Source organism: Erpetoichthys calabaricus, chromosome 11 (assembly GCF_900747795.2).
Source record: "Erpetoichthys calabaricus chromosome 11, fErpCal1.3, whole genome shotgun sequence".
NCBI classification, from domain to species: domain Eukaryota; kingdom Metazoa; phylum Chordata; class Cladistia; order Polypteriformes; family Polypteridae; genus Erpetoichthys; species Erpetoichthys calabaricus.
The window spans coordinates 126,921,016-127,065,194 of NC_041404.2; positions in this window are offsets into that span (position 1 = coordinate 126,921,016).

A 144,179-nucleotide genomic window follows, 5' to 3' on the forward strand; every position below is an offset into this window, starting at 1 on the left:
CGTGTGGAAAGAAAACTGGAATACCCAATGAGGAACCATCAGAGAAGAGGAGAACATGCAAACTCCACACTGACAGTGACTGGAGGCTGGAACTGTGAGACAGCAATGCTAAACATTAAGCCCCCATACTGCTCTGAACTAATATTATCCTATGCTCTACCTCATCTTCCTTAAAAACAATTAATTCCTTGCTAATGTTTTTATTTTTAAACAGTTCCAAAAGGTGAGCACTTCAGTAGGAGCACAAAGTTTGCATCTTTTTGATAAAGAGGAGAGCAGGGGAAAAAGACTCAAAAGGAATTTTACTGAATTAACGAAAGATGCTCAAGCTCACTTAATCCAACTCAGGGTTCTGTAGCCTATCTGGGCCAGCACTGGGTTCAAAGCAGGAAACAGACCCAAAGAGAACACCAGGAGCCACTCCTAGCCATACCAATCACCACAACCAGCACTTTTTTGGGTATGTAAGAGAAAAAAGCTGCACATTGGGAGGAAAACCCAGGCAGGCACGGGGAGAACATGCAAACTCAGAAAGAAAATCTGGGTGCAGAGTTAGAACCCTGGAGGCTGGAACTGAGAGTGCTACTCCCTGTGCTCCGAAGTCACCTGTTTTATTACAAAGCTCTATTTATTTTATATAGTGTCTTCTACAGTACCTGAGACTTAAAAAAAATTATCCGAGCATTCTGGAGCAACAAAATATTACTCTGAGTAATGCTAAGGCCAGAGGTTTAGAAAACTGAGCAGGTTTGAACAATTAGGTCAGACCCTCTAAATAACACTGCAGCTGCATCTAAATTAGAAAGAACGTAACTTTAATTAAGGAACTAATTAGGCCGCTTAACTGGCAATTATGTTTATGGGGGACAACAATTAGAAACCTGAGTTAACAAAGAAAACACTGAAAGAACCTAAAGGAACGCATTTTAATAACTGAAAGCCACACTAAAATTACAAACAGCAACAACATTAAGACGTGGAAAATACTGGGAAGAGAAACACAACGTTGTTATTATGAGATGTTCACCTTGAGAATTTATTTCTTTTAGAAACAATTCTTCTAAGCAAATGTATATGTAATGTATAGCTGTGTAATGTTCCTGATCATAGTGATTATTAATTTCACAGTGGCACTATGTTATTTTTTGCATATTGGTGCCACCATGTTATCATTCCCATTACTGGTACACTACTCCCAGTTGACAAGGAATGTGGTTTTGGATGGAGCCATGTCCGACATTGTCGGTGTGACCCCTTAAATGCTGCTGCAACGATTCATTCATATCCATGAGATGAATAAAAAAAAGTGCATAGAGACATACTGCAAATTTATCAAATTGCTGGTTTCTGAACTTTCGGCTTTCCATCCGATTTTGAGTTCTGATTAGTGATTAGGCTTTGGTGAAATTGGTTTTTATCTTCTCAGTTTTGGCTTGTTTCTGGTTTTGACTATATTTCATACTCCTAGTCTTCTTCCAGCCTTTGGGCAGAATAAGTGTAATTACTTGAGAAAGGGAACAACACCAGAAAAGCAGATGAAGGAGCAGAAACTTAAAATCAGAATCCATACTCAAAACCAAAGAAAAAAACAAGAATAAAAAACAAAAACAAGGACAAGGAGCAACAACAAAATCTGGAGCCGCAAGTTAACAAATGCTTGAGCGATGCCTGTGGCCTTTATAGTAAAAGCTGCTGGACATTAGTAAATGATTAACAGTTGCTGGCATTATGTCTACCTGGGAGGGACACAGGGCAGAAGGTGCAAGAACATTAATAGGCTGAACTTAATTGGCAGGAAAGAAAATTGGTTAATTCAGCTCTTAAACCCAATATATCTTAGCTTACCCAAGAACCCTATAGTGTGTCCACCATTATATTCATATTTTTCCATGGCCATGGTATGGCCTAGCATTGCTACTACTTGACCAATTATCATGATAAGTGTGATGTCACTGCCTCACTATTATGAAACATTTCTGAGTAATGCATCCAGCATGTTGTACGGTCCATGTCCAGACACAGTCATGCTGGTCTAAAGGCCAAAGAAGGCACAACATGCTACTGGAAAGGTGTGCCTACTAAACTGGCGACTCAATGTATTTCTCTCCATTGCTCCTGTTGCCAGCCTCAAGCCTAGGGGAATCTGGGCCAGGTAAAAGTCAATGTAGCTACAGGGTGTAGCCACAGCAGTAAGGTGCCAAAAGCATGAAAGAAGCAGGCAGCAGATGGAAGTCTCTGACCATACTTTCTTTCTTTTTTTTATTCTACTTTACCCAGAGGTATATAAATACTTCCATCTCTGCCTAGATAAACATGACAATCAGTTAATCAATGGCACATACCGATTTCCTTTGTGGAACAATAGTGTAAACACATTTTCTTTGGTTAAACGATAGCGTTGTTGTGAACTGTCAAGAAGTACATATACAAGTTTCCGCTGATTAGAAACCAGTGTCCCCAAAACTCATTGATTTCCGAAGGAAGCAGGCAGTTCTGTATCACAATATTGTATGTTGATGAGATACCAATCAAAGCAGTCTGATCTTCAAAGCAGGTGACTCTTTCGCAGGATAGGTATCACAATAACATGTAACAGAATTATTCAGGAAATTTGCCTTTTCACTTATCATCCTACTCTTAAATAAAGGGTGCCTATTGCCTCTTTATCTATTGTTTTTTACATATTTTATTTATACTGTGTTTTTTCACAAAAGCAACACACAGAAATGTCCTTTCCTTTGAAATGTTGATTTCTAGCCCATTACACTCCATTACTATGTGTTTACTTTCTTGTGTCCACGTTTCTGCAATGTTTAGTTCAACATACCTGACTTCTGTGTTAAAGGACAAGTTTGGCATTTTTAAAGTCAAGTTCTTCACAAATATAGCATATATGCATTTGACATTGAAATTGTGTTCTAAAGTTAAGTGATCTTTTTAAATATTAAAAAAATCATTGCCTGTACTGGCATCTTATAATGGAGGCTATGGGGCATGGAACACAAGCAGAAAATAAAAGCCGAAACAATGCATCCATTGTGTAGTGGCAAACGTTTTGATATAAGAAAACATGCCTTCCATTTTTTAAGTGCATATTTGGGACAATAATTATTTTGTTGTATAATCTTAATACTATTTTTCTTGAGGTGTGGATGAGTTTTCTGTTTGCTTGTATGATAGCAGCAGTGTTCATGAGAAAAGTTCTCATTGTACTATTTTTGTAGCGGTCCGGTGCCGCTAAGATTCAAACCATCGAAGGGACGGTGATTTATTTATTTTTTTTAGTGGAGATTCCAGGGATGCACCCAGCCTTGGCCCGACCCTCACACACTCACAAACAGAGACAAAAAGCCACTGGAAATAAAACAGCAAATAAAGACTGTATTAACAATGATAAATGAAAACAATGATCCAACCCCAGTTCCCCTTATGGTGATTATACATTAAATATGACAAACCACAAACAAAATGCACACACAGTAAAGTCCATGATAAAACGGCAACAGATGTAATGTAAAGATGAAGGTAAATAGTCCAGAGATCCGCATGTTGAAGGGGAATGTAAAAATAGTCCTACTGGTAGTTCCTGAAATGGTGAAGATGGGTGGATGGGTTCAGAAGCGCTCCTTTCTTCATAGGAAGGCCATAAATCCGCATACAGTTCTCAAGTAACAGGCAGACAGCAGACAATCCAGACCCCGACCAAGAAATGATCCAGGACAAAAATGAGAAAGCACAGGTATCAGACAAGAACTTTAGACATGAACCACAAAATACTTGTTTTTCTCTGGTCTCACCGACCTCCTTTAAAACACCATGCTGGCCTCCTTGAACTCAACAGCCCCTGTACCCTCAGAAGAAGACCAATCAGAGCCACTGCAGGGAGTGCTGGGAGTTGAAGTTTCAAGCCCCAGTAGCACTGCTACAATTTGGTCTTTTGAGAGGAAACCACGCCCCTTGGAGTGAAAGACTGTTGCGGGTGAAGACAAGCACTGAGGGAGCACACAGAACTGGTTTTCTTTTAGTGTGGCTCTATCTCATAATATTGGTGTTTTTTTGTTCAAAAATCACATGTATAAGCTATTTAACAATGAGTATGTAAACTCAAGATGCAGCTCAATGCTCGATAACTTTTTTGGCTTAAAAAGTGGACATAATCGGTAAGTTTTTGTTGATTCTGTTCTCTGTTAGTGTTCCATGCCCCATAGCCTCTATTATAAACCATCAGGGTATGCAATTTTGTTTTACATTAACAGAAAATGCTTGACTTTAGAACACAAATTTGCATGTCAAATGCATATATTCCATGTTTGTGAAGAAATAACAACAACTTAAAACTTATTCTTTAAAGGTCTTTTTGTTGATCTCAAGTTTATACATGTCGTTAACTGCATTTTCCTTGTAGTGATTGTATATTTGTTTGTTTTATTTTAAATGATATAGCTCCTTTTTCAGTGAACTAATATAGAGCAATGTGTCAGGGTCTAATCAATTACACATATTGCTAGATGTGAAATAAATGGCTGGACACACAACGAAGGTTTGGGGCAGCCACCCGTATACTTTCCCTGGCTGCAAAAGGGCTTAAGTTTTACCACAATGTGTACAGGTTTGAGTCCAAAGTAGAACTGCCTTGGTAATGATATCATCGGGCGGAACCGGAAGTGATGTCCTCAGGGCCGGGACAGGAAGTGACGTTGTCGCACCATACTTGGATACAGGCAGAATTGCTGGTCTCTGGTCTGCCGAGAGAAAAGAGACGGACTTGAAGTGGAGAAGGACAAGCAAACGGTGATTGCACTTTTGGCACGCAGACTTATTTTGTTAAATTGGAAGAATCCTAACTCTGCTCTGATAAGTCAGTGGGAAACCAATATTTTATATTATTTAAAATTGGAAAAATCTAATTCTCAGTTAGAGGATCTGTACAGAATTTTTTCAAAACCTGGCAGGATCTAATCAATATTATTTTAGAATAAGAGAAATAACTATTACCGCATTTATTTCCCTTCTCCATTTTTTATTCACCTATATGTATATTTTTTCCTTTCTTTTCTTTATTGTTGCCTTATTAAAAAGCCCTAAGCAATTCTCCTTTGGCTAAGCTCTCCTTCTCAGGGGTGGGGTTTGATTTGTCTTCAATTTTTTTTTTTTGTTATAAATTGATCCATTTGTATGGAATGATTACAATAAAATTAATAAATAAAAATAAAAAAAAAAAAAAGAAAAGAGAGAGATTTAGTGCAACCTGCCACCCCCTGTCCTGGCGTGGACTTGGCGTTTCCTGGTCCCTTTGGTTGGCTCCCAAACGTGCATATGTGACAAAGCATAATGATGATTTAACTAATATTAAATGACAAAAGATAAAGGCAGTAAATACAACATGGTACATATTCATAATAACTCATGTAAATTCTTAAAGCTTATTAGGTAAGCCAGGAGAAAGGAGAAGTAGAAGAAAACTTATTATATTGGAAATTTTTAAACCGCTGGGTGTCCACAGTCAACAGGAAAGGCCAAAGTCAAAGTGTGCTGGGCACAGGCTAACTGTGTCCCCACCAAGACACCTCCCAGAACTGTATAGAATGTAATCTCTTTCTGGAACCTCCTGTTGTCTGACACCCTGCTCATCCCCTGCCCTCTGCCTGTTGTAATGTTTGTTTCATTTCTCATTTACCTTTCTTGTCTCTTCTGACGCTCTTTTCATCGGTAGCCTTTACTTTATTTGGTAGTCTTTGACGTCTTTTCCACAGAAATTAAGTAATTCAGTAGCCCACCTCTTCCTATCATTCATTGATTCACATATCAAGAGTAGCAATAATGAAAACAACCACCAGGGGGAGCCTGGGAAAACAAATTCACTTCTTGAAACTTTAACAGCTTCTGATAGTCTTTACTTGACAGACCTGGTAAAATATGGACTTGGTGGCAAGTTTGTGTTTTTTAACTCCCCATGGCAATACTTCCAAAGCCCTTCTCTGATTTGCATGTCTGGATTGAACAGATGGAAGATTTTTCAGAAAATAAGCCACCAGTGGTAAGACAGAAACATTAAGAGTTGGAAGTCTTTGCCTGCTGAACCCTGAGCTCAACAGCTAATGCCATTTTTATTTTGGTTTTGACATCCTTGAAGGGTTGTGCACCAGTAGAATGCTGGTTGTTTAGATTCCTGATTAACTTTTGGAATCCTAAATATGTAAGCCAAAGCTTTAAAACATCGTTGGAACATTTTTTTTTCTTATTTTTCTTTCAATCATAATCTTTCACATATTTATGAGATCAGAATCTTTAAAGGACCACAGCTCACCATTTTGTGAATATCACTTCACTTAGCACCCCCTCACACCCTCCCACCATCTCGCTATGATCAGTCCTTAATGATCTCAAGCCGGTTAGTAGCATTCATCCTCAGCACCACCAAATAAATCATTTCACTGAGGGGCTCCCCCGTCTTCTGCTAATCCCACATAAGCAAGTTTTCTCTGGGCAATCCGCTCCATGGTTACGTCTTCTTTTCCCCTTTCTCTTTGTTTGAAGGCACACTTTCTAATGAAACAGACACATTTCCTTTTATATTCTTTTTCAGGTTGAACACATTATCCCGTCATCTGTTTCCAGTGCTCTCCTAATCGCCACCACATGTGAATTGCCTTTGAATAAGCACAGAGGCTTTGGTGCAGCGCTCAGATTGCCAACAGATTGTGGAATGAATACAAAACTGAAGATATTGCCTGTGTTCCTCTTATGATTCATTTCTGTATTCAAATCGGGTAACATCAGTTTTGATCCTTGTCATTTTTATACCCTCTGAGGCAACATAGTGTATTGCCCAGGATAAGAATTTGAATGAGCATTGAAATGTGAGGGTGGCACAGCTGTTAGCACGAATGCGCCACTGGATGAGACACATATCAGACTAAAGGTTAATAATAACATTGTTAGTTCTTAAAGTAAGATTTTAAAAACAGGGATGGTGATTCATTTCAGTTTATTAAAAAGAAAGATTTCTAAGACTTACTTTTAAAAGTGTCCCATTTCATCCATTTGAAGAAAATGCCAGATACACCCTGGAGGAATCTTGTGAAGACAGATGATATGACTACTCCTGCATGGAGAGCTTTCTATAAACCCCCACGGAAGAAAGAACTGACTGGGGATTTTGCATATTGCAGTTGCCACTATTTATTTCTTAATGTTTCAGTATTGATGATGACTGTAATCAACAAAAAACAAACTGTAATCTACAAGAAACAGTTTTCATTATTTTCAACGGTACAGCAGATTGATATCACTATTCAATTCTCTTTTTGTGTTGTTCAGATTTTGAGAAATCATTTAAATTTTTGGGATAGACATCTCTAGAAAAAATACAAAGCAATGTTTTTCTGGTACGTTTTGACTGGGACGAGCTAAGCTGGTGATTTTGAAAATCACATATAATGTGATGGGGGCAAAGTAGCCACTGATGCTTTGTTAACGTGTGCAGTTCTAATTCATTGCATACTGGAAGTAGAATATACTTATTATAAAATGATGAATCAACTCCAATAATTTCAAGAAATATGGGAAATTAGCGATGTTTACGTTGTGATGAAGAGGAACATTAGTATTTCAAATAGTAAAATCTTTATGGAAAAACCTGTTATTGTTCCAATGCTTGTCTGTTAGATTATTGTAAATAAAGGTTTCTTTCAAATAAAAAAGAAAATATCTATCTATCTATCTATTGTGGTGTGTGGCCGGCTAACTATTCCAGCCCTCACTCCCAGGCCGCCAGATGGAGCTCTCCCAACAGCGTGGATGTTCCCTGAATTCCAGCAGGGCCTCATGGACTTTGTAGTTTATATGCACAGCCCTGCCGGATACCTTGGGGACCACCAGGAGACACTGTGGGGAGGCTGCCGGACTCTTACTTGCCCTATAACCCGGAGGTGCGTCATGATCACGTGACAAGAGGAAACGACGTGCTTCCGGGTTGAAGAAAGGAGCTTTTTATCCGACCTGGAAGTGTTCATGATCACATGGACAGAAAGGAGAAACACTTCCGGGTCAGGGTGTATAAAAGGACTGTGGGAAAGCCCAGACACTGAGCTGAGCTGGGAGGAAGGGTGGCGAAGTGTCTGGGAGTGTGGAGGATTGATTATTGTAGTGTTTATTTGATTTATGAATATTGTGGAGTGGATGGGGCTTTGTGCACGTTATTGTTCCAATAAAAGTAATATTTGGACTTTTACCTGGTGTCTGGAGTCGAGTCAGAGGGTTCAAGAGGACGGCAAGGGCCTTGATCTGCAACACTATCTATCTATCTATCTATCTATCTATCTATCTATCTATCTATCTATCTATCTATCTATCTATCTATCTATCTATCTATCTATCTATCTATCTATCTATCTATCTATCTATCTATCTATCTATCTATCTATACTTATTAGAGAAATTTAATTCCTTTAGTAAATCCTGAATTTGTTGGTGAATATGTCACAACAGGACTCCTAATAATCCCTCAAATTTTGACTATGGAATTTAGTGGAATTTTATTAGGACCTGTCTACCACACGCATACAAAATTATCCAAGCATATGTACTAGAAACTCTGCTTCCCAAATACAGCTTATTACAATAGAACTTATTTTTTGTATTGTGCTCTTCGCTGAGTGCAGACACAGATCACTGTGAACAATTCTTAGTTATAATGCAAGTATAAATTATACTTATTACACAATACAGAACTGGTGCACATAGAAATACAGATTTGTTAAAACATACAGAGAATAAGACAGAAACTAATTAAACATAAATGGAAACCAACGATATCTGTCCATGAATTAATTGATAAACTATAGTCAGTTGACAACTGTGAAGATTAAAACCATAAAGTCACAATCCATGGAGACCTCGGTCAACTCACCGCCTACCTTCTCCTGATTTTTCATAGTGGGGTCCGTGTTGGCCGACCAATCCGATAAGAGAATTTTTCCATCCGATGATTCCAAAGCTCCTTTGTCCAAGATGACTTTTCCCTATGTAGGAGAGCAGCCTGGCAGTTGAGCAGTAGCTCCAAGTGCCACATCCAGAAATCGAGAAGAGACACAAAATAGAGGAGGGTTAGTAACAGTTTAAACAATATTGTGATACTTATATTTGAGTACAAATGACTAACAAACAGAAAAGACGTATACACAGCTAATCTGCTGCTCTAGTCAGGGTATCATTAGATTAGATTTCTGCAGGGATTTAAAAGCTGAGACTGAAGATGCATCTTTTTATAAGCAGGCAGATGATTCCATAGTATTAGGGCCATGTAACTAAAAGCTCAACATCCCACTGCTTGTAATTTTAAGAATGTTGGCATCTTGAGATCTCAATATGTGCTCTGTTTTGTAAACAATGATAAGTTCAGATAAGTAAGAAGGGCTTGACCATTTAAGGCTTTATAAGGTAAAAGGAGGATTCAAACCCTAAGTTTACCTGGGAGTCAGTGTAAGGACTTGAGAACTGGAGTTATGTGTTCTCATTTTCTGGTTTGTGTAATAATTCTTGCAATAGCATTTTGAATTAACTGAAAGCTGCATAAAGAATGATTTGAACAGCGAGTGAATAACATATTGCAGTTGTCAGTCCTACTAGAATTAAATGCATGCATTAAATGCCAAATAACTAGTGTCACACATATGCGAGTAAGGGGTGACTAGAAGGCTTTGGTAATAAGTGCAATGTCACTCCCGACTGTGAGAGGATGCTGTCGGTAATATCTTCTTCTCTTTTGTCTTCATTACAGGCCAGCCTCCCAATTTCTGACATTGTGTCCTCTGCTATTGGACAGGAAGTGCTGCTCCTTCCTCCTGAAACAGGATATAAATTAGTTTGACCTCAGAAGTCAGCATTCATTTATGGAACCCACATCTGAGTGTGCAGCTCACCAAACCAGCTGCGTCTTTTTGTAAAAGAATTTTGATTAATATTAATCTCAATAGTCATTGTTCGTTTCCTACATTTTTGTCATCTTTGTTTTTTTCATTTTATTACATAGGATTTACCCTAGTGGTAACCCAGCCCTTCTCTTGTGTTTATTGTTTTGTTACATCAGGGACAGCACACTGATAAAAACGTGTATTAATTATTAGCCAGAATGAAATGAAATGAACCACCTCTATTTCCTTAAAATTATAAACTAACAATAAAAAATCATTAAATCCCCGACACTGCTTATCCATCCTTTATTAAGTGTTGCTTATATTCTGGTCATCCAATCTCATTCCCACTCTTGAACAATCCTCTGTCTCAATCTTGCAGTTTCTTTAGTGCTGTCTCCTCATCTCATTGCAGAAACAGCTCGCCCGAACGAGAGAACGGCAAATGACCAAATCTGTTTTTCTGCTTTCTGCCTCTCCCCACTTCATTGCAAACCTCATTGTTTTTCTTTCCTTTACTTCTCGCGACATGCCTGTGTAAGTAAGATGAAGAGGACAAAATGAGATGTTGGAGCATCATCCAGGTGAAACCCCATTTAATAACAAAATACATTAAAGTGTTGTGGTTGTCCGAGGGAATGACAGTTTCGACAAAATAAATATGTCGAATGGGAAAAGAAAAAACAAATGCTCAATGGGGTCAAAATAGAACAAAACAACAGCCTCCAGTTAACACAGGGACAAATAATTTAAAGGTTCTTCATAACTTATAGAGCAGCTGTGCGCAACCTGCGGCCGTACGGCCGCATGCGGCCGTGGGCAAGGACTTTGGCGGCCATGGACGTGTATATTAAAGTGTACGTAATGGCGGCCGTGCAGGTGTAGGGTCTCTGGACTCCAGCGAGTAAGGGGTCTCAACGCCGCGGAATCTTTGTCGGCCGGGTCGGTATGGTGACGCCGAAAGCCGATTTGCTTACTTGAATATTAAGTTCGGTTGAAATGGGCTGACACCCAGGAGTACATGTGAAGTCACGTGACTAGCGGCTAGCCAATATGGAACTGAGAAGGAAATGGGAGTGTACGCCTGTATGGCCTTGTGGCTAAGTCCATACACTGCCTATCGCCATTAGCAAATGGTCATCATATGTGCGAAGCAGCGTTTTCCAGAATGAAATATCTGAAAAACAAGTACCGAACCCGATTGGTAGACAGCAATCTAGAGTCTGGAATACGGCTAATGGTCTCCAGCGAGTCCCCTGACTTTGCAAGTCTGTCTGCAAACATGCAAGAGCAAGGAAGCCATTAATGGCGATGTTTTCCAAACTTCCTGAAACACTTGCTGTAAAGGTTTTTTGTCCTATATGACGTTTCGTAGACATTTTTTTACATATGTAGACCAGTAAATTGAATATTGTCAGATATATCATACTCTGTTTTAATGTGTAATCTGTAAATTTTTACATAAATCATAAAACATTATTAAGTTTACTTGGACTTACTGGCGGCCGTTATTAAAGTAAAAAGTCTGTAGTGCGGCCGTTATTAAAGTAAAAAGTCTGTAGTGCGGCCGTCAATAGCGGAAAGGTTGCGCATGCCTGTTATAGAGGAACTCCATCTCTCTGTTTGCTCGGTCATGAAGTGATGCCTCCTTCTGGGTGGTTGTGCTTTTATGGCTCTGGGAGTGGAAAGAGCAGAGTCAGTTACCTTCATGGGGTGGTTTCTCAGTATTGTGGAGGAAAAGGAAGACAACGCAGTTAGCAGCAGTGCCCTCTTGCGGTCCAGAGTGGAACTGCATACCTGGGAGAAACATGAAGGGTGACGCACATGCATGACAGTGTCTAAATGAAAAGAATTAAAGGCAATGTGGCCACAGTCATACTCATGCCGACACGATCACCCTAAGTTGCATTCTGATTAGGAATTATGACTCCTTTAGTCATGGATCCATTAAGTGAATGGCGGCCTGTTTACACAAGTCGGTGGCTGTAGCTACTCAAAGGTGTGGAGCTCCCCGCTTGACAGGAAACACGTGACTTACACTATCTACTGGAAGGTCTGGAACATCCACACTAGACAGGAAACACTATGCTTACACTATGGTTAGGATTAGGGTTGAGGGACGGTTATCTGACTCAAAGTGACATAAATGAGCTTGCCTGGAGGTCCACAACTTACAGTGTCTGCAGCCAGCCCCCTATTAGTTTACATGCAGAAGACAACACAATGGGCAGGATGGCCTGGACTGGGGGGTTAGTGACATCTCTTGGCTTCTTATTGTTCTTCCAGACTTCCAGAGGAAAATGAAGAAAGCATTAGCAAACTCATCCTCTCATGGTGTGGAGTGCTACTGCGTAATTTGGGCGAGCTCTGAAGGCATCCCCTAAACGCTCGTGCCTGACACCTGATACCCTAATCAAAACACATGCAAAAATAAGTAACTCAAATATATAAAATAAGTCAATTGGTGAAAAACAAACACTGCTCCAAATAAGAAAATTAACTCCAAAAACCACAAGAGTGACATCACCCAAAAAAGAAAATTGAAACAAATCAAAATGTAATGTTCCATGTGAAACATGAACTCATTAAACTGTCACAAGCTCTGTCCAGTGGTGCTGGTGTCACAGAGAGGCTACAAATAAGCTGCTGATGGAGCTCCACTGCGAACAGCTCCTTCCCTCTCTTCCCACGGTTGCTTCATTGCTTTTAGATGTGGTGACTGAGAAGGATGCTGCTTTAGCTTACAATTGTTCCCATCCATTTGGAACTGTGCTGACATACAGTAATAACTATTGGGAAATCCTGAGGCATTTCTATTTTCCAGGATAACCACTGCCAATGAGACCACCCTATCTCCCATTAACGTAATCAGACAAAGCCTGGCATCTTTAAAAATCATACTTTCGCCTAAATTCACAGGTTAAAATAATCAGATACTGTACATAAATATTACAGCTATTACACACAACAGCACATTGCACATTTCAAGACGTGTATCATTGTATTATTAAAAGTTCCAATCCACTGTAAAAGGCTATTCATAAACATCTAACCGTTACTTTACTTGCAGTGTTAGGGGCTTCACACTTTAATCCTTTTCTCAGCTCAGACCAATAGGCGCCATCCAGTCTCTGTAATAGCTTAATGCTCTCTTCCACAAATGAGCACCTATCCAGCTGACAGGGCCAAGGCACCTGACTATTTTCCAATCATTTTCTAAACATTCTCCTGTCAAATACCACCCCAACTCCATTTCTTTTCTCCCTTTTGTCCTTATGTTCAGCAAACCCTGCTGCATACTATAATTAGTGACCATTGAATTAGGTAACCGCCTTCCCTACCCTCATCCAATTACTCAATTATGTTCACATACTGGGAGACCGCCACAAGCCGAATCCTCTGTTTCTGGTTTCATTCTGAATGTTTTTCTAGATGTGTTGCACAAAGCATTGCCCTGCTGAAAAATGTCCCTTGTCAGATGGGTGCCATTAATTGCTACAATAAAAGCTATTCTCGGATATTGTATCACATTTCTGTACATGTGTAAAGAGTGTCAAACACGTGTGCATGAGAGACAATTAATTAGTAATTATACTCTGAGCCGGGGGTTAGCTTTGGCATTTAATACCTCTTCTCTTTCTTTCCCTCTGCAGATCAGATAATTGATAGACAGAGCATCAATGATTGACTTCCAGCCTCCTGAAGCTTCCATGTTACTTAAAACCGTCTTCATCGCCATCTTGGAACTAGTTACTGTTTGGTTTGTGTCCGAAAAAGATGTCTCAGTATTCTTGAGCATTTTTTGTTTTCCAAAAACTTCACTAATACAGGAATCACCTTTGGGTGCCCCAACCCTTTATAATGTCTTTTGTGTACTTATTTACAAGAGACTTAATGTGTGCTCATAACACGGCTACTACCAGCCTAAATGGATCCATAGACTGTCACTCATGAGCACTGGAAGCATCTCACAGGTGCTGATTGAGGGAAACATGGGGGAAAGACTCAAGATGTAACATATCAACTAACCACACTTCTCTTCCTCTGTTTAGAATGGAAGAGAAGACACAGGAAGTCATCAAACATCACTTCCACCCACGTTCATTAAATCCTACTCCTTCCAGTCCATAACATATTTAATCAAAGACCCCACTGGAAGTTCATTTGGAAACCAGCCTCCAGGTTGGATGGAGCACTGATACTCAGAAGCATAACCCTTAAACCACGTCTACACATATACAGGTATGTTTTTCTTTAAAAATGCAAACATTAAGTTCCATTTTTGCCTTTTGTGTAAACTAACCCACCACTTTTAAATCCAAAAACACTGAGACTTTTGAAAACACTCTCCAGAGCCAAATATTTCTGAAAATTGCAGCTTGGCGACTACAATGTGATCGGGTCAAGACATAGACTTTTAAAAAAGCGTTCTGACTTGTTTGTGCTCATTAGGTAGCCCTTACATGATTGGATCATGGCCATCACAACGTCTTATTCCCTGACTTGTCACCCTTGACGGAACAAAACCATATTTCAACATAGAGTGCACAGAAGAGTTGTTTTACATGGCACTTGTTTTGTTGCTTGCTTGTGTGCATTAAAAGTGAATTTTATTTAGTTTGAATGCTACACACATGCACAAAATGGAAAATAATGTACTGGTCACTACAGGTTTGTGATCAAGCTGACGGCTTTACCACCCCAAAAGGATTTTTTTAACTGATATGTGCATGCTCAGTGTAAATGAACTTCTATGTCATATCCGTGTTTTGGTCATTTTCATGTGAATGAAGATACTTTTGCAAATGATGTGGAAACTGTAGCATTGACAGTGATCATTTTGGTTTAAAAATTACATTTTAAAATGAAAACCTAGTAGCTTATACGTACCCTATGTCACACGTGTGCACAAAGGGGACAATTTAAGGGCTTGGATAATTATAATCTTCCTCCGGAATACCAGGGGGCACTGTCAAAGAAAGCCGTTTCTCTTCCTTTCTCTGCAGACCAGAAGATTGACATTCACGACACATCTGACGTCACTTCTGGTTTCCACCCACCGTGGCCCACCTCTTCTTCCTGAGAACCCTTTTCACCGGAAGGAACACCATCTTAGAGAGTCTTGCTGAAGACTTGAGTTATCATGACATTTCTTTTCTTTTTCAATGCGCTATACCTCGCGTTTTCTTTATACACCTTCATAGTGCCCTAAAGATTTATCATCTCCTCTTGTCTCTTTGTTATACCTAAGACTGGTGTATAGATTGCAGTCTTTTTTCTTCAGTTTTCCCCCTTATTTCAACCAGAACATTAAACGAGGATTTCCTAAGGACCCCAATTCTTTAATCCGTTTTCTTTGATTTATTTTACAAGACAGACGAGGATTTCATCATATCAGTTATTATAGTGCATCATTTCTGCAGTACTGCACGTTCCCCGCTGTAAATTAATACAACGCTCAATGGCAGGTGTTACCCAAGTGGATATGACAAAAGAAAATCCAAACAACATGATTTGTGTTCCCTAGTTTTATATTTACAAATGCCAAGATCAAAAGAGATTCACTGCATTGATGATTTTCATCCTGAAATAGCAAACACCTATAATTAACAGAACAAGATGCAGTGGACAGAAAGACATGGAAGAAGATGATCCGCTGTGGCAACCCCTAACGGGAGCAGCCGAAAGAAGAAGAAGAAGATAACAAACATCTACAGTATAGTGTATTAGGCCAAATTTCAGTTACATTCATTTATTCAACCAGATTTTTTTACAGAGTGTGAAATGTCCCAATAGTATTGGGTGTAATGCAGAAATCAACCCAGGACTGGATACCAATCCACTACACACCCACACCCTTTGACACGGCAACATTTTAATCTAACAGGCATTTCTAGAATGTGAAAAGAAAGTTGGAACCCAGAAAATCTCCTCACTCGATTGAACCCAGAGAAGTAAGGCACTGTTGTTAACTATGTGCCACCATGCAGCTCATGAAAGGCTCAAAATATTATAGATGACCCCGCCCCTCGTTGCAGCTCCCACCTCACTGGATTTTCATTTCTTTACTGTGACAAGGCATACTGTACATCTTTAAGTTATGCATTCATCAAGTGCTCTGTGCTCACCGAACATTCTATAAACTGTCCAAATCACCAACGACTTTGGGCTGGATTACTTCGACCTGTGTAAAGTTTAAAACAAACTTTTACATGATGTTTAAAAAATAACAAGGGACAATTATAAATTGAATATTATTATAATAAAAAAGAGGCACTCATCAACCTGAAAACAAAATGAAGAGAGGCCGTTGCAAGCTCTTTTTCTTGTGATCTCATATCCTGCAAATTCTAAGCTGAGCCTCCTGTACCCCGGTTGTTTTCTTTTTTTTATCACAGTCCTGTCTTCGTTATTTTAAGGCAGAACAACTGCTGTTTTATGGCTCACTATTTACTGGTTTTGCCTATAAAATATTGTTGTACAAATGACATAACAGTGCAACATGCTGCCATCTGCACTTGATTAAGATGTTCCCGCTGAGGTACAGGAGGCGAAGGTAGGTCTGTTTTTGTTTGTTTTTTTCCTTTCCTTAATATCTGGTTGAATGAAAAGAAATGATTAGGATTGGGAGAGGCAGAAGGAAATAGTTTACACTGATTTATATAAACTCTGAGTGGTCTCTTTGACCTCACCTACCAGCAATGTACACAGACTGAACAGGACTTAAAAAGCAGAATTGAGCAGCATTGTGTATTTTTCCTAGCTAGATAGCATCTGGTGTCTCTTCCTTACTCTCCATCTACCTGACCAGAAAAAAGTGGACAGGGCAGTAATATTCTGTCAGGGATGGGCTGGACCCCTACCTTTGAACCCAAGATCACTGGGAAACATTACCTACTGAGCTCGGATGTGGCTTTGCTTGAGCATCGTGTTTCTTACTTTTGGAATATGAGATCCTCTATGTTAAGCAGTTTAGCAATATTCCTCTAGAGATATTTTAACTTGCTTTGTGTATTTTGGATTCCAAGGCCACACTGTTCTGCCCTTATGGTTGCAGCGAGCTGGCGTGCACCACAGACAATATTCACAGCAGAGAGTACCAGATCTGTCACTGGAATGCAGAAGTAGAACTGGCAGTTTGTAATCCCAGTGACATGGGTTCATACCCCACCTCTGCTGATACAGGGTGCATCGCTTGTGAGGATAAAGGAGTATCAGCCCAGAGTGATTTTTTGTTTATGACAACTGGAGCCTCATCTAGGATCACTCAGATATGGGGCACATGTGTCTGGTGGTTGAAAGAGAGCAGCTGCACAGGACAAAAACAAGTGTCATAGGCTAAGCGACCATGTCTGCCTCTACCTAAGGGACATTTCCTTACATGCAGAGGTGGATTTGGCAACTTGCAATTCATGTGTCATGAGATGACATTCCACCTCTGCTGTGGAAAGATTTCTGCAAGAATGCGACCATCAACCCTAAGAGATTCCCCAAAGGTAACATCCAGCAAGAGACAAGGGGAGGAGATATACAATGGATTTAGAAGGTATTCAGAACCCTTCACTTTCTGCACACTTTATTGTGTTGTAGATTTAATTTTAAATGGATCAATTGACCATTTTTGCCCATCAATCTACACTCAATAATGCTCAATGATAAAGTGAAATTGTGTTTTCAGAAAGATTTGCAAATGTATTAATAATCAATAACTGAAACTCTCATTCATATAAGTGTTTAGACCTGTTATTCGGTGCTTAGGCAGCAATTACAGCTTTGTGTCTTCTTGGATAAGTCTCTACAGGCTCTGGGCAGTTTATTCTATTCTTCCTGGATGATGTCCTCAGGCTCCTTTAGACTGGATGGGAAGTGTCCATAAATTGCCATCTTGAGGTCTCTCCACACAAGTTCTAGTGGGCTTTGGCTGGGCCACTCAAGGACAGTCAAAAACTTGTCCTGAAACCAATCCAGCATTGTGTTTACTGTTTGCTTTGGGTCATTGTTATGCTGTAAGGTGAACCGTCTCCCCAGTCTGAGGTCTGTGTGCAGCCTGGAACAGGTTTTCTTCAAGACCCTCTCTGTATTTGCCTGATTTCACTGTTCCCTGAATTCTGATCAGTCTTCCCTTTTCTGCTGCTGAGAAACACCCCCATAGCATGATGCTACCACCACAATGCTGAGAAGCACCCTCATAGCATGATGCTACCACCACAATGCTGAGAAGCACCCTCATAGCATGATGCTACCACCACAATGCTGAGAAGCACCCTCATAGCATGATGCTACCACAACAATGCTGAGAAGCACTCCCATAGCCTGATGTTGCCACCATAATCCTTCTCCGTTCAGATGGCATTAGGCTGCTGATAAACAGAGCCTTGGTCTTTGCCTGACATAGTAATTGGAGTTGTGCCCAAAGAGTTCAATTTCTGACTCATCAGACCAGATATTTTTTCTCCTCATGCTCTAAGTGACCCTTAAACTGACATATGCATTTTACTCAACAGTGGCTTCCATCTACCACAAATGCCTGATTGATCGAGTGATGCTAAGATAGTCATCCTTCAAACAGGTGCTCCCATCTCCACGGATAATTCTGAAGCTCTGTTAAAGTGACCATTGGGTTTTTGGTAACCACCCTGACGAAGGCCCTTTTTTCGACTTATTCAGTTGGGCTGGAAGGTCAACTGTATGCAGACTCTTGATGATTCCAGACTTCTTCCATTTCACAATTATTGAGGCCATTGTGCTCCTGGGAGCGTTCATATTTTTAGAAATGGTTTTATACCCTTGCCCTGATTTATGCCTCATCACAGTTTTATTGTGGAGTTCCACCGAGAGATCTTTGGATGTCATGGCTTGGTTTTTGTCCTGACATGCAGAGTGAATTGTGGGACCTCATATACACAGGTGTGCCTTTCTAAACAATGTTCAGTCAATGTAGTGTGGCACAAGTGGACTCCAATCAAGTTTTATATTCATGTCAAACATAATTATAGCAAACAGGAAGCACCTAATCTCAATCCGGAGTGCTGCAACTAAGGGTCAGAAAATGTATATGACTAAGAGAGTTTTTTTATTTTTAATATTTTTTGCAAACCTTTCTAAAAATGCGTTTTCACTTTTTCATTATGGGTTAAGTGTAGAATGATGGGAAAAATGGCAAATGTATTGATTTAAAATTAAATCTAAAACATAATAAATTGTTTCCTTTGCTGTCAGTCCTGCTAAAGTTGAGAAGTTGCATCTTAGCATACTGGGGGTTCTCCTTAGTATGACCCCTCAAGCTGTCCCCAAGTGTTTTACTTCTAGGATATCTACTGACCCTAGTGGCTTGGTCCTCCTACACTGGCATGCTGAGTTGCTTTTTCATGTCTTATTCTCCTTATTTTTTCTCTCCCTTCTGAGGAAGTCCCAGGACTTTTCCCTGCCCTATGCCAGCCTTCAACCTTTCAGCACTCTAGGAACACTTCACAATATCTTATAACAGCTTACCTGCAAAGTGTATTTGGATCAGAATAATAAATCTGATGTACAGTAGAAGATTGAACCAGCAGCCTTGTGAGCCGCTAGGCCACCCTGCACACCGACAGTGGTGAATTTTGTGTTCTTAATGTTATATAATAATGAGCCTTGATAAAAGTTATTTTTATGTTTTGTGCAAATAGTGAAGTATTCAGGTAGAAGGCTGCTTATTTAATCTAATTGCTGCTATTTCTGTCATGCAGTACAGTTTGCTATTATTTCATTGTTGACCAACGATGCCAATTTGCACTTCCTCTGCCTTCAGTTACCTGCACTGTCAGCACTGGACCAGTTTCCTTTTAGTCAAACATACCTAAAACAGTAAATCTCAAAAGATTTTTTTCAACAATTGTGCTTTTCTAAACTTTTTTGCATTTAAATTAAAACAATGGCATAAAATCCAGTACCGATCTTAAAAATTCCATGACATAAAACTTTAATGCATTCTTTGCTGTTGAGAGACAGCCCTTCTTACCTGACCTCTGAGGCACATGCAAGGTATGCAGTAGTAGGCTGACAGCCAAAAAGAGAAATCTAAGATAGACGCATTGTAGTAATGTGTCAAAAATGATCACAAAGAAACTAGATTAACAGGAAAACTGTCAACAATGATGTGAAAAAGACCACAATGATGAACAGAAACTCTGGAAACAGTACTCTCACAATGAGGTGTTAACAACAAAATGCAAACCAACAACAAAGAACACTCGACTCCAGGCTCCTTTATCCTTCTCCTAAAAGTATCAATATAAGAAGGCATACTAAAGAGAAAAGACTATTTAGTTCAGTATGCTGCTTTCTTTTTATTTTTAATTGTGTTAACATGGCGTTCCAAATGCAATGAAGGGGTCTGCTTTAAGTAAACAGCATGGTAGGTTTTCCCATAATACCATCATCTTAATTACCACCATTGTCATACAATATCACTCATCAGCTTCTTCTATTATTTACCTTTCATGAGTTATCCTCCTCCAAGCAGCAGGTCTTGTTCTTCTCTCATTTATGGAGCAAGAACTGGAAACTTTGCCCCAGATGACTTCACAGCTAGTCTTGGTACATTCATAACAATGATGAGAATGATTTATGCATTTCACTCAGTCCTGAGCAACTATAGAAATGGAAAATGAGTCAATCAAACCTCAAAATCAGTGAGCAAAATTATTTTTTTAGAGGACAGGTAAGGGTCAAAACTACCAGAAGAGTCATTCATAAAATTATTGCCAGAAATACTAATAAACAATAATAAAAATATCCTAAGTCTAGCCGGGCGGCACAGTGGCACAGTGGGTAGCGCTGCTGCCTCGCCGTTAGGAGACCCGGGTTTTCTTCCCGGGTCCTCCCTGTGTGGGGTTTGAATGTTCTCCCCATGTCTGCGTGGGTTTCCTCCAGGCGCTCCGGTTTCCTTCCACAGTCCAAAGACATGCAGGTTAGGTGGATTGGCGATTCTAAATTGGCCCTAGTGTGTGCTTGGTGTGTTTGTGTGTGTCCTGCAGTGGGTTGGCACCCTGACCGGGATTGGTTCCTGCCTTGTGCCCTGTGTTGGCTGGGATTGGCTCCAGCAGACCCCCGTGACCCTGTGTTCGGATTCAGCGGGTTGGAAAATGGATGGATAAGTCTAGCCTAAAATCTTAAGCCAGGATTCCCCAGGTCCAGTTCTGGGGGGCCACAGTGGCTGCAGGTTTTCATTCTAACCCTTTTCTTAATTAGTGACCTGTTTTTTGCTACTAATTAACTTCTTTTTAATTAATTTTAATTGAGGTGCTCTTGAAGACTCAAACCTCTTAACTGTTTCTTTTTCCTTAATTAGCAGCCAAACAATAATGAAATACAAAGTGAACCAAAACATGACCATCAAACTGTGTATATCATGCAGCATCTGAAAATAAAGAATGTTGATTAGTTCAGGTCCCCAAAACATTTTAACAGTGGTCTTAGAAAAGAGAAAATCATCAATTTCAGAAATGTCTGCTACTGCATAATAAGAGCAGCAACAAGCCAAGTAATTAAAGAATGGGTTTAATTGAAAAACAAGAATCAGAACCTAATTAAGCAACTGGTTGGAGTTTGAGGCCCTGACTTAGTTGGTCCTCTGCTGGCTCACTCACTTCACATTTCATTTCTGTTTGGGTGGCGCTTAAGGAAAGAAATGAAACTTTTCAGAGGAATGATGAAGACATTCAAGAAATTAAGAACAAATCTTAAAAAGCAAGTCAGTTAATTAGTAGGAAAAACAAGTCACCAATTAAGAAAATGGTTAGAATGAAAACCTGCAGCCACTGTAATCCTCCAGGACCGGAGTTGGAGACCACTGTCTTAAGCTCTCACTATAACTAAAAGTGAAAACTAATTCAGTAATGAAACCAATGCTTATGTAATGATGGAATAGGGTGGCAGCAGTCTAAAGTCATATCAAATATTAATTATTTAATATTAATTACAATCCAAGATTGTAATTAGGAGGTCTGGAAACAAAACAAACAAAGGTTAAGATGGGATAAAATCATATCAAGAGACTTAGACCAAAATATTTCATACTGCCTAAGCCAAAACATAAGACATAAATCAAAGTCAAAAAATAAAAAAGATTTGTAACAAGAGAAATACTTTTCAAAAATAGCACTATATTTTTTTACTTTCATTTATCCACAAACTTGGACAGCCAGGTTACAGTAATGACGCCATACATCTCATAGCAGCCTGGCAGCTCTGCAGCACAAACAGCAAACAATGGCAATGCCCATTGTGAGAAGGCATATTTCAAAATTTTTTTTTTTGAAAAACATCCTAAATTAATAAAATACAATCTGAATTAAATTAAATTCCTTGACCTTCAAAACCCTCAAAACACTAACCCCATTGTTTATTCAGAGGACAACAAAAGAAAATTTTTACAACAAAGTCCAGGGGCCTCATGCATAACGCCGTGCGTAGAATTTGGACTATAACATGATGTAAGCACAAAAGCCGAAATGTGCTTACGCAAAGAAGAATATAGATGCAGGAATCTGTGCGTACGCCAACTTCCAAACTCTTCTGTTACATAAATCCCGATCAGCGTGAAAAGTAACGCTCATGCACGTGCCTGCTGTCCCGTTCCAACTCCTCCAAGAATTACGCCTCTTTGAATATGCAAAGCAATATAAATAGCCCTTAAGCTCAGTGTTCTGTGAAAAGACAATGGGAAAAGCAAGAGGGAAAATAGAAGAATTTCAGCGAATACCAAGTGGAGGCAAGGAAAAACTTACTATTTGTTGGTTTAAACAGTGGTATAAACAACAAAAGGAAGCTAATCGACTGACATAGCGTGTCGGAGAAACTCGAAAGCTCAAGTTCACAAAGTCACACAGTGCCTGACATAAAAAAGAAGTTGTCAGATATCAAAGTCGCCGTGAAAAGGCGAGACGTAGCCCACCATCTAAGTGTCATATGAAAGCGTATTAGGGTACAGAGAAAAATAGGCACACAGTGGGGAAAAAGCACGAAATGTCAACTTCAATCTCGAAATTTCCACTTTAATTACGTAGTTTATTTTGTCATTAAAGTAGAACATCATAAACTTCATATTAAAATCGTTTAATTAACCAGTTTCTCAAATCACATCGTAATTAAAGTAGCACGTTAAATGTTTGTTTTGTATGTGTTCTTCTATGTGCTCTATGTGTGTGAATCACTACATTCTTCTTAAACCGGCTTTCTCTTCCTCCAACAGGACACAGAATCCATTACATTCGTGATATTACAGCTCTCTGAATAACTAAATACTGAGATGTATACTGTACGTGATATCATTTTCATGATGATAGGAGTTAAAGCATGTTATTAAACATGGGAACACGGTGGCGCAGTGATTGTGCGCGACCTTCAATGAAGTAATTTATTGCAGCAGTACTCAGGGGTGGCTCTAGGTTTGTGGCGGCCCAGGGCAGAGAAAGAATCGGTAGCCCCTTCGCCCGCCAATGTCAATATGGTATCTTATGCACGGCGGATGGCCACGTCCGTTGCGGACACTGCATAGCCGTCTCGTGCTCATGACACAAGCGTTTAACTTTTGCTGAAATTTGCCGCTGCGTTTTTAGCTGTGTTGTTATTTTCTCTTTTTCTTTTTTATATTCAATATATATTGGCATGGCGGCACCTGGGATTTGGCGGCCCTGTGCAGGTGCACAGTTTGCACATGCCTAAGGCTGCCCCTGCAGTACTGCCTCTTTCAAACGTACTAACCTCAAATTCCTGTCCTTCCTTTTTTTTCTCCAAGTAACCGATCCCCACACAATCAGCTCTGTAATAGACGTTAAACCATCTGTAAGCTTATAGCACCGATTCTTCAAAACTTTTAAGAAACATTGAAATATCTTTGTAGTACATGTTTAATTATTCTATTGTTCACACCTGTCCCAGTGAAGCATACAGTGCTTTTATCTGTATAATATAATAAACATATTTTGCTGCATTTCATCTTAAAAATTATATTGTAATCATATGTAGTGGCTCAGGTTGTGCAATATTATAACTGTAGTGCAAGTTTACAGTGAGGTGATTGTACTTATAAGTCCAAACAGTTCTACAAGGAGCAGTTGATGGACTGATTGAGTGCGTTTAGAGCTCTTGGGATGAAACTCTGAACCGTGAGGTCCGTACAGGAAAGGTTTGAAGCGTTTGCCGTGTGAGAAGCAGTTCAAATAGGAAGCATGGCTGAGGCAGCGTGTGCTTGATGCTGTATACCAATAATTCTCTTTCCGATCAGCTGCTCCGACTGGTGCAGTGAGAGTAATATGGAAAAAGATGATCTGCTGCGGCAACCCCTAATGGGAGCAGCTGAAAGAACAAGAAGAAGGTGCAGTGAGAGTAACAATGTTAAAGCAGTTATGGTATATGGAATAGTTTGACCATTCCGTGGACCATTATATTGTTACTGGTTAATTACAATCAGATGCATTAAACTAATAAACAATATGCGGTTAATTTCAGTGTATTTATAAAGCCGCGTCAGGGACGTGGATCTGAAAAAGAATGATAAACCACACAGGAACAGTAGCACTGCTTTGACGCTGGGTGCCGCCAGTCTGCAAAACCGAGCGGAGAGCTTGCGTACGACAGGGTATGAGGTACCGTGGAAATGTGCGTGGCTTTACACCAAGTTTAGGTTTTATACATCTCGATTTGAACATGGAAATGTTCTTAACATTTCTGTGCGTACGCACTGTTTATACATGAGGCCCCAGGTCATTATAGCTTGGATGTCAAGTACACCATGCCACCATCTTAAATAGGGTCTGCATGAAGAAGTTACATGTCACGATGATGCTTGATCATGTGACCAGCAATTTGTGTGATGAATACAAGCAATAAGGCTGCGACCATCAGAAACCAATAAAAAATAGCCATAACCATCAAAAATGCTGCCATGGTGACACCACTATCAGAACAATAAAAGTTGTTATTAACCTGAAAGATATGCCCATAAACTTCAAAAATTAACTTAGTGTCTAAAGAGGCCATAACCTACTCTCACAGAGTCAGACATATAATATATATATTTGCAGACATTCATGAGTGGATTTTTTTAAAGTAGGTGGGATACTTAAAACAACACTCACTGTGTGTCACATTTGTAAACCAAGCCAGTACCTCATGAATGTGACACTCTGAGGAAGGGTGGTGATTTTGAACTGCAAACAGTAATGGTGCACTTGTTAACCCAATCTGTCAGAGTGAAAGCTTCTGGTTAAGATAAACGGTCTATACCTAAACGGTCTACTTCAAAAAGTTGAAAAGGACTACCATTAAGAGAGTTGATAATGAAGAGCCACAGGAGATGCAGAATTTGGTACTCAAATGTGCCTAAAGACACAGACACCACTTCAGCAGTGCCACGGATAAGGATGCAAAACATCCACTTTCTGACTGCAGGTCGAAACAAATAATATTTAATATTTTTATTTTATTAATTTTCATTGTAATCATTCCATACAAACAGATCAATTTATAACCCAACAAATTTGAAAACAAATCAAACCCCACCCCTGAGAAGGAGAGCTTAGCTAAAGGAAAATTTCTTTAAGCTTTTTAATAAGGCAACATTAGACAAAAGAAGGGGAGAAGTAAATATCTATATAAATAAGAGATGGAGAAGGGAGTTAAATGCAATAATAGTTATTTCTCTTATTCTAAAATAATATTGACTAAAATCCTGCCATGTTTTGAAAAAATTTTGTACAGATCCTCTAACTGAAAATTTGATTTTTTCCAATTTCAAATAATATAAAACATCGGTTTCCCACTGACTTATAAGAGGAGAATTAGGATTCTTCCAATTTAACAAAATAAGTCTGCGTGCCAAGAGTGTAGTGAATGCAATCACCGTTTGCTTGTCCTTCTCCAATTCCAGTCCATCTGGAAGGACACCAAACACAGCTGTTAGTGGGTTAGGAGGGATTGTGATACTAAGGCTGTCTGAGAGGCACTTAAAAATTTTTGTCCAAAATGATGTTAGTTTGGTGCAGGCCCAGAACATGTGACCCAGTGAGGCAGGAGCTTGGTTGCAGCGCTCGCAGGTTGGATCCTGGCCTGGAAACATTTTGGACAGTTTTAAGCGAGACAGATGAGCTCGATATATAATTTTTAGTTGAATAATTCTATGCTTTGCGCATATAGAACTCGAGTGAATTCTCTGCTTTGCTACCTTCCACTCCTTTTCTGATATATTGATTAAGAGATCTTCTTCCCAATGTCTTCTTGGGTCTTTGAAAGGTAGGGACTCTAATAAGATTTTATATATTGCGGAAATAGTGTTTGTTTCCTCGGAATTGAGCAGTATTTTTTCCAGCATTGTGGAGGGTGCAAGGTGGGGGAAATCGGGCAATTTCTGTTTAACAAAATTTCTAATTTGAAGATAGTAAAAGAAATGTGTAGCTGGGAGGTTAAATTTTGAACGTAATTGTTCAAAAGATGTAAATATGTTGTCTATATAAAGATCTCTGAGCATTTTAATCCCAAAACTTTTCCAGGTATTAAAAACTGGATATACTTGCGAAGGTTGAAAGAGGTGGTTCCCTTGCAGAGGTGCCACTGATAAAAGATTCTCCATCTTAAAATGCTTCCTAATTTGGTTCCATATTCTGAGTGAGTAAAGCACAACTGGGTTATTAGTATATTTGCGATAACTTTCATTTATTGGAGAGCAGAGCAGGGAATATAAAGAAGTACTACAGGATTTTACTTCTATTGCAGACCAAGCCTGGGTATGTGCATTTATTTGTGTCCAGGTTTTTATGGCTTGTATGTTTGCTGCCCAGTAATAAAACTGAAAATTAGGTAAAGCCATGCCACCTTCTGCCTGAGGTCTTTGTAGGGTCGCTCTTCGGATACGTGGGTGTTTTGAGTTCCAAATGAATGAGGTTATTATTGAATCTAACTGTTTAAAAAACGATTTATTGATATATATTGAAATGTTTTGAAATAAAAAGAGAGGTTTAGGAAGGATATTCATCTTAACAATGTTAATTCTTCCAGCTAGAGTGAGATGAAGGGTTGACCATCTATGCAAGTCTTGCTTAATTTTTTCCATACAGACGCCAAAATTTTGTTGATAAAGAGCTTTATGTTTACTTGTGATATTTACCCCTAGGTATTTAAACTGATCTGCTATGGTAAAAGGTAGGGTGTCTAATCTAATATTATATGCTTGTGAGTTCACTGGAAAGAGTATACTTTTACAGTGATCCCTCGCTATATCGCGCTTCGCCTTTCGCGGCTTCACTCCATCGCGGATTTTATATGTAAGCATATTTAAATATATATCGCGGATTTTTCGCTGCTTCGTGGGTTTCTGCGGACAATGGGTCTTTTAATTTCTGGTACATGCTTCCTCAGTTGGTTTGCCCAGTTGATTTCATACAAGGGACGCTATTGGCAGATGGCTGAGAAGCTACCCAACTTACTTTCTCTCTCTCTCTCTCTCTTGCGCTGACGTAGGGGGGTGTGAGCAGGGGGGCTGTTCGCACACCTAGACGATAGGGACGTTGCTACCTTCTGTGTGCAGCTGCTTTCTGAAGGACATGCTTCACGGTGCTTCGCATACTTAAAAGCTCGAAGGGCACGTATTGATTTTTGCTTGAAAAACAAACTCTCTCTCTCTCTTTGTCTGCTCCTGACGGAGGGGGTGTGAGCTGCCGCCTTCAACAGCTTTGTGCCGCGGTGCTTCGCATACTTACAAGCCAAACAGCTCTATTGATTTGTTTGCTTTTGTCTCTCTCTATCTCTGTGACATGATCTGCTCCTGACACGCACTTCTTTGAAGAGGAAAATATGTTTGCATTCTTTTAATTGTGAGACGGAACTGTCATCTCTGTCTTGTCATGGAGCACAGTTTAAACTTTTGAAAAAGAGACAAATGTTTGTTTGCAGTGTTTGAATAACGTTCCTGTCTCTCTACAACCTCCTGTGTTTCTGCGCAAATCTGTGACCCAAGCATGACAATATAAAAATAACCATATAAACATATGGTTTCTACTTCGCGGATTTTCTTATTTCGCGGGTGGCTCTGGAACGCAACCCCCGCGATGGAGGAGGGATTACTGTATTCAGATTAATTCTAAGACCAGATATCTTTTGAAATTCTGTTAGTGCTGTTAAAACAGCAGGGACAGTGTTTTCTGGGTCCGATATATATAAGACCATATCATCTGCATATAGAGAAATTTTCTGTTCCAGTCCTTCTCTGACAATCCCCTTTATCTGATAAGAATTTCGGCAGCGAACCGCCAGTGGTTCAATAGCGATTGCAAACAACAGTGGCGACAAGGGACATCATTGTCTGGTACCACGTTCTAGTTTAAAGTAGTCTGAGCAAATTTTATTAATACAAACTGAAGCTTCTGGACTGGTATACAGTAGTTTGATCCAAGCACAAATATTCGGGCCAAACCCAAATTTCTCCAGTGCAGTGAAAAGGTAATTCAATTCGATCATGTCAAATGACTTTTCTGCGTCTAATGATAGTAATATCTCTGGGGTGTTTGATTTTGCTGGTGAATATATAACATTAAACAAGCGTCGGAGATTTGAAGATAGATGTCAGCCTTTAATAAATCCAGTTTGATCTTGTGATATTACCGAGGGCAGCACTTTCTCCATCCTTCTAGCTAGGATTTTTGAGAGAATCTTAACATCATTATTCAGGAGTGAAATTGGTCTATATGATGTGCATTGTAACAAGTCCTTATTTTGTTTAGGAAAGACGGTGATTAATGCTTGTCGAAATGTTTGAGGTGGTATTTGGTGGTCTTTAGCTTCTGTAAATGTTACCAATAAGAGTGGAGCTAGCTGAGTGGAGAATTTCTTATAAAACTCTACGGGGTAACCATCAGGGCCTGATGATTTCCCGCTTTGTAGTGACTTTATAGCGTCTAGTAATTCTGTTAGCGTTAGAGGTTTATCCAGTTCCTCAGCACTTAAAGCATCTATTTGTGGTATTTGTAAATTATCCAGAAATGCATTAGATTGCGTGTTGTCTTCTTTGGGCTCAGTGGAATATAAAGACTTATAGTAATCTCTAAATGTGTGCATTATTTTATTATGGTCGATGATTTCTTCTCCATTCTTGTTGGTGATTACTGGTATTGCATTGTGAACTTCTTGTTTATAAATTTGTTGAGCTAAAAGCTTATTAGCTTTTTCTCCGTGTTCATAGTAATGCTGTCTAGACTTATAAATAAGTTGTTCAGTTTCTTTAGTTGTTAAGATGTTAAGTTCTGTATGCAAATAATAAACAAATAATATTTAAAGTAAGTTAACATTACTGTGTAATTGAAAATACAAACATGCCATGCCAGAATATCGGCTGCATTTTAACACGTAGTATAACTTTAGATAAAGACCTAACCTCTACTTGCTGTTGTTATACTGTTATGCATTACAGTGATGCAATAGTCAAAATAATAGAAAGATATTACCACAGGGAGAAACACATTTCAGATGCATGGAGCCAAGTCATGGAGTGGTCTATGTTCAGTATATGTGTGTTTGTGTGTGAGTCAGTCTCTTCTGACACTGCGTTCATTACAATAAACAAATTAATCCTTAAGCTTCAGTAATCTTGTGTTACTGAGCTCCTGAATTGATAACAGCAATTTTAATTATTTTCTCTCAGTGTCAAATCTTTCGCTCAGTTTCTTTTTCTCTCTCCCTGTCTTTCCATATTATTTTAGATATATTTTCTAATACATGGATAGAAATGGGACACTGCAGTCCTGAACGTTTATTTAAATTTCTTGGACTGGATGAAATTCGGTACATGGCAGAGCCTTTTCAGCTGAGGATTTTGGTGCTGTTCAATACGGCTCTTTAGTGAGTTGTCCTCAGACATGTGATTCATCTCAGTAACTATAACAAGGGGGAATGAACACACCTGATGTCTGTACTGCCAAATGTGGGTTACAGGGGAGAAAGGGGTAAAATAATCTGGAAATCAAAAGGAAAAATTATAGAGGTGTGGTCAAATTCTAGAAGTGTCACAAAACATGTATGTACCAAATGCCAACATATTAACCAGAAATTGTTGTCAAAAAGAAAAAAAGCAAAATTTGCACCTCACTAAAAGATTTTTAAAATCATATCAGGCACCATGTGATTAGTGGTTTTTAAAAAAATAATCGAATCCCAGAGAGTGCGGGCTGCTAATGGTTGTGGGTGTGTGCATACAGGCACCACTCTGGGGTTGATTGAGGTGCTTGGCTGATTGTGCATTCATGTGCAAATATGAACGGGTCAGTCAGGTGCCTCATTAGCCACTTGGAGTGGCTGACTGTGTGTGCTCTCATTCTCCTGGTTCATCTTGGTTTATGATTATCGACAGTTCCAAGTTCAGAAGGCACCAGGAAGTAACCAAGGAGTGTGGAGCCGACTCTGACCATCAGACATCATGAAAATACTTCTATTCAATCTGAATTCTTGGAAGCTAGGAATAGTATGCCACCATCTTTGAATGAAGCAGCAGTGGGCCAGCATTGCCAACCACAATTGTTGCCAAATGCAGAAAATAAAAATTAGCAGCACAAAAATGACAAAAATGTAAATAAAAAATATATATTTACTTGACTAAAAACATTCTAAAATATACGAAAATTGTAATTGTAGATCCTCATGCTCTTGAACTCTTGGCAGTTCCTTGACAACTGGGCTCCTAGTAGTTCATAACCAAGACGAAACCAGAAGTACATGAGTCAAAGGCAACATAGACTCTTGCCAATATTAAAAATAATGTCCTTTATTACAAAAACATATTTATCGCAAAAGTGCAGAACTACACAGGACTAACAATTGTATCCAATTAAACTTGCGTCCACACCCACTTGGTAGAAAAAGAAAACAATAAATACTCATGTGATACAGATTACACAATTTAAACAGTCTGCATTTCAGAAGTCTGCAGGATTGAAAAAAGATATGCAAATACAGACAAAAAGGTTTTCTCAATAATCTGCTGCAAGAAAAAGTCTTCTTTCAAAAGTGTAAACACAATAATTAATATCTACAAAGTTCATTCCAGAACTTGCCAGGACAAACTCTCTGGCTTCTCTCTCTTTCTCTCCTTTCTTCTTCTGATCACCTACCTTCTGTAGTGTAACTGGAAGGTTCTGTCTATGTATCTGCTGTCTATCTGTATTGCTCCCATCAAGTCTCTGCAATACAGGTTCAGCCTGCAGACTGACTGCCCTCTCTAGCGTTCACTCTCCCTTTTCATACAGTCCTAGGCTCCTTAGCGGCCAACCGTGAGTGACACTCTAGGGCAGGGGTAGGCAACGTCAGTCCTGGTGAGCCGCAGTGGCTACAGGTTTTCATTCCAACCCAATTGCTTAATTAAAAACCAATCATTGCCAATCTCAGACCTTATTTAATTTTATGGCTTGTTAGTCTGTGCAATGTAAGGCTCTTATATCATAGATTTTTTTCCTTTCGAAGGATATCATCCAAATGATATGAAGCCTAAAACAGATCATTTTCAGTCTGTCACATTTGTGTTTTATTAAATCAAACCGTGCATGATGAACACACACAGATGTAATTGGAAAAAAGCTAGCTGGAGAACTGCTGGCTGCTTTGTCTTTTACATCTTATTGCTAATAAGGAGCAATTAAAACACTGAATGCAGCAGTTTAAGATTGAAATAAGCAATTAAGGTTGGAGAACCTTAACAAGCGAGACCACTAAAATGAAGCATCAAAATGTCACTTAAGCAATATGTGCTTCATCAGCAATAATCGAGTTCTCGTTAAAGAACCGGGTTGGAACAAAAACCTGCACATACTGCGGCTCACCAGGACCGACGTTGCCTACCCCTGCTCTAGGGTATTCCCTATTCTGAATCACATAGTGTGCCAGCAGTGTCTACGTCTCATTATGGTATTTTCTTACTTTCATGTGCAAGCACTCAATCCTGTGATACCTGCAGCGCTACCCCTGTGCTCGTAGCACAGCAGCCTTTTTCTTCGGTGGGACCCTGTTCTTCCCTGCACATAAGCTGGGTTCTACTTACGTGCCTCTCGGCATCAAAACAGCTTCTCGTCAAGGTAACTGCTGCACACCTGGCATCCCATGTTAAGGTTAGCCACCCCAAAACACTTTCATCCAGGATGGGCTGTCGACAACACTTTTACTGCTGCCCTCAGAAGCTGGTAATGCTTTCCAAGTGTATCATGCACTCACCTACTTGCTGCATTGGAAAAAAAGAAAAACAAATAAAGGTAAGCACACTATTTAACTATTTACAAAGGAATATGCTCGCTATAAATAGTTACACTTTGCTTGACTGCTTCTATATAGGTGTAGTGCAAAGGCGCTATACCACAGTAAGTACAAAAAACAGCCGGAATCATTACAACATCAAAGGTAAAGGTAAGCCATACAGATGAGCATATACATGCACCAGGTGCCATGGAGGAATGTACTGAGCGTTGTTTCTGTCTCTGATGCTACTTTAGTGTGGAGATCGGCAAGCTTTTCATCATAACTGGCAAAGTAGGCAGCACACTACCAGAACAACCACAACACAGCCTCACAACAGAAGTTAAATGCATACACATGACATGAGGTTAAGGATCTGCATTTATATCTGGAAAGTTGCTGGTTCAATTCCTGTTACTGCCAGAAGGTATTCTGCTCCATTGGGTGCTTAAACAAGGCCCTTAACATGAAAATTGTTCCAGAAGCACTGAACAATGGCTGACCCTTTGCAAAAAGACAAAAAAAACCATTTTTTTTTCACTAGATAACTTTATTTGAACACTAAATGACAGGCAGATGCATTTAGAATTAGCACAAGAAAACACTTCCAGACAGGAAGTACCATTGGTTTTGCAAAATATTCTGTACGTATTCAGTTTTGCATTAATCACTCACTAATTGCTACTCTCAATTCTGCTACCTTCCATACAACACTGGAGAAGTTTGTTTTTGGGGAAAAAAAGCAATTGAGTAATGTCCAGTAACTTCAGAAACTCTTCTCTTATTTCTAACTTGATGTTGTCCACCACTGAGCATTATGACTAGGTGGTTTGTGACCAAGATAGACAAATAAATTGATCCTCCTCCCTCTGAGATTTATAGCACTGTTTACAGAAAGTAGGATGTGTCCCTAAGGGTATTTTATTTTTATTTTGCTACAACAACATTGCTGTAACCAGTAGATGAAAGATAAGTCTAAATGAAGAAAAAAACAATCAATCCAGATTCACAGAAAGGGTTAAGATTTAAACTCAACCCTTACCAATGCTGAGAGCTAATTAATAATGAGAAGCCCATTATATTATATTGTACCGCTTCAGATTGATTGAAACTACAGGAGTTGAACAGAAACATTGGCAGGAGCCCAGCAGACTTATTTTAGAATAATATTGAAGTTTTTAAAGAATTTATTCATAGTTCCACGCAAAGAAAATTACATTTTTCCTATGTTTTGGAAATAAAAGATATTATTTTCCCTTTGATTTACGGAGGGTAGATTGGGATTCTTCCAGTTAAGGAACATTAGTCAATGCACTAACAACACAATGGAGAAAATCACGAGAGCTTATAGCTAGATAGTCTTAATCCCCAGTAATGTTACACCAAGTGCTGCTGTAAGAGGATGTGGGATGCCTGTAAATCTGAAGCTATCAGATAGATAAGAAAATATCTCATCCTGAAAAGGGCTTAATTTAGGATGCCACCAATACATATGACCTAACAAGACTGGAGCTACTTGCATTATCCACAATTAAGGTGTAATTCCTGATATATATATTTTAATGTGAACTTTGAGTTGCATCTGTGAACAACAAGAAATCACCCAGGGCCTGACTCCTCTCCAGTTCAAGTCCTCTCATGGAGAAAATGTCCTGTGAACTAAGAGCCTTCGAGTCAGACAGTACCAGACTACCCAGGGGAGTTATAATAGAACAAAGGAGCAAATGGGCGTCTAATATCTACCTACAACTATATGGGTGTCCTACAATACAGCAGTGTCCCTCCACCACGGTAAGGTGGCGGTTCGAGGAGGGGGGAATAGACCCCTACAATCCTATATGTGGATGAAATAGACTTGGAAATGGATGGACGCTGATTTTCAGGGTTCATACTAGAAACGTATTTTATTTAAAACTCGTTTTCATTGGCTGCACAGTCTGCTCTCTCAAAGCCTTCTTAAACATACAGAGAAATGACAGCTGCTGTTTGGACAGGCTTGTTGACAAGGTATCTACCTGATTGTCAGGAAAATAGCAAGCAGCTTTTTTTTCCAAACAGTTTTCTAAGTCAGATTTACAAAACAACACAAAATAAATTAGATGCTTTATCCCTTAATACTTGTTTATGTCCCTGAAGCAACTTTCACCGGGCACCTTAGAAAAGAAGTGGGCTGCATGTAAAAGAAGTGCCTGTGGTGGGGTAGCATGTGAGCTTGACTCATAAAAATAATGTCATGAAATGAAGGACTTCAGACAACTGCAGAGGTGAATTATGCTTTGTAAAAGGATCTCATTGTGTGTGAGTCATCCATTAACTGGCGTGCTGTGGGAAAATGTGCATCAAAAGCACTGTGATTACAAACAAAAAGGCAACTTCCACAATATGCATTAGGGACTGCTATGAACAGGATGGCTGCTATCCGTGTTGGTAAGACAGGCTTTTATGAATCCCTTTATTACCACCAGGCCTGAGGACTTTCTTTGCCATGTAAAGTAACATAACATAAATTTATTAAACTAGTTTGATCATTTTCTGTGTCACAAGGGCCTGAAGCTATATCCTGGCAACACGGGGATACAAATATAGGAAACAATCTATAGCAGGGAGACCTCCAACTGGGGCTTTAGGATTACCAGTCAACTGGAGTTGCATGTCTATGGTGATACGAGACATAAATCACAGTATCCAGAGCAAAGCATACCCAGACACAGAGAGGATATGCAAACTCCACACAGGCAACGTCCATGCAAGGGATTCAAATCCAGGATGGTGTATCCATGAAGCAGAAGCGCTAACAATACTGATCTTCTTTTATGCCACATCCCGCATCTTCTGTGGGAGCAGAAGCTTCTCAAGATAGCGCTTGCTTTTGATTACCCCCTGGGGTTTTGCTTGATTTTGCCTACTTTTTCAAATGTATTAAAGCTCACACATCTGACTTTGTTCTCAGAACTGCAATAATAAACACATTTTGTTTGTGTGTTTTTGTTTTATGTTTTTTTTTAGATGTATTGCACATGTACAGTATGTCTGCATTTATCAGTCATCTCAGAATTACTTCTGGGAATTGCGCTAGTCTGACTAGGATAAGATTTTGTCCTACCACAGAGTATAGTCTTAAAAATTATAGATGCCAGTAAGGTTCCTCAGTGTGATGTCAGAGTTTCCAAAAGAACCATTCACATGAAGGTTCCAGAAAGAGCCTTAATTTATTTAGATCCTTAAGAGACACCAAACACCAAATAACCATGACTAGAAGGCAACAGATTAGTGAAATACCAAAGGGTCATGATTTTTAATGGACTCTTACTCTCATAAGTGCTGTGACACAGGCCAAGTCCAGGTTTTCTTAACCTGTTTGTGTCCTGCTGGGTAGTCTACCATACATTAAAGATTTCTATATTTGAACATATTAGAAAGTTTTTCAAAGCCCAAAGGACCAGCTTCAGATGCAAAGAACCCGTCCCAGAATGAAGTGGCGCTTGGTCAAACAATGGAGCTATGGGGTGCCACAAAACATAGTGTTTAGGACATGAGAAGTAGTTATGAAGCATCCTACTCTTACTATCACATTTGAGAATGAATGATGTCAGGATTTTACCCCCCTCCCCCCCAAAGCCAAAAACTGGCACTTAGGAAGGTAGTTTGTAGTTTCCTTGAAAATCATAATGATGCGTTTTAGTTTTCTGATACTAACATTAGAGCTTCACCATAAAGATAATAATAATAATAATAATAATAATAATAATAATAATAATAATAATAATAATAATGTTAAAAGGGATGTGATTAATTTCAAATGAAAGGTTTATACCACTTTCATAAAGTACTCTACAGTCTATGTGTTGAACTGAGTCACTTCACAATAACTTCAAGAATAACACTGTAGTGAGCCTTGAGAACGAACGACTGGGACACACACACACCAAAAAGGAGAGCTAAGACTGATAATGGACACATTTATTTAACAATGAGTGGTCCACAGCCGTACTTTCAGAAGAATCATCTTCCTGTTGTTATGGAAGCACCTTGTAAAGTAACAGTTACTGAAACTAGCCGTGACTATTCCTGCAATGCTACTGAAGTCAAATTCACTCTTTCAGTGTTCCAGGTCATTTTCCAGAGTCGTGTACTGTGTCTGTCTCTCCATGAGCTCTCCCTTATCTTATGCAAGGATCTATTTACCCAATGCCCTGGGAGTCTCCTGCCTTTTTGAACCTTCCCAGGCTTATAAAGTGTAAGGTGAATATTCCAGGGAATTGTGGAATGCAAAGTTCAGCATATCTGTGTGACATTTGGCTGTCAATCACCATTCCTGCTGCTCTTATTTTGGGGGTGATATGCTGGCTGTTAAAATGCAGTTTGCATTCATGACCAACTGCGTGTTGATGCTGTGATGTCGTCTGTGATTCACATAGGTGGGCTCATTGACACTTGAGGCAATGATCTTTAAGTCTGTGCCATCAATTACACCAGGAAAACCAGTGATATGCACAGATGCATCTTGCTTTAACATTACCTTACATGGAGTGGTTGGAAAATATTTCAATCTGTGTATTATATAAAAGCGTTGTAGGAGTGTTCAAAGTTTTGTTCAAAATTTGTGACATAGCCTAATCATTGCTCTTGCAAAGCTACCTTTCTCTGTAGGAACAAAATGTAACGTTACCAACACTTTCATTTCAGTGCAAAGAGAATTAAAGCAAACAGGAGGATAATTTGGAATGTCACAACAAAGGGTCTGAATGCTTATATAAATGAAAGATTTCAGTTTTTGAGTTTTAATAAATTTGCAAGCCTTTCTGAAAGCATGTTTTCACTTTATCATTATGGGTTACTGAGTGTATATTGATGGGCAAAAATGGCAACTTTTTCCATTTAAAATTAAATCTACAACAGCCATGGGAAAGGCTCTATATAAATGAAATGTATTATTATTATTATATACGATAAAGTGCAGAAAATAAAGAAGTCAGACTACTTTCTGAATCAACTGTATGTTTATTTGCTACTTTTTACTTTTTAAATACACTGCCTTTTGATATTTTAGTTAAATCCTGCATTTGTGTGTGTCTGTACGAGAGGAGTGTGCAGGCTGGACCAGACTGGAGGTGTTCCTGGCTTTCATTTTTCAAAAACATAATTAAATCACAGCATTTGCAGTGTGGGCATGTAGTGGATGGATCAGGTAGGCGTCTGCTACACTGTATTTTACGGTATTGTAAGTTTCCACCTTTTTGCAAGTGGCCTTGAGCCAGAAGTTAATATAAAGCAACTCACACTGGCGGGCGAAGGCGATTGGGGTCAGTTCCAGAGTGATTAACATCTTTCCTTGTTTGCTGCAAAATAAACATGCTGTTTTGTCCCGTATTCCACTGTTATTCCAGTAAAGTGATTTTTTTTGTTTGTTAATTCTCTCTCTGGCTAGCAGCTTTTATGAGTCCTGTACTGCAGTAACTCAAACTGAGTTTTTCTGTCTTAGTTAGAGACGTGACACCCATGAGTCTTTTAACCTTCCACACTGCATCTGTTGTGACTTTGACTGCTTTTTCTCAATTAGTGGTCTCTGATAGACTGTAGGTTAGTTCCCCCTGGAGTTCTTTGTAGTCTCTTGATTGCTTTTTATCTTCTGCATTTACCAGTCCTCAAGGCCTAGACACAGAGGAGCAGTGTTTATTGAATGATGCCACCATCCTGCCTTGTGATTGACATGATGTTAAGCTTAAATCATAGGCAGTAATTAGCATCAAGTTCAGGAAGTTCCATTTTTATTATATTTTTGGACCTTCTTCTTCATCTCAGAATCTTCCATATGCCTTCTGACAAACTGCAGTCAAGATTTGATGAGTGTTTTTCAGCAGTGGCTCTCACTTTTGACAATCGTATAGTTTCTGCATCGCAGCAGTGGCAGACTGTCATTTCTTTTCAGTAAGCCCTCCTGACTTGTGCACCTTTTGATGGATGTTCACTTTCGGGTGATGTGACAGTTTTCTCTGGCCTTGAATGTCCTTTAGTGTCTTTTGTAATGCCCTACTTTCTGATATCCATCACCTATATGGTGCTTTTTATTAACCTCATCTTGGATTGGCATTGTCTTCTTGATGAAAGTTTTTGTTATGAACACTACTAATCAAATGTCAGGCTAGTTTAAACTGAACTCTGGGGAACAAAAACTTTCATTGCACACAGATGGACTCAATTCCTCTAAAGAGGTAGGTGGCTAAGAAACTGGATTTTCAATCCATAAGGTGGCTGCTTTAGATCCCACTTCACGGAGAGATCCCAGACTGCCTGTTATCACACCATAAAACATCTGGCCTGAGGGTCACACAATTCTCTTTCTCTTGTTAACATTTTTCTGTTTCATAGTCCAAATATTTAAATAAAAAAACCAACATCAGGTCACTCTTACCAGGTGTAAATACAGCATACTTGAATATAGTTTTCGTGCAGGAGGTGAATTTCACAATATTAGCCACATTGTGAGCATGTACTTCAGAGACAACTCCATTTTATACTTGCTGAATTTCATTTGGACAGCATTATTTTTGACTACAGACACTACATTTGTTCCATGAGTCCAAACACAAAACAGTAACCTTTTTATATAGTGCCTTCCTAAAACTTCTCTAGGCACTTGCAAGTTCAGAAGCATAGCACATTTCTTTAGATGGGTGGCTCAGACTGATTAGGTGATTTGCTTGAACTCAGACCGTGAGTGGTGGTAAGGTGGTGCCGAATAATATAAAAAGAATGCGTCTCAGTCCAAAGAATGCCTGGGACCACAGGAAAAAGATTTTGGGGCAACTGGCTAACTTGGATAATGATGGTGTGCAGGAGACTAAAGATGTGTTGAGAATGTGGCTGATCAGCTGGAATTGTAGGAACTAGTCTAAAGAGTCAGTAGGAAAGGGATGGTGGATGTCATGAACTGGGAGTCCCAATAATACATAAATCCTGTAAATACTTCCAAAGTTGCCCACTAGGGAGAAGTACCTCAAAACCCTGACTAGAATCAAAAAAGGGCATCAAAGAATTTTTATAAAATAAAAGATTTAATTTTAACAAAAATACTCTGTTGCACAAGAAGCTCCGTGTAGTAGAAAAAGGAGTTTCTTCAGAAAGCAAGGCAATCCAAAGCAAACACCATCCCAATTCAGAATTCCAAAGTGAAGTCAAAAACAAAGCTGAAGGTCAAAATATTCCAATAAGTCACAATAAGCACAAGACACGGCAAAAAAAAAAATACAGAACTCACCAAACACTCTCTAGAGCATTCGAAATGAACCACCAGGAACTACGGGAGATTTATAGGGCAGAGGGCAGTTCCTGGTGATGATTGGCAGCTAGTCCTGCCACTTGGGGGACTCCCACAAAACACATGTGACATAACCAAGTCATTGGAACCTAGACAAAATGAAAAACAAAAAATTCAAATAAACACAAGGAACTTTAATGCAAACAAAACAATCAGAAATGAATAAAAAGGAAATAACGATTTGAACTGCAGCCAGATTAGGAAACATATTTGGAATGGCACAGAATATCATGTTCTTCCACAGTATTGATGTTGGCAATTTAGGAGCAGATCATTGACCTCAGCCTGACTCTGCTCACCCTTATTGTATTGGACTAACACCATGATCCATCCCAGGGCACGCATTTTACACTCTGATAACTGCTGAACCCATGACACCTGGATTACAAAGATTACAAAATTGTACTTGGGCACACAGGGGCAGACTGTAAGCACTGAAAGAAGAGTGCTTCCTGGTGATGTCTGCTGACCTCTCTTACTCTTGCTAAGTGTCCACTTTCCTGCACAGAACCACCAGTTCACTTTGCCTGAAAACAATACAAATCCTGCTGACTACGCCAAGTGTAATATCATGGGAGATTCTTTTCTTTTTAAACTGATCCTACACCTTAGGTTCTTTGATATGTGGGAACATATACTCCAAACTGTAGCACTTTCACTTGGACAGGATTGTCAGCTTTTGTGTCCACTAGGAATTCGGGCCTTCAGATAGTAAGGTACACTCTTAGATATAGTGCTGTTTCGCCCAAGACTACATTATGCACAGGACTGTGTGTTGGCATTTCTGTTTAAAAGACTCAAGAATTGTCAACCATTGTGTGCCTACTAGGTGGGTGGGGCTTTAGCCACTAAGGTACATCCTTGCTCAAATAGTGATGTTCCACCCAAGACTATGCTAGGCACAGACCACATTGAAAGTGTCTCCTCTTACCACTACTGAGTCCCAAAATTTTAATCCACATGTCACCACCTCTCCACCTCCAGAAGGATATTTAGAATTTGTCTTTTGACATGATGGCATCAGAACTTTGTATTTATTAAAGTTAAAAAGTCATCAATGACTTTGTACGTATGTACGTATTGTAGCAGTAGAGGTATCGATCCACCTTTTGAACCCTCAGGTATCACTCCGAACACCAGGTAAAAGTCCAAGACTCTTTTATTTTCTTATTACACAGTGCACCAAGCACCCTCCACTCCACACTACTCATATAATCAATTCTCTATAATAAAGCACAAATAAACACTCCTCCTCTCCCAGACACTTCGCCACCCTACCTCCCAGCTCAGCTCAGTGTACTGGGCTTTCCCAGAGTCCTATATACTCCCTGACCCAGAGGTGTTCCTGTTCCATTACCCACAAGTCCTTATTCCTTCCGGGTCAGGGTAGAAGTCCTTTTCTTCAACCTGGAAGTACGTCATCTCTCCTGTTCACGTGACCAGGACGTACTTCCAGGTTATAGGGCACATATGAGTCCACGGGCCTTCCGACAGCGACTCCCAGAGGTCCCCAAGGTATCCAGCAGGGCTGTGTATAAAAACTAAATAGTCCATGAGGCCCTGCTGGAATTCGGGGCACGTACATGCTGGTTGGGAGAGCTCCTCCTGGCGGCCTGGGGGTGAGGGCCGGAATATGAAGCCGGCAATCCATCACAGTATCTACTCCTATTGAACATGACTTTTACAGAAAACTGGGGACCCATCTCTTTCCATGTCTCATCTTTTCATCTCTGTTCATTTTATAGTACGTTATGACCAAGTGAACATGCACATTCTTTAAGTGGGTGGTTTAGCGAGGAGTCTGAGTGTCTGGGCTTGCGAGTGTCCTGGATAAAAACCAAGATCCAGGCCTTTGATGACAATCTTGGGCACAGCCATCAGCAGTGTGTCTGTTTGCGGAGAGAGTTTCAACCTTGTCGAGAGGTTTACTTACCTTGGCAGTAACATTCATGTCTCTGGTGACTCTTCCTATGAAGTCAGTAGACGGATTGGGAGAGCATGGTGGGTCATGAGGTTGCTGGAAAGGGGTATGTGGTGCTCCCGATATCTATGCAAAAGGACGAAGGTCCAAGTCTTTAGAGTCCTGGTGCTTCCTGTCTTGCTATATGGTCGCAAGACATGGACGCTATCCAGTGACCTGAGATGAAGACTGGACTCCTTTGGTACTGTGTCTCTCCGGAAAATCCTTGGGTACCGTTGGTTTGACTTTGTGTCGAATGAGCAGTTGCTTATGGAGTCCCAAATGAGGCACATTACCTGCATCGTGAGGGAATGTCAGTTATGGCACTATGGCCATGTGGCACGTTTCCCAGAGGCTGATCCAGCTCGTAAGGTCCTCATTGTTGGGGACCCAAGTGGCTGGACCAAGCCAAGGAGTCGCCCACGTAACACCTGGCTGCAGCAGATAGAGGGTCATTTCTGGAGAGTCGGACTGGACCGTGTGTGTACCTGGGGGGTTGCCAACTGGGATCCCGAGTTGTTTCATCATGTGGTGGGTGTGGCAACACACTGTGCCAGTGCATGCCACCATGAGTACAAACATAGCTTTAGGCACAATTTATTCTAAAGGGAAATAGGTGAAAACCATAATATTCCCACAGCAGTGAGGTAAAAGGCCACACCAAAGTCTCGAGCAGGCAACAGTCAGTAAAAAGAACTTTGGATCTGCAAATTTTTTTGTGAAAGCATTCTGTTATGTTCATCTCATGTTACTTCTGTCCTCTCAGGCATTACCTCCATGGTGTGTAGTGCAGTAATCGCCATACCTGAGCTTTAGACCATACTAATCTTAACAACAGTTTCAAGAAATCTTTGGTTTTATTAAGGCAAAGGTTATAGGACTCTCTCTGAAATTGTAAAACACATTGTAAAAGCAATCTGTCACTGCAGTGGTAAAAAAAATGACTTGCATCTGGATTTTTATGCTCTAATATTGCCCATATGGAGAGGGTAGAAGAAGTTGAGCGCAAGGCAGCCTTTGCGTGAGAGCCAGGACTCTGAGCTTAATGCATAGCAGGGAAGCATTTTGGCAGACGTGAATTTAGCACAATGTACCTTCAGCCCTTCCTCCTTTACTAACAACACAAGTAGGGAATGGAGTCAGAAACGTTGTTTTTGGTGGAGGACCCCCTTGCTGATGTGTGAATTTTATTGCTCCCCAATTAGAGGAATTGCGAACCCATAAGAAAAAAAAACTGACTCAGCTTTGCTATATTTGAAAATTTCCTCTACAAGGATTTCAATGGAAACTGTGGTAAGGTTCATGATGAAACTCCTCACTTTATTTCTTCCTCATTTGACTTTCATTTAGGCCTCAGTCTCTAAATTCCAATGTGGTAATTATTTTTATATAATGTCCACATGAACATTTCCTGCTTTCTTAGACATGCTTCAAAGTAATGGCAATTTAATTATGTTATATTTTTTCTTTGCATGTCATGTCTGTACATTTTGTGATTAATACAGACACACACCCCACCTCAATCTCATATAACATACATCAGAATCACCACGGAGCCAAAGCCTAATGTATGTGTGCAGTGTTGGGCACAAAGTAGAGACAAACCCAGAACAGGGTGCCAGTCCATTGCAGGGCACATATGTGCACACCCACCAAATAACTAGTCTCACTGAGCCAGACGTATAATATATACATTTGGAGAAAACCATAAGTGAATTGTGCTTAAAACTGGACGGGAGCAATTAGACAGCTCACTGAGAGTCACATTTCTAAACCAATCCAATACCTCACGAAGATGGCACTCAAAGTAGGGGCATTGATTTTGAACAACAAATACAAGAGGTGCTCTCATTAACCTGGACCGGCAGAGAGCAAGTTTCTGATTACGATAAACTGTCTACTGATGAAAAGACTCCTTAAAAAGGCTCCCTATTAAGCATATAAATGTGTGTCTCATGTGTAAAGAGCACATTGGATATGTTAAAAATAAAAAATAAGCATAACCTGTTGCAAGAGAAAAACCTTTCTGTAAATTCAGATTATGCATTGGCATTCAAAAATATCAGTGGTAAACGTGAATGATGGGTTGTCGCAGGTGCTACTGTATGTATGCTCTCTCTTGTTCAGTTACAGTGACAGTGTAGGAGTCAATGTATGGTTAAAAGAACTGGCAGCTATATAAATAAAAATATGAATTGCAAAATTTACATCGAAGTAAACAGTGTGTCACACCTCATCAAAAGGAGGAGAAAAGGACTGTTCGTTAAGAGAGCTGATAACAAAGATGCAGATTTTAGTACTCTGAACACCCGCATCAGTAAATGTGCTTAATGGCAACAATAGAACAATCGATGCGGCTGGCCAGCATCCCTCTTCTGACTGCACATTTAAACGGATAATTAAAGTAAGTTAACATTGCTGTCTAATTGGAAATGCAAACACAGCGTTTTATCACACTATATATCCATAGGCCACAATGCTAATCTAAACTCTGTTTGTTGTTGTTATGCCATACAGTGATCCAGTAGTCAAAATGAAAAAAAGATATTTTAGCAGACTGAGGTGCTTCTTAAATGTGTGGAGCCTAGCATCTGCAGTGGTCTATGTGCAAGTGTGTGTCTCTCTGTCTCTTCTGCCACCTCACTCATTACAATGTACAAATTAATCATTATGTTTCAGTTATCTTCACAGTAAAGAGACCTGGGTTCACATCACGGTTCCTCCCTGCATGGAGTTTGCATGTTTGCATGCATATACTGTATATGTATATATATTATGGAAAGCAGCCTGGACACAGATAGGCAGACACCGATGGTTCAAAGTCAAACACATTATACATTTTCTTATTTACAAACTGTACCATACACAACCCAGTGCCCCTGCACCAATCACCCTTAGTCCAGGACACTCTCAACAATGCCTCTTTTCTTGACTGCCTCCACTCCTCTCCTCTGAGCTCTGTCTTCCATCCGACTCCAACTAACGAATGGAGGGAGGCGGCCCCTTTTATGTTTACCCGGATGTTTTCCAGGTGCCTCCCGATGGACTTCCGCCGGCACTTCCGCCAAACCAGGCTGAGCACCCAGAAGCACTCCAGGTGTCCCTGGTAATCCTTCCGCCAGCACCTCCGGGTGTGGCGAAAGTGCAGACGGCCAGGACTCTTCAGGCATCTGGGAGCCCCCTGGTGGGGACCACGGGCCCCTATAGGGCTGAGCTTCCATGCTCTGTTCCCGTGGTCCCCATACCAACAAGGGTGGCTGCCCTCTCGTGGTCCGGAGGAGGCAAGGTCCCTCTCCCGGTCCTTCCAGGCGTCCCAGCTGGGTACCACCCCCAACTGTTCGCCACAATATATATTTATATATATATATATATATATATATATATATATATATATATATATATATATATATATATATATATATATTGTGACGGTGGCCAAGGCCATTACCTGGCTGGGACGCCAGCTGAATGGAAGAACTGGGGGAGAGCATCCACAAGGTAATACCTTTCTTGGGTCGCTAGAGGGCAGCCCACCTGGCCAGCTGTGGCACCACGGAATCCCACAGGGCCCACTGGGAGTTGGAGTTTGGTTCCATGGGGGCCTCCAGGGGGAGCTGTATTGCCATACTTTGGGTTTCCATCACACCTGGGAGTAGTTCCATTTTAATCCTGATGAGCCACCTGGAACACTCCCAAGAGTAACATAAAAGGAGCTGCATCACTCCATTCGAGGAGTTGGAAGGAAGAGGAATGACGTTTGATTGTGGAGGAGTGGAGGGGGAAGGGAGAGGAAAATGAAACAGAAGGGACAATGTATTTGGTGCTCTTGGTGCTTCCCCACTTGTAAAGAAACGTGTGTTGTGGTGGAACTCGTGTCTCTGCCAGTCTGTGTCAGGGTTGGGGCGGCTACAGCACCCGGGTTTCCACCACATTCATATATATATCTATATTTATTTAAATATTGTGAAGGTGCTATATGGGTGCCCGACCCGGCACACAGAGACCCAGAGGAACACGTAAAAATAAAAGACCTTTATTTTTCTTCAGCTGGGGGGCACATCTTCCCCGTGTCCTTCAGCCACAGCACAGTCCCACAAGCACAAATTAAATACAGCAAATCAAAGCACACTGGTCTTCCTGTCACTCCTCACGGCAAGCGTTGTCCTCCTCTTCCCGACTCTGGCTTCTGAAGTGGTGGCTGCTGACTCCTTTTATAGCACACCTGGAAGTGCTGCAGGTGTTTGATAACCTGCATCTGGTTGCACTTCTGGGTGTGGTTGCATTTCTGAACAGACGGGCTCAGGAAGCTGTGCAGCTCCCCCTGGCAGTGGCCACAGAGCCCAACAAGGTTGAGTTCTGAAGTCCTATGCCTGTGGTCCCGATGCTACCCAGGGAGGCAGTGTGTAGCCCATGGCTGTTTCCCTGGACCAAGTGTTGAAGGGGAGTCCCGGCTGGGCATGGGCCCCCGGCCATCCACCACATATATATATGGTGGAAACCAAGGGCGTTCCAGTCGCCACAACCCTGACACAGACATTTTAGACAATCGTGCACTTCCAACTTTGAGACAACAGTTTGAGAAGGGCCTTTTTCTGATTCAGCATGATTGAGCTCCTGTGCACAAAGCCAGGTCTATAAAGACATGGAGGATCTCAAGAGGCCTACACAGAGCCCTTACCTCAGCCCTATTGAACACCTTTGGAATGAATTGGAAGAGCCAGATCTTCTTGTCCATCATCGCTACCTAACCTTACTAATGCTCTTCTGGCTGAAAGGGCATACATTCCCACAGACTCATTCCAAAATCTGGTAGAAAGCCTTCCCAGAACAGTGGAGGCTGTTATAAACGCAAAGGGAGGCAACTCCATTTTAATACCCATGGTTTTGGAATGGGTTATCCAATTAACAAATAGGTGTGATAGGTGTGATGATCAGGTGTCTACAGATTTTGTAAGTGATGCATCACAATTCTGATTTTCTTGGTTCAACCCTGCTTGTGTCTTGACTTATGTTTTCATCTCCTGGTTGTATTCTGTTGCCCTAGTCCCTGCTTGTTTTCATATCGTGGGAGCATACACATCTGAGCAATGACACAAACTTATCACATAGTCTCAGCATCATGAGTGTGCAAAATGTAAGGAAAAGATTTGTGAGGTCATTACTGTCACATGTATAGAGCACAGTGAACTTCTTACTTGCATAGTAACATGTCGCCACTCTGTGCAACTATGATTAGTGAGTAGACACATTATTGTACTGAAGGTAACTGACGTGATTCATGGTGTGACAGTTTAAGGTCTCCGTGACCCCTTGAACCCTCAGACTACACGTCAGACACTAGGTAAAAGTCCAAATATTATATTTATTAGGACAATAACGTGCACAAAGCACCCTCTTCTCCACAATATTTAAATGAATACCCAATAAACAATCAATAAATCAATAATAACAATAATCCTCCTCACTCCCAGACGCGTTGCCATCCTTCCACCCAGCTCAGCTCCCCGTCTGGGATTTCCCATCGTCCTTTTATATTCCCTGACCCAGAAGTGTTTCCCATCATTCCCTACAGTCCATGTGATTTCTTATCACTTCCGGGTCAGATAAAAAGTCCTTTTCTTCAACCCGGAACTTGCCTACGACGAACTTCCAGGTTATAGGGCACAAACAACTCTCTGGGCCTCCCTACAGCGTCATCTGTTGGCCCCTGTGATATCCAGCAGGGCTGTAAAGGAAAACTCCATTGTCCATAATTCCCTGCTGGTCTTCGGGGCACTTCCATGCTACAGGGAGGGCTCCATCTAGCGGCCTGGGGGTATTGGCCGGGGTAAATGGCCACCATCCCTCACAATGGTAATGATGACGACTACACCAAATTAATGAAGTAAATGAGGCAGAACTGAAAAGATCAGGCTACACATGCACAAACATCATGTTTAAAAAGTATCATATTGTTAAAGGTTAGAGCAAACCAAACTTAGTCATCATTCTGGTATATTTCTCTTTTTCTTTTATACATCGCAATTTTATTTCAGTAACTTAAATAAAGTAAAACTAATGATATGAAATATGAACAAGTTCTGACATTCACCATGACATAGGAAGAGGTCCATATCTGTCAGTGGAGGTTTTGGCCATTAGTATCTCATAGTGTTATGTCTATCATATCACCACATGATGATATGTCCCTTTGCCACTTCTACCGTAGACAGTAATCTTCAGCTGATCGGAAGAAAGTTACATTTAAATTCAAGGAAAAATGCAAGCTGCAGGCTAGTAGATGTAAACAAAAGCATAGACATGATGAGCAAGTGTTGGCAATCAGACAGACATAAACAAGGACAGTGGTGAGAATACTCTAAAAAATGAACACAAAAGCTGGTGTTTAAAGTACAAAAGGTCACTAAACAAAACATGTCTGATTGAAAGAAAAATGTCAGGTGATCAAGGAATGCTTGCTTGAATAGATCAGTTAGGGGGCTCCAAAGATATGGCTGAGGACGTGAGCAAGGAAAAAGAAATTCAGCACTAAGAAACAGAGATGTGGGAACAGCAATTAGTGTAGTTGCCTTGCAGAGTCCTCTTTCCAAATACTTGCTTGAGTATTGTTTGAGTGCGATCTGCATGGAATTTTCCTCTAGTTTCTCCGGTTTAGCCAACATATTCCAAAGACGGGCCGTTAGATTAACTGGTGACTCTGAATGTGTTCTCCCATTGTCTCATCCAGGGCTTTGCTTTTGTCTTGCAATAAGGCCATGTTGCATTACACAACTTTTCTAATGATTATCAGTTGTAGCCTTCATTTACATAACTTCAATGAGCCAGAGGCAGACAGTGGCATGTTACCATGAAGGCCAGTTGTGTAATGTGAAATGCCCAGCAACTCACTCCTAGTCAAAGTCAAAGTCAAAGTCAAAGTCAAAGTCAAAGTGAACTTTATTGTCATCTCAGCCATATACAATTATACAGATAGACAAAATTGTGAAGCTCAGGGTCCACAGTGTAACAACATGACGTGCAAATAATAAATTAAAAATAGAATTAAAATTTAAATTTAAAATTAAAACACAAACAAGACAAGACATTGTGCAAAGACAAGACAAAGAAGTAGCAGCAATATTGATATGTAAGATATGTAAATAATCTATATCTGTATCTAAATAATAAATAATAGATATAGATAATACAGAAATTATCAGTGTATGATTATAGTTGTTTAAGACAGGGGTAGGCAATGTCGGTCCTGGAGTGCCACAGTATGTGCAGGTTTTTGTTCCAACCCAGTTCCTTAACGAGAACTCAATTATTGCTGATGAAGCACATATTGCTTAAGTGACATTTTAATGCTTCATTTTAGTGGTCTCGCTTGTTAAGGTTCTCCAACCTTAATTGCTTATTTCAATCTTAAACTGCTGCATTCAGTGTTTTAATTGCTCCTTATTAGCAATAAGATGTAAAACAGGGGTAGGCAATGTCAGTCCTGGTGAGCCGCAGTGGCTACAGGTTTTCATTCAACCCAATTGCTTAATTAGAAACCAATCATTGCCAATCTCAGACCTTATTTAATTTTATGGCTTGTTAGTCTGTGCAATGTAAGGCTTTTATATCGTAGATTTTTTTCCTTTCCAAGGATATCATCCAAATGATTTGAAGCCTAAAACAGATCATTTTCAGTCTGTCACATTTTTCTATTAAGTGTTTTATTAAATCAAACCGTGCACGATGAACACACACAGATGTAATTGGAAAAAAGCTAGCTGGAGAACTGCTGGCTGCTTTGTCATTTACAACGTATTGCTAATAAGGAGCCATTAAAACACTGAATGCAGCAGTTTAAGATTGAAATAAGCAATTAAGGTTGGAGAACCTTAACAAGCGAGACCACTAAAATGAAGCATTAAAATGTCACTTAAGCAATATGTGCTTCATCAGCAATAATTGAGTTCTCGTTAAAGAACTGGGTTGGAACAAAAACCTGCACATACTGTGGCACTCCAGGACCGACGTTGCCTACCCCTGGTTTAAGACACATGTAAACAATGACAGGTCAGAATGTTTCACAGCAGAAGGATAACAAGACTGTCAAAATACTTAAAGGTCAGTATGAGATTTTCAGTTCTTTTCTACTTGCACACTCGTCTTTGCAGGACAGTGGCTTGCAAGTATAAAAGTTCTGTTTTTAGAGGTGGTTGAGGTCGTGTGGAAGGTCCCAAGGGGCAGCCTGGTGTTAAGGAGTCTAACAGCTTGGGGGTAAAAACTCTCCTGCAGCCTGGCAGATTTAGCTCTGATGCTGCAGTATCTTCTCTTGGATGGCAGAAATGTGAAAAGTTCATGTGAGGGGTGTAAGGGGTCCTGCACAATGCTGCAGGCCTTGCGGACACTGCGTTTGTAAAATATGTCCTGTAGTGAAGGGAGAGGCACCTCAATAATGTTCTCTGCTGTCTTCACTATCCTTTGCAGGCGCTTGCGGTTGGATATGTTGCAGTTGCCATACCAGACCGTGATGCAGCTGGTCAGAACACTCTCAATGGTGTCTCTGTAGAACATGGTGAGGATGGAAGGGGGAAGACTTGCTCGCTTCAGCCGCCTCAGGAAGTGTAGTCTCTGCTGTGCTTTCTTGTTTAGTGATGAGGTGTTATGTGTCCACGTAAGTTCCTCAGTTTTGTGCACACCGAGGAACTTGGTACTCCTCACAGTCTCCACATCTAAACCGTTGATGCTGAGTGGGGTGTGAGCAGGACGTGATTTTCTGAAGTCCACGATTATGTATTTTGTCTTGTCGACATTGAGAGACAGATTGTTGTCTTCACACCATGCAGACAGCCGTTCCACCTCATCTCTGAATGCTGTTTCATCATCCCTGCTTATCAGTCCCAGCACCGTTGTATCATCCACAAACTTGATGATGTGGTTGGTGTTGTGTGTGGCTGTGCAGTCGTGAGTCAGCAGGGTGAACAGCAGTGGACTAAGCACACAGCTCTGTGGTGCTCCAGTGCTCAGTGTGATGATGCTGGAAGTGTTGCAGCCCATCCGAACTGACTGAGTGACAGTCCATGATAGGTTTGATTTTGTCTTTAGCAGAAGGAGCAGGCTCTATGTGCATGAGTGCTGACAACCAATGAATGCTCATCCATAAGTATAACACGTAGAATACGGTGACAAGAAATAAGAAAGGTGGGTATTTTGGAACTCACAAACAGAACAGAAGCTCATCTATCTGAATTTTTGTGTTTTATGTACCACAAAGGAATGGAAAAAAAGAAAAACAGGCCTGAGATTGTGGCAGCCAAACTTGCCATAAACGTTAATCCTTCGTCCAGTACCATCAGACAGCATGGTATTGGCTGTCAGAAGCAGAGCCAAGCACAACTTCATGCAGTTACTAAATTTGACAGGCCCATCAATTTTCAGACCTGCAAATTGACATGGTCTGGCAATGAGCTCAGAAATGACCGAAGTCATACAGAAGTCATGCAATGTGACATCACTTAAGACACATACAAGGATAGTCTCTGGAGCCTGAATATTAAAATACAACCTGTACAGGGGTGAAACAGAGAATGAACGCAAACATGGGCAGTCCTTGGTGACAGATCATGGCCAGCATTGTATACCTGCCATGTTGAAAACTTTGAATTATAACCACCACTCCGCTGAATAAAACCATCTGTTATTTATAACAGGTTGTGGTATCACCAGATGTCCCATCAGAGAAAATTTCAGAGTTGTGTGAAAAAAAATCTGCCTTCTAAATCAAATCTCTCCTCAGTTACAACTATATACATACAATCAAAATGCACTCTTTTGCATTTTTCACCTTTGGCTGATGTTATTTATCTGTTTTGCACAATAAGGACTTCATTTCAACTCTATAAAAAGGCAAGCAATACCGCTGCAGTTCAGAGGGTCACTGTCGGACAACAAGTAATCTCACCTCTGAACCCTCAACCCGGGCTCCACCCCTTCTGGGGGGCCAAGAGGCCACTGGAAATGGGTGTTCATTACAAACCCATGACTGGGACAATCAGAGATCCAATTCAGAAGTGTTTATTTCTTTTGTTATCAGCAACAACCATATTTTTTTCACCCTTGTTTACATCTTTTACACTAACCATCATTAAAAAGGGTAACCCAACTGTTCATTTTGACAAATCTCTTTTGTTATTATAATAATAAAATTATTATAATTCAAAAATTTCAATGAGATAAAAACTGCCAAGTCAATCTTAATTAAATATAATAAATCTAAAGAAATTTAAAATCCACACTAGATGTTATTTCAAAAATTTTATTGGGAAAGGTGGCGTTGTATTTCCCTGGATTTGGTTCAGATACGGTTTTTATGTCTTTCTTATTCATTCTTGATTCCTTTGCTTTGTTAGATTAACATTGTTGGGCATTTAGTTTCCATGTACCCTCTTCTATGCTCCATGTGTTTTGTAGCCCATTACCATCAAGGGGCTGTCCCCAGCCATATAAAGGCTGAGGGAACCCCACAGTCCCTTGCGGTTCATTGTGAATGCCCTGGTGTTGGTGAGTGTTTCTTGTGCTTACTGTGCTTTTTTGAATTTACTGGATATTTGATTGCTTTTGCTCTATTTTTGACTACTCTTTAGATTTTGTATTGGGACTATATTTGCTGTTGGGATTCCCTGTTTTGAAGGAAATGCCTTCTGTGCCTTTACACTCTTCTGTGCTATTTGTTACAGTCTTCTTCTTCTTTCAGCTACTCCCATTAGGGATTGCCACAGCGGATTATCTGTTTCCATAGCTTCCTGTCTTCTGCATCTTGCTCTGTTAAACCCATCACCTGCATGTCCTTTCTCACCACATCCATAAACCTTCGCTTAGGCCTTCCTCTTTTCCTCTTGCCTGGCAGCTCTATCCTTAGCATCCTTCTCCCAATATCAGTAGTATAGCGTGGGTGTCAGCCGCCCAGGGCGGAGGAAAATTCCGCAGCCCCCTTATTTAGGTATGGTTCAAATTTTTACAAGATATTATTATTGTGAAATTTTGCCACCCCCTAAAAGTGCCGCCCGGGGCGTGCCGCCCCTGCTGCCCCCACTATGCTACGCCACTTCCCAATATACCCAGCATCTCTCCTCTACATATGTCCAAACCAATGCAATCTCGCCTCTCTGACTTTGTCTCCCAACCGTCCAACTTGGGCTGACCCTCTAATGTATTCATTTCTAATCCTGTCCATCCTCGTCACACCCAGTGCAAATCTTAACATCTTTAACTCTGCTACCTCCAATTCTGTCTCCTGCTTTCTGGTCAGTGCCACCGTCTCCAACCCATATAACATAGCTGGTCTCACTACCGTCCTGTAGACCTTCCCTTTCACTCTTGCTGATGCCTGCCTGTCACAAAACTCTCCTGACACTCTTCTCCATCCATTCCACCCTGCCTGCACTCTCTTTTTCAGCTCTCTTCCACAATCCATGTTACTCTGTACTGTTGATCCCAAGAATTAATCTCATCCATCTTCGCCATCTCTACTCCTTGCATCCTCACCATTCCACTGACCTCCCTCTCATTTACACACATGTATTCTGTCTTGTCCCTACTGACCTTTATTCCTCTCCTTTCTAGAGCATATCTCCACCTCTCTAAGGTCTCCTCAACCTGCTCCCTACTCTTGCTACAGATCACAATGTCATCAGCAAATATCATAGTCCACGTGGACTGTCTAATGTTGTCTGTCAACCTGTGCATATAAATAAATCTTTTTATTTAGAATTTTAACTGGGCTTTGTGTGAGCTTGACAGAAGTCTCTCTCTAATGGCATTTTGAGTATTTTCAGGACCATGTGTGCTTTGAAACTCTCTAGTTCATAACGGGTGGTTGTAATAGGGGATGGATAAGAGTGCATCAGTCCAAAATGGCTGATTTGACATTAATGACATTTTGCAAGCATATTACTGTTGATGCAACTTCAAATCTAGATTTCAATGTCTTTCAACATTGAGAAACATATTTATAAATGGGGAGGAAGCAAAACCAAAACAATGTTATCACTCTGATGGAAATGAATTTGGTATATTATTTAGGTTTGCCCTTAATTATAGAGAACACTACACTGCATCAACATCACTGATTCAAAGGAAACAGCAGGGGGCTGGTGGGTGTTTGTGATAATGGATCAACATGAAAATCACGCATCACTCAAAAACTTTCATGAAGTTTTGTATTTATAAGCTTCATGGAGTTTCAAGAATTTCATTGGAAAAGTCGTAATGGGAGGGCCAACACCACAAAAACCACACATTACTCCAAAACAGCTGAGTGGATGTTCATGAAAATTAACAGTATACTTAAATTACAATAAATTCATGTTACCGTATAGAGTTTATTGAGTTTCAAAAGTTTCATCATGAGCAACATTTATTTATACAGCACATTTTCACACACAACATGAAAACTAAAAGTGCTTTAAAAGAAGTTAAAGAAAAAAAGAAAAATAGCAAATTAAAAATAAAAAGAATGGGAATGAAAAAATGAAATACCAAAAATTGTAAGTCAGAATAAATCAATATGCAATTGAATAATACAGATGTAAAAGTAATAGAGTTCTTATTTATGGATTCATTTTGAAGTCTCTTATTGTTGTAATTTATCGAAGCCCATGTGGTAAAAAAATAATACAACTTTATTTTAGACAAGCTATTCTGCAATACAAATTGCCTTTGGATTCCCTGTACTGAGTTCTCCAGGACTGAAAAGTCCACATTCACCAAACTTTCAGTCTTTCATTTTGACTTTAAGGCAAATGTAATCCCACAGATACACTAACAGTGAATTATTATTTTGCTGTGTTCCGAAGAAACTCTCCAGTCTATAGAGCTTGTATTAATATTGTATGCTCACAAAGTCTATAATATCAAGAATAAAAGGGAGAAACATAGTCTGATGGTCTTGGATTCCATGAGCTATGTTACAACAAAAGCACCCATGAATGAGCACAGTGAAAGCTCTGCAAAGTACAAATATCCATCCATCCATCCTTCCATTCATCATCACATGCATTTAATACACTTTAGGCTGGTGAGTGTGAAACCAATCCCAGCCAAATTCGGCAAAAATATTGTCAGTCCATCACCAGGAATACTCGGGCCAAATCCACTCATACAGGTCAAATTTAGAGTCACTATTCTATTATGATCTTTAGGTTTCTATTTGTGGAGTATTTCAGTCTGCAATTTTATTTTTGTCTTTTTGTAATTTTTTCAATTGTTATTTATTTATATTATTTTTATTCATCTCACCATTTTAAACTGTTGTTAGTGGTAACATTTCCTTGCTGCTGCCACATTGCAGACAGAAGTTGCTTCATCTCATCGTCATTTAGTAAAGCAAAGCAAGTGTGAAAAGAGATCAAGTATCGCTTATTCTACAGACATTCTGAAATGGCCTGGACACATTTGTTGGCGCCCCTAAAAAAATCATAATAACTAGATTAGAGTGATTTTTCAAACTATTTGTTTTCTTTAATTAGTACCATACATGTCTCCAATTGTGCAATCAGTTATTGAGCCAATTTAAATGGAGAAAACTAGTCACTCTGCTGTTTGGTATTATTGTGTGTCCCCCACTGAACATGAACAAGAGAAAGCAAAGGAGAGAGGTGTCTACAGAGATCAGAAAGAAAATGATAGACCAGCATGTTAAAGGCAAAGGCTATAAGACTATCTCCGAGGAGCTTGATGTTCCTGTGAGAGCAGCTACAAATATCATGGAGAGGTTTAAGGTCCATGAGACTGTAGCCATCCTCCTTAAACATGACCGTAAGAGGAAAAACAACCTCAGAATTGACAGAAAGATAGTAAACATGGTAGACAAAAAGCCAAGAACAACTTCCAAAGAGATAACAAGCTAAATTCCAAGGATAATGTCCTTCAATGTCTGATCACCCCATCCATCTCCTATTTGAGCGACAGTGTGCTTGATGAAGGATGACCCAGGAGGACTCCACTGTTAAAAGAAAAACATAACAAAGCCAGATTGGAATTTGCTAAAATTCATCTTGACAAGCCACAATGTTTATGGGAGAATGTCCTTTGGACAGATGACACAAAGCTGGAGCTTTTTGGCAAGTCACATCAACTGTTTGTCCACAGATGAAAAACTGAAGCTGTCAAAGAAAAGAACACTATACCAACTGTGAAACATGGAGGAGGCTCAGTAATGTTTTGGGGCTGCTTAGTTGCATCTGCTGCGGGGTGCCTTGAGTTTATGCAGGGAACAGTGAAATCTCAAAACTAAAATGCCCAGTACCAGAAAGCTCTGTCTCAAGTCAAGATCACGGAACCTCCAAGAGGATAATGACCAAAACACAAAGCTGAAAACACCCAACAATGGCTAAGAACAAAACGATGGACTATTCTGAAGTGGTCTTCTGTGAGCCCTGATTTGAATCCAATCGAACATCTATGGAAAGAGCTGAAACATGCAGTCTGAAGAAGACTCTCTTCAAACATGACAAAGCTGGAGCAGCTTGCTGTGGAAGAGTGGCCCAAACTACCTGTTGCCAGGTGCAGAAGTTACATTGAGAGCTTTAGGAGTCGCTTGTTTGTGCAACAAACTGTTAGATTAAAGGTTCCATCATTTTTGTCCAGGCCATTTTCATTTGTGCTATTATTTCAAATATTCTGTTGAATCAAAACTCTAAAGCAAAATATGATTTTTTTGTTAAATACAGGATAAACAATGAGGTGTGCCAATAACATCTGTCAGTTTCAAGTTATTTCAGAGACAATTGTGGGTTCTTCTTTTTTCATGGAGGGGTACTTACAGATTTGGTTACATCTGTATGTATTAAAATTCCAGCTCAATAGATTGTCATAATGTCTAATAAATTGTATTCTGCGTAGATGTACATAGGAACACAAAGAGAACAAGCATGCTCCCATCCCAGAATTGTGCAATCACTTGCTCCTCTGTGCTGCTTTTTCCCCATCATTGTCCTGCTCAGACTGGTTAGAAGACAATGCAGTGATCAATGGATATAAATTAGGAAGAGTCCCATATTGGGTGGCTGTCATTCCTTGGACATACATGAACACACAGGAGGTATTTAGGAATGGTAATTGAACTGTCTAAATAATGTTGGAAACACAAAGACAACACTCAAAGTCCACTCATAACTAATCCTAGCCTGGCAATGAGGTAAATGCCAACCCCAACCACTGTGTTACCACATCATGTAGAGACAAATCCTTTGAGACTCTGAAAGTACAATTTATGAAAACAGTGCACTTTATTTTTCTGTGAGTCTCCTTCACTAGGCCTCAGTCATGTAATTTTGTAAAGGGCTCCGTCTCAAATGATACTCTAAAAACATTCAGCCCAGCTTCACCTTCATGTGACAGTGCCATGGTTACCTAAATGAGTGAGAAGTCTGCCTTACACCATCGGGCATTGTTAGCAGATTGACACGACCTCAGGCATTGACCTACACAAAAATGACAAATTAGGTTTTTGAAAACATACACATATTTACTCTGTAGACATGAACTCATTAAAGTATAAGCCGGTATAATGGACAAGTGATTCAGAATGACAATTTTTGAATAAAATGACCAAATAAAGACTCCACTAACAGGAAAGCTGCTTGAATAGATGCCTTAGAATAGTTAAACTTAGGAACAAATTTGTGATGGAAGGACAGTGTGGGCCTGCTAATAATAATACAGATAGCAGAAGGCAGCTGGGAAGTCCATCATTTCATACTGGGTGTCCATTTGCATGTAACAGGACAGATGGCTCAGGGTCTGCCTGGCCATTTATAGGAGAATTGGGGTCCAGGATTGCATGGCCACCTGGGTCCACAAGGAGGATTTCTAAGAGCACAGCCTAAGTGTCATTCCTGACTTCAAAATCATTCCTGAGGTTTATACTGGAAATAGGATTTCAAAGATTCAAAGATTTTATATCAGTGTGAATTCACACATCAGATGTATAATAAAAGTACATGAAATTCAAAGATATTAGAAATCAACAAAAAATTAAATGACTGTTCCCTCTGATTTATTCATCTGCTCCACAGTTTAAAATTACTAATCAAACAATTCAGACGTGATTAAAGTCCACATTGCAGACTTTCATTCAAGGGGATTTGCAGACATTTTGGTCACAGCACGTAGAAATGACAACCCTTTTCATCAGTGGCGGACCATGCATTTCACACCTAGGCCTTCAGTAGTGCTCCGTCTGAATCAACCTGCCCCTCAAAAACTAATTTATGGTTATAAAAACCATCTTAATATGCAGAAATACAGTATAAAGAGCCGTTGCATCGCAGATAGATAACTCCTGTAGCCACAATAAATGCCTTTATTGAATAGACAAACCAGGGGTGAACAAGTTCCTTTCTACTGCAGCTACAGCCTGCGACACACATAAAAAACATCAATAATAACTCATAAACTTGTAATATTATTTAGGAAAATCGGAACATTTTACTCACCAAAAATTCGGATTATTTGTAAACAAAATCCATCCTCCTCTCTTTCCTCAAAAACAGTTCAATTACTCTGTTGTACAGATTATCCGTGCGCTTCAGTTCCATCACGAAGTCCCTTTCTATCGCCATCGAAGCTAATGCTAAAAGTCGAACCTGCCCTGTCGTATTTCTGGCATAAGTTTTAATTCGCTTTAGGGCTGAAAATGTCCGCTCGACAGAAGCAGTGGACACAGGAATGCTCACCGCCAAACATACCAATGTGTACTAGCTGCCCCATGATGCTCTCATTCAGATTTTTATATTACACCATTCTATCCAATCAACGGGTCTGAATACGGTGATGTTGCCGTACGCCTGCTAGAGGACCCTAGTGAAACCAACTCAAAATCTGATTGGTTGAAGCAACAGTTTAATCGACATTTATTTTGTGTTAGAGGGCCTGCAGAATGGATTGTGAAGGCCTCCTGGCAGACTTCTTTGACTTTGACCCTGCCTGGCAACAAATGATGGCTGAAATATGATTGGTTAAATGCTTTAATACGAAAATACATGTCTGGAAGCAGGCGCAGCACAACCTTTGGAAAAGCTATGAAAGGAAGCGGGCAGACTATTTGGAATTATTTAATAAGTATTCATGGGCAAAATATAATTAACATCAGTTTGTGATTCAGATATTGTTTTAGGCCAGCAGAGAAGGCCTTGCAGGCCCTGACGGCTTTTCATACATGGTCCCCCAATTTCAGGGCACCATAATGTTTGGGACAATTGGCCTCATAGGTGTTTGTGATTCCTCAGGGGTTTTTCATGGCTTCATAAGATAGCTTGGCTTGCTTCTATCCTTTGGAGTGTGTAGTTGTCATTTTTCAACATGAGGACAACAGCCATGCCAAAGAAAGTTAAAGAAGCCATTATGAGGCTTAGAGACATTGGCAAAAACTGTCTGGAATATTATTAAGAAGAAAGCACACACTGGTGAGCTCAGTAATCGTAAAGGAAGTGCTAGGCAAAGGAAGACCTCCATTGGTAATGACAGAAGAATACTCACTGTGGTTAAATAAAAAGCCCAAAATGCCTGACTGACAGATCAGAAATAGTCTTCAGGAGGCAAAAATGGATGTGTCAGAGACAACAATTTGCAGAAGAAGAAATACGGAAGCCACACCGCAAGGTGCAAACTACTAGTCAGCTGCCAAAATAGGATGGCCAGATTATAGTTTCTGAAAAAGGACTTAAAAGAGCCTGCAGAATTCTGGGAAAGGTCTTGTAGACAGATAAAGATGAGATTGTATCAGAGTGATGGCAAAAACAAAGTGTGGAGATGGAAAGGAATTGCCCAAGATCCAAAGCAGACAACCTCATCTGTTACACATGGTGCTGGGGGTGTTATGGCTTGGGCATGTATGGCTGCCACAACATACACAATGAATTATAAGGTGTACAGAAACATCTTATCTGCTCAAGTTCCAGTAAATGTCTCCAAACTCATTGGACGGCACTTCATCCTACAACAAGATAACAATCCCAAACATACTACTAAGGCAACATAGCAGTTTTACAAAGCTAAAAAATTGAAAATTCTTGAATGGCCAAGCCAGTCACCTGATTTAAATCCAATTAAGCAAACCTTCCATATGCTGAAGAGAGAACTTAAGGGGACAAGCCCCCGAAACAAGCAGGAGCTGAAGATGACTGCATTAGAGGCCTGGAAGAACATCACCAGAGAAAATCCTCATCAGCTGGTGATGTCTGTGAATTGCAGACTTCAAGCAGTCATTGCATGCAAGGGATACGCAACAAAGTCCTAAATATGACAGCTTTAAAAGACCTGCCATTGCTGCATCCCAAACATCATGCTGCCCTTAACTCTTTTAGGGTGGATGTCGACTTTTGTCGACACAAGGGGTTGAGAATGGATATCCGAGGCAGAGGTCGACCCTTTTTGTACGGAGGACTGTTAGACTTGTTGACATGACGTTGAAACCCTGCGTGTGCATTAGAAGCATAGAGTAAGCAATGTCTAGAATGGAGAGAGCGAAGCAAATGCACAAAGCAAAATACTCGGTGTGTATTATTTATTTTTTGCGTATTATTGCTGAATCGGACTTTGACTTATCGAACTCCGATTTTGATACAAGTGATATGGAGATCGAAAATAAAAGTCAGGTACTTGCATCAGCTGACTGGTCCCCGGCTGGTCGTAGTGCTAGACGGAAACATTCGCCTTGGGAGGACTACATAGACATCGATCTGTGGGAGACAAGCTGGCAACTGGACTTCACCAAACAACACAGTCTACTGATGGACACTACGGATTAGTGCCTTTCAGCTTATGAGTTTTGAGACAAACACGTATGTAATAAGTATGTGAATATGCTGTAGGGGCTCCTAGAACATAAAAAGAGTGATATTTGTCATAAATAAGTTTTTTATGTGGATTTATGGGTGAAACATTTGCTTTGTGTACTTTTTAGAGTTTTTTGGAAAAATATTTAGCCCTGGGACATAGGGAAGTAAAAATAATTAGCCCTAAAAGAGTTAAAAGGATAGACCATATGCAAAAGTTTTGTCATTTCAACATGCTGTGACTGAAACGTTTAAAAATACTCTTAAATTAAGTCTGCAATGTGCACTTTAATCAAGTATGCATTGTCTGGTTTGTGATTTTAAACTGTGGACCAGGGGTGCAAACCAAGGAAAGATGTTTCTTTGTCCCAGACAATATGGAGGGTACTGTAATTAAAACAGAAAAGTATATAAATTAAATAAAAAACTATTATTAGGCTGACGCCTTTATCCAAGGTTACTTACAACATCTGAGATACACTTGGTTACATTTCTTTTGCTTTTCTAGATAGAGCACAAGCAAGTGAAATAACTTGTTCATGGTCACACAGTGTCAGTGGCCAGATTTAGTCTTAACCACTACATCACACTATCTCTAAGCTCAAATAATGAATAAAAATACCTAGGCAGAATTAAAAACTTGCTGAAGTAAAAAAGCCTTAAGCCTTAATTTAAACATGACTAAAAACTGCAGCTGCCTTACTATAATCAGGAAAAAATTTGCTCAGTTTAAAACCAAAACAACTGTAGGCTCAAGCCCTAGAGGTTCATATTAACATTTCATAACCACAAGAAAGGGGAGTCAGTGAAGTGAAGAGCTCTGTAAAGACATCGTCACATTACTTCATTTACATAATCTTAGTAAGTTAGAGGCAGTTGCAGCCTGCTGCTGTGATCACTGGTTGCATAGTGTGACATATTCTGCGACTCAGTCTGTGACACAACAAAACAGGATTATGGGACAATGGCAAAGAGAAATCTACTGTGAAAGAAGTGCACATGGCATCTCAGCTAGAGTTTACTAGAAGGCACATGGAAGACTCTGAAGTCAGCTAGAAGAAGGTTTCTTGGTCTGATGAGTGTGAAATTGTCCTTATTGATCATTAGACTAAATGCCATGTTCTGGTACAAGCCAAACATTGTACTTTATTAATAAGACACCATCCCCACTGTGAAGCTTGGCAGTGACAGCATTATACTGTGGCAATGCTTCTCTGCAGAGGACCCTGGAAGGTGTTCGAAGGTGGAGGGTAAGTAGAATGCAGCAAAATACAGAGAAATCTGAGAGGATAACCTAATGCAGTCTGCCTTGGGAGAAGGTTCATTTTCCATCACATGTGACCACAAGGGAGCGTAGCAATACCCCAAACCCCAGATACAACTACCACAACACAAATACCTGTACAATAAAAAAACGTTTACAGTGGTACCTCTGGTCACGACTGCAATTCATTCCAAAACTTTGGACGCAACCTGATTTGGTCTGCGACCCGAACATAATTTCCCCATAAGATTGTATGTAAATACAATTAATCCGTTCCAGACCATATGAACTGTATCACTGGTCTACAAAAAAATATTTTTTGTTTGTTTCTGGGAAATGTAGAGCATCTCTTTATTAAGTTTTTTACACTGATTTCATATAAGAAATTGGAATTAAGCTAGCATGTCAGGTTTTTAAAATACTCATCATTGACGTTTTGACACTTTTGAATATCAATATAATATATCAACATGATATCTGGAGTTTGGATTATGTCCCACCAAAATTGTTTTGATGTGTTTATTCTGAAAACAAACCAGAAGACGATACCAGAGACACTTTAATGTACAGTATATTTATGTCAATTTACCTCAATATAAAAGTGAGGTCAGCGTGCCCAAAAATGTTGGAGGCACTCGCTTTTGCGCATGTACTGCACATCTGTCTCTCTTTGCAAGAACCAACAGTAGTCACCCATCATGCTCGGAATGAATTTCCCCTGATATCAGTTTTCCATCACCTTTATATCTTGATGAAATCTTTCCCTATGCTCATCTCTGACATCGCTTAGATTTGGTGGAAAAAAGTCGAGATGAGAATGTAAAAAATGCGTCTTCAGTGACATTCTGGCTCCCGTAAGCTAATATACTTTCAGCATATTCTCCGCAAGCTCTGCAGAAGTCTCTGCTCTGTGCTTGTCAAGAAAATTCTGGACAACCTGCACGAATAAGGGTGCTAATTCAGTTGGCTTCAGTTTCTTTTTGAACTCATCGTCAAGCATCAGTTCATGGATTTCAGGGCCAACAAAAACACCTTCCTTAATTTTGGCTTCACTTTTCTTGAGACCAAACTTAATGCATCGTCTTTACTGTCCAGTCAACCTAGTTGTCCAAGACCTGGAACATCATAAATAAAAAACGAGACATGCTGGATGAAACGGTTTTCAGATTTGAAGTCAGCAAGTGAAATTTGTTAAAGTACAGGTAAAAGAATCCCAGTAGCAAAATGCTTGTTGACCAGTGTTATATATATATTTTTTAAGCACAAAAATAGTTAATTATACCATAGAATGCACAGTGTAATAGTAAACTAATGTAAAAACATTGAATAACACTGAGAAAACCTTGAACAACAGAGAACACTAACATTGTAAGAGTTTGCGCTAGCCCCTTATGAACAGGGAAAAAAAATCAAAAGCCACTTCTCTTGTGAAACTTTTCAAACCATCCTCTGCTGGCTTTAAATTCCTCACCTTCGCCACTCGAAGAAGGATTTTTTTTCAGCAAATCGCCATGAATCTTCCTGGCTTTCTTGCATATCGGTTCGCTTACGCTATCCCCTGCAAGTTGCTTCTCGTTCAACCACACTAGCAAAAGTTTTTCCACCTTTTCCAGCACTTGAGGCCTCTGCTTGGTTAGCATTGTAACTCCTTCTGCAACATCAACTGCTTTGTTAGGCCCTGTATACGCAAAACAAAAGAAAATGGGAAACAGAGAATGGGAAATCATTGGCGCATACGAACGCGCATAGGGAAACTGGCCACCAGTGTTATTGTTCGCCACCAGAGCATGTAGTCATGAACAGATGCAAAATTTTGGCAAACTTTTTGATCTTAACCTGATTTGTGTTCGGAAACGTTCATGACCAGAGGTTCTACTGTATTTCCACAAATACCTTACAAAAGGCTTTGAAACAGGTATAAACATGACATAATTCTTCTTCTCTTTTTCTTTCTCCTTCCATTCCTCCAGGCAAGCTTTGTCTTTTTTCCATGCGAAGATGAGGTCAAATGGCTTCTTCTATATTGGATCCGAGAGTACTTCTGGTGCTAGGACATAGCCTATTGGAAGTACTTCCGGGTTAAATGGAAGTCTCACAAAGTAGAGACCATTAACCCTGGCATCTCTCCCTGGTGGCTCCCATAGAATCCGACAGGGCTGCCCCTTGGAACTCATATCCCAGCATGCCTTGCAGGTGTCCATGTTAGAATCCTGACATAGGAATGCTATCATGTAGCGCATCAGGAGAGCTTGTAGTCCTGACAATTTATCTTCCTCTGTCTTTCCTTCACACTGGCCTCCCTGCCGGGTATTATTCTTCGGTCCAACCATGTCTGGACGCCAGTGTGCCTACTCCTGTACTGGCATGTTCTGTTACTCTCCTGGCAAAGGCAGGGAACACCCTGCCACCCTTTCTGACCATTTGCAACCTGGACCTTCCAATCAGGTGTCCTGACTCAGCAGGAAAACAGGAGAACTGATTTTGTGAGTTAACTGGGAGAAGAGGACAAAAGGCATAACAACGCGATGAGAAGCAAAATCGAAATCAATAACAGGCAAGAAGTTGAAACCAGTCACTACAAGAAAAGAAAACACACAATAGATGAAAATGAAATTAAGGATTATATCTGAAGATTGGATAAGTTTCCAGGTTCCAGGTTCCTAGTGAATGGCTGACCTTTAATACTGGTTGTTGATCAGATCAAGGTCATGACCCTGGAGACCCCACCCCTAAAAACAAGGGACGTGACCCCGACAATGGTACACAATATGACTTCTCTTAAACAAAAACTCTATGAAGAAACAGCTTTCAGCCTAAATCATGATATCAGGTAAGTGAAAGGAGTCCATCCAGGCAGAGATGCTGGTCTCTGCATGCCTTCAATCACACAAGATAACAACCAAAAAGCATAAAGTCAATGTTTCACAGAAATGGCTTAAAAACGACAATGACAATGTCTTCCAAAGCTACACCAGAATCGCTTAAATAAACATTAACTCTTTCAGGGTGGATGTCGACTTTTGTCGAAATTTAGAGGTACAGGACAGTAATCTGCTTGTAAATGGCCACAAAACTCGCTGTTACATTTTAGTTTGACTCTCTTTGCAAGAATGAAAGTTAGCTTTGCTGATTTGACCTTGATTCCTTGTGTGCATGAGCAGCAAAGAACAAACAACCACTAAGATAGCATCAACGTCTGACAGAAGACCAAAGTGAATTTACAAAGCAAAATACTCTGTGGACAATGTTTTGTGTATTATCACTGAATCGGACTCCGACTTGCTAGACTCCAATTTTAATGCAAGTGATCTGGAGATTGAGATCGAAAACGAAAGTGAGGTACCGGCACAGGCTGATTGGTCCCCGGCTGATTGTGGTGCTTAACACGTTCGTGTAGCTGATGCACTGTTGTGATGTGAGATTTTACATATAACTTGATGAATATTTTGTACTGTATATCTTTATTTGTAATTTAGACAAAGCAGTGTAATTTAGTGTCAGAATGGGTCTGTTTGAATTTTACGACAGGATTTGGGGGATGTGTGTTTTAAACCAGTTTGCCGAGTGTTTCTTTGCTAAAGTCATTTCTACCCCCGCAAATGGGCTAAGGTGTACTTTAACATATGGTTTGGGGGCAGGTGTTAAGATGTTCTATTTCCCCCACTGGTCTGAAGTATGGCTGTTTGGAATTGGCTTGGTTCAGAAGCCTTTAAGTACCATGATGTCCTACTGGCTCTCGGGATTGGACAGAACATCTATAAATGTATGTGTTTAACCTCAGTATCTCTCTCTTACCAACCAACATATGATGAAAAAGCATCTCTCTTGCTATCCTGTGATGAAGAGCACAGCTCAGCAGCCATTTTGAACAGACATGTGGCTGAAAGCTGAGCACCAATGATGCCTTAACTAGAGACATTTAAGTAACCAGAAGACTGTGTGCCACCTGAACTACATATCATCATTTAATCAGGTTGTATGGTTGCCAATATTCAAATGTACTTTGCATTTTGTTATTATTTATGAATATTATCAATAATACTAATACATTGTTTAAACTGTAACTTAACTTCTGCTTGTCTTTTACTGCATCTAATTGCCTGAGGTTATAGATATAGAAGGGAAGGTAGGGATAAGTTATATACAATAATACCTTATAAACAGTGGTAAGTCTGTGAGATTAGGCATTCTAAGGCTACATATTAATAATACAATAGGGGAAAGTAGAGCAATATATATTACTCTACCAAGACAAAACATGCACCTACGGCAATGTTCGCCTGGGAGGACCCCCACTTACGATGAAAAGAGGAACAAACTAGATTGTGGCGCATTGCGACTGTCATCACTGCCCAGCCGTCACCGGCCAGACAACTGGACTGCTGAACATTCCTGCTGGCTGTCAAGCCACCCCTGTGTCAGAGATGGGGAAATGCTGTGTCAGCAGGCACGGCACGCAGTAATAGACATTTTATGTTGATTTCTGTGTGAAACTGTTGCTCTGTGTGCTTTTCAGAAAGCGGAGTTTTTTGGAAAAAATATTCAGGCCTCAAAAAGTTAATGTCCTGGAGTAGCCGAGTCAGAGTACAGATCTCAATCCAACTAAGAATTTGTGGTGGACTTGAAAACAGCTGTTCACTCAGGATCTCCACACAACATAACAGACCTTGAGGAGTTTGGCAAAGAAGAATGAGGAAAAATGACAGTGTGCAGATACAGTGGAACCTTGGGTCATGACCGTAGTTCGTTCCAAAACTGTGGTCGTAACCCGATTTGGTCGTGACCCGAAGTAATTTCCCCCATAGGATTGTATGTAAATACAATTAATCCGTTGCAGACCGTACAAATTGTATGTAAATATATTTTTTTCAAGATTTTTAAGCACAAATATAGTTAATTATACCATAGAATGCAGAGCGTAATAGTAAACTAAATGTAAAAACATTGAATAACACTGAGAAAACCTTGAACAACAGAGAAAACTAACATTGTGTGAGATATGGCCGGTCATTCAGCCCGGCCAATACCCCCAGGCCGCTAGATGGAGCCCTCCTTGCAACATGGAGGTGCCCCGAATGCCAGCAGGGAATTATGGACAACGAAGTTTTTATGCACAACCCTGCTGGCTACTATGGGGACCGCCAGGAGTCGCTACAGGGAGACACAAGGACATCTATTTATCCTACACCACGGAAGTACGTCCCAGTCACCTGGACAGAAGGAATGATGTGCTTCCGGGATGAAAAAGAAGAGTGTTTGATTTGACCCGGAAGTGCTAAGAAGTCACATGGACTGAGGGTTCAGAAGCACTTCCGGGTCATGGACTATAAAGGATTGTGGGAAATCCCAGACAGATGAGCTGAGCTGGGTGGAAGGGTGGCAACGCGTCTGGGAGAGTGGAGGATTGATTATTATTGATTGTATTGATTTATATGAGTATTGTGGAGAGGAGGGTGCTTTGTGCACATATTTATTATAATAAATAGTATATTTGGACTTTTACCTGGTGTCTGGCGTGGTGTCTGAGGGTTCAAGGGAGCGAGAGCGTCCCTATCTGTCACAATTGCAAGAATTTGCACTATAGCGCTATGAACCGCTTGCTAAAAACACTTTTTTTAATGAATTTTAAGCACAGGGGAAAAAATGAACTTTTGAAAAATCCGTAATTTAATAAACAACCAAGGAAAGTAACATTGCAACAATGCACGCTATGAACCGCTCGTTAAAAACATTTTTTTTTTAATGAGTTTTAAGCACAGGGAAAAACATGAACATTTGAAAAATCTGTAATTTAATAAACAACCAAGGAAAGTAACATTGCAACAATGCACGCTACGAACTGATCGCTGTAAACAGAAGTGAAGTGGAGGTTAAAATCCAATAGAAAAAAGTCTTCATTAAATACAATGAGGTTAAAACAATGCTCGAATCAGTCTCTTTAAAAACAAGCTCAGTGCATTCTTTAACTGCCTTCTCGGCTTTATGCGGCCAGTCCTTTCTCTCTCTCTCTCTCTCTCACTCGTGCGCTCTCTCTCACTTTCTTGCATGCTCTCTCTTGCTCTCTCTCTCTCGCTCGCTGTCTCTCACTCTCTCTCTCTTGCTCGCTCTCTCGCGCTCTCTCTCTCTCGCTCGCTGTCTCTCACTCTCTCTCTCTCGCTCGCGCTCTCTCTCTCTCGCTCGCTCTCTCGCTTGCTCTCTTGAGCTCTGTCTCTCGCTCTCTCACTCACTCTCTCTCTTTCTCTTGCTCGTTGCACAGGAAATGCACAGGGAGAGACTGAACGCGTGCGGAAGTCATCGGCGCGCACAAACCGAAAGGGAAACTGGCTTGTTCGTATACCGAGTGTGTGGTTGTGAACAGATGCAAAAGTTTGGCAAACTTTTTGGTCGTAACCCGATTTGTACGTGTTCAGAGATGTTTGTGAACCGAGGTTCCACTGTATACAGAGCTGATGGAGATCTATGCACTCAGACTCCAGGATGTCATGGCTGCCAAAGGTGCAGCTACTAAATACTGTACTGATGTGAATACTTACATGATCAATTATTTTGTGTTTTATATTTGCAATTAATTTAACTATTTTGCACAGATCTGATATTAAAGAGGCCTTTTTTGTTAATTCAGAGTCAAAAAAGTGGAATTAAATCCACTGTGATTAATGTTGCATAACAAAAAAATATGAAAACTTCCAAGGGGTTGAATGCTTCTTAAATGCACTGTAGTTACACTTCTCTCTGTAAACAGATTAGAGTTCACAATGCATTTAAGACTTGGCTAGAACGTATGACAGGCTTTTCTTAAAGAAGTCAAGCATGAAGTGCTATTTAGCCATTCCTCTTAGGATATCCATTGGGAAGGGTAAGGTGTGGAAAGAGTTTTGTGTACTGCAAATAAATCTGTGCATCTTTCTGTCTTCTCTAAGGCCATATGTTTAATAGAGCTGCCTCTTTTTTCCCTGCCTTTGCCCTTGGTAGCAGTAGCAGCAGCAATATCCACCCATCCAGCAATATTCTCTTTTTATTTGTTCAGTTTTGTCCTGTGCCCAGCTTAAACCTGGACAAAGCCAAGATGTAAGGCCAGTCTTGTAGTGTTCCTCCTCTTCTATATCAAAGGTTCTCCCTAACATTTACTTTATAGGTCCCACTTGTGTACCTACACCAAAAGATCTCCTCAACATCAGGATCCTGCTAGTTACTGACCTTGTCCCTTGCCCTCTAAATCCTAACCTCCACCTCAGTCACCTCACAGCTGCAAAATCTCCCTCTATCAACAGAGTTTTTGTCTAATTAATCATTTTTTATGTCTTTAACAAAAAATGCCAAACATAACTCTAACAAATGGCGACATGCATCGCATCAAGCCTGAATGCTGATTTCCATTCCTTTAATGGCTCACAGCAGTGGCTGTGTTAAATTGTGCTTAAAAAGAGAGTCTGATTGAACTCCCTGCCTGGGCTGAGCACTTGAATTAAGACCAGACCTGGAATATTGTTTATGGAGGCGGCTGGGAGGAATAGTAAGGGGATTTCAGAGGCTTGCTGCTGAGATTGACCGAGGCTCACATGTGGACAGAGTTAGAACATTTTTCAGGTATTAGCTAAGCTCTATAAAGCTCTGCTCCATGTTATTATTATTATTTTTTTTCCCGGATGTTTTATTCAAAGCTTTGTAGAAATTGTCCTTTAATATCTAGTGAACAAAAGGAATCACACAAAGTATCAATCTGGATTGAACATACGCTGGGAATTGTAAGCTGTCAGAACGGAAGTATGTAAGCCAAGATCTAGTGCGTTGGAGTCAAGCTCTGAAGAGCCCCTTCACTAGTTACGTACTAACATTCTTTTGATTGTTTTATTTCATAAAGAGACAACAGAATCAGGGCATTCAGTTCATTTAACAAAGCCTGAATGCTGATGAAGGGGGCGTCTGAAAAGAGAGGGGTTAGGAGCACACGCTGTTACAGCGCATTGCCGCACCCACCACATGACAAACCTACTCAGGATCCCCCAGATTAGGACCTGAGTGCAGCCATACAACGGGTGACACCTCAGCACCACACTAGTTCAGAAAGAAGAGAATAGTGTGAGGTTTTTTTATGGTGGCTGGAGTGCCAATTCTGCCACCAACCCCCAGGTTTTTCCCTGCAGGTTGGAGGGCCTACATGCAGGCTGGATGCAGATTAATGTCCTACCCAGGACGGAGCAATTGCTGGTTAAGGGCCTTGCTCAAGGGCAACAATGAAGTAGAGTCACTTTTGGCATTTAGGGGATTTGAACCAGCAACCTTTCAATTGCCAGTGCAGATCCCTAGCCTTAGAGCCACAACTCCGTCCAGTGGCTGATGGAAAGCCATTTATTCTTTTTCTTGCCTTCTTTTGCCATTGAGAAAACCGTCATTGAACTAATTCTGGGGGATGGAACAGCAAACAAGGGCACCCTCATGCATGCAAACACCCACACATCAGTCCAACCGTGCATCAATGTACCTACTTTGTTCAGGTCAGGGTTCTGGGCCAGAGTCTATCCTGACACCATTAGCGGCACAGTAGGTAGTAACCCTGGATATGCCACAATTGAGCCTAGGATCTCTCCATGGTCCCACTTTATTGACTTTAGTGGTCTATTCCCCTCCAATATTGAGATGAGTGATAGCTGCGGTATAGCTTTGTTACGATTTTCAGCTACATACTGTCATGCTTGAGGTGGAAAAAGGGCTGTTTGAAGGCAGATTTTAACAGGATTGGAAGATAAAAGAAATAGACAAAATCAGAAACAGGCAGAGGTCAAAGGTGGAAAATCAAAAAGGGACTTAAAAGTCTAGCCGCAAAGGAATTCCAAAAATCAAAGTCGTAAAACATGCCAGAAAGTCTGAATAGCAACTAGAATCTTTAGCCCTAACTGAATGCTAACTGCACCAACAGAATTTTTGTTTTGTATCCACAAAGTCGTACCACAGGGGTAGCATACAAACCATCTTGAATAGTGGAGATGCAACGACATAATCATGTGTTAGCAATAGAATCAGGAACACTCTCTCAGAAGATTGAGGATGTCCCTCCAGAGTTCCATATAGCAGCTCCAAGTATCCTTAAATCAATAAAGGACCAAGAAATCTTGATAGTTGCCACCCTGTCTGCCCACCACCATGATGTTTTCCTAACTCCAGTGCTCTAGAGGAATTCCCCTGGTCTTCTGTTCATTCACTATGATCTTTTTTTCGTAATTTCAGTGTCTATGAAGCAGATGTGTCATACTGTCCCCTGGACACTGTATACCCACACGGACAATTAAAATGGCTGCAACACAAAATGGTGGAAATCAAAGGATTATTCAACACCATAACAACACCAAAATAATACTCAATTTAACAATGTGAGAACTAATGCAAAAATATAAAATCCCAAAAAAATAAATAAATAAAGGAAATGTTCCACCCTAGGGTTTCCTGCTATCTTCTCATTATTAATTGTGACCCCTTATTTACCCACACTGACTTGTGAACTTGGCAAATCCAACGTTCAAGAATTACTGAGGAGTAAAGGCAGTCCAGATATTCAGTAAACGTTCTTTATATTTGGATTTTCCTTGATTTTTACAGTAGTCCAAGTTCAGATTTTAATTATGTTTTCCTGTTTGGTCTTTAAAGCAATACCCCAACTGTTTTGTCTTGGTAGAGTAATATGTTGCTCTACTTTCCCCTATTGTATTATTAATAAGTAGCCTTTGTCAAAATGCCTAATCTCACATATTTACCACTGTTTATAAGGTATTATAGTATACTAGTCATTAAGCCAGTTACAATAACGGGTGCTAGAACAGTAGTGCATAAACATTAGTAGGAACAGTCTATATTAAATGGCAAGGGACTTTGACCTCATTCTTTTTGTTGGTCGTATTTTTCTTTGTCTTTCAGCCTTTCTTTTGTTGATGTTTACTTGCTGAGCTGACCATTCTTCGTGGGCTGCCGCCATGTATTGTGTGTCTTTAATTTTCTGTGACAGTAATACTGTCTTGTACATCCACTGGCTGGTTGTCCATAATATACCTTTAATTTTCTCTGGCGGTAATACAGGTGTGCGCGTCGGTAATATGCCTTTAACTTTCTCTGACAGTAATATCGTGCATCACACCGTGCACCACGCATGCGCACTTCACCGGAAGACACACACACACGGACATCTGGACACACACAGGGATTTTATTAAAGAGGATAACTTATCCCCACCTTCCCTTCTATATCTATAGGCAATTAGGTGTAGTAAAAAGACAAGCAGGAGTTAAGTTACACATAAAATAATATTTTATTGATAATAATCATAAATAATAACAATATGCAAAGTACATTTGAATATTGGCAACCATACAACCTGATTAAATGGTGATGTGTAGTTTCAGGCGGCACACAGACTTGTTAGTTACTTAAAAATGTCTCTAGTTAAAGCATCGTTCAGCTTTCTTCAGAACAGGCTGCATTGCTTGCCTCAATATGGCTGCCAAGTTGTGCTCCCCATTGAGTTGTCTTCTTCAGTTCATGGTGTGATGGTCTTCATCAGTTTGGTAAGAGAGATACTTCTTCATCATATGTTGGTTAGTAAGAGAGAGAGAATGTGGTTGAAAAAGCAGATTTATAGATTCTCTGTCCAACCCCTACAGCCAATAGGACATCATGGTACTTAAAAGCTTCTGATAGAAGCCAATTCCAAACAGCCATGCTTCAGACCAATGGGGCAAAGACAATCTTAACACCTGCCATCCCCAAAAACCAAATGTTAAGGTGCAGTTTGGCTTCCTTGCGGGGGTTGAAAGACTTTAGCAGAGAAACACTCGCCAAACTGGTTTAAGGCACATTCCCCCCCCCCCATCTCTGTCGTAAAATTCAAAAAGACCCATTCCTAAGGGGGGGGGGGGGGTAAACACTCACTAATGTAACACTAAATTACATTGCTTTGCCTAAATTATAAATAAAGACATACAAAATATTTATCAAGTTATATGCAAAATCTTACATCACAACACCAACTAAAAATGGTAACTTTTAACCTGTTACTTACCCAGTGTTCTTTGCAGTGATAGCTGACAAAAATGTTAATATTTGGAAAGCAGAGTTACCTGTACGTAACTTTCTGTTACAATGGACTCCCTTGGGTGTAACACTACAGCCTCACCAAGCCACTAACACAAAAACAGTCAGGCAGAGGAAGGAGAACACTAGCATATGCAGCCATATCACTGTTTTACTAAACTTTGAAAGCTTAATGTTTACATTGAGGGCAATAACAGTGAGTCCGGTAAGTCATCATCACGATTCTCAGTATTTCCATCGTTAATTTTAAGGCGTGTTGCCTTGTGCACATGAGCATGCAATACTGCCCTATAATTTAATTACCCTGGCTATGCGGAGCCAAAGACAGATGGGAGCTAAGGAAGTCAAACACGATGGAGTTTGTTGTTGGTGGATTATAACTTTGGTTTGGTTTAACATCTTTAGTTGATTTTCTGAAGTGAATTTATTGATTAACTTTAAAGAGTATGACCTGTAGGGGGCACCACCAAGCCCTCAAACCATCCAACACACTAACACAAACACAAATAATAATTTATTTTAACAAGTACCTTCACAGGTAACACACAAATACAACACAAGCACAATTCCTAATATTTTCTCTTCCTTTCTTTTTTTTTCCTTTCCTTCCACTCATTCATGTGAGTGTTGTCCAGCTCCTATCCTGACTCCGACTCACCTGGACATTTTGGATATTGTGAGTATCTGTCTGGGCACCTGACCTGGGTTTTGCAACACAAGGACCTTGAGGTTTTTCCATAGACATTATAATATTGTTTGCTTGCTGTTCAGCTTTGAATCTCACTGGTCCTCAATGCATCAGCAAAATTGTTACTTCTATTCTCCAGAAGGGCGGCGCCTTGCAGTAAGGAGACCAGGATTCACCTCTTGGGTTCTCCCTGTGTGGAGTTTGCATGCTCTCCCTGTGCCTACATGGGTTTCCTTCCACTGTCATAAGACATGCAGGTTAGGTGAATTGGTGACATTAAATTTGCTCCATTCTGTGGTTGCCCTGCAATGGACTTGTACCCTGTCTGGGGTTCTGTTCCTATCTTGTGCCCTATGTGAGCTGGGATAGGCTCCTGTGACCCTTGTCTGGACTAAACGGGTTAGAAAATGACATGACTCGAAATGCTCCATGAAAACATAGTGTTAAACATTTTCTTAGCCAATCACTGCAAACAACATGGGGTGAGCAGAAGATGAAACAAATTACTGTTATGTGGTGGAGTATTCCTTTAAGTGAATTCAAGATCTTTGTTTCAGTTTCTCTGTGACAAATTCTTCTTTTAAGTATTAATAACAGCTCTTGGAGTTGTGAGGTTTTGTTTCTACTATTTCTTTGTAGATTCTTTCCTAACACGTTCTTTGTTTACTTCTTTCAAGTTCTTTGTTTAGCTTATTTTGTTTCATAGTTGAGTTAATTATTTAGGACTCCATTACTGCATTGTAAAGAAGGGCTTGCCCTATGCTTTTTATAGCATAATGAATTGGTTTAATGACTTGCTAATTCCTTATCATAGGTGTTTGTTTTTAATTACCTATTAGAAAGTTGTTTTCTGTTATGGTGCTTTAGTTAATTAAATTCCTGTAGAGTTAATTACTGGTTTAATATTCTTTCTATTCGAGTAGCAGCCTCTTTTGCTTTATTCTGTGTTTCTTATTTATGGTTCATACTTAGACGTCTGTTAGGTTCATCCGTGTTAGTATGACAGGATGAGATGCCAGGCTATCACAGAGCAAAGACTTTCATAAATATGAAGCTATTAGAGAATTTCCCAAGAGTCCAACATGAGCAAATTTAGGGTATAGAAACACTAGGAGAATTTACACACTTCACACACATAATGACTGGAGTAGGAATTGAACCTGGTGTGGCACCCGGCTGGGATTCCTACCCGGCCGGGATGCCCGGGGAGACAGGAGGAGGGCTCATGCCTCCTCCAGACCACGAGGGGGCAACCACCCTGGTTGTATTGGGGGCCACGGGTACAGGGCTTAGAAGCTCAACCCTGTAGGGACACACCAGGAAGTGGGAACACCTGGAGAGCTTCCGGGGAGACAGCCGGCACTTCTGCCACACTGGGGCGTGTCGGGTGGAAGATTGCCGGTGCACACCTGGAGCACATTCGGGTATGGATAAAAGGGGCCGCCTCCCTTCATTCGGGGCTGGAGATGGGTGGAAGCACGACGAGGTCAGAGAAAAAGAGAAGGAGGCGGTCCGAAGAAGGCAAAGTGGGGTTGGCCTGGACTTTGGGGAAGATTGGGGTTTGTGTAGCACTTAAAGACTTTGTAAATAATAGTTGTGTAAATAAACGTGTGGTGGTGCTTAAAAACATGTCTGCCTGTCTGTGTCCGGGGCTAGTTCCACACTGGGAATCAGAATCAACAAACCACTGTGCTGACATTGTGGGGCACTGGACAGATCCAGTGTCCTGGGTTTAATCCCATATCCAGTCCTCATCTTCGAAGTTACCACTGTGTCTGTGCATCTGCCTTCTCCTGTTTTCCTCCCACTTTCTCAAAGATGCACAAGTAAGGTTAATTGGTAATGCCTTTATGGGTATCAGAATCCTACAATGGACTAGCACAATGTCCAGGGCTCTTTCCTTGTTTGCACCCAGAGCTTCCTAGATAACCTCCAGCAAACCAATGGCCCTGAACTGGATTTAATATCTTTGAGAATGTTATGGTACAGTATGGTCATCCTATGCTTGCCTCCACACGCTTAGATCTATCATCCAACAATGTTAGCCCTTGTTGACTGATCAAATGGTACAAGTGGGCCTTGATGATGTTTTTTTGACCGTTGCTATTGAATGCTCCATTCTCTTATATTTTTTGCTCCCAAATAACCAAAATTTCATCCATCCATCCATTTACTGAATGTGCTTAATCCAATGGTAGAAGCGCAGAATTCTGTAGTTTATTCCAACAACAGACCATGCAAGGCAGAGGCTCACCTTGTTTGGTGAGCCAGTCCACAGTATTTCACATTTGCCCACACTCATTCATGGCATGTCAATTAGCCTAACTCATATGTCGTTGGGTGGGAGAAGAACACTGAATATGTGGAGAAATGTGCAAATGTTACCAAGACAGTGACTGAGCAATGATTTAAATCCAGTAAAATGGAATTGTGAGGCAGCAGGATTAAATGCTGTGACGCTCCCAAAACTTCATACCGATTCTAAATGTTGACTGGATGCCTAATTTTTATTAGCTGTCCCATGAAATCCCCTGAAATGGTTTATGAGGTTGAAAAGAGATGAAGCAAGGTGGATCTGATTACTTCTTTTAAGTTTTATTTCAAAGACCTGTTGGAATATAGCATACATGGATTTTTTTATTTTTCATAAGTAAATCCATACGTTCTGAATCCTGCTTAATCCAGTTTAGGGCTAGAGACTATCTGGGTGTAAGGTTGGAAAAATCTCTAAACGGGGTGCAAACCATTGCAAGACCGACTTACAAACACACCCACACACACACACACTGCCTCACTCTGTGGCCACTTTAGAGTCACCAGTTGACCAAACCTGCTTATATCTAAGGATGTGGGAGAAACCAGAGTACCCGGAACACAGGAAGAACATGCAAACTCCACACGGATAACAACCAGACTCCGGATTCAAATCCACTGCTAGCTACAGCAAACATATTACTTTCAAAGCTATTTTATTTTATGTCGATCGATGCAGTGGTGACAAGGCACCACATTGGAGTTTAAGAGTCCATTCATTAAAGCCTTGGAGTCCCAGGTGGAATAAAAAAAAATTAACTATTGTTGGGCAGTATTGCAGTGAAAATAATATTTGAAAATAGTGCTTTTACTGAGCTGACTGCACATTCTTTCCTCTATGCAGATGATCCATTAAACAACTTCAACTTCCCATTTAGGTCAGTCTTATATATAGCATCAGCCAGAAAAGAAGGAGTCATAGTGAAAACGGAACTGGCATCCCTGTTGTTCTTCAGGGACATTCTAATCACAACTAAGGGCTTAAGTGGAAAACAGTGCTTGTATTTTATCAAGCATCCCAAAATTGCTCCTAGGAATTGCACTAAAAGTCTGACTAGGATAAGAATTTGTCCTACCCCAGACTGACGTGAGAAGTAGTTATTAAACATCCTACACCCACTCGCATCAAGGAGAAGGTGTTCACGTTTAAGAATGAATGATGTCACAATTTTACGGCACCTCTAGCCTCAAATTTGCATTCATGAGGACAGTTTGCAGTTTCCTTGGAAATCATGATGACATTTTGAAGTTTTCTGATACTAAGCTAATGCTAAGGCTAAGGCTTCACCACAAAGATAATAATAATAATCAAAGGGACATGGTTACGTTCAAATAAAAGATTTATGCCACTCTCATGGAGTACTCTAGAGTTGTGCATTGAATCAGGCCACTTCGCAACAGCTTCAAGAATAATTCTGTAACAAGTGTTGAGATGGAGAGACTGAGATGCGCATTGGCTGATAGTTAAGCCTGTTAGCAGTCATGTTTATTTAGAATACAATTAAAACTCATACTTCCAGAAGAATCACCTTGCAGCTGTTTAGACTACACTTCATGAAATAAGAATAGTTACGACTGATTCTGTGCTCTATCTGAAGTTGTGTTCACTCTTTCAGTGTTCCCAATCATCTTCCAGAGTCACGTGTTAGTCTCTAGCCATAATCCTTCCTTATATTCTGGGATGCTCTATTTATATAATGCCACCAGGAGCCTCTTGAAAAGTACAGAATGAATATTCCAGGGGTTCATGGAATGCAAACTTCAGCATACCTGTGTGACATTTCACTGTAATTCACCCATCCAGCTTCACTTATCTTCAGGGTAATATGCTGGCTATTACAATTGTGGCACCCGGACGGGGCTCATGCCTGGCTGGGATGCCCAGGAGGACAGGAGGAGGGCTCATTGCTCCTCCAGAACGCGAGGGGGCATCCGCCCTGGTTGTATTGGGGGCCATGGGTACAGAGCTTGGAAGCTCTACCCTGTAGGGGCCCGTGGCCACCGCCAGGGGGTGCCCTGATGCCTTGGGGACCCTGGACCCCAGTGCTTCAAACACACCTGGAAGTGCTGGGGGGAAGAGAAGAGGGGACACCCGGAGTGCTTCCGGGTACACAGCCGACACTTCCACCACACTGGGGAGTGTCGGTGGAAGATTGCCGGGGAGCACCTGGAGCACATCTGGGTGTGTATAAAAGGGGCAGCCTCCCTCCAGTCATTGTCAAGAGTCAGGAGGAAGGAAGATGATGTCGGGAGGATGGCAAGGAGGTGGCCTGAAGAGAAAGAAGGCATTGTGTTGTGGCCAGGACTTTGGGGTCTTTGGGGTCACAGTAAGACTGTAAATAATACTGTAAATAAACGTGTGTTGGGTGACATGAACGTGTCTGCCTGTCTGTGTCCGAGCCAGTCTCCACACAATATAATCTGCATACATGACCACCTGTGTGTTGATATACATCCATCCATCCATTATCCAACCCGCTATATCCTAGCTACAGGGTCACGGGGGTCTGCTGGGGCCAATCCCAGCCAACACAGGGCGCAAGGCAGGAAACAAACCCCGGGCAGGGTGCCAGCCCATCGCAGGGCACACGCACACACACACACTGAGCACACACTAGGGACAATTTTAAGATCGCCAGTGCACCTAACCTGCATGTCTTTGGACTGTGGGAGGAAACCCGACTACCCGGAGGAAACCCATGCAGACACGGGGAGAACATGCAAACTCCACGCAGGGAGGACCCGGGAAGCCAACCCAGGTCTCCTTACTGTGAGGCAGCAGTGCTACCACTGCGTCACCGTGCCGCCTTTGTTGATACTGTGATTCACATATGCATGCTCATTCACAGATTGGGCCACGATCTTTATATGCATGCCATTTACAGTACATAAATGCAGATCAATTTAACATTACCTCACATGGAGTGATGGGGAAATGTATAAATATGTGTATTACCTCACCTATTGCAAAGAGGTCCAAAGTTTGGTGGAAAATTTGAGAAATGGTTGGTTGTGACATACCGTGGGCAAAAAAATGTAACATTACCAACACTTCTGTTTTGACTAACAGGGCTTGGCTACTTAGCACAGATGGAGCAATCACATGATGTAGAAAATTTGTTACCAATATTTTTTCATCTTTGTCATCTTTTGTATTGTTGTATAGCATAACCAAAACATTCCTCCTTTCCCAGAATGTGCATGACAATCTCTACCCGAATGCCATCTTCTGGCAACTCCTGAACTCAGGAGTAGTTTCCTAAATTAGGAAAACTGATAAAATGCTATTACTCTTACTCCTAACATTAGGACCTTAGTTGCGTCACTCTGAGATTTTTGAGGCAGATTGGATTATTTCATAGAATTCAGTACAATACATTCAGTAATTGTACTATGCTATTTTCTGTCTCCTCCTCAGGCTTCCGCATGTTACAATGTTTTTTCGGGCTTCCTCCCAAAGTTATTCCAGCAGCCATACCACATGCACTTCAGAACAGGTCATCCACCTGAAGCTGAGTATGTTCGGGCCTGGATAGTACTTGGATGACAGAGCTTGGGTTGCTGCTGGAAGAGGTGTTGGTGAGGCAAGCAGGGGGCACCTACCCTGTGGTCTGAATTTGAATAACCCAGTGCAGTGATGGGGCACTGTGTTGTAAGTATGGCGACATCCTTTGGATGGGATGCAAAACCGAGGTCCTGACTCTCCATGGTCACAAAAGATCCTTGGGTATCCTTCGTAAAGAGTAGGGAGTATTTCAATGTCCTGGCTAAATTGACAACCTGACCCCAGCCTAGTCTTTCTGGCCCCCTAATCATCCCCGATCTCTAATTGGCCATCTCTCTCTCACCACTTCAATACCTAATAGTTAATGTTTGGTGAGCATATTGGCACAATAATGCTTGGCGTAGCATCATCCAGGTGGGTGCTACACATTGGTTGTAGTAGAAGCGGCTCCTGTCTGTCTAATCTCTTTGAGTAGTGAGAAAAGCACTATATAAATGTAATTAATTATTATTATTGAAGTCTATTGGACTGATAAGTCTAAATTTTTCTGGAAAGTGCTGACCTTGAGCTCATTGCTGCTGAGAAAGACTGTGGTTCATTGTGACCCTGACCAGGCAAAAGTGAGGGCATGGCTGGCTTTCTGTTGTACTGTTTGGTATGCACAGCGAGAGCCTCCATTACTAAAACTGACCATCTGAGATCTATTACCCTCTGGTAACGTTTCTAGAAAGTTTCTTGGTGCTGTGGACGGGCTCTGCCCCCTGTGACCCTGACCTGGATTAAGCAAGTTAATCAATGGATGGGTGGATGCTTTTCATCCTTGGATGACTGTTAAGTCACAGGTGTTGACTTCATCATCATCATCATCATCATCATCATCTTTGATCTGCGTCTCAATGGCTGAACATCATCTGGCTGCAATTGTTTGTCTTCTTTCTCTTCCATCGGAAGCAGCTAAGTGTTTCCAACACACTCATCCATCTGCTTTCATTTAAACTCCGAGGTAAACAGATTTGGGTTGCACCCAAGTTGCTCGGACAATATATAACCATAACTGATAACATATGTTTGAACATAACTCGGCTCGGATAAATATTTTAACTGGCGGGGCACTTCACAGCATTAACTCAAGTCTCAGAAGATAACATTATTTTTGCCAGCTTGATTTATTTTTAAATAAATATGCATTTGTCCACAAATGAATCTTGCACTGTGCAGAATTTCAGGGAAAATGCACCTTTACCAAGAACTTACTCACCACAAAATGGAAACAGTGGGGCATTTGATTGCTTGATTTTTGTCAGGTGTCTTTTCTCAAACAACTCTTCAGATACAATGCTTAGTTTGTGTGTGCATACTGTCCACTGTTAGATTTAATTCCAGGATATCCCCTGTTTTGACCCTCATATTTGAATTGTTTTGTGTTCTGGGTGTCATGGTGTCTAATACTGCTTTATCAGGGATCCTAGGCTCAAATCCCATGCCCAGTTGGTGTCTCTGTGAAGTTTAAATGTTTTCCCTTTGCTGGTGTGTGTGCTTTTTTTAGATACTCTGGTTTTTCTCTCCAAAGGTAAATTAAGCAAAATGACACATGTTTACATTTTGCATGAAGAAGGGGCCTGAGTTGCCTCGAAATCTTGCATATTGTAATCTTTCTAATTAGCCACTAAAATGTGTTATTATGCTTAAGTTCTCACTACATCCATAATGGCTAACGTGATACAACACCCTAGTACTACTCTCCAAAGGCATAAACTGAAGATTTCAGACAAGCCCTGTGTGGACGTGAATGTGAGTGGTCTCAGCAACCTTGAATCGGATTAAGAAGGTTATATAATCTGTGTTGCTTTGCGTCATATCTATGGCCGGATTAAGGTGGGTGCTATTGATGCTGCAGCATTAGGTCCATTCCTGAAATAGTCCCAGATGAAAACAGACAAGATTTTTCCGGACGCTGAACAGTTTTCTTTTGCTATATTAACCTCAAAATAATTCTTAGAATGAAATTTGGAGTCCATCTTTTGGACGCCTAGACACAGCGTTACTTATTATACAGTTATTATTGTTCTTTGCGCTGTGACGTAACTATAACGTTGTTATGTTTATTGTTAACCGAAGATTTCAAGTTAATGCTATCAATTTTATGTTAAACAGCTTACTTAGTAATTTAGCTGCGTTTTTTTGCAATATTTTGGGGATTCTTGCCACTTTATTATTGTTCGGTAAGTGCCACGTAGTAAATTTTTCACCTTGAAAGTTAGTTGTACAATAAAAATCGATGGCTATTTAAATGGTTATCTGTAAAGGTAAAACTAAAAGCTGGCCCGCGGGCCCAGCATGGATGTTTAGAATTTTTTAAATCCTCGACAGGATTGTTGTCTATTATGAAATTTAAATCGTGGACAAATTTTTACCCTCAAGAGCCTGAACTGAGCCACTTTGACCAAATATCTCTGCAAATTCATTATTATTATTCATGTTCAATAAAGGCTAGCTGGTTGTGTTGCAAGCAATTAAGGCTCTTTGGTCGGTCTGAGTGTGCATGTACGGTGAGTGTCAAATGCACATGCACCAATGCCGAGAAAAAATAGGCCTTTTTTGCGCTGCAGCATCAGGCTCAATTTCGTCCTAATTCGGCCCTGGTCATATTCTCAATGGCTTTGCAATTTTGCTTTTGATGGTGCTCACTTCGGTATAGCAGATAAAATTATGTGTTGGCCTCCATTCTTGAAATGAATCTTGCTAGAATAGCTTTTGGCCTCTATGACCCTAAATTTAGATTAAGCAGGCTTAATAGTGGACAAATCTATGAGTGGGCTGACAAATAGCAGTTTAACTTGCTAGTGCTAATGGGTTTGAATCTCTGCTTTGACACTTTGTGGAAGTTTCTCACTGTCCCATAAACGAGTCACAGACATCATGAAGTTTTGGGGCAGCCACCTGTATATTGTTTTCCTGGCTGCAAAGTTAGATTTTTATATGAACGATGTTCATAGAACAGAGTCCAAAACAGAACTGGTTTGCATTGAGACAAGATGGCGGTTTTAACAGATAGAACGGGAAATGACGCCATTGGTGCTGGAACCAGAAGTGACATTTTAGTGACCGGAAGTGAAGTGACATCGTTGTCGGCTCCCGGGAAAACGGAAGTGACGTCTTCATGACCGGAGAGTGACGTCATTTTTGGAGCTGGAACCAAGCGGGACTTCCCGAGAATGGTCTGCAAGAGACTGAGAGAGACAGTTAGCACACTTCGCCACCCCCTGGTCTGGCATAGAATTACTATTATTTAGGCCCTTTAGCTGTTTCCTATGCGCATGTGTGTGACAACACCTTCTTCCTGAGTCTGTGGGGGTTTTCTTCTGGTTACACCATTTTTGTGCCATATGTTGCTATGTCAGTTTGTGACTCTTAAGTGTAAGCTTAATAGCTAGGCAAGGATATGTCTGTGAACATGTCCAGCTAACTAGACATGGATGGTTTCTATCTTGCATCTTATGCTGCCAGGAAAGGCTCTGATGCCTGTGACCTTGAAGTGGATTAAGCTGGTGTGTAAATGGATAAGACAATTGATACAACCTCCCTCACATCTCCCAAGCCTGGCCACTATCTCTGTATATTTTGCCCATTCTCTCAGTGACCGTGTGGTTTATCTCTAGTTGCTCTGGTTTTGATCTGCATTTTGTTAGATTAATATTGGATTGGTGATATGTATATAGGACTTACATTCCATCCAGATTTTGTTCCTGTCTTGGGCCAATTAGGCTCCAGACTCCACATTACACTGTAATGGAACAAGTGGATTTACAAAATGAATGAATTGATAGTTAAGGTAACTAAATTAATAACAAGGGATAAACGCAGCAGATTATGAAAGCTTTATGACACTCCACACTTTAAATATGTGCCGCCCTCATGATCTAATTCCATTAAAGGATTGTAAAGGGCCACTTCTCCAACAGTAATGCCTAGTGAACCAATAATGTGTAGAATGTGAAATAGGTGTGACCTGGGAATTGGTGGTGCGTGTTTAATGCTATTTCAGGGATGGACGAAAATTGACATCCTGACCTCAGAAAGAAACAGAAATTCTAGTTGGTAGAATGAATACAAGGGACTGAAAGACTGGAACTGCTGCCAAAGTCGGTATTGTGTCTGCCATTTAAATGCTACGAGCTCAAGTTTCCACAAAGATAAACACTTCAGGATTTGCCCCTTGCATTGGTTTCCCGTTGTTAAAGTAGCCTCCATAAAACTTTACACAATTGTAGAATGGAATTCCTGCATTCACTACATCATTACATTGAATGCAGTTCCATGCTACTAAATTCACGATCAGGTGTACCAAAACGTGAAGATGGATGTTAAGAAATGGATCCACACGTGGACACCAAAGGAAACAGGTGTTTGATGATCTGACCAATTCTGAGTTTACATTCTACCTTGTGATGGAAAGAAAACCCACCACCACGCACAGGAAGAGGTAGAACCATGGATTTGCAGCTAGGTAGCACACACATGGAGTTTTTAGTCATCTTCCATGAGATTTGTTGGAGCAGTCATATTGTGTGCGTGTCACATAGAGGGAGATTAAAACGGGTCTTTTATTACCTAAGTCAGAGCAAATACATTCCAGAAGTCCTTGTGACCAACATTCATTTATACACTTATTGAACCCATCAATCTGTCCATTTTCTGATCACACTTATTCCATTTATTGAGTTTCTGGATGTCTGGGTGCAATGTGAGAACAAGTCCATTGCTCACTCATCCACGCTCACTGTTATGGGGTCACTTTAGAGATGATAATGAACCTAACCTGTAGATTTCTGGGGAGATAATAGTAAACCATAGTATCTGGAGAAAAACACACACACACACACACACACACAGATTTAATGTTGGCGCCATTAGAAGCATGGCAGAAACCTTCCCTAGGTAGTGAGCCAGCTCACTGTAGGGGACAGTCATGTCAGGATAATTTGGAATGTCCATTTAACCTAACCTGTAGATCTTTGCTATCTGGATGAAAACCCTGAACATCTTGGGAAAATGTGCATACTCCCCAAGGGCAGGATTTAAAGCCATTGTTGTGGCGTTTCAAAACAGAAGGGCTAGCTACTGTCCATTTGTCTCTTACAAAAACATCTCCATTTTGAAGTAACAGAATAACCTCTCTTTTCAAGATTAATATGAAGGAATACAATCCTGCCATTGTGACCTCTTCCAAGACCATCTCACTGCATCGTGAAGGTTCAAAGAAGAGCTTGTAATGTAGTCGTAATGAGCTAAATGAAAATGAATTTTCAGTGAAACTTAGATTTTCGCTATACAAAAGAAATCTTTCTTTTTTCACTTTTCAAATAAGGTATTGTGTCAAGGAAGGTCAGTGGTGGTACAAATTCTGATAAAAGAAACAGATGAGAATGGAGTAGGAGGGATGTTAATGCTTTTAATTGTTTAATTCTTTTCATAAAGAATAAATGATTTTTCACTATAAGAAAATTTCATACCTTTATGTTGTATATTTTCATCTTATATACAACCTTTTTCTGTATGTGCGAAAGCATGGAAAAATGTATTCTGGTGCAAAGCATGGAAAGGGGAATGTGGCTGGAGAGAACTTACTTGCAAATGATGTGAAGGTAGAATTGACAGTGTGAATGTGCAGAAAGGTCATGCACAACGAATTGTGTGTAAACACATGGAAGGAACCGTGGAAGATCAGGTGGCATTAGATGGTGGCCAAGAAAGAAAATATCGGTATCAGCTACTCCATAACCCATAGGGAGCAATATTCCTTGCTTTCCAGCTAAAAAACCTCACTTTAGTGAGTTTGTTTTTTCACAGTTGCAAAACTGTAAGTGAAATGAAACACAGCTGTTTTACTGAAATGAGTGTAGGAGGGATTCTTATCATCAGGACCTATTACAACAATCCTGCTCTGCTCACGGACACATACCCAAGCTAATGTACAACAAAGCCTGTAGATCTTCAACCAACCTCAGCAGCACATCCATATCCTCTTTCCTCTTGTTGTGAGGACCATAGCAAATCCATCTTCCTCAGTGACATACAGATGGCAAGACAATGCTGATTAAAATTAAAGGTGTCATTTGGAAGTGGCATCAGGGCCCAATTTGGCCTGAAGTCTAATGTCCACCAAACAAAACAGCACATTCAGCAGTACTAGGGGCAAAAGAGGCCTGAGTGAGGCCCAACACATTCATACACATCCATAACAGACTAATTTACGGACAACGATTATTCTAGTTTTCAGATTATGGGAAGAAATCAGAGTACACAGGAATATTGTGCAAACTCCACACAGACAATGGCCAGACATGGATTTGACCCCTACACCACAGGGCTGCGAGGCAGCACCAGCCACTCTGTTGCCCCACAGAAGTGGGTGCTCAACACATCTAACCGCTCATTCAACAGTAAGCGAGATTATCCTATAATATTCAGACGTTCTTAAGCTATTGTACTAAACAAAGTGTTGAAGCTTTAGAAGAATATTCAAAGTGAGCAGCACTTTTAAACATGTTATTAATAGAAGGCAGCAAGAAGAAAATGCAGGGATTGAGCTAAAAATGGTCTCTGACACTAATTCCATTGTTCTTTGGGTAAGGACCAGAACAGAAGAAACACATTGTGAAGACAATTCAAGGTTGTTTTAGGACTCCACCTTAAAATAGTTTTCAATTCTTAATTATATACCTCAGAGTGAAATACCTACAATATTCTTCCCATGCCTAATTGGTCTGGAACTCTTTATAAACTCGATAGATTAAGATGGTATTTTAATATGATGTGAATGCAGTGGCTTGTTTTATGTGGTCCCATCAAAGTGTAAAGAGAAATCCGTATGATCTAAGCCTTCAGTGTTTGGGGGAAACTTGCTGGGGCACGCTTGACGCTGCTCTTGTGAAGTGGTAAGAAACTGAAAACTTTTTTTATGTTTTATGCCAGTAATTTACTTCTTTTTTTTTAACTGTGATGCAAGTCGTAAATAATGTGTCCTGCTCCCTATATGCAATTACTGATCCCTGCCGCAATGAAATGCAGGCTTGTCAGCTTGATGGGATTTAGTTGAGCCTTCTTTTGTTTTTGTTAACTAGTTTTTTTTTTAACTTTTCCTTTCTAAGTGAAATATTCCAGAAAAGATCACATATTTTGGATCTCTTAAGAGAACTGTGGGTAATTGTGTGTAAAAGTGTGGCATACTTTTTATGTGCTCTGTGATCAAACTGGAAGTGCAATATGTTTGACTGACCTCCATTTTGTTCCATAATTTTGTTTCTTAAGCTGCTTATTCAGTTCAGGGTTGTTGGAGGCAGGAGGTGTCCGAATGGGGTAAGCACAGAACTGCAAGGCTACAGGCCAAAGTGAAACCACTGGTGGCCATTGCTCTTCTCTGACTTGACCTACAATATATATTCCAGCATTCCCCCTGTTTTTTTATATAATTGCTGTGCCAACTTGAATCTTTCTGTTGTACCCTCCACCCTGCAGTTCACCTATTTCCAAACACATAGTAATGTTTATCTTGATTTTCAGAAAGCTTTCGATAAAGTACCACATATGAGGGTAGAGATCAAACCAAAAGACGTGGGAGTTCAAGGCGAAGTGTGTAGGTGGGTATATGGTTGGTTTAAACACTGGGACGAAAAGGGCACTGCGAGAGGAATGTTTTCAGAATTAGGAGATGTTGAAGTGGTGTCCCTCAGGTATGAGCGCTGGGGCTGCTGCCCTTTTTAATATTTATAAGTGATCTTGATTAGAATATGCATAACAAACTGGTTAAGTGTTCAAATGATACTAAAATAGATGGAACTGCAAATAATCTATGATCAGAAAAATCATTCCAGAGGGTTTGGGAGAACATACAGGCCTGAACAAATTATTATACTGTAATACACATCAAGTTAAAATGTTAGATTTGAATATGCAATGGAGGAAGGTCTGAATCTTAAAAATACACTGTAGGAGAAGGGGTGAATATTCATAATGAACTCTTTAATATCTACTTCAAGACAGTGTGTAGGAGCCATTCAAAAAGCAGCAATCTAGGCAAAGATGCCCAGATGTCCCTTTTCCCCACCACTTCCTCCAGACATCCCCAAGGCAGCTGGGAAGGGTAATAGAATGTTAGGTTATATAGTGCAATGTGTAGGGAACAAGTCAAGAGAGGTTATGAATAAACTGTATTATGTCCAGTTTTAGTCTCTGGGCTACAAGACAGACATACCACTGTTAGAAAAAGTCCAGTGAATAGCGGCTAGGCTGATTTCAGGATGGTGAGGCATGCACTCTGAGAAAAGATCGAAGGAGTTGAACCTTTTTAGCTTAAGCAAATGGAGACTGAATTAATTAACATTAGGAAGACAGTGAATATAGTGGCTGTAACTTTAAAATAAGCTCTTCACAGGGACACCAAAAAAATTTGCTAAAAGCAGATCTTGCTAAATCATTACAAAGTTCTTTTTCATACAGAGAACCATAGATATAAGGATTATATTACCAAATAGTGGCAATGAATTTTAGATATTTCAGATTCTGCTGTTATAGTGTACGTTTAAATAATTATTTAATACTGTATGCTAATATTTATAATCATCATTTTTGTGAAGTCTCTGTGGAGTCATTTTGTACCGTGCTTTTGGTCATGGTAGATATTTTTGGCTTTCACTTTGTCTTCTGTTGTTTGTTAACGATGATGTCTGGTTGCAACCACATGAATAGTGGACTTATAATGAAGTCTTTTACCACATCCCTGTTTAAAATGGCAGCATGGTAGCTTCTGTGTTCAAGATTGTGAATGATGGAACAAATATTCATGTTGCGTGTAGCTTATTCAAAAATATTTTGGTGAGTTATGATTTTTTGCCATTTTTTTAGACAATGATTTCTGGGTAACATACCAGTTTTGGTATTTTCAGCTTCATTTAGACATCTGGCTTTTGACCCTTCTTGTATTTTTTATGCCCAGTGTAATGAAAAGACAAAGAGAGATTTGGGGCATCAATAGGCAAACCCAGTATAACTGATAAACAAAATAACTAAATGATTAATATTTGTTTGGAAGAAACATCTTTCCAAACATCAGTCTAGCATTAGACTGACTACAGATTATGGTGGAGAGGAAGAGACAGGTCATGGTGGCTGGAAACCGGTAGTGATGTCATGACTCATCTCGCTATTCAATCATCGGGTCTGCAGTGTAAAAAATAGGAGCGACATTAGGTGACAGCACCAGCCAGGTGTAGAATTACAGTTAAATGAGCCCTTACATTGTTTCCCAATTGCACATGTGTGACACTAGATATTTCCTTCCTCTCCTGCTCCTGCTCTACTCGCAGTCTGTCTTCACTCTTCATGCAGAACAGTAATGTGGGTAGTAGACAGTAGGACTTTAGAACCTTCAAAACTCAACTCAACGGGAACATGCTGGAGATTCTGCACCAGAGGAAAAGAGAGGGATGGGTCTGGATGAGACAATGGCCCTTAATTCTCTTCCTTCTTCCACACCAGAGAGGAGGATGATCCCACACTAGATGAATGATCTCACTTCTGTTGTACTTTGAAAGTCCCACCTCTTCTGGGTAACATCAGATAAAGGAGTAAGCCCAACTGGATGCCATTTTTCACTACATTTGCCCACAGAAGCCATTTGTTGTGAAGACTTTGCCCCGCTAAAAAGCTTAGCACTAACATCAGTGCTATTAAACAATGTGCAATGAGAAGATCTCAGCCTTTTTATGTTGCCTTTTGTCCTTTCTCTTCTTCAGTGGATAGGAGTGGGGAGCTGGTTGTGCTGAATGGACTTTTCTTGCCAAAATGACGTGCTAATGTTCTACCTGCCTTACAGTGATGTTCATTATGAAAGGTGTTTTAGAATAAAAAAAATGTAAAAGTATGAAGTGGTGTTTTCAGCACAGGAATTTCAATTGTAGGTGTTTACAAAATGTTGACATTAATTGGTGGCTTTAAACTCATCAGGGGTCAGTGGGCCCTGCTGCACAGGTAGTAGCCAGGATGAGACCAGCACATGCTGGACTGTTTTTTGAGCCTCGCGCCGGACAGTAAAAGGCAATGCAATTGGTCCATTATCATGTAAATGTGTATGAATAATGCACATATTTGTTAATGGATGACTTTAATAATTATAATTTTCTTTAAAGTTAACGATTCATTAGGAAAAAACTGCATAGTCCATAGGCTAAATGATCAGTTCCTTACTGGTTTTTGAGCTTTGACATTGCCCTGCAAAGTAAATTGCTTTGTCTAGTATCTTGAGACTCCATAACAAGAGTGTATCTTCTAGCAACTGACTGCTTTTTAACACAGACAAAGCCTTAGTTTAGGTCTTATGACTTAGCACTAAGTGACTGGCAGAACAACTGTAGGTCGCCCTTATTCTTAAATGCTGTCAGAGGTGCTTTGTAAGTCTTATTAAGATCAAACAAAGTGCTTGTTAAGGTCCTGTTACAGAACAGTAAGTGACTGAGAGCTGGACAATAGGCAGCCATTAGTGGAAAGTCATTGGTGCTTTGTATGTCAGATTAAGAACAAATACAGCCTTTACTAAGGCCTTGTTACACAGATGCAGTCCTTCTTGTATATACTACATTTCTCCAAAAATTATAGATCCTGTTAAAAATAACAACTTAGCACCCCTAACCCTTCATTTTCTGAATATGCTGTTTCAGTCAAGAGTAGAAAATCCTGTCCCTTCATCATCAGACACAAACAGGGGTATGACTGGGGTGTCCATCACAGAGTGCAATTTCTATAAGTGACCCATTGTCACTGATACCTGGCCAGTCTATTGTCACCAGTTATCCTAAGTCTTTGGGGGTGTGGAATGCAATCAAGTTACTCTGAGAAACTGCAGGCGCAGTGGTAGTGCTGCTGCTTTGCAGTAAGGAGACTGTGGAAGATTGTGGGTTCACTTCCCAGTTCCTCCCTGTGTGGATAGCGCTTTGAGTACAGAGAAAAGCGCTATATAAATGTAATTAGTTATTATTATTATACTGGGACCAGCCTAAGAACTGAACTCTTGTTCTTTAGTATAGTATCTCCCATATTGCCTAATTTGAATAAACCACAGCAACGTGGGGCCACACTGCAAAATAAAAGCTGTGAGAATCAAAATAAGAAGCTATTAGTGTGTAACTTCCCATTTTAATGTATACTTTTCTTCAAACTATGGCGTAGTATGTAGTATATTTTTCTTGCTATTTTTGGGTAAAAAGCCATATTTTGCTGGGCCTAACCAATAATTAAATGTGAAAGCTGAATTAGGGGAGGTCACTTTTCAATAGACTACTGAGCACAAAGTGAATACTGTTCTTTAATTAGCCTTCTGTTTGAGGTTCTTTGAAGAAAAAAAAAAACGGAAGAGGTGGGCAGAGTTTGACAAAAATAGACATTAAAGCTGTTTTTTATTTTTATTTAGTTCTCCTACTTAGAAAGTGCATTAATCCAAATGAACCCTGGAGCCTTCCCCAATATGAGATGCAGTAACATCAGCTGGTCAGTGAAAGCAAAGCTGATGTATGACTGGAGTGTGATGGAGCCTGTTGGGGAGGTTCAAAAATGAAAATTAAAACACAGCAGGAGGGCCAAGCAGCACTGTCTGCATTGGTATCAGGCATATGAACGATGCCGATCAGGGCCATAAATGTCAGTAAATAAATGTATTCATAGGTGTCAACCACCATCTGCTGGATATCATAACACAGCTGGCTGCAAATGCTAATACGCTGCATTTGTTTACTCCTGGCAGTTACGATTCTTGATGTATTGACTTAAAATTCATGAGTCTGTTTCATGATCTCTTTTTGTATTGAAATGACTTTTTTAGACTGTATTTCCCGCTGTATTTCCCAACAGCAGTCAAGTCACTGATGAGCTGCAACATGTCAAATGTACATCTTGTGAGATGAAGTGTATTTTTCCAAGATTTAAAACTGTACCATTACCCGTAGATCAATACAATAAAATCAGAGTAGGTTTGTATAAAAAAACCCACAGTGACTGCAATGTGGATAAAGTTTTGTTTTTCCTTAACATAAAGTGAAGGCTTAATAAATAGTTTTATTTTTCCTTAACACAACATGGGGGCTCAATAATGAACAAAATACCTTTAGCTCGGTAATGCACATCATTACAGTGATTTTTAATTATTTTTTTGGGGGAAAAATTAACATTTAAACCAGTAGGGTAACCAAATCATGAATCTTGACAGTTTGCATGAACTTCTGCATGTCTGTGTGGATCTTTTCTAGTTTTCATAAAGATGTAATTGGTGATCCTGAACTGATCATGTGTGGGTGTGTGTGAAGAACTGGCTCCATGTCCATGCTGTTTCCTGCCTTGCACCCAATGCTCTCAAAATACATCAAGGCCTTTCACCACACTGAATCGGCTTAAGAGGATCTTAGAATGAATATTATATTACCATTATGTTATAGTCATTACTGGCCGCAAGACATGAATAGGAAACAACTCTGGATCATATGTGTGTCCGTATGTTAAGGAAATCAGTTTGTCAAATGCTGCATGCTAATTGCCTTACAGATGATATTACAAATTGAAAATTGGTAAAATGGCCACTTGGATCTCCTCAAACTTTTTTGTTTGTGTCACATATTTCAAGGAACTTACCAGATTCGTTTAAAAGTGCACTTTGATTGAAGTAGTATAGTACCATAGTGATTAGCCTTGCTCCCTTACAGCTCTATGATTCAGCCTAGTCACCATTTGGTTTTACGTGTATATTTTGCAAGGAATCAAAATTTTCTCTCATATAATGAAAATATGATGTGTTGTGTGAAATGATGATTTTAAATTTCCCACGATGAGTGATCGTATTCATACAGTACGTGTTCTGTAGAATTGCTTGGCCATCCATTCCAGGTTATTGTTGATGATGCTTGATTAGGATCCATCATCTTACAATATTGCAACTGAAAGTGAGGGCTGGAAAATGGATTAAGGTAGTGAGTTTGCCCTGCATTGAGTTAGGGCCGATGGTTTATGACTCACACCAGATGGCAGGAGATCTGGCATCACATCAGAGCTGTCACAATACTAGAATTTTAATATACTAAGTCCCCTACGTAAGAACGAGTTCCATTCTGAGAGTGCATTTGCAACTCCATTTTGTTCATAAGTCCAGCAAAGTTCGCCTAGGCACCCAATGAAAAACAAAGCAAGCCCCAACCACTTGTAGAGAATACATGCACATAACTGAGAATGTAAATGATAACAGCGTAGGTTTTGCACTCTGCATAGCACCAGACACACAAACTAACTTACGAGGTGCCACGAAATTTGAAGTTACTCTACAATTTTTCAATTTTCACTTATCTAAGTAATTTTTAAGTTATTGGACATACATGTTTGCATCTTTGAAAGTTCTTGACTTGTAGGTTTGTATGTAGGGGACTTACTATGCTCAATACCAATACCAATGGAATTTCAAGATACCTGATACCCATTCGATACCACAACAAAAACTACTTACCACAATTGAAATGTCATTTAAACATTACTCCATTACTCAAGTGACAAATACAGTATATTCCAAGTAAATGGAATTTAAAAATTACATGGTAACCACAATGGATGGAAGCTGATGCAATAGAACACTTTTGCAATGACTTATGGAGAGTTTGAACATGCACAGTGCAGCGTTCTGTCATTAGTCTAGATGTCATTTAAACTTGACCAGGTCAAGCTTTGTCAGTTACATTTGTTCTTCCCTCTTAAAACCTTTCTACCCATTCATAAACTTTTTGTTGAGTCATGCTGTTTTCATTTTCACCTTTGGTGAATTTCAGCAGGTTTACCTCCATCTGCACAAAGAAATCTCATTATGGGGTTTTGTTCAGCAATGGTGCAATCCCGCATACATGTGACCTTGTATTGGTTCTTGTGACACAACATCATTGTTGTTGAATTCTTCATGAATGCAAAATGTTAGGTTCATTAAAAAAAAAATTAAGTTTGAAGTGTAACAATAACAATAATACATTTTATTTATATAACACCTTTCCCATGCTAAAAACAAAAAAAATGTAGGTGTATCTTGATTGTAAGCATTTTGATTAAAATCCACAATACTGATAGTTATCTTTACAAATTTAAATATATATATAAAAGTTTTAGAACACCTCAGCTTTTTCAGTTTTTATTGAAAAAATGCAATTTAATTTCTTAATGTTTCATGAAATCAAGGCAAAGAACAAATAAACAATGGCAAATAAAAAAATAAGTCAAGGAATCATTAAGTGTACAAAATGTTATTAAAAATTTGATTCATCAAAGTAGCCACCTTTGCTGATATAACAGCCATACTGTGCAATCCTTGTGATTCAGAATGCCAGTCACTCAGTCACCAACTCTGCCTCCTGCAAAAGAACTGCAGACCATCACACTTCCTCCTCCATGTTTGACAGTTGGTATCACACACTGAGGGACCATCCTTTCACCATTTCAATGGCCTACAAACAACCTATGTCAACGAAAAATTCAAATTCATCGGTCCATAAGTAGTCCAAAGCTGGTATTTCAAGGCTCTGTTTTGTCCTTTAGGGAATGGTTTTCTTACTGCCACTTTAATTGCTTGAAGCTTTTGTACTATGAGTAGCCTATCATGCAAGCTGAGGACCCTCAGAAACTTGTCTTCTGATTGGGTTGTGACTTTGGCTCTGACAGATCTCTTCCTATCAGAGTTTCTTCCAGTTTCCAGTTGCCTTTGGATTATGTAGGACACCACTGTATTCACTGACACTTTGATTTTGTTTGGCAATTTCTCTGAATGAAAGGCCTACACTTCTAAGGGTAACAGTGCTCTGTCTCATTTCATTTGTTAATTGCAGTTTTCTTGCCATTATTAGTGGAATTTCCTACTTTCTACAGTGTAATATGGTCCAACTAATACTACAATGGGTGTAGTAACAGTCTGTTTCAACTCTGCTTTAAGACAAACAGAGAGTTTTAAGTAATCAACCGAAGTTGGGAGACTTGTGCAAATTGTTTGCTTCATCTTGCAAACTGCTTACCTTTTCACCATTTTAGGTCATTCATTACATTTCAACTAATTAAATTTGAAGAAAACCTGGAAGAACAGAGGTGCTCTAAAACTTTTGAATGGTAGTATATCCAATTTCACAGATGGTCGGGGTCCTTGTCTGGCTGGGACGCCTCTTCACTGTATGGACTGGGTCAAGCCTGGTCAGATCAGTACCTCCCCCAGGATGCTAGATGGCAGCCCTCCTGGGTGGCAGTGGTGCCTTGGATTCCCACTGGGCTCCATGGGAAATGGAGTCCTTTACAACCCTGTTGGGATCCAGGGGTGCCGCCAGGGGGTGCTGCAGTGGTTCCTGTGCCTGTGTGGGCGGTTCTTCTACCACACCCTGAAAAGCAGTGGGAAATAGGTCACCAAACACCTGGAGCACTTCCGAGTGGGCTATAAAAGGAGCCAGCAGCCACCACTCTAGGAGCCAGAGTTGGAAGGAAGGGAGACAATGCTTGCCGGTGAGGAGTGGTAGTGAAGAGGAGATTGTTTGTGCTTGTGCTTTTTGGTCTTTGTAGGACTGTGTTGTGCCTGCGGGACACAGGAAAGACGTGCTCCAAAGGTGAAGAAAACAAGTTTATTTCTTTTACACGTGTGCCTCCCATGTCTGTCTGTGTCAGGTCGGCGCTGATATATCGCCTTTAACACAACATATATAATTTAAAAAATATTTCCACTACGTGAGTTAAACCTAATATACTGTAGATCCACTCTAAGATACTGTAGATGTTTTTTTTTAAACTTAGGTATACATTTAGAGCTTTATTTGTGCTGGTTTTTGACTTAACAATTCAAAAATAATATTTGATGGACGGTGTTTCAATTTGTTATTTCCTCATTCATGGCATGTCTCAAATATTATTTACAAACCACTACGTTCTATTCATTTTTTTGTGATCAGGTTCTGTGCTGCTAAAACATCAGTAAAATGAAGAAATGCACTCCAGATACTTTAAGTGTGGGTGAGTGGGCAGTGTAGCCCCCTGGTGGCACTGGACCTTAAAAGGTGAAGTTGCTGGTTCGATTTCCAGATCTCGTCTATTTGGCCTTATGAGAGCATTATACCTTACCAGTGCATCAATTGTAGAGATATGAAAACCGCCATTTTAATGTGGTTAAAATCACCATTAACCTGTTCATTTACTCTTTTACTAATCCAGCTACTTCTAACTCTGATTTTTTTGGGGAGTCGGAGCTTATCTCTGGTACATTTAAGACAAGGAAAGAACCAACCTAAGATGAGATGCCAGTCTGTCACAATGCACACACACCAACACACGCACATACACGTACACTTGTGCACCCACTCTAACTTGTACCAGGCCAATTTAGAGTGGCCAGGCAATGTCACGTGCACTTCTTTGGGGTTTTGGGAGGAAACAAGAGTCCTCAGAGAAAAACCTATGCAAACATTGGGAAAGGAGAACAATCCTCATGAATTCTTTTAAGTAAGCTAAATGATCTCCTTAAACAGAGGAGGCCATTAAAGCACCTCAGGTTCACGGCTACTGTTTCAAGTCCATGCCACAAAGCCCTTGGCTTGTACATTTCTTAGTTTCTACTTTCATGCAGTTTACATACTGTTTGAAGCTGCTGCCTAATGGTTCCCAGTACCTCTATTTGACTCTATGTTTCCTCTTGGGTCTTTGAAGCATTTCTCTAAGTTTCCAAATTTAACCCAAAGACCTGCTCTGGCCTCTGTGTGACTGAGTATAGGTATACTGGTAGAGCATATTGTGCATTGGACTGGTGTCCATTTCAGGGTTGGTTTCTTCAAGATAGATTCTGCTTCCATGAATCTGTAATACACAAAAAGGGTCTCAAAAAAGCAGTGGATTAAAGTGCACCAATCTGGATGGTTCTGGAAAGAAAATCTTGTATGAACTCCTCCATGATGGCCTTGCACTATGCTCTGGTTCTCAGTATTTGCTAACTAATCTGTAACCAGATTGTGCTTCACTCACTCAAAATAAGGAACCAGTTTAGGATAAATTTTAAAGGCAGAGACACTGTTATGTGCTTCTCCATTACAGGATGATTTTGCATTCCAACCCTCCAAGACTATGTACATAAATATACATGCGATAGTATGAATGACAGTATGTATGACAGTTTGATAGTATGATGGTATAAATGAGCAGGCATCCCAGAGTGCATGGGATAAGGTTCTTTACCAAGAGACGTGAGTTGGACAATCAATTATTTATTGAGTGGACCTCACTTTACCAAAGTGCGATTTTAAGATTTTAAATTTGAACTCTCTCTGTGTTTTACTAGATTTGATTAGACTGCTTGTTTATCTTTTTTACTAGCCATGGTACCTGTAGAAGACAGGTAATTGAATACATTTAAAAAATAATCGATATCTCTGGCCCTGTGTGTACCTTTGGCACCTTTCCTGGGTATCTTCATATGTCTAAACCTCTCTTGACCGGTGTTCACTATGTTGAGCGTGCTCCCAGAAAGTGGGCTTCTCAGACACTGTCATTTTAAGGTGCATTGCCTGCTTCCTATTCGCTTTCATACTTCGATGTGACTCTCAGCATGCCTGCTATGCCTTTACATCTCCTTGTGTGTCTCACACTCCTCTTTCGATTGCCTCACCAACACCAAACTGACCAATCACACCAAAGCCAAAGTGACCAGTCAGATTGCCTTAACACAGACCTTATCATTTTATTATATAGTAGATAAGAACATCCGTTTGAATGAAGTAGTATAACACACGCATATTTGCATAGAAAAGAAATTTCCTAACCAAAAACAAAAGAAGTAAATGAATTGATGGACACTTTCTTTAGATATGCGTTTCACTTTCTAGAGCAGAGCTTCCCAAATTGGGTGTCAAGACACCTTGGGTTGTTGTAATGTGACCTGAGGGGTGTCACAGCGGTCATGTGCTAATTTGTTTTCAGGAAACCACGCTCAACCAAAAGCATCCCTTTAAGAGACATGATCACCTCAGCAGTTTAAAACAGAGACCTGGTGTGAAGCAAAACAAATTAAATAATGAAATAATGAGGGCCTTTGAAATGTCAGTATAAGACATACTATAATAAATAAATCAAGCACGAAACGTATGAAAACATTAAAGCCTGGTCTCTAGACTCAAGTCTGAAGGGCATCAAAACAAAAGAAAAAAATAAAACATTACAGTGATAAAATTAAAGTTAATTGTTAAGTTGGAGAGCATGCACTGGTACAGTACGTTGCTGCACCGACCACACGATGAAACAGCTCGGGCAACCTACCAGGCAGACATGCAGTCCAGTCCCACCCTCCGGAAATGATCCTCTATCTGCCACAGCCAGATGTTATGTGGGTGACCCCTTGACCTGGTCCAGCCACTCGGGTCCCCAACAATGAGCATCCTACAAGCTGGATCATCCTTGGGGAAACGCACCAGATGGCCGTAGTGCTGTAACTGACGCTCCCTCACAATGCAGGTAATTTGTTTCATTTGGGACTCAATGAGCAACCGCTCATTCGACACAAAGTCAAACCAATGGTACCCAAAGATTTTCTAGACACAGTACCAAAGCAGTCCAGTGTTCGTCTCAGGTCACTGGATAGTGTCCATGTCTCACAACCATATAGCAAGACAGGAAGCACCAGGACTCTAAAGACTTGGACCTTCGTCCTTTTGCATAGATATCAGGAGCGCCACACACCCCTTTCCAGCAACCGCATAGTCAGCAAAGTCAAGATCAGTGAATCTTTCTTCACCAACAGATGCCCCACAGCGGCTGGACCCCACGACCATGCCCAACACCAAATCCATACAAGCACTGAATAAAGTAGGAGCATGAATAGACCCCTGACGAACCCTAGAATCAACTGGGAAAAAAACAGAGGTTCTGCCTCCACTCTGCACAGCACTCACAGTACCAGTGTACAGGCTGGCCATGATATCCAGCAACCTCGAGGTCGCAACACAATGTTAAATGTGCATAAACAAATTCCCATAAGGGGGAAGGGAGATGTAGCAAAGGCAATTGTTTGGTGAACAAATGGTTTCAGTACCAGTGACAGAAGTGGAAACATCTCCAGATGACTCATTAATGAATAAAAAAGGAATTAAAGTGATAGTAAAGAAGTGGCAGCGGTGGATAGCAATTGACTTGGTAATGTCTGTAGTTGGTATTGGCAGACCGATTACTTGGCTTCAGGCAAAAATAAATGAATCAATGAATGAATCAATTAATTAATTGAAATAAAATAAAAAATGGATGGACATACCATAACAGCACCATCAGAACGTTAAAGAAAATGCTGTAAGCCACTGCCTGAGTGATGAAGCATCCTTTTAACAAACCAATAAGATCTGCAATGGCTTTTCTTGTTGGTTCAGAGTACACACTCTATTGGTCTACCCTAACAAGGATGATGGGTGTTTCACGGACACCAGCATGTAGAACCTGATATATAGGGGATGCCTGCTTTTTCACCAATCATCACACAGCATGAAGTTCACCTTCTTCTACCAGACCTTTAGCATCACAGTCAGGGGTATAGTCAGAAATTCATTTCAGCAGGGGATGAGAAAGTACCTAAATCATAATTCCATTTGTGATCAATTAGTTGAAACTGTTATAAAATAAATTTTGGTGGGATTCAGGCTAAGGATCTGCACTGGCAATCAGAAGGTTGCTGGTTCGAATCCCGTAAGCCAGGGGTGGGCAGATTCAGTCCTGGAGGGCCGCAGTGGTTGCAGGTTTTTCTTCCAACCCAGTTCCTTAATTAATAACCAATCCTTGTCAATTATTTAATTGCATGGCTTGCTAGTGCTTTAACTCTGCCATGTCAGGTCATTCTCATATCCTAGATTTATTTTCCTTTCTAAGGATATCATCCAAATGATTTGAAGTCTAAAACAGATGAGTAATTCTCAGTGCTTCACTTTTTTTTCTTCACTTTCCTTCCAAGTATTTAATTAAACCAAATAGTGCGTGATAAATACACACAGGTGTAAATGAAAACAAGCTAAATGGAGAAATGCTGGTCTCTTTTGTCATTTGCATCTTATTGCTAATTAGGAGCAATTAAAAACCAAGAATACAGCTGTTTAAGACTAAAATAAGCAATAAGGGTTCAAAATCTTAACGAGCGAGACACCTAAAGTGAAGCTGAAGTGTTACTTGAGCAATAAGGGCTTCTTATTAAGCAATTGGGTTGGAGCAAAAACCTGCAGCCACTGTGGCCCTCCGGGACTGAATCTGCCCACCCCTGCCGTAAGCGTCAAAAGTGACTCTACTTCGATGGGGCCCTTGAGCAAGGCCCATTAACCTGCAATTGTTCCGTCCTGGGTATGACATTAATCTGCAACCAGCCCTGTACGTAGGCCCTCTAACCAGCAGGGAAAAACCTGGGGATTGGTGGCAGAATTGGCACTCCAGCCACCATAAAAATCCTCACACTGGTTCCATTTCATATGAACTAGTGTGGTGCTGAGGTGTCATCCGTTGCATGGCTGCACTTGGGTCCTAATCTGGATCCTGAAGTGGTTTAGCATGTGGTGGGTGCAGCAGCCCCCTTTATCACCACATGCTCCTAACCTCCCTCTCCTCTCTCAGACTCAAAGTCAACCCCTTGGCAATACATATGTTTGCAGTTCATCCACATTCCTGTATCTTGTGTAGCTTCTGACAACTTGGTCAGAACACTCCTTTTAATGAACTTGCTCTCACTGATGATTGGCACGTTTATGGATGGATATTACTTTCTACAAACAATTTTAAGGCTTTTTGATGTCTGGATTTCATTGTAGTATGTGTGAAGCATCATATTCAGAAGCCCACCAATTGTGTGAAAATGTTCTTTTGACTGTCTGCGAACCACGTTATATAGGTAGTGAAATGACTTTTTAGTCATAGTAACTGAGCGGCTTACTGTGAAAGTGCATCTTCTTGAATGTTTCAAAAAAGAACTCTTTTCTATACTTTTTTGTTTGCTTCGGTGGTGTTTATTTGTCTCTTTTGAAACATATTCTGGTGGGCCACTGAGAGTCTTTCAAGCTTTCCTCACCAGTGAAAGGTGTTCAAGAAGCTGGCCCTCAATCACTCTGTCTTTTAACTGTTATAGCTTAACTGTAATACATTAACCTTAGCACTTATTTTTCAATATGTCTTTGTTTTAGGTCAGCAAACATCTAAGACTCAGGGGGTTACCATGGAAAATGTTTGGCAGATACTGTTCTGCAGTAAACGATGTTGGGTTATGGGATGATGTAAAGAGAGCTATGACAAAGTTAAACATTGGGAAATATCTCTGATTTAATTTTTTTTCATTCTGAGGCCTACGGTATTGGAATGTTTAGGTGCTGTCAGTCCTTTCCTCATTCAAAAACAAAGAACTGATATTGAAAATCAATCAGCATGCTTTCTAAGATGATCCTTCCGGCTAAGTCGGATTGCTTCAAAATTTGCAGCTGTCCAAGACTGATAATTTTAATAACTAAGAATATCTTGCAAAACAAATATATTTTTTGTAGTCCTCAGACAACAGTGCCTAGAGAAACCTGGTAGAACAACATAGATTATTTTGTTGGTATCTCTGTAGGAGATGAGCTTCATAATTGAGTTTTTGAAAATAAATTTACTAAAAAAATAGCCGGCTACTGAAATTTGTTGTGGTCCTTTTAAAATGTGGTCTGTTAATGCATTAATTTGGTGGTCTAGTGGTGTTGGAGGTCACTTCATGACTGGCAGACACATTAACACTCGAGCTTGGATGTGTTTTGTGATAAGCCAACTTACCCATAGTGCAATAGAATGTTGCTCACCATCAAAGGTTCAAACTAAAAGGTTAGAAAAATTCACTTACAGTACGAAAAGGGCTGACTTGTGTCGCAATGTTAAGTAAAAATGTGGCATCACCATGTTATAAGAAATGTTCTAAGAGTGAATTTGTTTAACCAACAGCGTAGTTGTCCCAGTATCTATACTACATGACATTTAGTTTATTTAATGAACTGTGCAGCTAACCTCGCAGTACTCTCAGGTATACATTTTTGCTGTGCATGTTTTCATATTGGTGTGAGATTTTTGTTTTTGTTACGTGTAATTTATTAATCATATTGTAACTATACTTTAAGTACAATATATGACTGGATTATTTGCCTCAGGTTCCCACAGCTATTTGCGAAGAGACCTGCTCCCATTCCCTGGCAAATTTCTGATGCTGGATGCTGCATTGTAAAATAAATATGCATAAATGTTAGTTCTTCTAAGCTGATATTGACTCTGTATAGGGTTTGCTCTTGTGTCCTGTTAATTGGCGCTATGAATATTAGCCGCCATGCCATCTGCACTTCAAAACAAGTAATCCATCTGAAGCTAAGCATGCTTGTCTCTGGCCAGTAACTGGATGGGAGACCATCTAGGAAAAGCCTGGGTTGCTGCTGGAAGAGGCGTTGGTGAGACCAGCAGAGGGTGCTTACCCTGTGGTCCCTGTGTGGATCCCAGTGTACTAACAGGGACACTGTGCTGTAAAACTGGTACCTTTCCTTGAATTAGATTAAAAACTAAGGCCCTGATTCTCTATGGTCATTAAAGATCCCTGAGTATTCTTTGATGCCGAAGTCCTGGATAAATTGCCTACCACAGCCTGACAATTGTTGCAAATGATCTTTGGTGCATTTTGTCAAAGGAGAATTCTAGAAGTGTAGTTGTGCAGGTAAATGGGGGTTTTTGAGATTAACCAGGCTTCTGCCTTAACCGGGTTACTCGCCTTATCCCAGTTCCGTGTATGCATGTAACCACACTAACCACTATTGCAATTAACATTTGACTATGTGATGTGATGGTACAATTCTCCTTTGTACATTTGCTTGCTTACCTTTTAATAAAATTCAGTTAAATAAACCAGAACACAGTCTTGCTGTGTCAGGTTTACTTTTTCAGGTTTACTTCTTCGTTTATCTCAGCTCTCTGGTATTTTGTTTGCCTTGTTTGCTCTTTAGGATCTAGTTTATGGCAGACAAGCACTCATGCTTCACTACATATGAACAGATGAGCAAGACAAACAGGTTTTCTATGAGTTCCTTTTTCTTTTCAGGCTTTTAGTAGCATGTGTCACTGTTAAATAGTCAATGGTGGCATGTTTTGTGTTTTATTTTTATGTTACTGCTGGTTGTGACAGCTGGGTATTTGAACTTGAAACAATACAATAATAGATTGTGTAGATTTAGGCACTGCAGAAATGCATCTATTATTCAGTTATTTGTATGTAACAATACCATAACAAAGGCTTCTTTTTGGTGTTAAAGACACTTCCAAATCACCACTAAAGTGGTTATTCATCTATGTGCAGTGTGGCATTTGATATGCTGGTAAAATTACTTATGAACATGAATGATTCACAGGCCATATATTAAAGAATTCAAATACCAATATTCAAGAGAAATACATCTCACTTATGATACTTCTGACCATTCCATAGTGAAGTTATTTTAGTAGGCCACATTGCACAGATGAATAACCACTTGTGAATTTCCCATTGGGATTAATAAAGTATCTATCTATCTATCTATCTATCTATCTATCTATCTATCTATCTATCTATCTATCTATCTATCTATCTATCTATCTATCTATCTATCTATCTATCTATCTATCTATCTATCTATCTATCTATTAAGATCAAAAGATGCCTTTCTTAAATTCTTCTTATTTAAGAGTAAATGAGTAATAGATGCATTTTTGCAATACATAACTTAAAGTGCTACCACAGATTGTGTAGATAATGAACTTAATTACAATGAATAGCATGGCTGTTCAAAACACAAGATCATTGCTTTAGTATCCAATGCCAGTGGCTAAATGGGGTGAAGCTAAAGTCTGAAAGCATTACACATCTGTGGGCTCCACTCCGAGATTCAGTAATCTCAATGAGACATCTTGTGTTTAAAGTATTATGCAATTTATTTTGCCTTATTTTGTTTTTGCCTGGTTTGTATACAACTTTATGAAAGTTCTAGCAATAAAAAGCACTCAATAAAAACATGTGTTGATTAATTAATTGATAAGGCTCAGGACAACACAAAGTGTAGTGAGGTTAAGAGGTTATATGTATCTATTACTGTTGCATAAAGGATGAGAAATTGAGCAACTGCCAATCTGCATATTTTAAAGATTTCTTTTGACCTTTAATGGATTTGAATGCGCCTATTACACTAGAAACAAAACACAACATTTGTTTTAAAACTTAAGTAACTGACATAAATTACATAGAATGTTTAATATAAAGCTCCGGTTTCCTCCCACAGTCCAAAGACATGCAGGTTAGGTGGATTGGTGTTTGTAAATTGTCCCTAGTGTGTGCTTGGTGTGTGGGTGTGTGTGTGTGTATGTGTGTGTGTGTGTGTGTGTGTGTGCCCTGCGGCCTGTCCAGGGTTTGTATCTTGCCTTGCGCCATGTGTTGGCTGGGATTGGCTCCAGCAGACCCCCATGACCCTGTAGTTAGGCTATAGCGGGTTGGATAATGGATGGATGGATGGATGGATGGTTTAATATAAATTTAAAAAAAATGAAATTTCTTGGGAGCAATGTTCATAACTTAGGAAAACATTCTACTGTCAATTGGCTCTCAGAGATACCAGGCTTCACTTTCTGGCTCCTTAAAAATAAATAGTCCATTTAATTTCCTTTTTTTTTTCATTGCTGCAGAGGTTCCTGATGTGTCTGTAGTTTGAACAAGCCGACTGTTATTGCATTTGTAAGAATGCACCAGACATTCATCTGTTAAAAAGAAAAAAAAACAAAGCTCCTGTAATTGAATGAAGAATTACTCGAGGAACAGCACTAGGCAGAATCATTTGACATTTCTGACAGCCCTTAGCAAGAAAATGGACAGAAGGTGAAATATTCATCCAAAAGAAAGTTGTTATCTCCGTGACAAAAGGTCAGTAAAGTGTTGTTGTGACAACGCCGTCAAATCTTGCTTTTTTGTCTTTGTTCCCATCAGTTTCCTTTAGGGAATGTTCACCCAAACACATTTACATAGGCTGCATTATGCTTTTGTTTTCCTTGAAACTGACTGTATTTTTTCACTGCATCATTCGGTATATAAGAATAATAAGTTGATAACTGGGAATTATGATGGCAAAATATAAAATAGTTGTTGAGAAATAAAATCAAGAATGAAGTATTTTAAATGTAGCATAGATGCCAAATTAATTTTGAATGTATTGAAACAGTTACTTTCTGTGGACTCACATAAACTAAATAGTCATTTAAAGTGGCAACAGTACTGTAAAAAAATAATAATAAATGACACAGTAAAATCATTTGTTTATTATATATGACTCTCTCACCCCAAGTTAGAAGCCAAGTCACCTGAGCATTGGCATGCTGAGCTGTTGAAGCCTTTATCAATGTGAGAAATGTGCTTGGCTAATTGCAAGAGCCAAAGTGAAAAGGTCAGGCTCTAGTGGGCAAACTAAGGTGGAAGAAGCATGGCAAGCACTTGATGGAAATCAAAAATCAGGTACTGTATAGAATAAAATGATTACTTCTTTATGTGTTGTCCAAAAATGTGATTAAAAAAACTGATGGTCAAAGACAAAGAAATACAATTCAGAAGGCAGGCAGTTATATTCAAAAGTCAGGTAAAACACATCCTAAAAAAGACGTCATGATTGTCACTTTGTTTTTTAGTATTTTGCTTTTTTTTTAAATGGTTATTTTTGCCACTATTCCCTTATTTATTTTTTGTTCACATTTTTTTTTGTACCACTCGCAATTTTGCCAAAATTCCTTTCGCTATAATTATGTATCTAGGGTTTGCAGGAGTGACCTGACCAGGGGCCTCATGTATAAACTTGGTGTAAAGCCAAGCACATTTTCACGGCAGCTCAAACCCTGGCATACGCAAGTTCTCCACTCGGTTTTGCAAACTGGCAGCACCCAACATCAAATCAGTGCTACTGTTCCTGTGTGGTTTCCCTTTATTTTTTAGATCCACATCCCTGATACAGCTTTATAATACGCTAAAATTAACCGCATATTGTTTATTAGTTTAAGGTATCTGATTGTAATTAACCTGTAACAATATAATGGTCCACGGAATGGCCAAACTGTTCCAAATACCATAGCTGCTTTATTGTTGTTTCTCTCACTGCATCTTCTTCTTCTTCTTTCAGTTGCTACTACAGCGGATCATCTTTTTCCATATTACTCTCACTGCACCACTCGGAGTATTTATATCACTGTATCTAAGTGTGAATCACAGCTGTACAGCAGCTGATCGGAAAGAGAATTATCTGTATACAGCATCAAGCATATGCTGCCTCAGCCATGCTGCCTATTTGAACTGCTGTCATACAGCAAACACTTCAGAGCCTTTCCTGTACTGACATCACAATTCAGAAACAGTTTCATCCAAAGAACTATAAACGCACTCAATCAGTCCATCAAGTGCTCCGTGTAGAACTGTTTGTACTTATTAGTACAATTACCTCACTGTAAACTTGTGATACAGTTATAATATTGCACAACCTGAGCCACTTTATAAAGAGCATATTTACATATGATGACGATATTATTTTTAAGATGAAATGCAGCAAAATGTTTAGTACATTATACAGATAAAATGTTAACATCATTTAAATAATCTATATTGTTAATAATTAAACATGTGAGGACACGGTGGCGCAGCACTAGCTAGTTCAGGGATTGTTCCTGCCTTGCGCTGTATTCTTGCTGGGGCTGGCGCGACACTGGAAGGATAGATGGATAAAATAATTAAATGTGTACTACGAAGATATTTCAGCATTCATTAAAAGTTTTGAAGAATCGGAATTCTAAGCTTACAGATGGCTTAACATCTATTACAGAGCTGATTGTGTGGTGATTGGTTACTTGGAGAAAGGAAAGGAAGGACAGGGATTGGAGGTTAGTATGTTTCAAAGAGACAGTACTGCTGCAATAAATTATTTCATCGAAGGTCACGCACGGCACAGCAAACATCTTTAAGGAGGCATGAACAATCTATGAACAGGGCGCCAGCTCATCACTATCACTGCGCCACCGTGTTCCCATGTTTAATAACATGCTTTAACTCCTATCATCATGAAAATTATATCAAGTATACATCTCAGTATTTTAATTATTCAGAGAGCTGTAATATCACGAATGTAATGGATTCTGTGTCCTGTCGGAGGAAGAGAAAGCCCATTTAAGAAGCACATGATGATTCACAAACATAAAGCACATAGAAGAATATATACAAAACAAAGCATTTAACATGCGACTTTAGTTATAATAGTATTTGAGAAACTAGTAAATTAAACGATTTAAAGATGAAGTTTATGATGTTCTACTATAATGACAAAATAAACTACATGATTAAAGTGGAAATTTCGAGATTAAAGTTAACATTTCGCGCCTTTTTCCCACTGTGTCCCTGTTTTTTTTTCTTTTCTCTGTACCCTAATAAGCTTTCATATGACACTCAGACGGTGGGCTACGAGTTGCCTTTTCACTGCGACTTTGATATCTGACAACTTCTTTTTTATTTTGGGCACTGTGCAACTTTGTGAACTTGAGCTTTCGAGTTCCACGACACTCTATGTTGCTCGGTCAACTTCCTTTTGTTGTTCATACCACTGTTTAAACCAACAAATAATAAGTTTTTCCATGCCTCCACTTGGAATTCGCTGACATTTTTCTATTTTCCCTCATGCTTTTGCCATTGCCTTTTTACAGAATGCTGAGCTTAAGGGCTATTTATATTGATTTGCATATTCAAAAAGGGCGTAATTCTGGAAGGAGTTTGGGAGTGGCGAGTGGGTAATGTGCATTACTTTTCACGCTGACCGGGATTTGTGGAGCGGAAGAATGTGTAAGTTGCCGAACACACTGATTTATGCATCTGGATTTTTTTGTGCATGCGCACATTTCCGCTTTTGTCCTTACGCCATGTTTTAGTGTGAATTCTACGCACGCCGTTATGCATGAGGCCCCAGGTCTTTACATACATCTGTTGGCCTTGGATCTTTACTGGACTCTTCATTCTATTATAGCTGTTCTGACCCTTTCTCTCTTGGAGTTTGGATTTTGTTTTTTGGATATTGTAAGATCCCGGTTTTGATTCTTTGGTTCATGACGTTTACTCTCGTTTCTGGATTTTATTACCAGTTAACTGATTTGAATTTTGCTCTTTTTGAGTTGTTTGTTTGAGACAGCCTTTTGTATTTTCTCTTTTCATTTTCATTTTTTTTGTATAATCTCTTTTAATTTCTGAATTCTCTTTTGAGGAATATTTTTGAATACTGCTTAATTAAATAATCATTAGTAATTAGGGTTCCCCTCTCCCTTATCAGTTTAATTGCCTTTGACACCTATGGGCCGCAAAGACAAATATTTTATTTTGCCATACAATTATTTCAGCTGGTTTAGGAATGAGCAGCAAATGAAGAAGGTCGAGTGACACAAGCTGGATTTAAAGAGTTGACTGTGCCTGTTGGAGGACGTCTCCACATACTGAGGAGACTGAAAATGGGGATCAGAGGAGGGGTCGGTTTTATATAGAAGCACAGAGGCTCAGAAGCGACTTTAAAGGATGCATCTGATATTTTTATCTTTGATATTAACCTATTTATTGGAACATTTACTTAATTGAATTTTAGCCTCCACAAATACACTATTTTACCAAGGATTATATTTATTTTTATTAAAAGATAAAAATAAAAAGCACTAGGTGCAGATTTACATCTTCCTGTTTCTTCCTGAGTTGTGTCATCGTTGCCCAATGCATCTCGGATCATGACTATCAATGTCCCAGTTCAAGGGAGTGATACCAGCTGTGGGCAACCTGGGCATCATACTACTAGGGCCTACTTGAGTGAAAACCTAACTGTCATTAAGAGAAATTATGGAGTTGTTTTATCCACCAAGAGATGAAGGAAGATGAGCATCTGGTCCTATTTAAATGTCATGTAATGGCCCTGCCCGCTGACGCCATGTGATTAAAGAAAGCAAGATAAAAATAACTTCTCAATACTTTTTCTACTTAATAATAAACAATGGAAGCTGATCCCTGGTAATTCAATACCCACATTAGACTTAGAACACACATATTGTATAACAATGTATAATACAGTATAACAGTTGTGTACTGTTATGAATTAGGAGTTCCAAGACACATAAGTTCCAAAAAGCACTTCCAAAGACACCGCCTAGAGGGGAATACGCTGCTAAACCCTGGCCAGATAAACGGACTCACATAAATTCTTTCTAAAAATAAAAAATGTTTTATTTTTCACAAAATCCTCTGTCATAACAATGAAGCTCCGTGGAGCACAAGATTGCCCTAAAACACAGAGGCAATCCTATGCAAAGTCCCAATACACAATCCAATAGCCAAGGTCAAAAACAGCAAAAGTTCAAAAAGTCGACAAAAAACTCAAGGCAGAGCAACACAGAATAACTAACCCACTGCAGAGCACATTCACAATGAACCAACGGGAACTATGGGAGACCCTTCCGAATTTATAGGGTGGACAGCAGTTCCTGGTAGTTATTGGCAGGTGACCTTACCTCTTGGTTAACAACCCACAAAACGCATGGCTTATAACACAGGTAGCTTAAACACAACAGCAAAAACAAAGAACAATGTACATAAACAACAAAAGCAATATTAGCATAAATAAATGGCACAAAAATGAACAAACAAGACTTTGAATCCCAGCCCACAGGGAACCCTGGTTGAAATATGACATGTACTTGATGTTGAATGAATTTTTAATTTACTGAAATTAGTATTTTCTTCTTGTGAGCTTTTCTGAATAACAGTTTGTTTTGCTTTAGTCTAAGGTGTCTTACAGAATGAAGGAGGTTCTCTACAAAGATTTCATCTGTCCTTTGGCTATAATGAATCACCATTGCATGATCTACCACTGTCAAATTTTCTTCTTTTCCTTGGTAATGGTAGATTCATATGTCATTTATGAAGGAGTTAGTGCCGATAACCTACCTGGTTATCAGCTTATTAGGTACGTGACCTAGTTATAAGTTGTTTCTCCAATGACCAGAGGGCTTACTAATTTTATAAAGGCACGGATTCAAAAAAGTGCAGATTAGCTGGTTATGAATCATGAGTTTGTATCTATTCTAACACATGATTGATTGGATTGAGATATGGTGATCGGGTTTTTAGTGCTACTGATAATAAGTTGAATTCACAAATCTATTCCTGACCATTTCATAGGAAACATTATCTTCACATAATAGATCAGCAATATCTGATATTCTGATTATTTTAAGTTGTCGGAGCCTTTCACAAAAACACATCTCATACCTTTACAGCACCACCTGTGTCTTATACTGCTGATATGCAGCATGATGGATCCATGTAGTAGTAAGGTTTTTATGATAATAATACCAAGGGCAGGGATGAAGATTCTTCAGACCAGGCAGCATTTCAGTACCACAGTAATCTGAGTCTGAACTCCTTCATTCAATGGATTTGCACCTTCTTGCTTAGGGCTGATAGGAGTGGAATCCAGTTGTGTTGTCAGCTGTCATGCTGCATCCTTGACAAGGTACAACAAGTTTGGCATTCTGATAGAGCACCACTACTGTATTGTACTCGGCTGTACTGACTGTAGCCCATCTGATATTTTCCACAAGTTATGTCAGCCTCTGTCAGTCTCTTTCCTCAATGTTCTATTTCTGATCTGAGGACGCTGTTGGATAGACGTTTTTGGTTGGCAGCCCATTAGGGAAACACTCTGGACACCATCATATGGGAAACCTCAGCTTGTCTTGATGCACTCATGCCAACACATCTGATATCTATTACCATGCCACAGTCAATTTCTCTTAAATTTGTTTTTTGCCCATTCTCCCTCTGAGTCACACACAATCACAGTTCTGCCTACTAAAAAGCATTGCCTGCACTTTTTGAGATAATACATGATAAGGGCAAGTGTATTAAGTAAGGGGCCAGACTTTGTACTTGTTAAGCCAGGTACTCAAAAAAGAAGGCAAATTAAAAAATGCATTAATGTAGATATTAAAACTGAGCTGGGAATTCAAACATTTATTTTGCCACTCAACCTAAATTTCCTTGATATTTTAAGATTAGTCCTTTGCCATGTGGCAGGCCTTTGACAGCCTGTGTGATCATGTTTACTGTCTTTGCCTAGTCCTGCATGGTTATTTTACTTGTACCCATAATTTACCACCACACTCTTCTTCTCAAACTCAAACTAACTATAGAAGGACAAAATGTATGCTTATTATAGAAAAATAGCACTTAGCTTGTGTAAGTGCTGGGCAGGATTATCCAGCATTCTGCACAGGAGAAAAGGAGAAAGGAGGCCAGGATAGAAGGACAGCGAGATGGACTGGTATCCTATCTGGGATAGGTATGGGACCCTTACCCAGACAGGTGGATAAAATTAAGGAGCTATGGGGGAAAGCTCCTATTCTGGAATATGTTTTTTCTTAATCTGTTATATGGCAGCATCCCAGGACCTCGGTAACCATGTGGACACTTGTGGGGCATGATGGGAGTAGTAGTACTATGAATCAGCCACGCTGGATCCTGTGGATACCACCAGGTGGTGCTACAGGGATTCATGATCCGTCTTTTTCAGGGTTTATGCTTAATTCCATCAGTACTCCTGGGCTCAGTAAAAAAGGAAGTTGCCCAGCCTCTTCCAGCTGACATGGAATCGGAAGATGGAGGACAAGGCTTGCCTGGAGGAGAGTACAGTTAGTCATCGACTTACAACCATGTTCCGTTCCAACGGACCAGTCGCTAGTCTATCTAAAGGTAAAATCGACCGGTATATGTATTCAAACCGGACCAGGTGTATAGTACTATATAATAAGTCTCGTAAGTCATATTATTTATTTTACATCTTTTTTATCATCATTCTTAGCACATTGTGTAGATTTTCTATCATTTATTTTTTGAAAATAATTTTTTTATTATTTTGCTTCATTATTACTGTTGGTTGGATAAGTGTTGAAACTTTAACAGCTTCACGAATCCTTTCTTTGTGTGTGCTATATTATGTCAACAGTGTGAGCCTCTCCCAGTGTTCATTGTGTAAACTATGAGAGGAGGAAGGAGTTGTACCGGCAGAGTTTGAGCACTCATATGTTTTCTGCTTTAACATTTCAGCCTGTTAATAATAAACGTTAACAGATAAAGGAGTTCAGTGTACTTTCATTACCCTTCACACAAAGTGGCACATGGTGAGTCCCAACGAAGAAGCTTTGGAGGTTCAAAGCCAGAGCACAGCAGTACAGCGCGTGCAGCAAACACCAGTTACAATGGGATAACTTAAAGTCACATGCAATTGCATTCACTTTCTTTCCTCCTTCATACTGCTTGATCTTCTTCATTTTTGTATAGAGACAAATTGCCTTTTTTCCTGTAATTGTAAGACAAATGTAACTGAACATAGTCAAAACCACTGCAGGTAATGAACTGAGATTGAGATGAACAAGTCACGGCATACAGAGCTGGCATGACAAAACTGTTATTTGCCCGTGAGACGCGGTAATGGTTGTAAGTCAAATGGTTGTAAGATGCATAGGTCGAGAGTTGATGACTACCTGTAGAGGAGAATTAATATGGGAGTTGTGATTGTGAGTACTTGTTTTGAAGAAAGAACCGGAAAAGGTATTTGTGTATAACAAAATTCACTTTATTTGCACCCTTGGCTGTGTACATGCACTTATGTTGGGAGTCTTGGGATAAGGAGCTCCCCAGTTGGTCACATTTAACATTTAGTCTAGGGTTACGATTGCACATACAAGTAGAGACAGGACACATACACATCATCCTCAAAAATAATCATCTCTCGAACATTTTAGTGAAGTAGCAAATAGTTAAATCTGCTAGCCAGTGCTGAGGTCTTGGCCAGGGTTGCCAGGTACTTAAAACATTTTCAGTTAAGAACAGCTTAAAAATAGCAAATACCTCTTTGTTTTAAAAAAATAGTTAAAAAAAACACAACCTAGAAAAGCTCATTTTTTGGATGACGATCAAAAATAGCCCAATTGGATGAGAAAACTGTGGACATTGCAGCATTTTATGTAGCAAAAGATGTTTCGGATTGGAAAGGAATATTCAGTGGCTGGATGGCTAGCTGATAGAAGATGGCATCAAACATTAAGCAACATAACTTTCTTAATAAAACTGCACTGATATAATTAGTCCTATTAAAAATCAAAAAACTCCTATTTTTTCTTCCATTTCTCTGTTTTTCTGTTCTGGGGTGTACAAGTGTCCAGGAAAGACAATTTAACCTGTAAGGTTCTTTTTAAATTGATGAACAAGTTAATACAGGAAACACCTAAATTATTAGCTTTGATTTGCCCGTTGTCACACATGCATGAAGGGGTTGAAGTTGAATGGACCAAGTGAAGGTAATTACCTACCAGGCCAGGGGGTGGCGGGGTGCGCTAAACCTGCTTCTGTTATCTCTGCAGGCCAAATAAGGGAAAACCTACCTGATTCAAAAACGATGACATCACTTCTGGTTCTGGTGCCAAGGATGACGCCACTTCCGGTTCCAGTGGCAAGAGCAACGCCATTTCCAGTCTGGTTGCTAAGAGCAATGTCACTTCCGGTCCCGGCGCCAAGAAATGACGTCACTTCCGGTTCTGGCTATAGATGATATCACTGCTGATTTTGGCCTTTAAAGCCGGCATATTCCTCAAGCCATTTTGGAACTCGAACCGTGCACATCAGTGCTCTATATTTGGGTGGCTGCCCCAAACCTTTTTATGTGTGTTGAGACTGATTATTTTACAACATACAGTACAACCTATGACATCAAGCACAAAAATCAAATCAAGAAATATGGCCAAGGTTGGCAGCCTTAGCTTCAAAACAGAGCAAGCAAGAATACCTTTACAGGAGCCAAGGGAAAGCCATTTAAAATGCAAATCATGATGACCTATTGATTAGTGATTAATCATTCTTTCCAATACTTCATTTCTGCAAAGAACATTCCATTTTGCCCTGTAGAAAACAGTAATTCTGAACTGTGTTTGTGCTTGAACATATGGCTCCAAAAGTCACATCCTAAGAGTTCGCCAGAAAAACTGTTACCCTCACTAGCTGATAGTAATCATTCTGCATTAGCTGCCCAGGTTTTCAACCTTTGCTGGCAGCACACACAGATTAATGAATTAACTCTGGCAGTGAAGCAGGTGAGAGTTTCTGAGAACAACTTGCCATTCTCAGATAAGGCCAAACGATCTGAAGACTTGAGGAGAAAACATTCATTCTGGTAGCAGGCGTGGTTGCAAAGCAAGTCACCCTTATTTTAGAGACAAAAATCCTGAGTTTTAATCCAATTCTCTTTCATTTTTGAAGTGCCACCTAGTTCATTTCCATAGGATTCATCTAAGAAAGCATATGTAAAACATTATTGTAAACTTGATGTTAACTTGTAAAGCTTTCTTGGGCCACACGAATTTGGAGTAAGGGTCATGAATTCCTCTTTCTATGTGAGTCAATGACTTTCTTTAACACTAGAATCCCTGAAACCTACGAAAAAACTCGTAATCCTGGGCCACCTTAAATTCCTTCGTACCTCGTCATCAGCGTCTTTTGTTTTGCAAATGTGTCAAGCAGCACAGGCAGCAAGCAGCCTGCTATCCCATCCCCCCACTCACGCAGCTCAAGTCGAATAAAAGATTCTCAAAGCTCAAGTCTGTTTATCTGCATGTAAGGTGTCTGGAGTTGTTGAGGGTAAATAATATATTGTTATTTGGAACATGTGTATACAACGATCTGCGTAAATGTAGGATGACAGGGAATGCGAGGCAAGAAATGTCGAACACATAGCTAAAATGGAAACTGTTTTCATGTTATAGTACTAATGACAAAATTTTAACATGAAGTGTATAATGTGTGAAGACTGAAGTCCAAATCAAATAAACACTTTCACAAAAGGTACAAGTACTGTATAACAAAACAAGCATTTGACTATAATATCAAAATATTTATGACTTCTACATGAGATGTACATGTTTTCCATAGACTCAAGGTGGAATAATTAGGAAATAGCATTTGTATTTAAAAATTGACTTCCATAAGAACCCAAAGATGACATAATGTACTGTGATAATGGCACATGCTTGAAGAGCCTCATTGATGTAGAACTAATGTTGTTTAATTATTTTCAGGGATGAAGAGAGAAATAAGGAAACTCCAGTTTATTAACTTTCGTCTCCTTGCAATCAGAACGCCATACCTGATTGCCAATCAAGAAAACAGTCCACTCCATTGGGCAAATTTCATTGTGACACTGCTTATTTTGTTTTAATCAAGGCTGCATGTCCACAGCTTCCAGAAAGTCAATTCACACAATAAGCAATAAGGCCAGTTTGGTGAGTGGAACTTCACTGCCTTGAAAATGAAATTGACGGTCATCAGATGGGGTTTGATGATTTTATGTAGCAGGACAAGCTTCGCTTGATCCAAGAGCAGATAAAGGCTTTTAGGCTGTGGCTAGGGCTATAAAGCTAAGACCTGCTAAGAATCTTTTCAGCCTTTTAAGGACAAAGCATTGGCTCCTTCTGAATTAAATGGTTCATTTATTTATTCAATCATGTTCTGGCCCACTTAGTTCTTTTTCAGGTATCCTGGGAGATGGAGGATGTTCCAGCAACACCAGTTATGTCCTGCAGTACACTCAACACCCACCCACAAATTTAGACTTATCATTCAACCAAACTTGGGAGCTTTTGGGATGTGTGCATCTTAGCATTTATGGTATATTAAAATAAAGGCTTTTAAACCTCATCTTACACATATTAAACTTATGCATAAAAAACAATGTAAGAATTAAAAGAGGCACAGGACATGGTACATGGGAATGCAAGAAACAGGATAATACTTCACCTTGCGTGTCTCCCACTGTAGTGCATGGCATTGCAAAAACAAGCAGGAAGAGCTCCTTCCATAGTAGTCTTGTTCTGTTTCATTTAATATGGTGTGGAAACCAGAAACATTCCTTCCATACCATTGCTCTGTCTCATTTACTTTGTGTGTTGTAGCAAGTGTACATCTCCTCTGGCTAACTGTGATTTGCAGGAAATGGTGGTCTGTTTGTACCTTTGGTTGTACTGAAATTATATAAAGTGATATGTCTGCCTTTGTTCTGGATTTATCTACAGCCTCAATTGCCTTCAAAAATAATATTTCTGTAAACAGGCATGCTACATTTAAAGGTAATGTTGTGCACTGTTATTTTATATTCACATTTGGTGAAATTTACAAGCATGCGTAAGGTGCATTTAACTATACACAGTTTTCCACTATATATGGCGTCTAGAAATGTACTATGCGATGTCTTACAACAGTATATGTCCTTTTTCAAATTTAGCCCACTGAACTGTGTTGTTAGCACGATTTGAACCCACAACCACAGGGCTGGAAGTCCAAAGCCTTAACTACTGTGCCACACGGCCTGTCAGTACATTGTCTTAAAAAAACTAATGCAAAGAGCAACTGAACATGCAGTGAAATTATTGCCTTGGGAGGATGCTGTGCAGATAATTGCTTATAGGAATTTATTTAATCTTCTTATATTTACACAATTTTCCCATTGCTATCAGTGTGTTATTTTAATGTGTTTAACAAACAAAAACACTTATCCTGCTCCTACACAGAAATTATGATTGCCCAATAGATTTATTGCCTGAGGCCCATTTATTTAAATGGTGACTCATTGCTCTCTCTGCTCTCTAAATCAAAGCTATAAAAGATTTGACAAAAATGAATGTTTTATCAGACATGTTCACCTTTCTGGGCCAGCCTTCATTTTCATCGAAAAGAAGGATTATTTTGTGCTCATCCATCAATCACACATCTGTAAACAAAATAACAATCACCGCTTTTTTTCTGTTTATTCACTTCTGGCTCAAGTAAACATCGCTATTCATGAAGTGAGCTTTTAGAGGGGTCTTTGTTTTTCAGTCATTTGTTAATTAGCACTTTCTGAGACATTCACACATTGGGAACCAATCCAGGATTGATTTCTGACTTGTTATCAGTGCTGCTAGGATAGGTTCCAGTCTTGTACAACCCTCCAAGTTGTGCTGATTTGTGGTATTGGTGAGGTATGTTTGGATTATGTAGGATGCATTAATTTACATTAAGGCCAAAGTATTCCATTTTCCACATTAACAGATGAGATCAGTTTGATCATTTGGTGTGAGAGTCTGCAAAGTGCTTTGATGAAAACTTACATACAATATTATATAACACTAGCGAGGTTAAATTTTCTAAGTCAGCGGGCCTCAGTTATAGTGCTATTGGTTAACTGGATGTATCAGAAGTAATATGTAATATTTTTCCCAGCCACCAATACAAAGTAAATGGGGTAAGTAACATATAAAAAGCTAGGCACAATCCTTGTTCCTGTAAAGTTTGCTTCTCAGACTCTCTCTCAGCTACTCTCTAGTTTTATATTTGCCATCTCTGGAAGCGAATCTCAGTATGCCTCATATGCTTTTACTCTTCCTCATGTGTCTCATGCTCCCACTTCCTCTTTGTCACATCATCAATATATATATATATATATATATATATATATATATATATATATATATATATATATATATATATATATATTGCATAGTTTTACTGTCAAATAAAGCAAAGAGTACGCAACACGTGTTTCGCCCTCATTTGGGCTCATCAGGCGTACACACTCTACAGCTCCCCTCTCGGGGAATTGAACCTCGGATGTCGGCGTCAGAGATGAATTCCCTTTACACTGCGCCACGGTGTGTACAGTAGATCATTTTTATTTGACAGCATGTAGGTCCGGAGGGTTTGTACACCTGATGAGCCCAAATGAGGGCGAAACACGTGTTGCATACTCTTTGCTTTATTTGACAGTAAAACTATGCAACATTCCACGATCTGCTTCTCACAACTGAAAGAGGGCACCGTGGTGGAAGTTTGCCGAATAGCAGACCAACCACAAGCGTTACCTGGTAGGTAACCACCCACACAAGTCAGGTCGTCGTACTATATATATATACAGTAATCCCTCGCTATATCACGCTTCGACTTTCGCGGCTTCACTCTATCGCGGATTTTATATGTAAGCATATCTAATATATCTATATATATCGCGGATTTTTTGCTGGTTCGTGGATTTCTGCGGACAATGGGTCTTTTAATTTCTGGTACATGCTTCCTCAGTTGGTTTGCCCAGTTGATTTCATACAAGGGACACTATTGGCAGATGGCTGAGAAGCTACCCAACCAGAGCGCGTATTACGTATTAAATAAAACTCCTCAAATATATTGTGAGCATGGGGGCTGTTCGCACCCACTAGAGGATACGGCCGCTCCTCAAAAAACGCTGAAAGATTACCTTCACATTCCTCTCTTTCTTGCTGGGCTTACATATGGCTGATTTGTCAAGCGATATGCTTCCCGCACTGTGCTTCGCATACTTAAAAGATCAAACAGCACGTATTGATTTTTGATTGTTTGCTTTCTCGCTCTGACATTCTCTGCTCCTGATGGAGGGGGTGTGAGCAGGGGGGCTGTTCACACCCCTAGACGATACGGACGCTCGTCTAAAAATGTTGAAAGATTACCTTCACGTTGCTCCATTCTGTGCAGCTGCTTTATCAAGCGACATGCTTCCTGCACGGTGCTTCGCATACTTAAAAGCTCGAAGGGCACGTATTGATTTTTGATTGTTTGCTTTTCTTTGTCTCTCTCTCTCTCTCTGACATTCTCTGCTCCTGATGGAGGGGGTGTGAGCAAAGGGGCTGTTCGCACACTGACCTAGAGGATACGGACGCTCCTCTAAAAAATGCTGAAAGACTACCTTTACATTGTACCGGCGGTGCTTAAAAGCCAAACAGCCCTATTGATTTTTGTTTGCTTTTATCTCTCTCTCTCTCTGACATTCTCTGCTCCTGACGCGCACTCATTTGAAGAGGAAGCTATGTTTGCATTCTTTTAATTGTGAGACGGAACTGTCATCTCTGTCTTGTCATGGAGCACAGTTTAAACTTTTGAAAAAGAGACAAATGTTTGTTTGCAGTGTTTGAATAACGTTCCTGTCTCTCTACAACCTCCTGTGTTTCTGCGCAAATCTGTGACCCAAGCATGACAATATAAAAATAACCATATAAACATATGGTTTCTACTTCGTGGATTTTCACCTTTCGCGGGGGGTTCTGGAACATAACCCCCGCGATCGAGGAGGGATTACTGTACACACACTAGTGGGCTCTGCCCCCTTCTCACTTCGCTTACCCACCCCCGGGTTTGTTTTACCGGATAGACAATTTAAAGAGATTGTTAGTTTCTTAGGAATTGTTACTTATGCATTATTTTCACTTTTACTTTAAAACTTTTGTAAAAACAATACTTGTCTTTTATTTCCGGCCCCGGGCGTGGTTACATCTTTTTCTCGCAGGACGTATAACGCTGCTCGCGTTGTGAAGGGGTGCGGCTGAACACACGCTAAGGAGAAGCGGTCAGATCATCCACTGGCTTTCTGCTGCTGGCGTGCTACGTGTTTTGCTTGTCGCTTGCCATTGTTTTAAGAGCTGGGAGCACATGAAGGGTGTCTGCCAACAGCAATCCAACAACTGCTAGGTTAGATGTCTGTGGACTTGTTTTAAATGATGTCTCACTGCCTTGTCTCGCGTGACATTGTAAAAACAATACTTGTCCTTTATTTCTGTCCCCGGGCATGGTTAAATCTCTTTCTCGCAGGATGTATAACACTGTTTGCGTTATCAAAGGGGGGGTGGTGGTGCGGCTGAACTCATGCTAAGGAGAAGCCGTCAGATCATCTGCTGTGTTTCTGCTGCTGTTGCGCTGCCCGTTGATCATTTTAAAGCCTATACAGCAGCTGTCCTTTTGCCACTTCGCATCTCTGCTGCTTGCATTGTGAAGGGGGAGGGGGGGTCAGGGTGACTGAACGCACGCAAGGAGAAGCGGTCAGATCATCTGCTGGGTTTCTGCTACTGGCGAGCTGCGTGTTTTGCTTGTCTCTTGTAGTTGTTTTAAGAGCTGGGAGCAAGTTAGGCATTTGTATCTCGCGAACATTTTTTTTTAGCCTTTCGAGTTCCACTGCTTTTATAATCTCTAACCTGCTCTGCATGTGTAACGCTCCGTGGACAATCTCTTTCATCTCGGTGGTCTTTTAAGTGTCTTCCGTGATCTTCACGTGAAGATCACGTCTCGTCTCCCTAGTCTTTCTCTCCCAGGATTTTTTTTATAATAGAGAGATATATCTCTATTTTAAAAAAAAATCTTGGTGGAAGGGAGACGAGGCGTGATCTTCTTGGAAGACACTTAAAAGACCCGCGAGATGAAAGAGATTGGCCACGGAGCGTCTCGGGGGGGACCTTAAACATGAGACTTAGTGCCAAGAAATTGCAATTTGACGTCCCGCGAGATACACTGTAACGTCACGAGAGACAAGGCAGTGAGACAACATTTAAAACAAGTTCACGGACATCTCACCAAGCAGTTGTTAGAATGTTTTTGGCAGTCAGACATCATGTGCTCCCAGCTCTTAAAACAACGACAAGCGAAAAGCAGAACACGCAGCTTGCCAGCAGCAGCAGTTGGAAGCCAGCAGATGATCTGACTGCAACTCCTTAGCGTGCTTTCTGCCGCTCCCCCTTCACAACGCGAGCAGCGTTATACATTCTGGGAGAAAGAGATTTAACTATGCCCGGGGCCGGAAATAAAGGACAAGCATTGTTTTTACAAACGTTTTGAAGTAAAAGTGAAAATAATGCATATGTAACAATTTCCATTTTATATCCGGTAAACCAAACCCGGGGGTGGGCGAGCGAAGCGAGCAGGGGGCGGAGTCCCCTAGTATATATATATATATGTATATGGTTGAAATAGTTTACTGTCAAATAAATGCAAAGAGTACGCGACACGTGTTTCGCCCTCATTCTGGGCTCATCAGGCGTACAAACTCCACTGCACTCCCTCTCGGGAATCGAACCTCGGACGTCAGCGCCAGAGGCGATGCCCCTAACGTTGCGCCACGGCGTGTAGTTCGTTTATTTGACAGCATGTAGATCGGAGTAATTACATTCACGGCATTTGAAGTCTGTGTCACAATCTGATTGTATGGGTGGTTACCTATATATTGTCAGAAAGGCGATATATTGCGCCCGACCCGGCACAGACTTGACACAGGAGGCACGTGTGAAATACCAGGACTTTTATTTATCTTCAACTGGAGGGCACATCTTCCCCATAATCCCCCCAGCCACAACACTAGTCGCCACCAGTACAGCACAAGCACAAACACTTTCTTCTCCTTGGCTCCACCACTCCTCCTCCTTAGTAACCTTGTCTTCGTCCACCCGACTCTGGCCCCTGAGTGGTGGTCGCTTCTTTTATAGGTCACCTGGAAGTGCTCCACGTGTTTGATCACCGAGTTCTGGCGGCACTTCCAGGTGTGACGAATCTGTTGCCCACACGGGCTCAGGAGTCCCAAACACAGCACCCCCTGGTGGTACTGGCGGGACCCAACAGGGTTGCCCCCAACTCCAATTCCCAGGGAGCCCTGTGACTAGGCACTACTCCAGCCCAGGGGGGTGGCCATCTAACGTCCAGAGGAGGTATTGCACTGGAATATAGTGTGCAGGGGCGTCCCGGCTGGGCATGGATGCCAGCCGCCTGCCACTATATATATATATATATATATATATATATATATATATATATATATATATATATGGTTGAAATAGTTTACTGTCAAATAAATGCAAAAAGTACGCGACACGTGTTTCGCCCTCATTCTGGGCTCATCAGGCGTACAAACTCCACTGCAATATATATATATATACTGTATAACAGACAGAGAGTCTATATATTGTTGTACTCTTGATTCTTTACTCAAGTCCCTTTCCAGAAAGGAATCTCTACTTTTACTCAAGCATGGCTATTGAGAGCTTTATACAACACACTAAATATAACACAACATAATCTAAACTAAAACAAAGCAACTCAGAAAAAATGGTCATATGCACTAATGCGATATCAATCTGTAGGAAAAGGACTCATGACAGAACACTATGTGCTCACTCACTATGAGACTTTTATTAGTTACTGGTGAAATAAAGTCATTGGCAGGGTGACCCAGGGCCACCTCTAATTCAGCAGCAGCACACATTGTCAGAGGTTAAATTAAAATTCATGTGGCAGAGCAGCAGCAGGTCGATCTCTGGATGTTACAGGATAACCACTCACCCAATATGTCAATTCAGATGCAGTATGACCCCAGGTTGAGCTTATTGATTTTACACTTAGAAGGTTAGCTGAGGTATGCGGAGGTAGAGGCATCAACAGGAAATACGAGGCAAACTGATCAGAGGTGAGAGGTTTTTGAGGGGCTCACTTGGACTTTTTCTTAAAGAGAGTCAAACCCAGTGTTTGGGTGAGGTCAGAGGGACATTGTTATTATTTTCTTTATGCTCTTGAATTACACCCTTTGTTAAGCCTTCTTTTGTGTTTAAAAATATAAGACTTTATTTTAGTGTAAATGAGCTCCAAAGCATTGGTGTTTTGTATGTCTGGATGACATCCAAAGGTAAACCCTCCATTGTCACAGTCTGCATTTAATAAAGCTGCTGTCATATTAAGCCCTGTCACAAAGCAATTCATCTTGCTCTATGAAAGAAAACAATGGCTTATGTGTAAAGAGAAAAATTCAGAGGACAGGACATCAAAGCAACACAAAGAGGTACAAACAAAGTGTCCCAGCTCAAACAGCAGAATGCCAAAAAGCACATTCCATTAAAAAAATAGACAGCTTCTGCCGGGGTTCAAAAGGTATGACAAAAATGAAATTCCTGGACAGACAAAAAAAAGAGCTTTCCAGAGTGCTGAAAGCACAAGAGGAGAACGTTAGAAGAATGGGGAGAACACCGGCGGTGGAGAGTCTAGCAGTTAATTTTAGTCTTTGTGGGTGAGTAACAGGGACTTGAAGAGTATTGGCTCACAGGAAACCATTGTCTTTGAGACTGCGGTGTAGCTTTGTGATTGTGTTATTTGGAATATGGCAGAATTCTTGCAGTCATGTTGTAGCTGAGACAGGCTTAGGCTCCCTATGACCATAAATTAAGCGAAACAGAGTCTTTAAAAGGATAGATCAATAAGAATGGCCAGAGATAGTTCAGGGAGGGGCAATAAATTATTTTCATTCATCCATTCATTTTCATACATTGGATTTTCCATTTCAATTATCATCCACCGGCACTATGTCCCCCATCACCCAGCAGATGCCGCTGTTCTGCAGAAATTAAGTAACTAGTAAATTTACCTCAATAAAAAATATGGTGTGTTCTTCATAGATTTGAGTGTGCTCAATTCAAATTTGACAACAGAATTGCTCTATCGCATACAGTGTTTTGAGAGATGAAGATATAAAACAAAAAAAAAAACACACTATTTAAAAAAACGTTTTTTTTAAAAGTTAATAGTCCAAACGTTATCATGGTGACTAATTCTGCAACCGGAAAAAAAATATGACAGGCTTTTCTCATATGTGGAGTAAGAAACTTTTGCTTTGCTATGAAGAATCAATTAAAAGGCAAGTAAAATGTTTGGTTACATGATAAAAACTGTTGAATGAAATGAAAGGGACATTCCACTCAAACTATATAAAGCACTAGTAAGACCACATCTGGAGTATTGTGTGCAGATCTGGTCACCACAGTGCAAGAAAGACATAGCAGCACTTGAGGCTGTGCAGAGGCGAACAACCAGGTGCATCCCAGGACTTAAGGACATGTCCTACTCAGACACACTTGGAGAAATAAACCTGGTTAGACTCGAGCATAGGAGACTGTGTGGGAACCTAGTGAATAGTCTCCTCTCATTTGTCAAATTTCTTATGTTTTAGGTGACTTTCCCACAAATGTAGCACAAATTGTCTGGTTTGTTCAGGCAAGCATGTTACATATGTCACTTCCGCAAAAGCATGACTTTAAAAATCAAACAACCTTCATTGCCAGACAATGCTACTGAACCTCTGGAGTGAAAGGCAGGGTTTAGTTTACTAGTAGGATCCCACCCCAGTTTCTTTTATGTTTTATCCATCCTTCCATTATCCAACCCACTATATCCTAACTACAGGGTGACAGGGGTCTGCTGGAGCCAATCCCAGCCAACACAGGGAGCAAGGCAGGAAACAAACACCGGGCAGGGCACCAGCCCACCACAGGGTACACACACACACACATACCAAGCACACACTAGGGACAATTTAGAATTGCTAATGCACCTAACCTGCATGGCTTTGGACTGTGGGAGGAAACCGAAGTACCAGGAGGAAACCCACGCAGACACGGGGAGAACATGCAAACTCCACACAGGGAGGACTTGGGAAGCAAAGCCGGGTCTCCTAACTGTGAGACAGCAACGCTATCACTGCGCCACTGTGGCGCCTTTATGTTTTATCTCCCCTTTTAAAATATTTGTAAAACCAGTAACCTTTGATGTCTCAATAAAGAAAGGTTGTGTAGTCTTTTAACATTTGCTTACCAAACACATATTTCTGTAATAACCATTGTCTTGCATGCACCCCTAGGAACCACCTTCCAGACTCCAAAAAGGCAAGCAATACCATCTGGGGACGAGAGGGGGTGCAGGTGCTAACTGTTTCTTGTCTCTCCATCACAGCTCTGAGAGAACATCACAAGAGGATGACTAGCCACACCCACAATGCCCAGATAAGGCTCCACCCCTGCTGCCTTGGACACCATAAAAACAGACTGCCCTTGGAAAGAGACGTTCATTCTGAACCTGAACCTCAGCAGAGGCAGAGCTCGCACTGAAGTGTGTTTCTTGGGCTGTTGAAACCTCAATGATCTGACTGCTTACCGGTGCAATTTTTTATTTTGGTTTTATGATTAAATGGGTTTTCCAGGTTGGAAGCCAAACATTTCTTTGACATCCCTGGTCTGTTTCACCATTTAAACAATAACTTTGTCTCTTCTGGACATTACAATTTCAACTTTCTAACTTTCTGAATTTAAATTCCTGACCAATTTGGAAGGAATAAGAAAAGATAGAAAAAAAATACTGATTGAGAGTAAAAAACATGAAACAAATATTTGATTTTGGATTGTTTCCATCTCAGTTAACAATAAGAATGAGGAAGACTGACATTTTTAGCTCAAAATATACTTTCAATATTATTTTAAGCTGAAAAGTACTTGTGCCATAAATATGTTATTTTTAAAAAATCAACAATTTTTCACTGAATTCATTAACCTCATAGGAGAGGTTTGTGGTAGAGAAATTCCAGTTTCATAAATAGATTCAGCACACCTATATCTATAAAGTACACTGATTTTTTGGGGCAGAAGGTTTTTAGTGCTGACCAGTGGAATTTAACATATTTTTAAAATGATTATAGCACCATCAGCTTAGTCATTTTATTTAATTGTTTTCAAATATAGCATGATATGCAATTTATTATTTAGAAAAAAATTTTTTAGTGTATGAATTATTTTTTTGGATGGGCTGTTTTGAATGGTTAGTTTTGAAAAAGTGTCATTAGCATATAATTTATGCTTTCTGTAATGGTTTTTGTGAATTATTTATACAAAATTTGCATTTATTTGTTAATTAGACATTGTTTGGAGGATATTTCAATATTTTGTGTCTTCCCGTGATACCATTGTGGATTTTGATGGGTTGCGGTATTTAAGTGACAGTATAATGGTCATCATTGGGCCCTTCCTGGTCAACTGAGTTTGTGGATGCAATCCACTAAGAAAATTTATAATGCAGAAAAAAATTGAGATTAAATTCAAAATTGCTAATTTAATAATACAATGAGCTGTTGAATGAAAACTGAAATTTCAAGTTTTTTTTCATTTATCTTGTTCTCTGCTGTTTTTGATGCTTGCATCTTCTAATCATCCTTGTATGTGTTATAACTTGGTTTGTAAGTCACCTTGGATAAAGGTGACTTCTAAATAAATAAATAAATAAATTAATTAATAATAATAATCATAATAAAAAAATAATAATGATAATCTATACTAATAAAAGGCAAAGCCCTCACTGACTCACTCACTCACTGACTGACTCACTCATCACTAATTCTCCAACTTCCCGTGTAGGTGGAAGGCTGAAATTTGGCAGGATCATTCCTTACAGCTTACTTACAAAAGTTAGGCAGGTTTCATTTCGAAATTCAAAGCGTAATGGTCATAACTGGAACATATTTTTTGTCCATACACTGTAATGGAGGAGGCGGAGTCACGCATCGCGTCATCACGCCTCCTACGTAATCACGTGAACTAAAAACAAGGAAGAGATTTGCAGCACGAGTCACACACGGGAACGAAGGTAAATGACGTTAATTTTTGACTGTCTTTTAATACTGTGTAAGCATACATATTAACACATGTGCAATTAAACGTGTGCATTTACGGGGTGATTTCTCAGGCTTAAAAGCTCACCTTTTATCAAACGCGGGAACAAAGGTAACTGACGTTGTTCACTGTCTTTTAATACTGTGTAACCATACATATTAACACATGTGCAATTAAACGTGTGCATTTACGGGGTGATTTCTCAGGCTTAAAAGCTCGCCTTTTACTAAAAAGGTAAATGCAAAACTATTTTCAATCAGTTTATTGAAACGCTCCCGTTAAGGATTGCAATAACATATTCGCGAGATAAAAGAACGAAGTAGGGGGAAATGGAGGAAGAGCCGCAAACAGCGAAGAGCAAAAAATTAATTAAACAATTGAGAACGGAGCGAGTTAAGCATACAAGCATGTTCATAAGGGAAACAAAGCACGGTGTAAAACGTAAGTTTAAATTAAGTTTATAGAAACGCTCCCGCTGCGGATTGCAATAACATATTCGCGAGATAAAAGTTTAATGAGAAGACACGAGGTATAAACGAACCACACGCCATGGCGCAACGTTAGGGGCAACAGTTTCAACCATTCTATGATCTGCTTCTCGCAACTGAAAGACGGCACATGGCGGATGGCGGATGTTAGCCGACTTGCTGACCGCAACGTTAGGGGCTTCAACTATAGCGCTGACGCCACATCTCAGTGCCAACACTTTGCAGACTGTACTTAAAAGACACGCCCTCCTCACTGGACAGTTAAAAACACCAATCAAACTAACGATGACATCAAGTATTACCCAATCAAAAGTAGGAAAGGAGGCATCTTCATAAAATGCGTGTGGGATGATTTGCATGAGACGCTGCTTTAAAAAAAAAATGATAAAAAAAATACGGGATAAATCCCGTCCAGTATTGATTCAAAACGGGACGCGCAATTTCATTCTCAAACGCGGCACGATTCCGTATTTTAAAGGACGGGTGGCAACCGTACAGTGCCAGGTAACCACCCATACAATCACATTGTGATTCAGACTAGGAATGCAATGAATGTAATTACCCCGATCTACATACAAGGCGAAAGTCTTGCAACATTCAAAGATGATGGTTTGGGATAAGTACACCATACAACATAAAAGAGCTTATGAAGCCTTGAACCGAAAAAAGCAAGATCTCAGAGATCGTAAAAAAAAAAATAGGAGGTAATGTCGTTTACTCGCTGTAGATTTTAGTCAAACATTACCAGTTATTCCACGAGGGAGACCAGCAGATCAACTCAACGCGTGTTTAAAATCCATGCTTCTCCCACGCTCGGTTATATGTCGCGTGTTCTCGGGTAGGTGCACCAAAAAATGTATACATTTAAGCATGTAATGGGCAAACAAAAAATGAGGTATACCCGAAGGCACTGCAGTAGTACTTCATGTAACTTTACTTCTTAAATGTTAATGTTTTACTGTTTAATAATTTATACGCTTCTTATATGTTGTTCAAATTCTTTTATCAAAATACCACTGACAGCGCAATGCACGATAACATGGAGTGAATACACCATACGCATCCGCCCACGGCTGCCCTGCTGTGCGCAGATAGGTGTTGATTCTACAATAAAATAAAATAAAGATAAAAAGAGTAAAACGATCATCACCCATAAAGCGGATAGTAGACGTGACGTACTATATGTGTACCACATTTCAAGTGTATAGGTGAAACGGTTTGCGAGCTACAGGTCATTTAAAATCCTGGACAGACACACAAATTGCCACGGTAGCAAATTACAGAAGAAGATTTTACTGTTTAATAATTTATATTTATATGAAATGTGCTTCTTATATATTACTTCATATTCTCATATGATAATGATGTTAATGTTTATATTGATTTCTGTGTTATTAAAACTGCATGTATGTGTGTATATGTATATATATATATATATATATACTAGCAAAATACCCGCGCTTCGCAGCGGAGAAGTACTGTGTTAAAGAGGTTATGAAAAAAAAAGGAAACATTTTAAAAATAACGTAACATGATTGTCAATGAAAGCCCGTTTCAGTCAGTAAGTCTTATGTGTGTGTTTATGTATGTGTGTATATATATATGTAGATGTGTATATGTAGATATGTATATATATGTATATGTATATAAATGTTTATGTGTGTGTGTATATTATATATTATATATATATATATATATATATAAAAGACAGCAACAGTTATAACAATGACAACACAATTACATTAACAATCATGTTACGTTATTTTTAAAATGTGTCCTTTTTTTTTCATAACTTCTTTAACACACTACTTCTCCGCTGCGAAGCGCGGGTATTTTGCTAGTAATAATAATAAAATGAAGTCTGTAATGCATTTCTCTAGCTTTTCTGGTTGCTGAAATTCTGTGTGTGTCTCAGATTCCCAGATACTGCTCTGGTACTTTACCTCTGGTTGAGTGGTCCTTTTGGTAACGAACTTAGTAAGTTTTTGGTGACATTTCACCCTCTCGATCCCCCTCATTAAAGTTGTGTCTGTCTTTATTAGGAAGTGGCAGAACCAGGCACTGCTAGCCTGTTTTTTGGATTGCTTGGCAAGACTCTTGGACCATTCTGGTTTGTAAGCATACCTTTGTTTATGTGTGTGCTACTATGATTTTACTCCCTTTATAATATTTTTTTTTATATATATATTTTTGAGCATGAGGAATTTTGTTTCTTTAATTTTTTGTGTATTTAAGTTCATTTTAAGGATCCTAAAAAATACATGACTTCATTAAATTAGTCATTTTGTGGTTTTATTGCTATAATGCAGTAACCTTTGCTAGGGGGTGTGGCTCCAGAGGTCATGACCTGTGACATCACTAACACAACTGTATAAAGATTGATGTTGCAGCCCTCTCAGTGTCCAAGATTCTGGATAAATACAAACCTATACTGTGTGTTAGATTTTCATTTTTTGTTGTTTATATTCTCTCTTTCTTGACTTTTGGTTAGTGTATTGGACTTTGGTCTCTTGGTATTATTGACTTTGTTTAATGAGCACTGCTTCTATTTAGACGTTGTTCTTTAGATCATCCATTTCCCTTCCTTGTTTCCTTTCTGCTTCTGCCTTATTCCTTCCGGCTGAACATGCAAATGTGCAGCCTGAACTTTTCATATCTGCTTTGAGGCTCAAAGGTCGCAGCCTTTTAAAGTGACTCCATTTAAAGGGCCTGTGAACTCATACAACTCGCTGTTTTGGAATATTAATCATCATTATTACAGATCACAGCAATTACTTACGTACAGAACAAATACAGGTTACACTTTGCCCATTGAATGAAAACTTGTGGTTATTATTTTGCACAACTGTTGAGTATTTGATGTTTAGATTTCTTTTAATACTTTCATTTGGTGGATATACTGCATGAAAAAATAATATGTCAGCAGATCTTTACTTTGTGTGAATTTTGTTTTAATGGAATTATTCAGCTGTCATTTTGTAATCACTGGTGAAATTCAGAGGTAATAATTATTAGCTAGCGTTGATTGGCAAAATCTGCTAAAGCATTTTTTTCTCAGCAAAATTGCTTGTTTCGCCTGTGAACTGGTTTGATGAATATTTTCTAGAACATTTTCTCCTGAAAATATTTGCAGTCAAAGAACAGCTCAAAACCTAAGTAATTCCAGCTGAACCTAACCCAATACCTGACCTATACAAACTAAAAAGTATGGGGTGGTGCCCCCTTGGAGATTTGAAGTAATGGATTAGGTACACACCATCAAAGAGTGGTTTTGAGACTAATGTATTGGGTACAAAAAAAAAATCCCATAATACCTCTTTGATTTCAGAAAGGAAGCGCAAAGAAACAAAGCCCATATTTTTCTTCATGAAAAACAATCAAAAATAGGCCAATTGGGTGGGGAACCCTCTGCTCTGGCAACACTGGGTTTAGATGCTGCCCTACAAAGCTTTGTGAGGCCAACAATGTTGAATTGGACAACACCTCTTGGTATATAACTCTGCTCCTCGTAGTGCTGGATTGTCCCCTATACTAGATGAAATTCTACTTTTGGTATAGATTTAATAAGAACTCATGAATACATTTAAACACAAAATGTGCACCCAATAAGAAACAAGAAATGTGTTGGTGTATTTGTATCTTAAAGGTAATGTCTTTTAGTATTCACTTAGATGTGACCTGTGTGTGTAATACGTGAGCCTTTCCCTTTAATAGTATTGCTGTACAGCTGATGCAAACAGGAAGGAGTGGAGAATCCATACGCTTTAGTGTTGTGCTTATTTGGTAGAAGCGATAGGGAGTGATCAAAAACAAATACCTGCTAAGGAATCCTCTTTGTTTCCTGCTCCTACTGTAAATTGTCTGCAAGACATTCTGCCGTTCTCCTATTCAATTCAATTAATTTGATTTCAGGGATTCACAGAGGTGCAGCGATTAACACAGCTGCCTCATAGCTCAGATCACATTTTTGGACACAATAATTGGCCCAGCATAGTTAGCAGACTGTTTCTTAGCCATCAGGGACACATTGCACCATTATAATCTATTCAAAATTAAGTCAGTTTCTCCTTCCTCTTTGACTTTCATTTCGTCGTGTTCTGCAAAATTCTCAAACATTTCCACCATTTTGCCAAACTCAAGGCAATTCAGCTGTGTTTGCTCATCACTTTAATCAGCATTTCTCAACCGTTAAGTATTTGCGACCCGAGTTCTCATAACAGTTTTAATCGCACCCCCCTAATGTTTTTTTGAAACCCTAATAAAATTTATTCCTATATTTTTTGCTGCCAATACATCGCTACAAGTTTAAAATTTCCCTACGAATAGCGAAATTACGCCACATATGGCAACATTCGCGCCTTCTTTTTTGTTACTTCACGCCCCCCCCTAGAGATTGAGAACCGCTGACTTTAATTAACATTATATTAGTGTTTATTTGACACTATCACATCTATCTGTGTAAACTCACAGGGTTCTCTCCTGGGGGATAAAGAAAAGAATCTCGGCAGTTTAGGCTAAATAACAAGTAGTGACATTTGTTTCAGGATTTTGGTTTCATTTTCAGTTCGCCCCTTTAATTTGGTGCTCAGCATTATTTTCACTTTACAGTTATGATCTTTGCCTGTCTGACTATGTTTCAGGACCTGTGCTCTCATCTTCTTTTGGTCCCTTTTCTTTCATAATACCTCTCAAGTACCTGCGTGTTCTCATAACACCTGTGTTGCTCATATATGTATTTGTCAGAAGCGTTTGTGCCCCATTTAATGATTGTTTTACATTTGGAATAAGATGGAGATGAGATGGTTGTTTTTTCTTCTCAGTATAAAGACATGGTATATTTTGTAAATTGACACTAATTTTCTGTACTTTAATTTGCAGGTTGTCATTTAAGTATTATGGCTTGAATGAACTGTTCTTACCATTTTGATGTCTTCATAAAATGTTGATCAAAGGTTTACTTTTTAACCCGAGTAGGGCAAAGAATCAAAAGTGCAAAACAGGAAGGAACATCAGAACTAAGCGAAGATTGATACATAAAAATCAAAGAAGTCAGCAACCAAATTTATTAGGAAAAGCAAGCAAGCAGGCAAGAGTCAGTGAGATATCATAAAACCTCAAAAGAGATTGCCAGAGAAACTCAAGTTAAGAACTAAAAAAATTTCCTGTCAAGCAAAGTTTAGACAATTAAAGAACATTCTCTGTAAGCATTCTTAATGCTTTTAACGTTCTTCTCATCTGGGCAATAAGCAGAAGTAATTAAAAAGGCAGGTTATATGTTAGGTGATACTGTTAAAGCTGTTAAATCAATCACACTACACAAAAAGACATAGTAGTGTTAGAAAATGAGTACATCCTGCACTTGAGGGGCATGCCCTACAGTAACAGATTAGGCAAATGGAACCTTTTTAGTGTTCAACAGAGAATGCTGCATGGGGACCTAATCCAGGTCTTTAAAATTCTCAAAGGTATCAATAAAGTGAACCAACACAGTTCATTCAATCAAATAGTAAATCGTGTATTTAAGGTGTTAAGGGGAAAGCATCTAAGGCTGAAATCAGGAAGTACATCTTTACACAAGGAGTCATTAGAATCTGGAATGAACTAAAGAGTCATGGAGATGAAGAAGAAATCTTAAACACTTTTAAAAAGTATCTGAGTAAGATATCGGGACAGCTATTAGCTAAACAAATGAGCTTCACAGACTGAATCGTCTCTTCTCATTTGTCAGACTTCTTATGTTCTGATGTAGCTCACCCTTAAATAAGAGGGCCACTAAGCCCTGAAGAACATGTCCCACTAGCAGCCTATACCATCATACCAACCGAATGCTAAAATGGTGACACTTGATGAAATGAACAACAGGTGGCAAAACAATTAAACAAAAAACATAACCTCAAAACATACAGATTTACAACTTAATCATTGTAATATCATATTTTATACATGAATTTTTTTTATTTTGTGTATTTTTTTAACATGCAGGGTCTGTTTCTGAGGCATTTTATGTTTTAATCATAATGTTAAAAAGACCTGGCAAACAAAGACACAAGGCCCACATATGCCGATGATAATGTTTTATTCTCTATATAACTTTTTATTCAGACTTAATAATTGGAGCGGCCCAACCACAAAGTAGTGTATTTCACCAAGATATCAGCCTATGCCAATTTTCACAACAAATCTTTCATTTTGCCCAAAGTTGATTTACATAATCTGCAATACAGGTGAGTGTGGATAAAGTGGAAAGACTTTCTAAAATTCTGGATCGAAAACTATAAAGGTACTCAAAAGAGGATGTTTTCCATGCTGAGTGAGCTAAAATGTTCCTGGAATATTTAGCCAAAGGTAAAAAAAAAAAAAAATCAAGCCAGTTATTCCTGATTGGTATTGACAGTACATCTCAGATATTTTTACAATTCAAAGCTAATTTGTTCCTTTTGGCCACTAACCTCTGGATGATACCCCAACACCAAATTAAGCGAACAACCAAATCTGTCACAAAACATCCAGAATAGCCATGAAGGCTATTTAATCAGATTTAACTCCATTTTATTTTATTCCTGTTCCACTTCTTTGTTGTGTCACATGACCATAATCGTCCCATCAATTACATCATGGGATGTGACGATAGAAATATCCCATTGCACATTATCCCTTGGTGAATAATTATCCAGAATATCAATTCTAGAGTTAGTTAGCTTCTTGAGCAAGTATGCCCAAGTGTCAGGTTTCATTTTCGTTTTTGATCTTTTTTTGCCTTTGAGTTCTGGTTCTCATTTTGCATGCCTGATCATTTGTCTTTTTTGGTTCTGACTTGGTTTTCCCTTTTTACTACAATGTGGCGCAGTGGTAGCGCTGCTGCCTCGCAGTTAGGAGACCCGGGTTCGCTTCCCGGGTCCTCCCTGCGTGGAGTTTGCATGTTCTCCCCATGTCTGCGTGGGTTTCCTCCCACAGTCCTAATGTGCTTTACCACAAATGGCATTAGTAAGTTAATAAAACAGCACAATGTTGTAATGTTTCATAATACAGAGAGATCTGCATCTTTCAGTTGATGACCAATTCAATGGCTTTGTGGTTTTAACATGTGTGATGGATGGCCGGCTAAATATTCCAGCCCATACCTCCAGGCCACCAGGTGGAGCCCTCCCAACAGCATGGAGGTTCCCCGAATTCCAGCAGGGCCTTATGGACCTTGTAGTTTGTATACACAGCCCTGCTGGATACCTTGGGGACCACCGGGAGTCGCTGTAGGGAGGCTGTCGGACTCTTACGTGCCCTATAACCCGAAAGTGCGTCATGATCACATAACAAGAAGAAACGACGTGCTTCCAGGTTGAAGAAACGGACTTTTACCCTGACCCGGAAGTAATAAGGACTTGTGGATTGTGGGACAGGAACACCTCTGGGTCAGGGGGTATAAAAGGACTCTGGGAAAGCCCGAAGTGTCTGGGAGAGGAGGAGTGATTATTGTGCTTTATTATTGATTATTGTATGTATAGTGTGGAGTGGAGGGTGCTTTGTGCCCATTATTATTATAAAAATAAAAAGTCTTGGACTTTTACCTGGTGTTTGGCGTGCTACCTGAGGGTTCAAGAGGTCGATTAACAGCCTCAACTGTTACACATGGATGAAGAGTAGAAAGGGAGGAGTTGGAGGCAGCGTTACTGATCTTTCTTAGATTCAGTTCGTAATGGCTGAAGACAGAAAGGATGACAAATAAGTCACTGTGTCACTCCCAAATCCTTCCCCAGTGTTCCCTTAAAGCTTTCCCCTCGAACAGACTTACCCTGTGTGGCTGACATGACATGACATTTCTTCCAGCAGTGATTAATAAGGGGCAGTAAAGTAGTGTTAGCTGCTGTCCTGTTCGAGCTTAGAGTCACCCATTTTACTTGTCCACTCCATCTCCGTTGAATTTCCTGCTGCGGTCTGACATAGAAACAGGAATTGTTCTTTGACAAACTGGCACTCTAATTATCTACAGTTACACAGTACACACTATAGGGCATTGCTAAGGCACTGAACAGAGTGACACAGGCATGTTTATTTCCCTAAGAGCCTATTCTAATGGTAACTCTTACTTCACATAAAGTAAGTCTCCAGAGAGCAGAAGACCATCTTATTTAGAAAAGTTAATATTGAATTCCTGGTGGTTCACACAATGTATAGTGAATCTTGTCACAGTTTTATAAGTCTGCAATTACCCATGACTCAGATTCACTGGTTTTGAGAGCTGGCATCTAGCAAACAGTGCCATCACAGGAGGCATGCTTGTCAGCTGCCCAGCAAGGCAAAATGATTCAACATAGAAGTGACATTTAAAAAAATAATTAGAGAAGGAACAAGTAATAATCAGCAGAGCAGGTAGAGTAGTGTATAGTGTGTGATGTCCCCTGACATTAGCCCAAAACCACACAAACTAGTGTAGGCAAATGTATGAAAATTGAATTTTTTTATTATTATTTATGTTGTTGTTTTTTTAATTTATAAGAGGCAATCATTTATTACACTGGCTGACTGAAATCCACATAAAGGAGAGAATGAGCATAAAGTGTTACTTACATTTACGTGGAGTGAAAAAGCTGAAAGTCAGTCTAGGCAACCTGCCCAATCCTGGAGCAACTAATGAGACCTTTCAGCAGCACTGCATATTCTTTTCTGCTTCTCTTCCTATCATATCATCCTTTATGTTATTCCGTTCCCCTCATCCAGGAGCTGAGTTATTGTTCATGGATTTTGCAGCAGAAAAATAGGCTTCAGATTAACAGATGTCCCAAAATGTTTGGTGGGAGGTTGAAAAATCCTCCTCTCAAAATTTCTTTCACCTACCTGATCCATCTCACACAACATGGGTCTCTAACAACTGATAAATGCTCTATGTGATGGTTCATGAAGCCTAACATTAGGGCAACAGGATCTCTATAGGAGGAGGCAGACCACCCTTGATCAAGAAGCCCGATTCCAAAACCAGGGATGTCTATATACAATACCTTCAGAAAGTATTCAGACCCCTTCACGTTTTTCACATTTTGTTATGTTGCAACTATTTAAATTTCCCAAATCCAAGTGTGCAAAGCATGTCGCCTCATAGTCAAGAAGACTCCAGGCCAAATTCTCTGCCAAAGGTGCTTCAATGAAACACTGAGTAAAGGATCTAAATACTTGTGTCAATGTGATATCTCGGTTTTTTATTTTAATACATTTGCAAAGATGAATAAAATCCTGTTTTCGCTTGCTTGTTCTGTGGTACTGATTGTTGCTTGATGACAGGAAAATTAATTTAAATGGTTTTAGCACAATGCTGCAGTATAACAAATTAGCAAAAAAGTGAAGAGTTCTGAATACTTTTTAAAAGCACTGTAGTTAAGTCTGACTGTACCTAGCTGGATTTTTCAACCTCTCACATCAGCTCTGGCTCTTTCACACTAGAAAACTTACTGTACATTCCCCACAATGCTTTTCCAGTTTTATTTAATTTTGAAGTTTTTATTTAGGGTTTAGTTATATTTTTTCTCTAGTTGTAGCATTTAACTTTTAGTTTTTTTACATTTTTTGTCACTTTTTATTAGTTTTGTTTTACTGGCTGAAAATACTGTTGGACTAATCTACAGATTCCACACTGACTCATTATTTTGAATAGTTTTGAATTTTGCAATAGAGCACAGTGTTTGAATGTGAGGAGGAGGTGAGTTCCAAAGTCTGTGTGCCTTGTCTGCAAGATAGGTTGGGGTATGATGGTGAAGAGCTTGAAATGTTAACAGCAACATTTTAAAGTGTAAGTTGAGTGAGTAAAGATGCCACCTTCTTGGGTATAGCGGGTGTAGCTGCATTTTCCCAAAGTTTCCAAAATTCAGCAGCTCCAACTTAAAAAATGGGATTCAACAAAAGCCTGATGCTCAGAAATGATTCCACAGACAAAATATCTTCGTTTTTAAAAGTTTAGTTAAGTTTGAAAGTAAAACAGTTCACACAAAAAAGAAAATTAAAAATAGCAAAAAAAAGAAAAAATTATAATAAGAAAAAATTTAGTTCTAAGCTTAATCTTGTTACATCTTAAATCATTACTAATTACTTATAATTTCTGAACCATTTCAAAACGTTTCTGAACCATTTCAAAGCGGTCAGAAAACTGTATGCTTATCCCATTTCTAACTTGAAAATGGGTCTTTCAAGTCCCTGATTACTGGGACCTGTTCTAAACACAACAAGAGCTTATTAACTCACAGTTTCTCAGTTATAGTAAGAAGATTTTATATCTTGCTAACTTATAGGGGGAAAAGACTATACCATTGTCTATGACTATAGAAGATATTACATTCTATTCAAATAAAGCAAACATTAATATGAGTTTAACTCAAAACTTTAACTTTCTAAGATTGGCTCTTACAGCGGGGTCTTTGGCAATATTTAAATATGCGCTCAGGCTTATTTAGGGTGTTAGGTGTATGTGGTAGAGTGGCGGAGCAACTCTGGGGTGGGAATTGGGGTGATTGGCTGAGCATGCATTCACGCGCAGGCACACACCATTCAGTCGATTGCTTCTTTAGCACTCCGGAGGCTGTAATCACTGCCAGTGCACCTCTATCCATTGGAAGTGTATAAAAACATCTGAGCAGGTAAACAGAGGGAGAGAACAAGAAGAGAACTGTAAGTGAGAGGGGTGCCTGAGGCAGAGTGAGGGAGAAGAGCAAGAGTGGTTGGTAGCCTCATGGAGGACTGAGTGATTGGTGCTTCAGGGGTGGATCATCCCCTGCTGAATTTATAGAGGAGCAGGATATGATGGTGATAGCTGTGCCCTCCAATAGGACAGCATAGTGGAAGATGACAGACATTGACGGAGGCAGTCGAGATGACAGTCCGAAGTTGGGACTGTAGCTTCAGACATTTCCATCGGTTGCAAGACCATTCTGGTGAGCTAGGGAGACAGTGGAAGAAGACATGCTGAACTCATCTGTGAAGGAGAGAGAAAGAGAGCAGAAAGTACCGGCTGACTGTATGGTTTTATTCCAGCTTTATCATTTGCTAAATTCTTGGAGTTTAACTGACGGAAGACACTGCTTTAATGGATTATTTATTTGAAGAATCACTTTGGGAATTTGAACCCCTAACTTGGACTTTGTTTTAATAAAAGTAAAAAACACTGTGTGTGTGTGTGTTCTCATTTGTCTGGCTCATCCTTGGTCAATGAATATGAATGGTTCTGGGTTCATGCTGCCAAAGGATGTGGAGCCAGTGCTCAGTAAATGAAGAGCATGTAATAATCCGTGCTGCAGAGTTCTGTATAAGTTGAAGTCAATAAAGAATTTTATTAAGAATGCCAGCCAAAATAGCATTGCAATAGTTGTGTGGTACAACCAAGGTGTTGACTGGAACTTCTGCGTTGTGCTGTCTCAAAGCAGGCCATAGTCTAGAGATGTTTCACAAATGAAAAAAAGGGCAATCTGGGAAACATTATTTGCGCAAAATATAAAAGAAATAGTTTTATCCAAAATAATACCAAGGCTGTTGATCCGTGTGGAAATGGGTATAGTGCATCCAGCAATGCAAAGGCTGAAGCTGCATATCTTTACTAGTGTCCATTTAAACAAAGAAATAAATCAGGCTTACTGTTATTAAATTTGAGAAAGTTGTTTGTCATTCATGTATTAATGTTATTGAGACATGCAGTAAGGGTACTGTTGGGAGAATAGAAGTACATTTAGTGGACATGTAGAGCTGCATATCATCAGCATAACAATGTAAAATGAATATCGTATTGATGAATGATATTATCAAGGGGAAGAAGGTAAATCATAAAGAGGAGTGGCCCCAATATTTAACCCTGTGGGACTCCGAAGCAAATCACTGGACTCTCTGACTGGCCCCATTGATGAAATATGAAGCAAACCACTGATACACAGTACCATGGACTCTGGCGCTAGCCAATTGTTCCATAATGAGCTGATGGAATTGAGTATCAAAGGCTGCACTGAGGTGAAGGAGAATGAGGATGGAAAGTAAACTGGAGTCAGCTGCATGGAGAAGTGATCTTAATCAGGACAGTTTCAGTGCTATGTTTGGAGCAAACACCAGACTGAAATAATTCAAAGGGATCATTATTATCAAGATGGCACTGACGTTGGGATGCCACAACCATCTCAAGAGGTTTGTTTATCTGTCACTGAGATTAGGCAAAACTTGAAGTAAACAATTCCTCAAATTTACAGGATCACAGGGAAAGCATACTCTGTGTTATGTGTAAGGTCTGTATCTACTGTATGCAACGTGTACAGAATAAAACAGGAAATTCTGTACATGTACTGCGAAAATGCATCTACCACTCATTTACTCTTATGTGAGAGAAATGTGTCTTAATTAAGCCACCACAGACCACTCCAAAGTCAAGTTTTGTTACGTTGCAGAGATGAATAAACATTTTACTGATGTTTTGTACGTGTTATGAAGACCCAAAGGTCTTGATACATAAGAGTACATGAGTAATAGATGCATTTTTGCAGTACCTAAACTAAAGTGTTAGTGAATATTCAACTCACCCTTTATAGAGGAATCAGGAGAGTATTAGAAGTGATATTCAGAAAATTACCAAACCCAAATAAGGCCAACCTTTTGAAAAATGATGTACATTAAAATGTATTAATTGACTAATGCAGTACAATCTATACATATAAAAGGCAAAGCCCTCACTGACTCATCACCAATTCTCCCACTTTCCATATAGGTGGGAAGCTGAAATTTCGCATGCTCATTCCTTGCAGTGTACTTACAAAAGTTAGGTATGTTTCATGTCCTATTACAACACCCAAGGGGGGGAAACGAGTGTACCCCCTAAACTGAATATATAGATAGGGGAAACCCCTCCACACTATTTCTGTGACTTCCAATATACGTAGGAAGCCCAAATTTCCCAAGCTCATCCTTTACCCTGTACTTACAAACATTAAGTATGTTTCATTTCATTTCGCAACAAACTTTTGAAAATAACGTCATCTTTTTAGGTGGTTCTCACCAAACCTTCAGAACTGACATCTCCTTTTGGCAGTTTAATTCCTTATTTCCATTAACAGATGATTTATTTCATGGCAGAGACACACAAGGGCTGCCCCCCGGTTCCCCTTCCTTTTTCTGCATGCCCATTGTCCGTGCACCTACCACATTGTTGGCTCTCTGACTAAAAATGTGCATTTCTCATACACGACATTTACTATCATAAATTAAACTCTTTACAATCATCAAATTCACTGTCAATACTAAAATAAGCCTACGACAATTACATTGACAATCATGTTGCATTATTTTTAAAATGTTTCCTTTTCTTTCTCATTACTTCTTTAACACTCTTCTTCTCCGCTGCGAAGCGTGGGTATTTAGCTAGTGTAGAATAAAAAGGATTGTAATGAAGATGTCATATTTTTTTACACAAATTATTTATTATATACTGTATGTTGAAACTGAGGAAGCATTGTTGTAAACTTTATCAGTTTTTAAATTTTGGGCTAGCAAATCAAAAAGGTGTAAATTTCAGAGAGTGACAGAGAAGCTGTCAAACCTCCCCCAAAAATAAACCCAACTTTAACTATGAACTTTTTTCATTAACTTAAATAAAGAATACTCCAGAACAAATTGAATAACTCAAAAATACAAATGCAAGAATACTAAATACGAAGGAGCTGAAAGCTAAATTAACAAAGAAAAAGGATAATCCCAATAACAACCAAAAGCAAGAAAAGGAGCTAGAAAGTCAAGACCAAAAAAGTGAATATTCTGATGGATGTATCCCTCCATCTGTCCTGCTGAACATAAGATGTTTGACAAATGAGAAGAGACAATTCACTCCATTAAACTCTTCAGGTTAGCTAATAGTTTAATCATCAAAACATCACATCTCAAAAGTTATCAAGGTTTACGCTTCAACCACTTCCCTCAGTAGATTGCTCCAGATTCCCACAACACTTTACGTAAAAATGTAAATAATCCATTTGTACTTTTCAATGAAGTACACAATCCACATTTTGTACAAAAAATAACACATAGGGGTGACCTATTTTGGTGTGAGAAATGAGAAATGTCAGAATTCACACAACACCCCCACATGGCACCCACTCTGTACCTCCACCATCCTGTTCCAACATTTGTTCTATATAGAATTTGTGTTCTTGTGTAATCATTTAGCTCAGTTTACTAGGACTAAATCAAAGGGGACACAGAAATGGTTGTAGGGAAAATCTAGCAGAGTCGTGTGCATGTGTGTTTTCTCCACACAGTCATCAACCTGGATAAAGAACAATGATCTTCACCTGACTCTGTCGAACCTCTCCACTGTGCCCATCTGCTTGTTCCTATCAAATCATCTTCCAGATCCTTCTTTTGATCAGATGGGAGTAATGTCCTCTGCATATTCACAGACTACAATGGTGAACTCCTTCCTGTGTCCCTTTTAATTTTTAATCCCTGTAAACTCAGCCAGATGGTCACATTCTTGTTGCCATATTGTAAGTACAGTAACCTGCCAATAGACAGAGTGTCTCTGTTACAATGCCGTATGTTCAAAGATGATAAGAAAAACGTCCTAATAGTGTTAAAGCATAACTGTTGTACCTAAGAAATTAAAATCAGCACTTTTTCCATTACATTTTAATCAGTTAATCCAAGGATATGAAGAATGGCCATTGACTCACACTGCATATTCAAGCAGTAATAGGTGATATTATTGTAAAAAGAGATTATTTTAATGTAGGAAGCAGATGCTAGTAAAAATCACCCTACAGCAAGCTGAGTTAATGTAAAATTTCTTAAATATTATGCAAAACTGTTCATGCTATCCAGGTGGGATCTCAAGAAATGCACGCTTCACACTGTTTAATTCGATTGCCTGTCAATACCCTGAGGTCCTTAAAAAATGAACAAGGTGCAATTTTATGAAGCCGCCTGGTTTTTGCTGTCTTCCTTTTCTTTTCCTCATCCCTGCTTCTCATACTAATTGCAGCTCATGGGTTCTCAATCGTTATTTCAAGCTCAATGAATGGGTCTTTCTTCAGCAGAAGCGTCGACTTGGTTTTGCCCTTTTGTTTTATAAACAGACTCTGCCATGCTAGTGAACCATTCATTCTGGGATGTCACCATTCAATTAGAAACTTCACATCTCAGCACTTTAATTTCAGAAAATGCTCTCCTGAATATCTGTTTACAATTAAGAGATGGCACACTCAAAGCCCTGGAGGCAGCAATGGCAACACGTTATTTGTTTCAGCCACTTTTTTACTTAGTAACCAATTAGTGCAGAAAATGGAAGCTGCTACTTTTGCTTAATAAACTTGCTTTGTAAGATTCAGAATCCTTAATTGCCTCTTTTTTTCTTTAACCAGCAGTTAAACTATAATGAGATTCAACTTGAGCCAATGAAGTCAAGCTAACTAAAGCATTCTCAAACGCAGCTCCGGCAGGACCACAATTTTTGCTCCAACTCCTTTCTCAATTAGAAGCCAATTCCTACTGTTCATGAAACCCACTATTTCATTCTATGGCTTTTTAGGGCTCTCGTTCTGCCACACCAGTCATTTCTAAAACTGTTGATTTTCTTGCTTTTGAGAGAGCCATACGGACCAAAACAGATCAATTATTCTCAAATCTTCACTTTATTCCTTGCAAATATCTTATTGTACCATTGTGATTGCACGATGGGGATGGGAACACAGGATCAAGCTACCTGGGGATCTGTTGGCTTGAGTTACATCGCAGTTTTTTGTTTGGTTGCTGGCTAAGGAAAAAATAAGCTACTGAAGGCTCTGGATCTTAAACATCAAATCAGTTAAAATGAAAGTAATTGGTTACTACTTAGGAACACAGCTGGAAAGAAAACCTACAGTCATTGTGGACCTCCAGGTTGAATTGGACATCTGTGATTTATATGAACCAAAAAGTAAACGTTAAACAGTTAGATAGGCATTCTTGAATTTATCTGAATAAAAGGTTTTACAGATTAGCTTTCATGAATGGTATATCTGAACTTCTTTATTAAGAGATGATAATCTTTACTTAAATCTACTGTAAGTGTTAGGAATGATTTCAGACCCATCCTGGATGCCCAATAGATGGAGCACAGAAATGAAGGTGCAGGATAATCAAGTAATGAATGAACAACTTGTGCTTCAGCACTAGAGGTGGCAGTGCTCCCCTGGCCGGAGCCCAATTTGGCCCTTCTGCGCTACAATTCCCAGGCTATCCTGTCAGGGTCCATGTGTGCTGCAGGGGTGCTGGGAAGAATGGACCTCCCAATTTCGGGATGCTTCTGTATGACCTGGACACCGGAAGTACACCCAGGTTCCAGATAAAAGGGAGCCGTCTCACTGTATCAGAGATTTAGAGTTGGGAAGAGGTGGGCAACGCTCACAGAAGAGAAGTGAAATGAGACAGAGGTGCCTTTGTTGGTTTATTGTATGGTGATGGACTGATTATTATTATTATAAAAGAAATAACATTTTATTTACCTTGAAATTGTGTTTGGCTGATTTGTATCTGGTGTTAGGGGCTCTGGGGTTCCTCTCATGGTAGTCACACTACCAAAGACTTTATTTTGGTGGTTACTGAGGAAACATTACGAGTGCATGGACACAAAAACGTGTCAGCCTGAGAATCAAGAATGTGGGCAGGGATTGAATTGGTTTAGAATGACAGGTAAGGCCAATTTATACCAAACCCTGAAATTCATGTGATGTTTTACCCTGAACAAACATAACATTTTACTGTATATAAATCATCTCGACAGGAATATAAAAACAGCCAGGTTAAGTTTGCAGATGATACCAAATTAGGTGTTGTGGCAGATAATCTCGAATTGATTAAATCATTACAGAGAGACTTGGACAGCATACAGGCTTGGGCAGATTTGGGACAGAAGAAATGTACTGTCAGTAAATGTAAAGTATTACACTTGGGAAGTAAAAAAGTTAGATTTGAATACACAATGGCAGGTTGGAAATATGAAAATGCACCTCATAAGAAGGGCCTAGGAGTTGTAGTGGACTGTTGCTATCTACATCTAAACAATGTACACAAGCCATTAAGAAGGCTGAAGTCCTAGTCAGACAGGATTAGATTTAGAGCAGTAGATGGGGTAAAGTAATAATTACCAGAGGACCTTGGTCATTGTTAAGCTCTATTCGGACAAGAAGGTGGTGTAAAGTCAGTGATTTACCAGCAGTAGTTTGCTCTGTATACCAGCTTTTTCCCATTTCTTTTAATTAATATATCCACACCATCAGTTTGAACTACATTTCTCCCTGGGAACAAATAAAGTTTTATCTATTAACAACCTTTATTTATAAAGAACAATGTGTCTGTTTACACCTCCAAAGGTGCAACCCACCTGTTTTTCTATATAATTTATGTATATCAGCACGCTGATGGACCTCCAAAGGGATATATAACACTGCCCACCTCCTGTTATTCAGTGTGCATAACAAGGAGTACACCGACAGTTCGTTTTTTCCACTTCAGGCACTGGGTAAAGTAATAATTACCAGAGGACCTTTGTAACTTTAGTCTCATGCGAGTTGCTCAAATGGCAGAATTTTACTGACATGTCAATTTGTACGGAACTAGTTTAACCTGGAGGTAATTTTTACAGACATTTTACAGTCTCCGTAATATTTATAGAGATGTGAGCATGTAATCTTTAAAAAGTTACTGACATGAGTGATTTGAATGGGACTAAAGTTACCAAAGTCCTCCAGTTAAAGTTACACCACCTCCAGGTGTAAAACTACTCCTGTCCAAACTGGGCCTAACAGAATGTTAAAGTGTACACTGCGTATCACGATGTGCAGAGTATAAGCCAAAGGAGGCTATGCATAAGCTTTATAAAGCACAAGTGAGGCCACCCCTGGAGTACTGGGTGCAGTTTTCATTTCCAGGTTACTAAAACGAGTGCTAGAAAAAGTCCAGAAAAGAGCAACTAGGCTGATTCCAGTTTAAGCAAATAGAAATTAAGAGGTGGAATGATTCAATTTTGGGGTGTAAACTGAACCATGTGTAACCAATAATCCAGGCCTAATGCTTCCTGAATACCATTAACTTAAATTCTTTTGATCTGGATTAAATACCTTCACTATAAGCACTGTAAGTGTAAGTGAT